The sequence below is a fragment of the Impatiens glandulifera genome, chromosome 9 (assembly GCF_907164915.1).
Source record: "Impatiens glandulifera chromosome 9, dImpGla2.1, whole genome shotgun sequence".
Taxonomy (NCBI): Eukaryota; Viridiplantae; Streptophyta; class Magnoliopsida; order Ericales; family Balsaminaceae; genus Impatiens; species Impatiens glandulifera.
The window spans coordinates 35,951,058-36,080,479 of NC_061870.1; the positions used below are offsets into that span (position 1 = coordinate 35,951,058).

General features: G+C 30.2%; 22 protein-coding genes and 1 non-coding gene across 23 annotated transcripts; 5 read left to right on the plus strand and 18 right to left on the minus strand.

Annotated features, from left to right (window-relative positions):
• The first annotated feature begins 8,342 nt into the window (after positions 1 to 8,342).
• On the plus strand, positions 8,343 to 9,932 carry LOC124914792 (dof zinc finger protein DOF1.4-like). The gene has a single exon (XM_047455401.1). The coding sequence runs from the start codon at positions 8,445 to 8,447 to the stop codon at positions 9,291 to 9,293; it is 849 nt and encodes a 282-aa protein (XP_047311357.1). The 5' UTR covers positions 8,343 to 8,444; the 3' UTR covers positions 9,294 to 9,932.
• A 1,090-nt stretch (positions 9,933 to 11,022) lies between these two features.
• On the minus strand, positions 11,023 to 11,096 carry TRNAN-GUU. The gene has a single exon. It is a non-coding gene; the product is annotated as a tRNA-Asn (tRNA).
• Positions 11,097 to 14,628: 3,532 nt separating this feature from the next.
• Positions 14,629 to 17,096, minus strand: LOC124915360 (dof zinc finger protein PBF-like). The gene is made up of 2 exons (XM_047456060.1): positions 15,938 to 17,096; positions 14,629 to 15,497 (listed from the first exon to the last, which is right to left on the minus strand). The coding sequence occupies exons 1-2, from the start codon at positions 16,102 to 16,104 to the stop codon at positions 14,756 to 14,758; spliced, it is 909 nt and encodes a 302-aa protein (XP_047312016.1). The 5' UTR covers positions 16,105 to 17,096; the 3' UTR covers positions 14,629 to 14,755.
• Positions 17,097 to 21,685: 4,589 nt separating this feature from the next.
• Positions 21,686 to 22,791, minus strand: LOC124915618 (late embryogenesis abundant protein 1-like). The gene is made up of 2 exons (XM_047456375.1): positions 22,577 to 22,791; positions 21,686 to 22,455 (listed from the first exon to the last, which is right to left on the minus strand). Exons 1-2 carry the CDS (start codon positions 22,733 to 22,735, stop codon positions 21,928 to 21,930), a joined length of 687 nt encoding a protein of 228 aa, XP_047312331.1. The 5' UTR covers positions 22,736 to 22,791; the 3' UTR covers positions 21,686 to 21,927.
• A 1,527-nt stretch (positions 22,792 to 24,318) lies between these two features.
• Positions 24,319 to 25,165, minus strand: LOC124916361 (late embryogenesis abundant protein 1-like). The gene is made up of 2 exons (XM_047457078.1): positions 25,068 to 25,165; positions 24,319 to 24,961 (listed from the first exon to the last, which is right to left on the minus strand). Exons 1-2 carry the CDS (start codon positions 25,163 to 25,165, stop codon positions 24,319 to 24,321), a joined length of 741 nt encoding a protein of 246 aa, XP_047313034.1.
• Positions 25,166 to 26,258: 1,093 nt separating this feature from the next.
• On the plus strand, positions 26,259 to 26,727 carry LOC124916362 (photosystem I subunit O-like). Its single transcript, XM_047457079.1, has 2 exons — positions 26,259 to 26,419; positions 26,478 to 26,727. The coding sequence occupies exons 1-2, from the start codon at positions 26,259 to 26,261 to the stop codon at positions 26,725 to 26,727; spliced, it is 411 nt and encodes a 136-aa protein (XP_047313035.1).
• A 1,738-nt stretch (positions 26,728 to 28,465) lies between these two features.
• Positions 28,466 to 34,923, minus strand: LOC124915202 (transcriptional corepressor LEUNIG-like). Its single transcript, XM_047455877.1, has 17 exons — positions 34,791 to 34,923; positions 34,568 to 34,665; positions 34,271 to 34,380; positions 33,947 to 34,185; positions 33,592 to 33,640; positions 33,408 to 33,507; positions 32,361 to 32,410; positions 32,033 to 32,185; positions 31,167 to 31,319; positions 30,745 to 30,831; positions 30,398 to 30,548; positions 29,784 to 29,893; positions 29,539 to 29,688; positions 29,296 to 29,451; positions 29,094 to 29,210; positions 28,809 to 29,009; positions 28,466 to 28,720 (listed from the first exon to the last, which is right to left on the minus strand). Exons 1-17 carry the CDS (start codon positions 34,823 to 34,825, stop codon positions 28,571 to 28,573), a joined length of 2,109 nt encoding a protein of 702 aa, XP_047311833.1. The 5' UTR covers positions 34,826 to 34,923; the 3' UTR covers positions 28,466 to 28,570.
• Positions 34,924 to 37,121: 2,198 nt separating this feature from the next.
• LOC124916674 lies at positions 37,122 to 37,891 on the minus strand. The gene is made up of 3 exons (XM_047457423.1): positions 37,794 to 37,891; positions 37,509 to 37,666; positions 37,122 to 37,415 (listed from the first exon to the last, which is right to left on the minus strand). Exons 1-3 carry the CDS (start codon positions 37,875 to 37,877, stop codon positions 37,307 to 37,309), a joined length of 351 nt encoding a protein of 116 aa, XP_047313379.1. The 5' UTR covers positions 37,878 to 37,891; the 3' UTR covers positions 37,122 to 37,306.
• Positions 37,892 to 41,773: 3,882 nt separating this feature from the next.
• On the plus strand, positions 41,774 to 42,553 carry LOC124916363 (metalloendoproteinase 1-MMP-like). The gene has a single exon (XM_047457080.1). The coding sequence runs from the start codon at positions 41,774 to 41,776 to the stop codon at positions 42,551 to 42,553; it is 780 nt and encodes a 259-aa protein (XP_047313036.1).
• Positions 42,554 to 47,280: 4,727 nt separating this feature from the next.
• Positions 47,281 to 48,222, minus strand: LOC124915010 (VQ motif-containing protein 4). The gene has a single exon (XM_047455649.1). The coding sequence runs from the start codon at positions 48,171 to 48,173 to the stop codon at positions 47,430 to 47,432; it is 744 nt and encodes a 247-aa protein (XP_047311605.1). The 5' UTR covers positions 48,174 to 48,222; the 3' UTR covers positions 47,281 to 47,429.
• A 4,206-nt stretch (positions 48,223 to 52,428) lies between these two features.
• LOC124915243 (non-classical arabinogalactan protein 31-like) lies at positions 52,429 to 53,309 on the minus strand. The gene is made up of 2 exons (XM_047455926.1): positions 53,008 to 53,309; positions 52,429 to 52,917 (listed from the first exon to the last, which is right to left on the minus strand). The coding sequence occupies exons 1-2, from the start codon at positions 53,252 to 53,254 to the stop codon at positions 52,607 to 52,609; spliced, it is 558 nt and encodes a 185-aa protein (XP_047311882.1). The 5' UTR covers positions 53,255 to 53,309; the 3' UTR covers positions 52,429 to 52,606.
• Positions 53,310 to 58,914: 5,605 nt separating this feature from the next.
• Positions 58,915 to 59,722, minus strand: LOC124915318 (non-classical arabinogalactan protein 31-like). The gene is made up of 2 exons (XM_047456012.1): positions 59,422 to 59,722; positions 58,915 to 59,351 (listed from the first exon to the last, which is right to left on the minus strand). Exons 1-2 carry the CDS (start codon positions 59,666 to 59,668, stop codon positions 59,041 to 59,043), a joined length of 558 nt encoding a protein of 185 aa, XP_047311968.1. The 5' UTR covers positions 59,669 to 59,722; the 3' UTR covers positions 58,915 to 59,040.
• A 3,945-nt stretch (positions 59,723 to 63,667) lies between these two features.
• On the minus strand, positions 63,668 to 65,733 carry LOC124913757 (eukaryotic translation initiation factor 3 subunit D-like). Its single transcript, XM_047454170.1, has one exon. It carries the CDS (start codon positions 65,674 to 65,676, stop codon positions 63,925 to 63,927), a length of 1,752 nt encoding a protein of 583 aa, XP_047310126.1. The 5' UTR covers positions 65,677 to 65,733; the 3' UTR covers positions 63,668 to 63,924.
• Positions 65,734 to 67,289: 1,556 nt separating this feature from the next.
• LOC124914554 (serine/threonine/tyrosine-protein kinase HT1-like) lies at positions 67,290 to 69,671 on the minus strand. The gene is made up of 3 exons (XM_047455130.1): positions 69,464 to 69,671; positions 67,792 to 69,271; positions 67,290 to 67,726 (listed from the first exon to the last, which is right to left on the minus strand). Exons 2-3 carry the CDS (start codon positions 68,962 to 68,964, stop codon positions 67,448 to 67,450), a joined length of 1,452 nt encoding a protein of 483 aa, XP_047311086.1. The 5' UTR covers positions 68,965 to 69,271; positions 69,464 to 69,671; the 3' UTR covers positions 67,290 to 67,447.
• Positions 69,672 to 76,697: 7,026 nt separating this feature from the next.
• Positions 76,698 to 77,850, minus strand: LOC124915344. The gene is made up of 2 exons (XM_047456042.1): positions 77,561 to 77,850; positions 76,698 to 77,487 (listed from the first exon to the last, which is right to left on the minus strand). Exons 1-2 carry the CDS (start codon positions 77,810 to 77,812, stop codon positions 76,822 to 76,824), a joined length of 918 nt encoding a protein of 305 aa, XP_047311998.1. The 5' UTR covers positions 77,813 to 77,850; the 3' UTR covers positions 76,698 to 76,821.
• A 4,758-nt stretch (positions 77,851 to 82,608) lies between these two features.
• LOC124915316 (L-type lectin-domain containing receptor kinase VII.1-like) lies at positions 82,609 to 84,780 on the minus strand. Its single transcript, XM_047456010.1, has one exon. It carries the CDS (start codon positions 84,758 to 84,760, stop codon positions 82,610 to 82,612), a length of 2,151 nt encoding a protein of 716 aa, XP_047311966.1. The 5' UTR covers positions 84,761 to 84,780; the 3' UTR covers position 82,609.
• Positions 84,781 to 91,754: 6,974 nt separating this feature from the next.
• Positions 91,755 to 92,800, plus strand: LOC124915365. The gene has a single exon (XM_047456069.1). The coding sequence runs from the start codon at positions 92,134 to 92,136 to the stop codon at positions 92,566 to 92,568; it is 435 nt and encodes a 144-aa protein (XP_047312025.1). The 5' UTR covers positions 91,755 to 92,133; the 3' UTR covers positions 92,569 to 92,800.
• Positions 92,801 to 98,450: 5,650 nt separating this feature from the next.
• LOC124916017 (probable ubiquitin-conjugating enzyme E2 24) lies at positions 98,451 to 102,579 on the plus strand. Its single transcript, XM_047456753.1, has 8 exons — positions 98,451 to 98,866; positions 98,958 to 100,657; positions 100,746 to 100,895; positions 100,980 to 101,306; positions 101,379 to 101,442; positions 101,527 to 101,666; positions 101,753 to 102,064; positions 102,145 to 102,579. The coding sequence occupies exons 2-8, from the start codon at positions 99,401 to 99,403 to the stop codon at positions 102,379 to 102,381; spliced, it is 2,487 nt and encodes an 828-aa protein (XP_047312709.1). The 5' UTR covers positions 98,451 to 98,866; positions 98,958 to 99,400; the 3' UTR covers positions 102,382 to 102,579.
• Positions 102,580 to 102,773: 194 nt separating this feature from the next.
• Positions 102,774 to 105,226, minus strand: LOC124916018 (pentatricopeptide repeat-containing protein At2g33760). Its single transcript, XM_047456755.1, has 2 exons — positions 103,203 to 105,226; positions 102,774 to 103,067 (listed from the first exon to the last, which is right to left on the minus strand). The coding sequence occupies exon 1, from the start codon at positions 105,095 to 105,097 to the stop codon at positions 103,355 to 103,357; it is 1,743 nt and encodes a 580-aa protein (XP_047312711.1). The 5' UTR covers positions 105,098 to 105,226; the 3' UTR covers positions 102,774 to 103,067; positions 103,203 to 103,354.
• A 1,423-nt stretch (positions 105,227 to 106,649) lies between these two features.
• Positions 106,650 to 108,318, minus strand: LOC124914145 (sphingolipid delta(4)-desaturase DES1-like). Its single transcript, XM_047454634.1, has 2 exons — positions 108,079 to 108,318; positions 106,650 to 107,638 (listed from the first exon to the last, which is right to left on the minus strand). Exons 1-2 carry the CDS (start codon positions 108,232 to 108,234, stop codon positions 106,805 to 106,807), a joined length of 990 nt encoding a protein of 329 aa, XP_047310590.1. The 5' UTR covers positions 108,235 to 108,318; the 3' UTR covers positions 106,650 to 106,804.
• Positions 108,319 to 110,484: 2,166 nt separating this feature from the next.
• On the minus strand, positions 110,485 to 112,363 carry LOC124914883 (E3 ubiquitin-protein ligase AIRP2-like). The gene is made up of 5 exons (XM_047455504.1): positions 112,138 to 112,363; positions 111,623 to 111,773; positions 111,479 to 111,545; positions 111,137 to 111,371; positions 110,485 to 110,812 (listed from the first exon to the last, which is right to left on the minus strand). The coding sequence occupies exons 1-5, from the start codon at positions 112,218 to 112,220 to the stop codon at positions 110,602 to 110,604; spliced, it is 747 nt and encodes a 248-aa protein (XP_047311460.1). The 5' UTR covers positions 112,221 to 112,363; the 3' UTR covers positions 110,485 to 110,601.
• A 5,303-nt stretch (positions 112,364 to 117,666) lies between these two features.
• On the minus strand, positions 117,667 to 119,364 carry LOC124916507 (clathrin light chain 2-like). Its single transcript, XM_047457233.1, has 3 exons — positions 118,832 to 119,364; positions 118,354 to 118,507; positions 117,667 to 118,277 (listed from the first exon to the last, which is right to left on the minus strand). Exons 1-3 carry the CDS (start codon positions 119,230 to 119,232, stop codon positions 117,858 to 117,860), a joined length of 975 nt encoding a protein of 324 aa, XP_047313189.1. The 5' UTR covers positions 119,233 to 119,364; the 3' UTR covers positions 117,667 to 117,857.
• A 1,567-nt stretch (positions 119,365 to 120,931) lies between these two features.
• Positions 120,932 to 127,694, minus strand: LOC124915134 (RNA polymerase II C-terminal domain phosphatase-like 1). The gene is made up of 15 exons (XM_047455798.1): positions 127,068 to 127,694; positions 126,281 to 126,757; positions 125,857 to 126,067; positions 125,616 to 125,773; positions 125,142 to 125,212; positions 124,908 to 125,013; positions 124,699 to 124,782; positions 123,837 to 124,418; positions 123,678 to 123,741; positions 122,654 to 122,769; positions 122,488 to 122,541; positions 122,165 to 122,261; positions 121,763 to 121,962; positions 121,514 to 121,587; positions 120,932 to 121,423 (listed from the first exon to the last, which is right to left on the minus strand). Exons 1-15 carry the CDS (start codon positions 127,323 to 127,325, stop codon positions 121,315 to 121,317), a joined length of 2,661 nt encoding a protein of 886 aa, XP_047311754.1. The 5' UTR covers positions 127,326 to 127,694; the 3' UTR covers positions 120,932 to 121,314.
• Positions 127,695 to 129,422: the final 1,728 nt, after the last annotated feature.

The window sequence follows — 129,422 nt, forward strand, 5'->3', positions numbered from 1 at the left end:
AATCTGTAGAAATATCAGAGCTATCAATTCATCCATCTATCGAGGTACATAGTAATGAGATTTCTAATATTGACCAAGTCTCGTGTCAATCTTAAAGTGCCCATCATCTATCTAGCTTGGTCTTAAATGAGTACTTAAATGTAGGGGCAGGCTGTTGGGTGGCTCTGTCTGTTTAGTTATTATCCTATACTAAAAAATATGCATATGATGGTATTGTTTTTGCATATAAAACCATTAACTGTTACATACTTATAAGGCTGATCGATCATGACACATGATTGATATGTGCTTGCATTGCATCATGTGAGGCCACCAATCACACCATTTTGTGTTTAATGTATAGGGAGAACAAAGCTTGAAAATTTATAGACTAACTATGAATAAGTGGGGTGCCAAAACCTTAATGGTCCTAAGTACTCCTAACTCCTATGTCTAAATTAAAACTCAGCCAATGACCAATTGACATGTGTATGCCCAATTGAATCTTTTGGCCGCACCACCACCACCCTCTTTTGTTTTTTTCAGTACAGCGAAAGTGATTTACAGTAGGGGGTGGTGTGGTGTGTGTGTGGGGTACCTATGCTTTATTCTTTGATAATAATGCAAGTGCGTACATGGCATATAGGGTCCCCCCCCTCCCCTCCAATCCTTCTCTCTCAATGTCCACTAGCTGATTTATTTTTGTGTTAATGGAGCTATAAAGTCTTGAAAATTATTTTCCCAGAGTAGTGTCTTGTCATTTGCCTTGTGGGTCTCACTGTCACATATGCCAGTGGAAGTAGGTAGTGGAAATAATAGAGTTCATTTTAGATACAACGGTTTTTAGTAAATTTGTATATGTTGTTATTTTGTGTCCTTTGCTTACCTTTTTGTTTTCTCCTTTATTTATTTATTTATTTATTTATTTATTTTTCTTTTGTTTGGATTGTTATCTCCTTTTGTTTGTTATGCAGTTTCTAGTTTTTTCTTGTCCCTTGTTAAGTGCATTTATAAATTGACCCTTGATTAATTTGGAAATAGGCACATAGTCTAAATAGGATATAATATTAGATTTTCTGTTAACTTTTGTAAAATAGATTAGTGACTATTTCTAAAAGGTTAACTTTCATGATAAGCACTTGGTTCTATGATCTGAATTAGCTCATCCATTTTTCTAATGATTAGTGTTCTTGAATTTCAGGGTCTATTCCATCAAATTCCAAGAGAAAATAAAATCAAGGATATAATCGATAATGAGATCATCTCCAAACCTGGTCCCCCAATAACTTCGTTAGACAAATGTGTAAGTTTTCCTTTTGGTATTTCAGGTATAGTATACTATAATATAGTAGGCTCACCCATAGTATATTGCTCGACTGGTATTATGGACCTCTCTCCATCTATATTGGTTAGTCTTCGTTAAGGGTTCTTTTTTACTTTATTATGTGACTTTCCAGTTTCCAATGTCTCCTTCATTCCATCTCAATTGTTGTGAATGAATGCTTCGGTGTTTTATTTTATTTTTTAAATTTTAGAAAGCTAGCATGATCACAGATAAAAGACCTTTAGTCTTTTGGGCTAGAAGCAAACACTATAGTTACCCTAGTTGATTTGTTCAGTTTAGTTTATATTATTCTTCAACAGAAAGTTAATTTTCATTAATACAACTCAAATCATTCTAACTGTTCTAAACATATATGCATAGTTCATATCCCACCAAGATAGTTCAGTGGTAAAAGTCGATTTAAGAGACCAAAATGTTACGGGTTCAATTTCATCTGGAAGCATTTTGAGTTGAAGCAGTTTATAATGAGAATCAAATATCTCGTATCTTACTTATATTGTGGACACTTTTTCAATTGGACAAAATAGCAGTTGCAACTTTACCAGGCCCATTAGTCTTTAAGATCTGTATTCTGTAGTATGCCGACCCATTAAAACCAATGGCCCAAATATGAGCAAAAGTGCTATGCAGTCTATTGCGGGAGATTCAAATAAAAAGGAAAAATAAAGTCATTCTATTGTGATTTGTGAGAAAAGTTTAGTTTTATATCACACAAATTTAACCAATAAAAAGAAAAACTTATTTTCACGTTATATATATATATATGAATTAATAATGAATATAATTGTTACTTACTATATAAGCAAACTGGGTGGTGGTCCAATCCACTGTGGTCTGTCCCATGAGATAGGTATGGACCTTACTATACAAAGACTTTCCCCCACCCCAAATGCAGGTAAGGTCCTCGGCCTAACAGATAAGGCTTTGGGTTATCTTACATTTACAGCCTTATTTGGTATGATGAAAATTGATTAATGATGTGCTAAAATTCAAATAAACCCTTGATGTCTTTTTCTCAAATAAATTCAATTTTTTTGAATAACTTATCCAACATCTAACACAAGGCCCTGTTTAATTAATGATATTATTATTATTTTATCCCTTACCAATATAAATATTGAAAGCAGAAATGAGTTAATTAGATAATCGTTATTAGGACAGTTATATTAGAATCCCACTCCCTCAATCCTCATAAAAAAAGAAGAAGCCAGTTATCTTACTTTAGCTTATTTTAAGGAGGCTATATATAATAATTATGGAGAATGAATGAATGATTAAAAAAACAAGGAGAAGATGGCAGGAGGTTGACAGCTTAGTAGGGAATGGGTTTCATTATGATAAATTTTCCATTTATAGCTAATTAATTACCTTTAGTTTTCATCATTATGCTACAGAATGAATGACAGAGAGATTATCTAATTAATTAAATTAATATTTATATATAATAATGCTATATATAGTGATCTTCCGGGTAAAGAGAGATATGTTCATGATTCTCGCCCTTTTTTCCAATTCTATTATTGCAGGATGAAAGTTAATCATATTTTTCATTTTAAACTCATCAAAACTAATATTTTATTTATTTATTTATTTATTTAGGAAGTTACAACATTCATATCCCAAAAAAGAATATATTTGTGTAACTGTTTTTTTTGTAGACTATAAAGACATGGCCTTTTTTTTTCTTTGAAAAAAAAAACAAAAAAAAAGTTCATGACCCACATGACATATATACTGCTACCTAGCTAGCTGTTCTAATTAAGTATAACAAATTTAATTCAAACAGACACAATTAAATACTCCTCCAGTGTACGTACTCTGCTTTGCCTTACAAAATATATTCTCTTAATACTATTCATAATATTTAATAACACACATTTTTAATGCTTATTTCAAAATATATTAACAACTAGCTTCTTTTCATGTTGTGAAAGATTATTTTCATATAATATATTATTCAATTAATTAATCAAATGATTCTCTTAATTAATCTGGCTGGCCTGTCTCAAAACCTAGTAATTCAAATAGTTTGGTTATCTTATATATATATATATATATATATATATATATATATATATATATATATATATATATATATTTTGAATCAATTTAAGGGACATAATTATTTGAATAAAATATTATAATAATCCCATGATCAGTGAGTGAGTACATAATTATTAAGCCTGATTTATCGGAGGATATTATGAAGAATGGTCAAAAAAGAGAAGGTCACTCTCAATCATTCTATTCTATTGGTAGATCAAATACAATATTATTGAGTTAAGTAGTAAAATAGAAAATTGAAAAATATTAATAATAATAATAATAAAAAAAAAATAAAAAAATTTGATGTGGACATGCAAGTAGAGATTTTTTAAATGAAATAGAATGAAACATTATAATCAATTAGAGATCTGTCCTCCATCAATCAAGTGACTCATGGTGTAAAAGACAATATCACCCTTAATTGGTTTTTACAATAATATATCACCCATTGGATGAAATGAAATGAAATGAAGGTGCAACCAGATATATAACAATATATTATTTGTTTTCGGTGGCCAAACTGTTCATTAATTAATTAATTAATTAATTAACTAATTTTTATCACTATATATATTTTGTAATTTATTTTTATAAAGAAACAAATAAATAAATAAAAAGGTACAGACAAATATGTCTAAACCGAACAGAGTGTGAGATCTTTGTCTAGACATTATTAGTGTAGTAGTAGGGTCAGATAAGCCCTTTCAATAATTCTACTGTTTGATTGCTGCCATTACTTAATGGCCTAGTTTCATTCATATTATATATTCCTTATTTATAATATTCAAATTATTCAAAATACACTTATTAATCATTTCAATATATCTTTTTTATTTGTTCTAAATCATTCACATTATTTATTAAACAATCAGGTATGTTTGATTTTATTATTTGTAGTATAACTTATTCACTAAAATGAGTGTAACAAATTATATTATACAATTAATACTTATTTAAATTGTCAATTAATCAAATCAATCTGTCGCTTAGATTTGATGCTATTTTGGTCCCTCTCCTATCTCTTCCCTTTAACAATTAAAAATGATATTTTTATAAGATTTATGATTATAACTTATATCTTATTATTTTAACTCAACAGGCTATCCTATTGGGTATTGGATTGATAGGAGTCCCTTTATTTTATTTTTTATCAATAACGAATTTTAAGTTAAAATGAGAAATCAAGATTATGGAATCGTGATAATTTTTTAAAATAAATTATATATATTACAGCAATTTGAGAATTTATATTAGATTCCTTTGTAATTCTCACTTGGACCTTATTTGATTAATAATGTTATTTAAGTAAATTAAAATATATAATGAAACAGAAATAATTTAAATAAAGGTGTTGGGTCTTTTGATAGGACTCGTCATCTCTGAAATGTCTATTAAGTTGACAGCACTCCATTCCCATTTCCTATTTCCCATTCCTCTACGTACTATTCCTATGTACGTTGTCATATAATATATATATTAATATATATGTTTTATTTTTTTAATTTCAAAATATAACACGATTCACATTTATCCAACTCCAACCCTTCAATGTGAAAGGTTGTAATCGAATTTTAGATTTTTTTTTACATAATATATATATTATATATAACAGTACTATTAATTAAGTAATTAATTTATTAATCAGGGAATGATGCCCCGGCCTGGGGACAGTGATTAGACCGGAGAATGAGAAAATCCCTTGGAAGTCTACAAAATCCGTTTGCTCCTTTACTTTTTAATTTAATTTAATTAATTAAATTAATTAATCTATTCTTATCAGCTGAGCTGCCCACCACATGCTCATCATATCATTTTAGTATTATTGTATGATATTAAGAATGATATATTTCAATTATAATAATAAAAAAAATCGATTAAGAAATTAGCTGAAGGTTTTAGATTCTATTTTAGAGTTTGTACATATTGGTTAAAAAAAATATTAAGAGTAATTTGGTTCATAATTAATTAGATAATTTTGAAATAGAATTAAATAATTTTTTTTTATTTTATAAAAAGAAAGAATGAGCCCTCGCGAATAAAGGCGTGCTTTTCTCTCTCTCTCTTTCACGTGCAGTCTCTCTCACAGTTGTCTTTTTCTCTTGGAATTTTCGCTGTATACAATTATAATTAAATAATGCTCTATCATTTTCAATAGATTTAAAGCTTGGTTTAATTCATATTCAAAATATCCACGAAAATAGAATTTACATTATATATAAATAAATAATAGGACAAGTGGAGGACCAGTTTCAAAATAAACACTACATATATATATATATATATATATATATATATATATATATATATATATATATATATATATATATATATATATATATATATATATATATATATATATATATATACTGCTTCTTCTTCTTCTTTGCTGGACCAGTGCTCAAGACTGTTTGTTTGTGGCTTTATTATAATAATAATAATAATCACAATTTTAATTTATTTATAACTTTTATCATTTTATATATTATGTTAGCTACATTATACACAATTTAATTAGTAAATCATAATTTAATTTAAAGGTATAAAAAGACATACCCCTTGAATGTATAATTAAGTTTAATGTCATCACACCATTCTCTTTCTTTTTTTGTTTTGTGTGATCCCAACATTTATTTTGTTTTGGCAATAGAAATGATATATATTTTCAGTAAGGAATGAAAGAAAATTGAGTTGGAATCAAACGGAGCCAATTTAGTTAATTAAACTTTAAGTCTTTTTTTTTCATAACAATTGTATATTTTTGACTTTTTTCCATGTAAAAGGCAATCACTTTAATTTTTTTATTATTTAAAAAAATTATATATATATATATAAATTCAACCCATATGAATTATATGTATGACATTGTATTATTTATTTTAAATTAAATAATCAGATGATACAAAATTCCATGTCAAAGCTTGAACAAGTGAAGTGATGTTCCAAACATACAATTTCATTAAGAAGACGAAGTTTATAAGTTAATTTTAACTATTTTTTATTAAACTTATGATAACTTATGTGATGATTTTACAATATTTTGTTTGAATGTTTCATCATGGTCTATGCAACATTTGTAGCACGTCTAATAATAATAATATAACATTTATCCTTTAAAACTTATCTTCCTTTACAAAAAAAAAACTTATAGAAAAATATATTCATATTTTTTAACAAAAGATATTTAAGTTATTTATTAAGAGTGGGTTGTACAAAATGAAAAATAATGAATCAAGCAATATATAAATAAAGTGAAAGATGCAAATATATCAACCCGCAAAATTTTAAATATTTAATCAAAATTACAATCAGATACATGTTGATTATAAAAAACACAAAATGTTAGTTAGTTTGAAAATAGAATTACTTATATGACGTGTGTTTAATTTTTGAATATTCTTATGTTACTTTCTAAATAAATAGTCCAAACAAAAATATTGAAATAATGAAATTGCAAATCATATCAAATGACAAAACCCAATTTTTGCTTCCTGCCCTAGGTTGATATAGACATGTTCAAATAGCTACATAAAAATGTTTTAGATCTTAAACACTAAGAAACAATAGAAGAATGTAAAATCAAAATTATATATAATATTAACTATATAAGGATGTCAATTTAATTTCTTTTAAAGAAAACATGAACTTTTTCATTATTTACCTGTGTCATTAAAACAACGATAAAAATAGAAAGAAAAACAAGTCCACATAAATTCTAAACGGTAAGGATGACAATTTTATTGTTGTTGAAATAGTGAGAATATTTTTTTTATTAATCTAAAAGTAAAGCCCTACCAAATTTAAACCATAACAAAAACAAATTATGTATATATCTTCCAAAATTGGCCTAATTTCATCTTTGTGGGTTGTCTCCCATTTATAAATTATTCCTACTCTTGCTTGCAATATTATCCACTTATATTGGTCTCTTATTTAATTAAAACTCTTTATTACATTTTAATTATGGGTGGGTGAGAGTGATTCTAAGTTAACATATTAAAAATATCATTGAAAAAATCAATATTTATTAAAAAAAAAACAAAAAAAAACTTCATGATCATTTCATCCATCAAATACAACAGAAAATAGACTGAGAATAATAAATTGATCAGTTGAAATAGTAGTGAATGTTGTTTCTGACAGTTATGTTGGGATGGATGGAAGAATATAATTGGGGCCACTGAAAACAGACCACATTCCTTTGTTTCATTTTTTTTTTTGTTTATTTTTTATATTCAATTAGCTATATATTAAATCAATTAAGATGATGAAGTGAGATTTTCTTTAATTTGTTAATTTAATTACCGTTTGCCTCCATTACTGGATTCTAGCTAGCTAGCTAGTGATCATTTAAGTACATTTTGTTTTTGTTAATTAGTTTAATGAATAAAACATTCTTATGGATTGTTTTTTTTTAATATATAAAAAAAGAAAACAATGAGAATGTATAGTAAGTCGTGAATCATGGTGATGTAGTTGATCAAGAGAGGAATATAATGATACTGTCTCTTTTTTTTTTTTTATTTCTTGAAGTTGTCGATCGAGATACTACTCTTATAATAATGAGAATGTCTTTTTCTTTTCATTTCATTTTATTGGGAGACTAAAATACTGTTTGTTTCTCAGATTCGTCTAAAGTGTTTAGATCCAAAAACCTCCATTAATCTTTTTTACTTAAACCCTAATCACGTGAAACTTACATCTCCTAATTAGTTTAGAGAGAGAGAGTATATATATATATAGTGTTGTCGTGTCGTCGTGACCTAGCTATATACAGCTCTTTGTCTGATTTATGATTTTGTTTCAAAATTAACATATTTGTGAGAAGATGGCACTCATCTCTTCAACTAATAATGAGTGGCCACAACAGGTTCTCATTTTTTTATTTTATTTTTATTTTTAATGTTTACAACGAAGCATATGACCCCATTTTTGTTTCCTAGCTTTTGGAAAAGGAATATGATCAGTACTCATGTCTTTGTTATTTTTACCCTAATTCTCACGTCTCTCTCTCTCTCTCTCTCTAACTCAATCAATATTATTATTATTTGTTTGGTTGCAGAAAAACTTCATCAACATGGCAATGGAGAAACCAAACTTGAATCAAGATCAGAAGATTTGCACAAACAACAACGTTCAATTACAAGCACTAAAATGTCCGAGATGCGATTCATCAAACACAAAGTTCTGTTATTACAACAACTACAGTCTCACTCAGCCAAGGCATTTTTGCAAAGCATGTAAAAGGTATTGGACTAGAGGAGGTACTTTAAGAAATGTACCCGTTGGTGGAAGCTGTAGAAAGAACAAGAGAATTAGAAGGCCATCATCAAATTCATCTTCAACTTCTAATTCTAATCACAATCCTAATCCATCCAGCTCATCACTTCATCTCGAACATTCTTCAAACCCTATAATTCATACTACTACTACTACTACCCAAATGGAACAACCACCCTCATCACCAAATCCGTATTTTTACAACTTGCCCTCGAATACTTCTGACCTAGTTAATCTTCTATACCCAAATCCAACTAGATTTGGTGCTGATCTTGGTTTAGGGTTTTCTCCTATGGTCAACGTGGACCATTCCATTCTCTCGAGCTATAATATTCATAACCGTCCAAGCATGTTTTCATCATCTGCCACTCTGTTTGACCAGCAAAAGCCTTTCTCAAGCTCTATTGCAGATATTAATGGGCTTATGACCGTCAATGGGATGAACATGAAGCAAGACAAAACCGACCAAGAAGAGGCGGGTCAAAACAGGTTGGAGTGGAATTATCAGTTAGCACACAATTTCCATAACCAGATGGAATCAGATTCATCTCTCTATAATAATTGGAATGCATCATCATCAATTGGCGGCGGATCTTGGCTTGATCCACAGAATCTTCTTGGATCTTCAGTCCCTTCCTTGATCTAGCCCACACACACACAAAACCCCAAGACTTGCATTAATCATGTTGTTTTTCGTTCTTTCTTTTAATTAATTAGGCGTTTTAACTTTTATTCCATTCCTTCCCTTTTGAAAGTAAACGGGCCGGCCGAGGGAGAAAGACAGGAAATTTCCGAATCGGGTTATTATCGACAGTTAAGAAGAGAGTTCTGGATCCGGGAGATCATGTCAGCTGCAGAATTATTATAAAAACTTCATGGCAGCCCGTCTGTTCATGCGGCTGAGAGGAACCTCGGATCCTTTCCATCATATTATTAATTATGGTTCGATCTAGTGAGTTGCTCTTTCCTTATAATTAAATTGTATGTATAGACTACTTTTGTATGTGCATGGGGGTGATTAATTAATGCACTACTTATTACGAGTTTTATTACTAGGTTTAATTTGAGTGGGGATTTTTTTTTAAAGTTTTTGGGGGTGTTTAATTTGGAGAATATTTGTGTATTGGTGAGGGACTTTGGTATACTTGTGGGGATACTTAGAGGGGGAGAGAGGGAGATTGATTGCCATTTGTGTTAATTATCCTAATTTTTAATCTTAATTAATATTGTTGTTAAGTCTTATGTTATTGTATTTATAATTAATTGTCATACCTTATATATACTACATATATGTTTTGTTAATTTTATTCGGCCTAGAACTATATATTGTATTTTGCATGTATTGAACAAGCTGTTTGATCATGAAATTTGAATCATTCACTTCCCATATGATAGGTAATTAATAAGAATATGTTATAGGGCAGATGTTTAAGATTTCTCCAGTCTTTTGTGGCACTTTTTTTGGTAATATTATTGTAATGCAGTTCTTCTTCCAAGTTTTTAAGGAGTATCGTGATGGTCGCGATTTAGGTCAACAAAAAAATATTTCTAACCGATACTATTGATATATACAGATATCTGAACTAGCTAGGGATGCACATTTTAAGTGTTTAAAATGTCTTATAATTGAGTATGGTTTAGAGTGGATTCATTTACATTATCTATTTTTCTTTTTGGGATATAAACAGTTATAAACACATTTTTATACATCAAATTCATTATATGAACATGCATACCCTTATATATCAAAGTAGAGGGTGCACTAAATTTAGAAAATAAAATAAGAGGAGACCAAGCTAAAAAAATGTCTCCATTCAAAAGACTCTCAAATATTGAAGACATAAAACCCTCAGCCAATGTTAGATTTTGATAATCGGAGCTCAACTTACCCCCGTTTTCGATATAAGTGCTCATATATTTTTACATTAGACTCTTTGATTTTGGTTTTCTTTCTTTCTTTTATTTCATTTTTAATATTAATTTATGACAAATTATTATGATTTTCTTGAATGGTTTAATTTTGTCTATAGTTTATTGTATCGTCATAAATATGCAAACATTACACATATATCTAAATTAATAAATTGTTGCATCTTTCAAATCAACAAGATAACAATTATAATTAACTAATAAAAAAGCAGAATTCAAAATTACTAAATAAATGAAAACTAGTTGTAAATTGTGCTCTAAAACAATTAGTTGGAAATCTAAGCTGTAAAATCAGTTGAAATATAAATATTAACAAATATGTTAAAACTTAATATATAGAAGTAGTTGAGGTAACAAATAAAACTTGTTGTAAAAATACTTTACAAAACATATTATGTAAAAAAAAAAAGTTAGAAAATTAAATTTTAAAAAATAAAAATTTAATTCGCTAGAAGGAGGGCTTGAACCTCCGACCTTGTGGTTAACAGCCACACGCTCTAACCAACTGAGCTATTCCAGCTTGTGTTTATTTATTTATTTCATATTACTACTAACTAATTTATCAGCCCACTAGAATGTATATTAGTAAGAACTTGTCGTACCCACATTTGTTGTCGCTATTTTAAGCCTCTTTTGTTTTTTAGAACGCATATATCCAGAGATAAGTTCAAAAATATAAAGTGACTATGATAAATCATATTATATGTGAATTAATTGATTACAAGTTACACTATGTCATTTTGTGGGATGATAATCCCAAATTTAGAAATATCTTTAGTTATGGTTCTTTAGAGTACTCTTGATTCTTGGATTTGATATCTATTTATTCTAGTAATTGATTAATTGTTGACAATTAGACATTTACCGATTCAAAATATTATAGTTTAATTAATTAGGTTAATTTGTGACCATTGAAAGCAAGAGAGCTGTTGATGGAAAAGGAAATCAATGGATTGTTGGCGTAATTTGTTATAAACAAAGAATTAGTTAATGTTGGAGCAGTTGAATTGGAATAATATTGGCTACCATTTATATATCATAATCCATTGAAATTCATCATGAGCAGTTGAATTATTCTATTTTTATTTTCTTACATAGTCAACGAATATATACATAATTGACTTTATTTGAAACTAGTCAGCTCAATGTAATACTATTGCAATTAATTGAATATATATTTATATTCATTAATTTTTTGTGTGGTATTTTGTATGGGTTTAAAAACATGATTTATGTCAGATTATTTTATAGTTGAGATATATGGGTTTTGACTATTTCAATAATCATTCATGCATCGGATTGGAAGAGATTGATCTTGATCAAGTGACCATGCATCTATATATGAACCCTGATAGGTCAAAACCTCGTAAGCTTGCAACTATACGTTGAGTCTTGCATCCAAAGTAATGATCGATAAAACTTGGATCACGCGCGTTTGTTTGTGTTTTGATTCTTCATCTGCCTTTTAATTTGTTGATTATCAATGTCAGTATCTTCACTTCGTTATATAGTATCTGTAGGGTTTTTTAATTCGAATGTATATATACTAAATTAATTTAAAAAAACACATGATTAACCGCAGAGTATGCTCTTTTAGACAATTTGTATAGCTAAAATGAATGTTTAGCCATACTTTTGAGTAAAAATAAGGATTTCCGCCTACAAAATTAAGTTACTCATTCATTTTTAGTTGATTACACGATTGTTTTTTGGGATACGATAGAAACAGTTTAAAAACACAATAACTTGTAAAAGATTATTCATTTTTAACCTATTCATGATCTCCACTTAAATTATGACATTCTCAATAATTAATATTTAAGGTGGAATGTATATTTATCTTTCTGAACGGATTACATGTTTTTTTTTTAAAGAATTTTAGTGTTATAAACAATAATTTAAGAAAATGAGATTTTAAAATGGGTAAAGTCGGTAGTGGGATTCATGAGATACAAGGTAGAGAGAGTACTTAGTGCATTCCTGGTCCCCCCTAAATAATAATAAAAATAATAATATCTGTATTATTGATTTTAAGACAGTAAAGCAGAACTTAAAATAATTAATTATTATTGAGGAGAAGTTGATAAAAATAGAATGATTTGACCAGGATTTATTCCCATGTTGACCATCAAATGAAGCTCCACATCATCATTAATCCTGGTGACGTGGCAGATTGTGTTTGGTTTAGGAAGCGAGTGAAAGTCACGTAAGGCTGGTTTGACTGGAATAATGGGGGCCACGTGATGAAATATGTCGGTCCTCCACATGTATATCCATTATTATTATTATTATTATTATTAACCTTTGACAGTGGTCCCCCGCTCTCTTTCTCTCTAGTCTAGAATCTTGACCGTACGATTTCCACTCCTTAATTTGTATTTCGTTTTGTACTAAATAATTTTTTAACATTTGGAAACGGTTAAACCCTTTTTCTGTTTTTTATTATATAAATCTCAATCTTAATCATAATTATACAGATGTTCGGTGAGAATGTCAAATTTTTACATATTTGAATCCATAATTAAACAAAAGTTCAGAATTTTAATTTTGAACCATTATCAAATTTTTATGTTTGGGGAAGTAATATGTTGTCTAACCTGAAGACTTGTTAGGTTTATCTGACCTCAGCCCTAATCTAAATTCGACCCTATTTATAATTATAAAATTCATAAAATAATCTATATGTAAATCCAACCAAAGAAATATATACATTAATAATGTTAAAATTGTGGTCAACATAAAAAAAAAAACTAGTGTTCTACAAATATTGTCTTTTTGTAATAAGTTTAACTAATAATACATCAATAAAACCTTATATTTAAATTTTGTCTTTTTGTTTTGTTTGTTTGAAATAATTAAACCTTGAAAACATCAATTTAAAATACAAAATTACATTTATTTATTTAATGTTAAAATCGTAGCTAACTTACAAACTATTTTCTAATTGATCAATACAATACTTGCCCTTTAAATCATTCCTTTAATGTAAAATTGCATTTGTTAATTAGACTCAATCAATCTTACCATAAATTCACAAAGAGCCATGCATCCGTCAATTAGAAAGACTTCTCAATGATCTTCTATATACATACCCTCGTTTCGTTCTTCGATTATTCTCGAGAGAATCAACAAAATTGAACCACCAAATAAATTCATCTCATCCACAATGTACACCCCGGCCGCCCATGTAAACAACTAAAAGTGATCATGATTGAAGAAAAGCCAGACAGGAAAATATAATTATTGGGCACCTGGTCTAGGTTGTAGCTAGCTAGCTAAGACGTTGATTACTAAATAAACAACATAAGTGGATATATAATAGAGAGAGGTACGTACGTAGGTAGCCGATAAAGTGAAAGACCAAAGAAAAGAAAAGAAAAGAAAAGCAAAACGAAAGTAAGTCAGATTCAAAGCAAAGCTCATCACATGATCGATGTTCAATAAAGACTCACCTTGTCAACTTTCATCAGCTTTCACATAATTAAAGACCCATATAATAATTATATTCCATGCAAATATGCAATACCAAAATTTCTACTTTTATCGCATTATTTGACAGTAGTTTTTTTATGTAATACATGTGAGTGTGACAAATATAGAATAATTAAGAACCAAATTGATTAAATTAATTAACACAAGTGTAAAACGGAACGACATAAGATTAATTTATTATAAAAATACATGTATATGTATATATGGAAATAGAATGAAAGAAGCCTATGTAGCTCTTGTTTGGTCACAAACTACAAATATCATATAACTACTAAATAAAGCATGAAAAGGAAAAGATTTCTCCTCCTTTCTTTTCCTTTCAAAGAGAACATGTCATTATACACTAGTGAAACAACCAAACCACATGCATGATCCTGATCAATACTTTATCATCTCATGTCCTAAAGCACTACCTATTCTACTATATATACTATAGAAATATATATAGAACCAACCCACAATTAATTTATAACAAATAAATATATATATTATATATATAAATCCTCTACCATCACCAACAAGTATAAAGTAATAATAATAATAATGTTCATTAGGGAAGAAGAAGAAGAAGAAGAACAGCAGTATATATGGTAATATAAAATTATTGGTATAATTGACAAGCAAATAAATAAATAAAATCTTAAAAAGTTTGAATCGATCGAGAATCTCTTGCCACTAAAATGATCATCATGGAGGAGGACCAAAACCAGGCCATTGATGATTTGGGTTCATGGCGTTAGCCGAAGAGGAGCCGCCGGTTGGTGCATTATTATTGACGTTGTTGTTGTTCTGATTCCAAGAGGGTCCGAAGATGAGAGGGCCGTTTGGAGATAAGTAAAATGGTTCCATCACGTTACTATTGATCATTTTTTCTCCATTATGATCAGAGGCGGCGCCATTAAGGGACTGATGATTAAAGATCTGTTGTTGATCATGTTGGGATATTGCAGGATTAAGACTGTTGTTGAACCCTTGCAAAAGTGCCATGTTTGAATTAGATGAAGAACTTCCTCCAATTCCAAACTGCCCTCCAAAGTTATGTTGCTGCTGCTGCTGCTGTTGAAGATGATGATGATTGATCAATAGTGGTTGTGGATGTCCCAAAGGTCTCATGGCTGCGAAAGAAGGAAAAAATCCACCATTTTGATAGTAAGGATTCATTGGTGAAACATTCACATTACCCATTTCTTTGCGTCCAAGGCTTGTCATTGTGCCCACTAGTTGCGACGAAGAAGAAACCGGCGCCGCCGGCTGTGGTTGTGGTACTGTTGGTAGTGGTGGAAGCAGCCTTCTTGGGCTGTCTAGACTGGAAGTTGCGGTGGTGCCGGATGTTTTGGCACGTTTACCCTTCCGACAGCCACCGCCAACCGGTACATTCCTTAGGGTTCCGCCTTGTGTCCAGTACCTTCGACAAGTCTTGCAAAAATACCTTTTTTATAAAACTTTCATTGATCAGCCAAAAATATCAAATGTCACATAACCCATAGATTAATTACTTAATTAATCACAAATTTCAAGATCTACCATGGTTTTTAGGTCAGTCAATATTAATTAACAAAATATTGAAACTTAGGAGGAACTAATTCAAAATAAACCATCAATCTGCATTGGAAAGTATTTTATGTTTCTATTGAGAACATTGATCGATCGATGATCTCCTTTTACAATAATAATATTATCATAATACTATTTCTGACCGGTCTTCCTCATATAATATTAATATTATCCATCTCCTTTTCTTCAAAAGCTACAACGACCAACTTAACAGAAATAAAAAAATGGAGAACGACCCTATTATCAAAAGATGGATATTTGATCAAAGATCGATCAAACTAAATGATTCTTGTAAATAAAATTAAATTAATTTACCTGGGCTGAGAGAGACTGTAATTGTTGTAATAGCAAAACTTGGTATTAGTAGAATCGCAACGCGGACAATTCTGGAGCGGTTGAGGCGGCTGATGATTCTGTCGCGGCTGATTATCCAGAAGCTTCAACCTGCGTTCAGGCTGGTCGGATTTTCTATTTTCCTCCATCGATATTCAATCTTTCTAATTCTCTCTCTCTCTCTTTCGCTTTTTCTCAACCTATGAATCTCTCTCACTATATATATAAGAACTAACGACGCGTATGAATATGTCTGTAATCTTAATCTAGATCTCCTTTACTCTTGATCTTACAACAGAAGATAAGTATGGATTACTTGCAACTTAAATGGGTTCAAACCCGGTTCGATCTAGAGTATGAACTGAAAGCATGGTTTGGATATATGCCTGTAATCTGAAGATAAATTAAGCAAATTTTGTTCACTGCATGAGATATGAGAATTGAACTGGTTTCACACTACCCGAATCGAGAACAATTATAATATTAATTAATATATATAGACCTATACTTACCAAAATCCAAAACTAGATCTCTCAATATTACTCCTAAAGAATCTAACAAGATTTTCTAGTACTGTCTTATTTGAAAACCAAAACAAAAACGACTTTAATCTAACTAGATGTTAATTAAATTAATGTTGCATGTTCATAATCGGAGATGATCTCGATGATGATGATCAATTGAAACTTGAAAGAAATAAAAGGGAAAGAAGAAATTAACCGCCTTTATGTAAAAAAGAAAAAGAAAAAAAAAGGATGAATGATTATTGGGTTTATAGGAGGAGGTGGTGGACCACAGACAAAGTAACGAGGAAGGAAGGCGGCGGTAGGCGGCGGCCGGCGATGGTGGCTTTTGCGGTCGTTTAAGAAGTCATCAGATTCTTCTTCTTTCTTCTTCTCTGCACAAAATTTACATTTCTCTCTCTCTAGATTTCTCTCACATCCCACTTTCATGTCTACAATTCTCAGATGAGTACGATTCTTTGGGTTTTTTTTTTTTTTTTCTTGTCCTATTCTGTTTTTTCGTTTCGTCCTAGTTCTGACATCATTTAGGGTCCCATTTTGAACCTTCATCATATTACATGCCACTATCGTTTAATTAATTCAAATCTACCATCTTTTTTCTCTTTTAATTTTGATTTTTTATACATTTTATATTAATTACTCTTAATGAAAATCTTTTTTTTTTATCTGGATCTAAATCGGACCCAATATGTATTTATATATTTTGAAAATAGGGTTTGAATGAAATGGGATTTTGAATTAATTTATTAGGGTTTAGAAATGAAAGTACAACCTGCAGATCATTTTCATTCACACACCAAAATAGAACCCACTACCTTCACGAGAAAGGAATGGTGGATTTCTTCAATAACTAACACGTTATTTTCTATATGTTTTCAAATTTTAACTAGTACTAGTAAAAAGTGAAAAGCCAACCATTTTTTATTTGACTAACAAATGAGGGACCTTCAAGCTTTTATTATTATTATTTTTTGTAATAAATATAAAAAATAATAAGGATATTGGGGTTGTGTTTGTATGTGTTATTGGTTATAGAATAAACCGTGATTAAATAATAATAATAACTTGTATTCATTTAATGCATACTATGTTTTCTTTGTGTTAAATTAATTTTTATTTTCAGAAAATAAAAAAAAGTTATTTATTTTGGTTTGATTGAATAGATTTTTGGGAATCTTTCTCTTTTTATCTTCATGTGAATAAATGGAAAATTGGAAGTTGTGTTTTAACTTGAAGTACCGATTTTTCCATTTCTATGTCATAGATATATAGTACGGTGACTATTATTAAAGAAGTCTCAATAAGCTAGGGACCCAAACAGGTCTAATTCTTTTAATATTTTTTATTGGGTATTTATTGATTTCTATTTATTTGAGAGTGTTATTTAAACAATAAATTATGTCCTAGTAAAAACAATTGTACAATGGTAGTAGTAGAAACAAATAATTGAGACAAACTTACCTATCACAAAAGTCATTTATCAAATCAATTAGGCCACAGTATCAACTCACAAGCTCAATACGACTCTAGGCCAAAGTCATTTAGAATCAGTACTAAACAATCGCATAAGATAACTTATTATTAAATGGTTTACGTTTTCATAATAACGTAATGAATATCTATGAAATTCAATATATAGACTTCAAATATCATCAACTTGTCTAACAATGCAGAGTATATGGGAGGCTGATTTCACATTTTTGCATAACATAAGACGAAAAAGGACAATAAGATATCATTTTTCATTTCAGCGTCGGCTATAAGAATTGGGCAGCTCGGTCCACGTAGAAAAATATGAAAAAAAATTACTACCTTAATTTATTTTAAAATTTGTTTTAACTGTGATTTGAACTTATAATTAAATAATTTTTTGTTTTACATTATGAACCAGTATGTTAAATAAATTTTAATAAATTAATTGCCTTTTTGGGCTGCTATAGCTTGTGAGCTTTGCTGGGCTTACCTGTATAAGTGAACATATAGTCTCAAGTTTGTGGTATATATGGTCATATGAGAATTCATATTTATTTAAATATATATCACATTTTAATTTTAAGTCCCAATTTTATTTGATATTGTGGACTCAGATAAGGATGAATGACAAAGTGGTAGATTTTGAAAGTTACAAATAATCTTGTTTTGGGAGAGAGATATATAATTAGTTTATGTTTTACTGTTTTTATCTTATTATTAAGATTGAAATTTTAAATGCTTTTAAATGTGTTATTTGTGATCGTTTTCACTTCCTCAGTTCCTTGACTTGTTGAGTAGCATTCTGGAAAATGAATAAAAAGGGCAATCATTTATTTATATATTATTATTATTGAATTGCTATATATATATATATATATATATATATATATATATATATATATAATATATATAAGGAGTTAGTTAGTTTGAAGGATGATAAATATGGAAATGATCACTGATAATGCACTATCATGAGGTGTTTTATCAAGTTTATTGACATTCATTGAGTTATAACGTAACTACTAACTAGGACATGCAAAAAAATGGAAAATCGATAAATCATTCGAATCGATAACTTACCAGTTTTATTTTATCGGTTTATTAATTAACCGGTTTTAACGGTTCCGATTAACTAATTTTTTACAGATTAAACGATTCGATTTTCGGTTGAAACTATTTTTCTAGCGATTTAACCGGTAATAATTTAATCATATATATTTATATTAGTTATTTTATAAATATTAAATATATTATTTAATAATATATATATATATATATATATATTAGTTTTTTTTAATTTTAAATTATAATTTATATTGAATTGTTTAAAAAAAATATAATTTATATGAGTATTAGTTTAAAGATGAATACTTTTAAAATATATTTAAATATATCTATAAATATTATTATATTATAGATAAAAAAAATGGTGAATAACATAAAAGTACGACGTAAACAGAGATTTTGAAAAAATTAAATCAATTAATAAATTTAATGTTTAATTTAAAAAATTGAATTATCAGTTCACGGTTAAATCGGTTAACCGACCGGTATTAAAATTGGTTCCAAAACCGGTAAAATCGATACCAATATTGATCGGTTAATTGATTTGTAAAATAATTGATAAAATCGTATTTAACCGGAATCGTTTAACCGATTAACCTACCGGTTGAAACCCTACTATTAAATTCAATTATTTTGTTAGGATTAATTTTAATTAAAGTTTATTAGTTTAAATAATTCTTTAATTTGCTTTTATAAAAATTATTTATTAATTTAAATAATAACGATTACTTTATTATTTTAATTTTAATCTGTGTCTATACAAATAAAAACAGATGTTGCAAGGAAGTTTTAATCTGCACTTCTTTTTTGGTGACTTATTTGATTTGAACAAAATTGTGACACTTTTAATGATTTAAGGTTTATTAGAATACTATAGACTGAAACCTCTATTTGTGTTATTGTGTTTGGGCCCGGTTGTTTTTTCTCACTTTATAAATGTAATGGATGGTTCAAGATATACATTGTTCTTAATACTTAATACCATAGTTTTAAAATATGACCGGTCTGACCTCCGACCGACGGTTCAACCGGTTCGACCGCGAAACAGTTAATTGAGCGATTCGAATTTTGACTTCAATACGGTTACCTTTTAAACGGAACAAAATTCAGTCCGACCAGACGATTCATGAACCAGAAAACAATCCAGATATTTCTGGTTCGAAAGGTTGTATATAGCATAGCTACCGGTTAAGGATGTTGAATTTCAGGTCAGGCATATCGTCCTTGAATATGTGCGCCTCCGTTGTCTCCTTCCAGTCGATCCTTGCATTGCAGGCAAACGCAGAGGTCATCCGGACGCAACATTATCGTTTTGTGAACCGGAGAAAGGGAAACACTGGAAGATGTAGAGAGTGGAAAAGGGGGCGAAGATGTTGCTTCTTGGGCGGCTGAAAATGCTTGAAATCTATATATATAATAATGCTTAATTTTGAAAGTGTCCGGATTGCCGGATCGAAAGCTTTGGTTAATTTGGATATATATATATATAAGAGTAAATGGATATTTGGGTCGGATTCTGGGTTAACCCTCCCATAAACTTAAAACGGTTAAAAATAAAATGAAAAATATTATAGGTATGTTTCAAACTCGCAACTTAACAAAAACAAGTACAACTTTTTAACCAACTAGATTAATAACACTTTATATTTTAAATTCAACACCAAATTTAATGAACGCGGTAGTTCATAAATATATTTTAAAAATCGTTCTGCAATGTGAGAGTAATTAATATTTGAGTCGAATTGTACTTGACCCACCGTAAACTTAAAATGGTTAAATATAAAATTAAAAATGTTATCACATTTTTATCGTAATATTTATTTTACTGTTTTTATATTATTATTCGTGCAAATGGACGGAATAAATGCAAGATAACTTAATTAATATATTGGATTTGTTTGAATTGCAATTAATTTTTTTTTTTTAAAATGCTTAGGAAACATTAGAGAGATAATAGTTGTAGCCTTCTAGGTCCTTTTCATTATTTTCATTTATTCTTGTAAGCCTATACTACTACTACACGTGTCGTTTTTTTTTATTATTTATTATTCAAGTTTAGATGTTTCTATACATTTCTATCACCTTCTTACTTCATTGTCATTTAGTTTTAAATTTTGTCTGATTTTGATTTATAAAATCTCCTCATATCAATACATAACTATCTTCCTTTTCTTAGTTAAGGAACAATATGGCTTCATATTTGTTGATGTAATTTTTTTTTAGTATTTATTTATTTAATTATTTTTCTTATGCCAAAACGATTATATATAAAATTTATGTACTAATATATTTAAATTTATTTAAAATTAAGATAAAATTAAAATTCTGTCTAACCACGTACCCAAGTACGCCTAAAACGGTTTCGTTTTCAGAAGAATGGTTAATATGTCATCAATTAATAGCCTTAAATAAAAACACGAATCAAAACACTAATAAAACAAGAAGAAATCAAGGGTTTGAATTTAGAAATTTAAATAGACATTTTAGTCAATTACAAATAAATAAGCCAGTTTGAAAGTTAGATAAAAATAAACAGTCCAGTTTGCCAGTTTCAAGTTAGAAGTTTTGACAAAGAGTTACCCAACCCGAATTGGCCGGCCATATACAACTAACTGTATCTAGCTAGCTAGCTAGCTAATTGCTTATAAAATAATAAATAACCATAGGATACCATAAGCCAAATCTTGTATAAAAAAGAGCACATTAATTGTCTCATTATCTGAAACAGGCAATGAGATGGAAGTTAAGAGGTACATATTAACATAAAAGTAACTTATTAATAAAGAAACAATAGGAGATAGGATAGGATAGGATAATGCATGTTATTGGGGGTATTGCTAGCACCGATCAAACACCGGCTACTCTTCCGGCGGCGCCGCCGCCAACATGGTCCTCAATTAGCTAATCCTTCTATTCCTCTGCTTTCCCTATAACCGTCTCCTTAATCTTGTTAGTAGTCTCTTTAGTCTCCTCCCACGCCCCTTGCGCCGTCTGCTTCGCCTTCTCCACCATCTCCCCTGCCTTCTCCGAAGCCTCACTCGCAGTTTCTTTTGTCTGTTGGACCGCATTTTCCATTGCACTCTTAGTCTTCTCCTTCATATCCTCTACATTTTCTCCAACCTTGTTCTTCACTTCCCCCGCCTTCTCCTTCACATCCTCTACAACTTCCCCTGCCTTCTCCGAAGCCTTACTCGCAGTTTCTTTTGTCTGCTGGGCCGCATTTTCCATTGCACTCTTAGCCTTCTCGACGCCCTCTTTGGTACGTTCAGAGGCCGCCTCTGCTGTACTATTGGCCTTATCTTTCCCTTCCTCTGTTTTCTCTTTAACCCAATCTATCATATCGCTGCCACTCTCTTTCGCTTTCTGCACAATGGCTTCCACATCATCCTCGCTACTGCTACCGCTACTGCTGCTTTTAGCCGATTCTAGTCTAGCCCTCTTCATTAACAAAAGCAAATTAGTTACAAAGTTAAAAAAAAAAACATTTCATTATATTGTTCAGGCAGCAGGCAGTATATATATACACACACCATAACAGAGCAAACATATAAATACTTACGTGGGAGAAGGAATTGGAGTTGAGGTTGCTGTTGTTGGTGAGGAAGATTCTAGAGACTTTGCGGTTGAGTAGTAGTACCCCGTTAGAAGAAGAAGAAGAAGAAACCTTGGAGAAGTTGAACATGGCGGGTTTCATCAGTATGGTGGGTAAAGAAGCCATTGTTTGTTTGTTTGTTTGATTGATCTGATCGAATCGCTCGCTGATATGTTCTTGTAAATAATAATAATAATATATAAACGGACTGGTCATGGTATGTATGGCTAAAAATTGTTTTTATTCTAAAGTTAAACATTATCTTTTATTAAAAAATTAGTAAAGGCCGACATGCTTCTAGTACATGTAGTCTCATGTCGGTAATATATATGGTTGTATGAGAAAATTCATATTTATTTAAATATATATATATATATCACATTTTAATTAAGTCCCTAATTTATTTGATATTGTGGACTCAATTAAGGATGAATGACAGAGTGGTAGATTACAAATAATTTTTGGTGGTTTTGGGAGTGATATATATAATTAGTTTATGTTTTTCTGCTTTTATCTTATTCTTAAGAATGAAATTTTTAAACATGCTATTTGTGATCGTTTTCACTTCCTTGTCAAGTATCAATCTCCAAAATGCAATAATAAAAAGTTATACAAAAAAAAAGGGCAAGCATTATTTATATATTCTTATTATTGAATTGCTATATGTATAAGGAGACTGAGTTAGGCCGGTTTCGGTTTTAAAAAAATTTAAATAAAATTAAATTATTCATCTTCTTTTCTATCACATTACTCAAATTATTAATCAAAATATTAAAATATCTTCTATTTTAAATTATTAATTTTTATTTATTTATATATATTAATACCTTTTAAGTCTTTTTATCAAAAATAATCATTAACCCTTCAAAATTATCAACTATCATTATTTTTTTTTTCTTCTAAATTTTAAAGAGAAAAAAACCAATCCAAACAATGCCTTAATTTAAAGAGGATAATATAGAAATGACCCCTGATCTTCGGTTGCACTGTCATGAGGTGGCTTATCAAGTTTATTGGCATTCATTGAGTTATAATGTAACTATTAACTTCAATTATTTTGTTAGGATTAATTTTAATTAAAGTTTATTAGAATAGTATATATTCAACTCAAAGCTCAAAACCGTGACAACACACGAATCAAAACCATTAATGAAAGCAGCTTGATCCATTTAACCTGATTAAGAGGTTGACCATGACCAAATTAGACTTCTTTTTGTAAAGGCATCTCCTATTCATTTGAAATCGAAATAGGGTGTTCAAACCCCAAGACACTGAATAGGTTAAATTTTTTGACAAAGAGTTACCCAGCCCGAATTTCCCATATATATATATATATATATATATATAGTACATATATAATATATATTTATCTAGCTAATTTTTTATAAAATAATAAATAACCATAAGACAAATCTTGTATAAAAAAGAGCACATTGTCTCATTAATTATCTGAAACAGGCAATGAGATGGAGAAGTGTTGTTCTAGATCAGGAAAATTGATTTATTTGAAATAGAAGATAAACATGGTAGTTAAGAGGTACATATAAACATAGAAGTAACTTGAATAGGATAAGGCATTAGTGATTAAATTAAGTAGTAGTACATATATATATTAAGAAGTAGCGTTATTTTCATTCTGGCTTTGCTTCAACAAAAAGAGAGAACCATCCCTCTAATGGATGCATGTTATTGGGTATTGCTAGCACCGATCAAACATTGTCTCCTCTTCCTTCTTTCCTCCTCTTCTCCACCACCACGTCTTCATCCTTATAAACCTTACCAGCCCCGCCCATATGATCCTCAATTAGCTCATCCACATTTTTATCCTCCTCTGCTTTCCCAATAACCGTCTCCTTAATCTTGTTACCTGTCTCTTTCGTCGCCTCCCACGCCCCTTGCACAGTCTGCTTAGCCTTCTCCACAATCTCCCCCGCCTTCTCCTTCATATCCTCTACCTTCTCCCCTGCCTTGTCCTTCACATCCCCTGCCTTCTCCTTCACATCCTCTACCTTCTCCCCAGCCTTGTTCTTCACTTCCCCTGCCTTCTCCGAAGCCTTATTCGCAGTTTCTTTCGTCTGCTGGGCCGCATTTTCCATTGCACTCTTAGCCTTCTCCTTCGCATCCTCGGCCTTGTCACTTGCCTTCCCGACGCCCTCTTTGGTACGTTCAGAGGCCGCCTCTGCTGCACTCTTGGCCTTATATTTCCCTTCCTCTGTTTTCTCTTTAGCCCAATCTTTCATATCGCTGCCACTCTCTTTCGCTTTCTGCACAATATCTTCCACATCATCGTCGCTACTGCTGCTGCTGCTGCTTGTATCCGATTCACGTCTAGCCCCCTGATTAACAAGCAAACTTACGAGTTTAAAAAAAAAACATTTTAATTATATTGTTCAGTTAAATACGAATACTTACGTGGGAGAAGGAATTGGAGTTGACGTTGCTGAGGAAGATTCTAGACACTTTGCGGTTGAGGAGTACCATATTAGGACCGGAAGAAGAAGAAACCTTGGAGAAGTTGAACAAGGCGGATTTCATCAGTATGGGTAAAGAAGCCATTGTTTTTGATGATTGTAAATAATAATAATAATAATAATAATTGGGATGAGAAATGCAATATATACTTGAATCACCGCTTTTGTTATGGTATTTGAGACCGAGGTACAAGAAGGTGGCGACCTATTTCATGGACGCGTGGATATCTTCATGACACGTTTCAAATCGTCACACTTTTATGTAATAAGTCAACAACTCCTTCTTTTACTCTTATCCTCAATTACTCTTTTATCCCTATATGTATTGGGTGGGTTTTTAAGGGGAAATTTGATCAAAGATGAGGTTATTTGATGTGATGGTAATTTATTAATTTTATTGCGCTTGTGGTAATTTTATTTTTTTTGGACGATTTTGTCCTTGTCGCGAAACGCTAAGTGAATTAGGTTTAGTATAAATACTCTAATTTTTCATTTCTTTCATTTTCTTTCTCTCTTCTTTTGTTCTCTCTTTCACGGCGACGACAGCGGCGACGGCGGCAACGGCGGCGACGAAGGCGACGGTGCTTATGCAGATACATATTTGATTCATATTCAAACCTGGGTATTTAGGCGACGGTGCGGTGTTTAGGCGACGGTGCTTCTTTTCTTCATTTTTTCAAACCCTAACTTTAAACCTATTGTTATATAAAATAACCTGTTCTTATTTGGTTCATATTGGTTTATATTTGGTATTTGATTCATATTGGTTCATATTTGTGGTTCATATTGGTTCATATACGTCGATGATAATATTTGCAGATAATCTCGGATCATATGGGTTCCGTTTCAGGGAAGTTTCTCCAAGAACTTACCGTTTCGCTAAGTGCTTACCGTTTCGCTAAGTGTTTGCCGTTTCGCTAAGTGCTTATCGTTTCGCTAAGTGCTTACCGTTTCGCTAAGTGCTTACCGTTTCGCTAAGGACTTTTCGTTTGGTGAATTGTGATACACTATTTGATATTCAATTATGTTAAAACTACATACATAAACATGAGTTGTCTTAGCTTAATTGGTAGAGTGCATTTCTTTTAAGTATGTGGTCGTGGGTTCGATTCCCACAGACGGTGTTTTTATGTTTTTTTTTTTACTTTTGCATAAATCAAATTCTCATTTGTAGAGAAATGGTTATGTTTATCCAAGGACTTATCGTTTCTCTAAGTGCTCAGCATTTCGCTAAGGTGAGACTGAGCTCAGGATTCCTAAAGGCTCCAGTTAAAGCCATAAACCCTTTGATGGTTGCAAAAGCCTCAGGTGGAAAGTTTACATGTTATGTATCATGTATGTATGTAATGTAAGAAAATAAGAATAGAATTGAAATTTGTTTGTTTGATTGATTGTAGTTTCGAGAGGGATTGGAAAGATCTGAACGTGATTGGGTTTGGGTTGATCGGATGGTTAGCACCTTCCAGTATTCCGGCGATCAACGACAACAGTTTGACCGGACTCTTCTTTTCCAGCATTAGGACTGAGCTTGCTCACTTCCCAACTGGCCCTGCTCTCACTTGGCACATGAGATTGTTCTTGGCATTGACTTTTGGACAAATTGGATTCAAGAGTAGGACCGAAGATTACTTCAATAAAATAAATTAATTCTAATTAAGAAAATAATAATATGTAAAAAGTGAACTACTTTCTTTGGATATTTGTTAATGAATGTTTAATTTGCTTTTGTTTCATTTCTTTCAATACTATTTCTTTCAATACTATTTCATTTCGCTAAGGTGAGACTGAGCTCAGGATTCCTAAAGGCTCCAGTTAAAGCCATAAACCCTTTGATGGTTGCAAAAGCCTCAGGTGGAAAGTTTACATGTTATGTATCATGTATGTATGTAATGTAAGAAAATAAGAATAGAATTGAAATTTGTTTGTTTGATTGATTGTAGTTTCGAGAGGGATTGGAAAGATCTGAACGTGATTGGGTTTGGGTTGATCGGATGGTTAGCACCTTCCAGTATTCCGGCGATCAACGACAACAGTTTGACCGGACTCTTCTTTTCCAGCATTAGGACTGAGCTTGCTCACTTCCCAACTGGCCCTGCTCTCACTTGGCACATGAGATTGTTCTTGGCATTGACTTTTGGACAAATTGGATTCAAGAGTAGGACCGAAGATTACTTCAATAAAATAAATTAATTCTAATTAAGAAAATAATAATGTGTAAAAAGTGAACTACTTTCTTTGGATATTTGTTAATGAATGTTTAATTTGCTTTTGTTTCATTTCTTTCAATACTATTTCATTTATGCAAAAGTAAAAAAAACAAACATAAAAACACCGTCGGTGGGAATCGAACCCACAACCACATACTTAAAAGAAACACACTCTACCAACTGAGCTAAGACAACTCATGTTTATGTATGTAGTTTTAACATAATTGAATATCAAATAGTGTATCACAATTCACCAAACGAAAAGTCCTTAGCGAAACGGTAAGCACTTAGCGAAACGGTAAGCACTTAGCGAAACGATAAGCACTTAGCGAAACGGCAAGCACTTAGCGAAACGGTAAGCACTTAGCGAAACGGTAAGTTCTTGGAGAAACTTCCCTGAAACGGAACCCATATGATCCGAGATTATCTGCAAATATTATCATCGACGTATATGAACCAATATGAACCACAAATATGAACCAATATGAATCAAATACAAAATATAAACCAATATGAACCAAATAAGAACATGTTATTTTATATAACAATAGGTTTAAGGTTAGGGTTTGAAAAAATGAAGAAAAGAAGCATCGTCGCCTAAACACCGCACCGTCGCCTAAATACCCAGGTTTGAATATGAATCAAATCTGTATCTGCATAAGCACCGTCGCCTTCGTCGCCTTCGTCGCCGCCGTGAAAGAGAGAACAAAAGAAGAGAGAGAAAGAAAATGAAAGAAATGAAAAATTAGAGTATTTATACTAAACCTAATCCACTTAGCGAAACGCTAAGTCACTTAGCGTTTCGCGACAAGGGCAAAATCGTCCAAAAAAAACAAAATCACCACGAGCGCAATAAAATTAATAAATTACCATCATATCAAATAACCTCATCTTTGAGGTTATTTGATCAAATTCCCCGTTTTTAAGTCATTTCAAAACATCTCTAAAATTATATTTATTTATTTATTTTTAAAATAATATATTAATGAACAAACCTTATTTATATAAATTTTAAATTAAGTAAAAAATAGCTTTAACCAGAACATAATGAGTAACTAACAAATTAAAGCATTAGTAACTTTTAGTAAACAATAAACTAATAATTACTTAAAATCACAATAATGTTCACCAAAAACCAATCTGATTAAACACTTGGAAGAAGAATGTATGTAGTTTCATTTCATCCTGATCATATATATATATATATATGTAAGTCTTTAATTGAATTGAGATCTGAGATTCTTTGTTGTTTGGTATAAAGTAAAGTATAGTAAAGAGTCTTCTTATTTCCACAATTTAACACACTTGTCATGCCCGGTTGAAGATATTGTTCCAGTTACAGCACAGTTGGCTAGTGAAGCAATCAGACCTCCATGTGCAGACGGGATTGGCATAAACGGGGTTGCCTCCTTTGGATTCCACAATATTAATGTCTACATCCAAATTTACTATAATTAGAACTATATACATATAATGTGAAGTAGTAATTCATAATAAACAATAGCAGAATTTTCATTTTACCTGGTAAGAACCAATCACTACAAGTGAAGAATATAGTGGATGCAATGTACATGATTCGAATTTGCTTCCGTCGGATTGCAGCAATTGTATGCACACTTTATCCTTTGCAATCGACCAAACCCTTGCGCTGTCTTCACTCACAGAGACAAGATATTGACCAGAAACATCCCAGCACATAGACCGCACGTCTTTACCATGTCCCTGTTGTTTGTAATGTAATACAAAACACATTATTATTATTATTGTCTCAAACGTAATCTATATATATCTATGAACTTTATGTACCTCTAAGTAGGATATGAACTTGTTACTCTTAATGTCAAACAACCCAATTCTATTTCCAAAAGCAGCAGCCAACAGGTCCCCACTTTCAGGCTGAAATCTCACCTGTCTACTTGCACCCTGCAATTACAATCTCAACTTCTTCTTTTTTCTCAATAATAATAAAAGTAGTTACAGGATCTTCTAGAAAACTCAACACACACACCTGGAACACACTCGCACAAGTACTTTGTTTGACATCCCACAATCTGATCTCACCACCAATATCACACGAACAAAGGAGATTGCTGTTTCGCGGATGAAAGTCCAATGATGTCACTTGTTCACCATGCTTATCAAGCTTAAGTATTGATTTGTTTAACTGACGGTGTGAATATAAGGATAAAATAGTTAGATATACAACTACATTGCCAACAAAAAGAAAACAATGACGAGAGGAAATATGTACATCGTTTGAATCCCAAATTCGCACGGTGCGGTCAAATGAAGATGTGGCAAACACATTTGAATCAGGTCTAAACCGGACATCTGTGATGAGATGAGTGTTTTCCTCTGCTGCGTTAATGTAGTCAAGAGACTCCATGTCCCAAATTGTGACCTTGTTAACAAAACAATGTATAATTAGCTCCTTGGATGAAATGAAAAATATCCATTTGGAGGATTAACCAATTATTGAATTTTGGTAAAATGAACCTTCTTATCATGACCTCCAATAGCTAATAGCTTTCCATTTGATGAAAAGTCGCAACAGAGTACCTTCCCTTGGAACGAGTTAAGTGAAACTGCCTCCTGAAATCTGACTCCTGATAATGACAGACAACCAGAGTTAGAACCAACACTATTAGGAGGTGCACAGTACTTACTCTTCCTTCTTAAGACGCAAATCATAATAAATATTTCTCCATGAAAGTAAGTAGTGTCCTCTACCATTTCCTAGACATTGTTTTCTTTTTATGCCAGCAATGGAAACTCTAGATGGAATCTTAGCACATCAATCAGGGAGGGGTTCAGGTGCAAATTAGGATGAAAATGAAAATAAAGTCAACTCAAGGTTTGTCTCTTAATGACCAGAGTTTTGTGATTTCCCTATTAATCTGAGCTCTATGTCTATGTAGAAATTTTAAATAAGCGCCAAAAGACAGTTTTGTTGCTCATGTTGGAGTGGGCTAGTGTCTGATTGGGGTGGGGAGGATTTTCAGACAAAAAAGTAGCTGATATATAACAGACTATAAACAATTGAATTCTAAGTTTTTCAAAAACTCATGAATGATATTGTCAACCATTTGGAATGAGCAGAATCCACATACCATTTCTCCCTTTTATATCAATAGCTGCAGAATTTCGACCTGAATTGCTTAAAGAAGGGGTTGCATCATGGTTTTCGGCTTCATCATTGGAAAAGAAAGATCCTATATCATCATAATCAACTGGTTTTTCTACCTTGACATCCTTTTGAAGCTGCAGTTAAACAACAAAATATAATGACAGGTAGATGCAGTAAAAGATGTTATGCAGGCTGACCAAACATGCTCTTATCAGTGACAAGCAACAATGGTGTTCTTGATTTCATGAGAATTCATATCCGAGGAAAAGAATCACACGGTTAATAGATAAATAAAACCATATGGCCAATAGATAGAGCAAATTCACTTACACTATCTCCCTTGTCTTCAGGTGTATTATCTACCAGGGAACTCTTCCCATCTTCTGACATTGACGACCCCCTTCTCTTTCTGCCATTCTGATCAGAAAAAAAGAATCTATTAGATGATTCTAGGAAAATTTCTCATCTGTTGACACCATCTGATTTTATGTAATCCTTTTACTGGAAAAGCTCTTGACATAAGTGTGCCAGAGGTTCTTAAATTGTAAGTAGTTGCTACAGTTTAAATTCATAAAGTAGTCTTAGCACTTGAAGAATTGGAAACGATTAAATATAAACATACAACAGCACAGGTTTAATTAGTTTCAATATTTTGTTGGTTTGTAATATTGTCTTTGGATTCATCATTCTCTTATTATTATTTTTTTCTGTCTACTCCTGTGTTAAAATAGTAAGTGATCACAAAATCTTACGAAAGCTTGTGGTGTGGGTTGATCCTTTGATTGTTGCATAGCAGGTTGCCCAATTTTAATCTGCTCAGATCTTCGCCTTCTTGGGGATTTCTGTGTAGTTTGTTTCCTTTGGGAAGGTGTGGGTTGTACTGAAAATCCTCTTTCTGGCATAATCTGATTCATAGTAAATCAACCTTCAGAAAGAAGATCATAAATACTTTTGAATTCAGGAAGTAGAGGAATATAATTTAGTTTCTCCTCATTGTTCTTTACCCACAATAACAAGATTCATATATTTACAGGCCTGACATGATAAATCATTCAATAAGGAGCCATCAGAACCACAAGAATAAAGGATATAGGAATATAACATTTCCAACATAGGGAAACAATTATAATTTATGTTTCTGTATCCAGATCCACATGAAAAACCACCAATAATTTTGAATGTGTATGACTAGGGTTAATTTTCGTCCATAATCTCATCCATAAGTTTTTTGGATGCAGGTGTTTCCAAATGGGGTCCACAAAAAAAGAAATTTGCAAGCAACCAAAGATCACATTGTCCAGAACAGTTGTTTCTTATAGATGTAATTTCTTGTAAAGAACAGTCAAAATATTATAGAAAAAGTAGAGCAAAAATAGCATAATTCGCCGATAATAAATAAATAGCCTTTCAATACTCAACCCCGTCATCCCTTTCCCTTGCAAATTATCACAGCCTGTAGGAGTTGTTGAAAGTCTGTTTTTAACATGACCAATCCATCTAGGTTTGTTTCCTTCCTATTTCTAATTTTTCGACTTTTTCAACACCATCTTGAAATTCTTGTTTATTTTTTCTATCAAGGATTCAAATGTTAAAATTTAGAGCATTTTCTCCATCTAACCTGTCCATTGTTGTCATTTCCTTCAAGCAACTGATTTTTGAAATTGCCGGTGTCTCCTTCAGAACAAGGAACCAATCCACTTGGTGTCTGTGCAATAGTTTGAGACATCAACTGCCCATTTTGAGGGTGAGTCATTGATGTGTAAGACTTATTCTGTGGATGTGCAACAGGTAACATGTGTTTAACAGAACATATACTATTTAAGGTTCAGCATGTTCAACTATTAGAATTAGATACTTAGAGATGAGCCTTGAGTGACATAAGCTCAAAAGCTATATACGAAATAGAAAAATAGTTGGAAACACAGTCATCATGGTATGCTACTTACAGCCAAAGGCCGTCTGTTTACTGGCACTGAACAAGTCCTTCCCTCCAACCCTGCAGAAGTTAGAAACCAATGATTATGACCTACCTACAATAGAAGTTTCATGGCATCTAAGTTGAAAATGACAATTTTTATGCAAATATAGCATAAGGTGAAACAAGTTCACAAACATTAACATCAATAACTTTTAATGTAGCAATCTCTGAAAAGATTATTAATTATCCATGTGCCAATAAATAATTTTTTTCTTTGTCTGACAATTAATTAAGCATCTGATGTTCCATTAACTAGTTCAATTCACGCATTACAAGAAAATGGTTCACAACTATCAAAACCAAGTATTATAATTTCAGGAATAACTTGGGCATTATAACATTCCAGGAGATACTTGCCAACTGTAAACTAATTGACATGACAAACATTGAAAATCACGTTGAACTATGAAATAAGGAGAACTATTTTTGTGAATGTTGTTACTTTTAAGGTCTTGAAGTTAATAATTGGAGATTACTCTAGTGTGAAGGAAAGGATTGATATTTTCCTTCTTCCAAGGTAATAACCAAGATAAAATGTTCAGTACCCACTTTCAACGCTTTATACTTCAAACCGACAATTTATTAACATTACTGTAGCGCAAGAGAGTTATATTTGTAAGATTATTAAGCAAGATAAAAAATCCCATAGAACAAATAAACAAAGGACATATCTTTTGAGAAAGAGCTAAATAAATTATCAAGTCAAGTAATATATGAGAGTTAAAATGTGATCAATCTTAGCCTCTTAGGGGTACAAAAGCAAGCCTTGGTCATCTATTCATCATGCATTTCTTCACTATACCAATTGCTGATATACTAAGTCTAAAAGCAGCATCTATGATAAACTGATTGATTCAAGATCATGATGAAAAACTCTACCTCATGTTAGAAAAAATGAGAAGTTTCCGGTAATACAGAAAAACTAATTCTAGTTTTGTTGAAAGGGCCTAAGTGGAAGGTTATCCCAATAAAGTGTAAGCACAAAGAACTAAAAAAATCGATATCACAAACAGACCCATATCATGATGTCCTCCTCTTGGTAAGTCAGCATTAGAAGCTATATCCAGTGTCGAATTCATGCGAACAGTATTTCCTATATTAGACTCAAGCTCATCCTGCAACAAACACAACTATGTTCAACTGGAAATCCATCAAATATGAATCGGTAAATAGGAAACAATAAGGATCATTTCCCATACCTTAGATGTCTGTTGCTGAGTATTTCCATTATGAAACTGTTGAGAGTAGCTGCAACAAATGGATTGCAGATCAAAAGAGCCTACATATAACATACTGAAGTACACAAGGACTAGAATTGTAGCAAATTATCAATTTCAAAAACACCAATGAATCAGAAAGTTCCTCCTATAAAAACAATCAAAATGAGAACTCGTAGTCTCCACTCCTGAACTGGCTAAAATACCAAAACAATACATTTATAATTGTTTGGAAATTCTGCCTGAAAACTCTGCCGCGTCTCTCCCAGGAGGGTATGGAGGTGAATGAGTCTTAAACAAACTAATATAAATCAAGGGTTATGATTAATGCACTCACCTAGGACCTGCTGACTTGTCAACATTAGGAAGGCATGCATTGACATTGAAATTAGCCGAAGGAAGCCTTGAATATGCTTCCTCATGTACCCTTCTATCCAATTGACTAGCTACTGGATTTTGAATCTGCATACTGCTCAATTGCATATGTGAAGAAACCTGTCCGTTTCTCTGCTGATTCATATGTGGCGATTGCATAGTATGTGCATTACGGAACTGATTTGCAACAGTTGGTTTATCCTGAGAATCAATTAGCACTGAATCATATAATTCCAATAACCACCAGAGCATGAAGCAGACAAATCTAACTTTACAAGAATAACACCTGAACAGAGTTTTCATTCATAGCCTGAGGACGCCTCAAGAACTTAGTGCTGTACATATCCCAGAATACAATCCACCAATCTGTCAAGAAACCTCCAAAGGAATCACTCGCTGAAACAAATTCAAACATTTGAAATTAGTAAGTAATCATTCTATTCAAACACAATACCTGTAGTGTAAATAAACATCATAAACATGAAGCAATCCAACATCTAGGTAAACAACAATTCCGATGATCTATTTTGCCTATTTTGTCCACAACTTAACAACTTCATGCTAAACAAATCGAAAAACGTACCAATAGAATGTGCATTTACTTCAGCCTCAGTAGCAAACATCTCTGCGATAGTATTCATGTTTCTTTTCAACAAGTAATCGTATATGAACCAGTCAAGCCTAGCCGATCAAAATCAAATTATACTGATTAGAAAAAAACAGCATAATCATACACCGATCCTGAAATTTATGAACTCAAACACATTGATTTTGCACAAAAAAACATTAGATTTCAATTTACTCACATCTTCTCTGACTCTTGCTGATCAACGGCGGCCATGATCGCAAAACGCTTTGACTTCGCCGAAACCTAGATGACTGAAACGGAGATTCAAGAAGCAGCTTACAGAAGATTGTAAACAAAAAGCGAGGTTTAGAATTATTTCAGAAATTCGCAAGTAAGAGAGAAGAAAGTAATAGGCATGAAGGCAGCCAAAACACAGTACCATGCAAAAATATAAGCCAAATTGGGTTTTAAAATCCCCAATCCAAATATATTCCAAAGATTTTGTTTATATAAATAAATAAATATATATATATATACCTAGTTTTTCATATACTTTCCAATATAACCTTAATTTCAATAGATACTATATAATATAAACAAAATAATTCCTAAATATTTATCCTTCTAAATTCTCAAAACAAAACATTAAAAGATAAATTGTATGGTCTACTTGAAGAAATTGTTATCAATTAAGAAAAATGGTGCAATAATGTCTTAAGTAAATTGTATGGTCTACTTGGAAAAGTTTAATAGGAGATTTACTATTGAGATTTACTGATATTCCCATAAATATAATTAATTATTACAAATATATTAATTAAAATTACAATGAATAAAAAAATGGGTTATAGCATTTTGAATCCTAATAAGAAAAATGTTGTAATTATCATGAGATTTTGAAAATGATGTAACATAGTCAAAAGGATATAAGGGAGTAAATTAAATGTAAATATTATTACTCATTACAAAATAGACAATATTGCTTCCCAATATTATTTAATGATCTGGGTTATCAATAATATATAAAGACAGCGAGTGAGATTAAATTGTAAAAAATAATACTTACTTCTTTTTTATTTGATTTTACTCAATATTATAAATTAATAAATTTATGTAAAAAAAAAAATCTTCTGATAACGGTTTATTAGGAGTATGTAATTTCAATTTTTAATTTTAATAAATAATTTTTTTTATATTTTAGTCTTTCTTTTTAACATTAACTTTTATTTTTACTCTAATTTAACAGTTAAACATGTATTTTAATTTATTTTTTTAATCTTAAAGATTGCATATATATATATATATATATATATATATATATATATATATATATATATATATATATATATATATATATATATATATATATATATATATATTCAGTATATTTTATATACAAATACATTCTCCTAATATCTAAATTAAATCAAATAAATTAAATATATCAATATAATCAATTAGAGTATTTTTTTTTAATTAATTGTTTTAATTTATTTTTTATTTGAAACATTAATTTTTATTCTCCATTCTTATTTTTTTTTAATTTAATTTCAAGACAGTTTCTTATAAAAAAAAATAGAACTAATTTTTTAAATAATTATATATTTTTTAAACTATTTGTATTTTTAATGATTCAATTAGGAATTTAAGAGTGGGTATTCAAGTTTCCTAAATTTATCATGAAACTTTTGGGCCGAACTCGTGAAAACGCTAGACCATAATATACCAACTAAATATAATATATGCTAAGAATATTAATTTTGATATAATAAAAATAATTTATTAAAATTAAATATAAATTATTATTTAAATAATTATAATGGTCATACTTCAACTTAAATTGGTATTGAGTGTGGTATTGTTGAGTAAGTTTATTTAATATTTATTTATCCTACATTATTTAATTATATATTTTTAAATAATAATTAATTATTAATATTATATATATTTAATTTGCATTCTTTATTTAATAAAATAAATGTTTAAATTAATATTATGTTCATAATTTTATAGATTAATTATTTTAAACCTAATTTACAGATATATTAATTATATTATTTATAAGGTCGGATCTCAAATTTAATTTATTCAAGGAAACATACCAACCCAACCAACCAGAGAATTATATATATATATATATGAATGAGAGATGATTAGATAATGGAATTTGGTGAGAATTATATATATATATATGAATGAGAGATGATTAGATAATGGAATTTGGTGAGGAAATGACTTCCTATAATTTTATTAGTTGAAAAATCAAATAATTTCTCTTTTTCTCTCTTTTCTCCCACTTTTATATTTTTTTCAACCAATGAAAGTGATGTCAAGTCATTCCCTCACCAAATTCCCTCTTTTTATCATCCCTCTCAAACATACCAAATCAATTAGTATACCTTGTTGATGAAAAAAAAGCAACAAACATAACAGTGAAAAAAAACATGAACATGGATGGAGGATTGAATCAATTGTGAGTCAGCTTGATTATAGATGATAATGGTTGGTTGGTATATACCAAATGATCCTTTGCAAGTAATGTCCTCCATTAATTGATTCAACTTCAAAAATAATCAAGGACAAAATCCAAAGAAATAAAACCAGAGTTGACTCAAACAATCTGTAATATGATGTAATATAATCAAACAAACAATCGTGGAAGACAAATATCCTAACAGTCTGATAGTGAATTGGTTGGTTGTATCATTGATCACTTGTTTATGCAACAATAACAACAAAGAAATGTATTGAAATTCAATTGTTCTTTGTTTTGATGATGGTGTGATGATCTTCTGATCTTTGTGTTAAACCAATTTCTTGCATCTGATTCTCAACTGAAACAAAACCTGTCTCTGCAAGAAATCTGCAGAAGAGAAGAGGATAAGCAAAATTCAGATAAATTGAATGCACAAGAACAAAAGGGTATATAATTGAAAGAAAGATGAAAATCCCAAACCTGCTAAGGAGGAAGAAGAGGGTCCCAGTTATAAGAACAAGAAATGTAACATGAAGTATCAAGCCCAAATCACTGGACAAAAAGGCCAGGCTGAGCATAACAGTAAGAGAGACACCCAGCATCAAAAAGGCAAACTTCAGCGTATTCCATGTGGCGCCCTGAAATTACAAAAACAAACAAACAAACAAACAAACAGATCCATCAATCACATCCTTCATCCGTCGATCCATCCATGAAATTAGAGAAATTAACAAACATAAAAAAGGCAGCAATTGACTAACTGACATTAACGCCGGGAGCGAGGGCTCCAAGCAACACTGCTTCTGCCGAGGAAACAACTCCGCCATTAGATTGCTTGCTTTCTTCCATTTACCTATTTCCTCGATCTCACAGAACAAGAAGACGACCACGACCGCGACGGGGAGGCGCGAGACCCTGGAGCAAGAAAATAGGCCCAATTACAAGCCCAATATCAAGTAGGCCCAATTACAAGCCCAACACAGTTATCTTCTTAAGTATTAAGCTGGTCTTATTAAAAAATATTGGACATCGTGATTCGTGGATGCCAATACGGGTGGGTAATCGATTCTCCATTTTTTGTTTATCGGACTCGGACCAATTAATAGACCGACGGCCTAATGCTACGTACACCACAATATACAACAATTAATTAATTAATTAATTAATTATTATTTTTTTTAATGTGAATTTAATATAATTGATGAGAAGAAAAATTAATTTCTAACATTTTTTTTTTTGAAATCTTAAACGTTCTTAGTTCGTTCAATACACACCTAAGCGATCCTAATAATCTTTTATTTTGTTCACTTTTTAGTGTATCTCACGTCCAAATTTGTGTTTTAATTTTGTTTTATAATTATGAATTTCACTGTTCATTCTTTATTACATATAAAAAGAACAAAATAATATGTAAAATCAAACTAAGGGCTTGTTTGGTTTGTAATTATTTAAATAAATTTTAATTTATTTTAAAAATGTTTAGCAACAGTGATCTTAAGAAGATGATTTTTTATTTTGTTTTGTCGTTAAAATTGCTTAAAATAAATTAATATATAATAATAAAATAATTTAATTATAAACAATAAAATATTTTAGTAAATAAATTGAGTCATATTATTTATCCTAACCTGATTTAACAATATTGAGTTGGAATCATATTTAAAATAATAGTAATAATTAACTTGCCTTGATTACATCAGTGAGTGAATAGTGAATTGTAATTGTATATCCGTAATATATATATATATCCGTAATATATATATATATATATATATATATATATATATAATTATACTTAATTTTTAAAGGGTTCGAATTGTTTAGTCGAGAGATATGGTTAATTTGAATAAATATATATAAAAATAAATAGATATTTAGTTGAAATGTGAGTTTATCTGTTCATAAATTTAAAACGTTAAAATAAAATTAAAATATTTCGAATTTGTCCCTAACAGAAACAAAAACAAGTATATAGTATTTTTAATTATATTTAATCACTTAGAAGTCATTAGATGATGATGAATATTGACTTTATTCAAATATGTTGGTTTCATCTAATTTTTTTAAATTAAATTGGACAACATCACGTTAATTTATCAAATAATATTTTTGGACGGGTGAAATTTTAATTAGAATATTCTCCCTATCCTCATTTTTTTTAAGTGTATACCTTTATTTTATTTATTATGTTGCTTATATAGGAAGAAACCCTCTATTAAATTGTTGTAATTTATGAAAATTTTATTACCAATTTATTTTAAAACAGTAAAAAAAAAAGTGAGCTGTAATATATATTACATACATAAATCTTGATTTTTTATAAAAAAAAAAAACAAGCTCTGTTTGATTTGTTTTACCTTTATTATTTTATTAGTTTTATTTATTTGTATTGTCTTATCATTTTCTTTAAGCTATATATTCCTTTTAATGAAATAAATTTAAAATAAAACAAATGTAGATTACAATATATTAGGCATATGCTTAGTATATATTATAAAATAATGAAATGTTATAATAATATTTTTTCTATCAACTTGGACAATGTTTATTTTTCTCATATAACATTTAGATATTTAGTATATTTAGACTTATGCAATATGCACTTGCTCGACATAGGCATGTGTATCGGTTATGATTTTTATTTTATTTTTGTTAGTATTAATGCGAATAATATAATATCATGGCATAATCCTACTAATTGTGTTGTTTGTGTGTATGTCTTACTAACTATAAAATACAAGTATGCAATAATAAGTTATATTTTAATTTATTTAATCACTAAGACACACCACTTTTGATAAATATTTAATTTGTTTTTGTGTTTTATGATATAGTTATATATAGTACCTTAAACTCAGTCCTTATATTGTGATCAACAATATTGAAGGAATTGTTTTTGTAATTTTGTTTGGACTTGGCTTCTTAAGAGGGATATTTTAAGTTAATTTATATTTGTTTTATCTTTTTTTTATTATTGGACTCTTCCTCCTTTTTTAGTTTTTTTATGAGTAATTTTGTGATTTGTTAATGTTATAATATAATAATATATTTATAACATATTATCATAATATTATATTATTTTTAAGTTTGAAGAATATAAATCATCATTTTAAAAGTTTTGTCTTCCATCTAAGACATTCAAATTATTTTCCTATTTTGTAGACAATAAAAAATATCTGAATTTTGAAGAAAATTGTTATAATATATAATAATATATTTGTAAAATATTATCATAATATTACAATATTGTAGTAATATGAATATTATATTATTAATTTTCTTATAAATATATTGTAATGTCTATATATTATATATAATTATGTAACTCTAAATATACTATTCATTATAATTTTCTCTTTATTCTAATAGTTGCAATTATTTATTTAAACGATTATGTTTAATTAAAATAAAAAATTTTAAGTGTAGTTATCTCGTTGGCCAAAATTCTGAGTTTAGCACGACTAATATCATGTGTCGAGCCGAATTCATGTTTTTCTTATATTTTAGGGTGAGAAAATTATAGTAATTATCGTTATATCAAAAATACCGTACCGCAAAATATCGAAAATGTTGATTTTTTGATATACTAAAAAATGTAAGGTATGATATTGATACTAAAATTATTAGTAATATAAAGTATGAGATTTTCAAAATTTCGATATATCGAGATATATCAAAATACTGAAATAATATTTATAAATTAAAAATATATATAAAGAAATAAATAATGACAAAGGAAATTATAAATAATTATTCTTTAATTTCCATTGAATGATAAAAATAGAATTAAAAGATAATTATACTATAATATTATTTAATATATGGATTTAAAGCGTTTATTCTTGATAAGACAATATTGGTTTATATAGAATAGAAAGACATATATTAAACTAATTTTATTTCATTTTAAAGTATTTTTTTCTTTAGAATAGACTCAATAGAGTCTAATAAATTGTCAAATTTATCTCAAAATACAATGAAATATGAAACACAGTAGTGTACTACTGGGAATAAGAAAAAGTTGATTTTTTTTAAAATTAAAACTTATTTTAACTCATAAATAGGGCAAGAGTATAGTTTAGGAACATTGTAAAAAGAAAACAATAAAGTTGGTTGATGAAATAATACAACCAATCCGGGTATGCAAGTACGGTAAAGTTAAGATTCTAGTCGCTTTTGGAAATACTACTAGGTTGCAAATAAATTTAATAAAAATGTGCAAGTTGAGTTCACTCTAAATGGGAGTGATAAAAGTCAAACCATATTGACGAACAAGACGATGGAGCAAGAAAGTTCTTTAATTCCTCACACTTTTAACCAAAAATAAAATAAAATTGACAAAGTATATTTTTTAGGTATTAAGAATATATATTGATACCGTAAGTACAGACGTAAATGTATGAAATTTTTTATTACCGAAACAATTTTTTGTAAGGTATAAAACATAGATAAAAAATTAAGATTACGATACTCTTGAGGAGTTTTTATCCATTGTTAAAATAATAAAAGTTCTAATATTAGTTCTAACAAATATAAGAAGTTTATACTTGAGATTAAGGCAATCTTTTGATGTAAAGATCATGTATAAAATGCAAAACAAAATTGAAACAAAAATCAAGAACTCAACATATCAAATGACAAACATGAAGGTCAAAACATGTATTCTCTTGTTAGTCTTGTTCTTAGCCTTGTTTATAGTTGTTCAAGCATCATATTTGAATGGTAAAACATTATCTTTAAAGTTTATGAAACATGTTTTGGGGTCAAGAAAAGGCGACAAAGTTAAGGAACTTGATCAAATTAGAAATTATCTTTCTGTATATGGTTTTTACCGTCTCTCCAAGGCCGGTCGATACCAAATGAGTCGTTTGACAGGGCATGACTTCAATGTTTTTGATCGAGACATGGAAAAAACAATTAAGAGAGATATTTCGGGAATTTTAAACGAGAAAACTCTGTCACTATCACTAACAGCGAATCCTCGTTATGACTCCACTTCCATCAAACACAAGGTAAAGTTAGTTCGGAATCCCTTTAAAGGTGGTTCGTTCTACGTGCTTGGAGCGACAAGGTTTTCGAAACTCAACCTAACATGGGCCGTACCACCCACAACGCTGCCACACGTTCTTAATGCCACTGAATCTGCATTCCGCAGTTGGAAAGCTGCCGTGCCAACGTTCAATTTTGATAGAAGTAATGACTTTCACGGAGCCGATATTCAAATAAACTTTGTTAGGGGCGACCATGGAGATGGTTTCCCATTCGAAGGAAGACAAGGAACTTTCGCTCACGCATTTCCTCCACCTGTGGGAGTGCTCCATTTAAACACAGACATTGCTTGGGTGGTGGGAGCAGTGCCTGGGAAAGTGGACATTGAAACAGTTGTGTTACATGAATTAGGACATGTCTTTGGTCTTCAACATAGTAATGTTTCTTCTGCCGTAATGTGGGCAACTGGGCAAAGGGGGATGACCAAGGGCTTGTTTGATCTTTGGTTATTAGGTTTTTTCTGGGTTTTGTCCTAAAAAACCTTGTTTGATGAAATTTTAAAAAAACTAGTTTTTAAAGTTAAAAAGTCAAAAATATCCTTTAGTTTTAAATATAAATTAATTTTATATAATTAAATAAAGGGTAATTTTGGTATTTATATATATAAAGTGATTGATTAAATAATTGAAATGATGGATGAAAGGATGTTTGGGTTTTAGGATAAAATCCTGGAAAAACCCAAAAAACCAGTTCATCAAACGAGCTCCAAAAGAATCTTAGATGCCGATGACATTGCCGGGATTAGGGCATTGTACAATTTCACTTCTTCGTAGTTAGGATTTTATTCTAACAAAATACTTTGTTTGCCGTCAATAGATAAATTATATGTTTGTTATATATCTTTAAATAATATATATTAGCACATTTTATAATAAATAAATTAGAGCGGAGAATTAACAAATTAGAATAGTGAACCTTTGAATAATTTTAATTAAATATATAAAAAGAAAGAGACGGATTTACCTATTTATTAGAAGTATTAAACTATGACTAGGGGTTAAACGATTTCGGTTAAGTCCAGTTTTACCTCTTAAAAACCGATTAACCGATCAATATAGGTTTAATCAGTTCTGGTCCTACTAGTTTCGGTTGATTATCAAAATTCATGTTAGAGTCGTAATATTATGTTATTCTTTATTTTCTTTTTCTATGTTATAATATTTCATATATATATATATATATATATTAATAAATATATTATAATATTAATTATTATTGTAATAATATAATATATTTTATTTAAATTATATTTTAAAATTTTAAAATAATTAATATATAGAGGAGTGATAAATGAGAGAATTTGAGATAGGAAATGGAAAAGAGAATAATATGTTACTATATATCAAAGATTAATTTGAAAAAAGAGAAAAGATTATGAAAAAGATAAAAGATAAAAAATTTATTATTTTTTCTATATTGTGTCACATCATTCTCTTTTCCAAATTTTTTCTCTCAATCATTTCTCTTAATATATATAAATTATTAAATATTATTTAAAACATATTTAATATTTACAAAAAAAATTAATATAAATTATAAATATATAATTAAATTATTATCGGTTAAACTGTTAGAAAAATAATTTAACTGAAAATTGAATCATTTAACTAGTAAAAAACCGATTACACGAAATCGTTAAAATCGGTTAACCAATAAACGAGTAAAATGAAACCAGTATACTATCGATTTAGTTCGGTTATCGGTATTTTAGTTTTTTACACAACCCTTACTAGTACTAGAATTATGAAAAAAAATGAAAAATCGATAACCGAACTAAACCGATAATCTATCGGTTTTATTTTATCAGTTTATTAATTTGGTTTTCGGTTGAATTATTTTTCTAAGGATTTAACCGGTAAATCGGTAAATTAATTATATTTATATTAATTATTTTGTAAAATATTAGATATATTATAAATTATATTTAAATTATAATTTATACAGAATTTTTTTAAAGTATAATTTATAAAGTTATTAATTATAAAATGAAGGTTATTCAAATATAATAGAGTTGGAATAATATATTATAACATATTTTAAAATATATTATTATATATTATATTATTGTTATAATATAATATATTATAATATAAAAAAAATAAAAAATATTATAAGACGGTTAAAATAAGGATTTTGAAAATAAATTATTTAATTAATTTAATACTTAATTTAAAAAATATGAATTTTGTGTCCGGATTGCCGGGTCGAGAGTTGTGGTTAATTTGAATATATATGTGAATAAATAGATATTTGAGTCGAATGGTGGGTTGAATTGTGGGTTAGTTAACCTGTTCATAAACTTAAAATGGTTAAAAATGTTATACGTATGTTTCCAACTAAGCTAATAAAATTTTATATTTGAAATTCAACAATTAATTTATAAACACAGACATTTTAACAATATAAGTTTAACATTTTAACTAATTAATTTATATATATAATTATGCTTTATTTTCAAAGTGTCTGGATGACTCGTTCGAGAGCTATGGCTAATAAAATTTTATATTTAAAATTTAAAACCAAATTTGATAAAAAGCCGGACATTTTAAGAATATCAAAGTGTCCGGATGGGACGAGAACGGTGGCTAATAAGATTTTATATTTAAAATTCAACACTAAATTTTATAAATGCGGGACATTTTAAAAATATAAGTTCAATTTTTTAACTAATTAATCTATATATAATTATGCTTAATTTTCAAAGTATTTGAATTGTCGGGTCGTGAGTTGTGGTTAATTTGAATATAAATAGAGAAATGATTAGGTGAGGAAATTTGGTAAGGAAATGACTTGGCATAATCTTATTCGCTCAAAAAATCAAATAATTTCTCTTTTTTCTCTATTTCCTCCCACTTTTACATTTTACAACCAATAACCAATGAAGGTGATGTCAAGTCATTCTCTCACCAAATACTTTCACTAAATTCTCTCACCAAATTCGTTCTCTCTATCACTCCTTTTATATATATATATATATGAGAATAAATGAATAATTTGTTCGAATTTTAGGTTGACCCGTCCATATAAAATTAAAATATTATTACATTTTTACCGTATTTTTTTTTCACGATCTTTTATATCTTTTCTCGTGTAGACCAAAGAGGTAAGTACATGTTAGTTATGAAGTAATGACACACATTTAAAAGTATTTGGTATGAGATAATAGGAGATATAATATATCAATATAATAATGTTTTAATATGATATTTGTTAAAAAAAATTTATTGGTATAAATTTATGTCTAGTAATGGTTATAAAATTGTAACTAATGTTAAATATAACATTTTTCTAATATCATTTCATTTTTAATTTATTATTATATTCCTTATTAATATTATATATAACTTATTATATATAATATGTTAAATATATTTTATTTAATTTTAATATTATTATTATATATAATTATTTTTAATATATAAATTTTAAATAGTTCAATATTTTAATTAAAAAAATATTAATTTATTTTTATAACTATAATTTTATTAATTATTATTTTATATATTAATTTTATTTTATTACAATTATTAATAATATTCAAATTAAATAAATATAATTTACAATTTAAATTATAATTATTTCCTTATAATATAATTAAAATTACATTACTTTAATAACATAATAATAATTTATAATAATAAACAATATTATTTTTAATATAAATAATAATAATTTAAATTTATGCAACTTTTACTACAATTGTACAGTATACTAAACACAGACCTATAAATCATATATAATTTATATAATTATTTATAATTCATACTAAATACTAAACATTAATAATATATAAGGGTGTTCATCGGTTCGGTTTTCGGGTTATTCGAGTTTTCGGTTCGGGTTCTTCGAATTTTTATTTTTTTTAAGCAAATTCGAAAACCGAACCGATTTGAATAAATTCGAATTCGGTTTATTCGAATTCGGTGAATTCGAATTCGGTTCGAATTCGGTCGGATATTCGGTTTAGACCAAATATAGAACATCACCTACCCATAAGATAATTTTTTTAAAAAGAGTTAACAAAATAAATAAGTTATTAAAGAGATCTTATCTACTTAAATTATAAAAAAATATAAATCACGCAAACTTAGTTTAACGCTAATATATATTCGATAAGTAAACGAAGAAAGTAAAATAGTGTCGCCGACGACAATATACGGCGGTTGAGACGTGTTGACAACTAGAGAAATGAGAAAATAAATTAGGGATTATGGATTTAATGTAGGGATCTAGTAGGAGGTCCATGATAATTTAATATAAATATGTAATAAGTTATATAATATATAATAAAAATGAATTCGGTTTTCGGTTTGGTTTTCGAGTTAAAACCTAAACTCGAAAACCAAACCGAAAACCGTATTTGAATTCGAATCGGTTTAAAATTCGATTCGAAAACCGAAAATGTATTTCGAATTCGGTTTATTCGAATTCGGTGAATTCGAATTCGGTCGGATATTCGGTTCAGACCAAATATTGAACACCCCTAATAATATATACCATTTATAATACCCTATCAATAATATATATAATTTATAATAAGTAATAACCTATTAAAAATTGGTAAAATAATACATATAAATGAACAATGTGTAAACGGTTTTTTATAAAATGTTTTCTGGTGTTAATGAAAAAAACAAATGAAGTCAAAAGAAATAAATAAAGAAGTCATCCCAACCCCACCATCATCAGCATTCAGCACCACCCATGTTTTCTGGATCTCTCTCTCTCTCTCGTGATCACATTACATAGAGAAGACAGACAGACAGACTCACAGTTCACACAGGTATATCACTTTCCCATGCCCTTCTCCCTCATTCTATCATCTTTTTTTTCTTTTCTTTTCATATACTCGATGGGTCAAAATGGGAACTTGGATCTACTTACTTACTTATGAGGAGGCATTAATCATACATAATATTTAATGTAAATTTTAGACTTTAGAGGCAAGAAGAAGGAAAGAAAGAAAGAAAAGTCTTCCATAGATTCCCTACCTAGCACTCTTTCTAGCCTCCTTCCCTTTCACTCCACTCCATTATAATAATAATAATATGCTTTCCTTCAATTTTACTTATACTTGTTGCCCTTATTTATACGGAATAATCTATTTACATCATTAATATGCTTTTAGATATATTAGCCCAATCAATCAATCAATCAATTTTGATGGATGGAAGATCATCTTATAAGCAAACTCAATACCCAATTAAACAGTAGAAGAAATTTCACTTTTTTTTTTTCTTTTTTTTATCAACCAAACAACCAATAGGTAAATGGAAAAACAAGAAAATCAAGATTGTACATTGGAGGAAATGGCTAAATAATAATCAAGTACATACATACGATACTCTTGATTCAATATGAAGAAGATGAACCTGAAACTCTTGGTGATGTTACAGGAAACAGGGGAAGCAGTCGGAGCTCCGAATCTCTCGGAGTATTCGCACGAGGAGAAGGGTGCAGGAAGTAACCCTTCCTAGCAATTGCTTCTTCTTCAGCCTCCCTATTCAAGTTACCACCAATATGATGCTGCGGAGATCTGTTAAACGGGTCTGGAATGAGGGGGGTAACAGGGCTAAGAACCAGAGACGGAAAATCAAGAATACTGGGAGAGAGAATCTCTGAAGAGACGACGGATCCGTGTATAAAACTGGGTATTAACGGGCTAATCTTGAAATTCTTCATGCTGTTCCTCCTCTCGTATAGTTTGGATGAGGATGAGGTTTGTTTCTTGGGTCCGCTTCGGATAGGAGGGATGGAGTTCTTGGGCGGCGGTTCAGATTTGGCCGCGGAAGCAATCTTGGCGGTTTCGGTTGATCCTGTTAGCATTTGAACGACTTGTTTGAAGGATGTAATGTCGGCTTGGACGAAGGTTGTTGGGTATGGATTGTTTGGTTCGGATCTGGTTATGGGTTTGGGAGTTGTCGGCGATGGGTGGTGGTGGTGTTGGTGGTGGTTGACTCCATTAATGTTGTTGTTGTTGGGACTACAACTGCTGGTGGTGGAGGAGCTATTGCTGCTGTTATGGCTGTTTGGAGATGGAAGTAGAAGAGATTGGTGATGATATGATTCTTGTTGACAGTTTATGGGAGTTTCCATTGATGGGTTTAGTGAGAGAATGAAGATTATGTTCTTGATTGTGAAGGGAGGGAGGGAGGGAGGGAGACTCAAACAAGAAAGAAAGAAAGACTCTGTTTTTAATTATTATTATTGCTATTGCTTCACGCTTTGGTTTTCTTTTTTCTTTTAAAATAAATAAATAATCAAACAAGACCTTGAGATAGAGTAATATAAGTGGGTCCATGTGTGAAGAGGTGATTGGATGGATTATGGTGGGGGATTGGGAATTTCAAAGCAGTAATAAAAGTAGGGGGCAATGAAAATGATAGGGAGAGCAAATTGTCAAATAAAATGTCTTTCTCATTTGACTTCTTTTTTATTTATTTATTCATTTAGGGTCCCATTCAAAAAAGCAAAGCTGACCAACAATTACGGCTTCTTTTTATGTGGCTTACTTTTACTAAATTCAAATTTATTAAGTTATTTATTGAAATATTTTGTATTACAAAGTGTGGTTAGATCATATGTCTTATTCCTATGTTTAAGTAATTTGTTTTCTTTTATGGTAGAAAACTATATGTATAAATAAAGATGGATAAAATCCAAAATGGTACTTATTGGGTTGAAGAGGATCCTATGCTTCAAAAAAGTTAAGTGAAAGTGGAGAGGAGAGGAGAATGGAGAGTGAGTGGTGAATCCCATTCCAGCTTCCCACTCAAATTGATCAAATAAACTATATAACCAAACCAAATTAATGCATTATTCAAGGGACCACATTTCATTTTTGTGAAACACACCTAACAAGATTGCTCGATTTGTGACACGACTATTTTCCCTTTCATAGGAATGAATCGCCTCGGTGTTTTGTCTATCAATCGGATAATAACATTCTTCGTAGTAGTTATACAGACTTGTCATTTTCTTGTTTTAGGAATGAATTATTTTTAGTTTGTATCTATGTATTAATGTTTTTCTTACATGTATTTTCAGCAGAAAAATAACAATTCAGAAGAGGAAATTGAAAGACATGTTTTTTAATTTTATTTTAGACATAAAACTCATCAAAATTCTCATTAGGAAACCTAGAATATGATGGGAAAAAATACATAACCTAAAATTGTTTATTTACTAAATTGTACATGATAAAATAGAAGAGGACGATAATGTCCATTTAAAACTCTTGCATGAGATGAGATGACTCGATTTCATTCTAAATTAACCATAGAAAATGTATAACATCAACGTCATATATATATAAGTACAGCCTAATTGTAACACTGTATAATATAATATAATATATATATAAATTAAAAGACCAGTCCATTTCACAATCTAGCTATATATATATATATATAGATAGATCATTGGGCTCTCAACAGTGACTAGTGTGCAAATCGTCACTTGATCATTTGTACTTGTGCAGTCTTTTTAAATATTCAATCTACCAAATATATTTCTTATTTTTGCAAAAATAAATAATTTATATTAAAAAAATTCACAATATATATATATATATATATATATATATATATATATTTAAATATTGTTTGGATAACGACAACAAAAATCTAAATGATTATCTAAAAAAACAAATTAAAAAATATTCATTGCAATTTTAATTTTTTTCAATAATTGGAGATAAAATAAATATTTCCAACTAAAATGATTGAAAATCATATTTGGAAATGATAAATATAAATAATGAGAAATGAAGAGTTACAGCTAGGGCAGAATAATCAGAAAGAGAATATTTTAGACTATCAAAATATGCTATAATATTTCATTTATATATTAAGACATTGCATGCACAATAAGAATCCAAATGAACTGAAATAATAACATATGAATACAATATTAAAAGAGTCAAAATGTTTCCAAATAAAAATATATATACATTTAGTGAATATTTATTATTAATTTGGAAAACATCCATACCACCTGCCAGTTTAGGGATCTCATAGCTAGCCTGCATCAAGGATTCATCATTTTGTGCTTTCAATTTCACAGAGCTACTTAGGTCTCAAAGTCATGGTTTAAATTTTTACATTTAAAGGGGAAAAAAAGTTACATGTAATTGAAGGAAATATATATTATACTAGATTTGTCTAAATATAAATCTAAAAGAAACCATATAGTAGTGTAGTCTCATTCATAAGATAATTTAGGGGATTTGATTTTATAGTTGTGATTCTTGTTTGTTATTTTTATTACCTGCTCTATTTTGAGAGTGGTGTTGGTTGATTGTGATGTTGAAGACCTATATTATAGTACAATTAGCTATTGAAACAATTATATATTAATATTGACATTTAAAAAGAAATATGTGGAACATAAACTAAATTGTAACTAGCTTGTCATAGAAACAAAACAATTGAGTGAATGAAGTTGTATTAATTAGTTTGTCAACCAAAAAATTATCATATGTAAAAATTTGAGGAATTGAAAGTGTACCAAGATTTTATATTATGATAATATTATTATATTGTTTTTATTATATTATTTTTTGTTATTTGTTATAATGTCTGTTATATTTTTTAATTTGGTATCATATCAGGTTCAAAAAAGACATAAGAAAATATAATCAAGACGGACTATTTCAAGAGTAGGAACACCCGATGCAAATTCAAATTTTGAGGCCTCACAAAATTAAAATAAATATAATAATTATACATTTTTATCAAAAACATATTAAATATATAATAATATTAACTAATATAAAAATATTTCAAAATATATATTAAAAATATTAATATAATAAATCATAAACGAAAAATATACCACAATAATTTATCAATTAACTAGTATTACTGGATTTAACAAAATATTCTTCTTGCATTTTTTAGACAAAATTTTAATTAATCCATTTAATTTTGTTTGTGACATTGTACTTCATTATTCATAAGTAACTTTTTATCAAATTCATAGCATTATCTTCAAATAATTAAGTTTTTTAAATAATTCATTACCTGACACTATCAATGTCTATTTATTGGTTATGTTTTAAAAAATAATTTAGTACCGTCTTTCAACAATTTTCTTCATTAGTATTTTTTAACTATGAATAAAAATCTAAAGAAGTTAATCGTATTGTTCAAATTGCTCAAATCAATCCCAAAACGATATAAATAAATTTAACGGAAGGGCATTAAAATGTAATTTCAAAAATGATTTTCACAATTAAAAATATTATTTTTAATTTCTATAATAGGGTTGAATTTATGATAATATTAGAAATAGAAAGGGCAACTACAATATAATTAGGGTTAGTGATATAACTATTAGGGTTGGCAAAATGGGCCATCGTCCATAGACCCAAAATTAAGAAGGCTAAAAAAAAAAATTATGCAGTACTATAAAAAAGAAAATTATGTTCAATGTATCTTTCTACTCGTCTCTTTTTGATATTATAAGAATCATATTTTTTTCCTATTAAATATTGTTTTTGAATTCAAAATTTAGACCTCAAATTTTAGATCGTCCAGTCCCCAAAAATGAACAAGACGACCCTGTAAAAGAGTTACAATACATATGGATAAAAAATGAGCATAATATTAAAGATACAAAAATGTTATAAAAAATACTAAAACACATACCAATTGCAATATATAAAGAGAAAAAAATTAATATATTATTATACTATATATAATATAATACGGAGAGAAATAAAGAATATATTATTATATGACATAGAAAAAGAAAAAAAATATTATTTATATAATATTTAAAGAGAGAAAGTTAATCTATATTATACAAAATAAATAAAAAAATAATATATTATTATTCTGTAAAATAAATATATTATTATTCTGTAAAATAAATATTTTATAATATATAATAAACAATTAAAAATATTATATATTAAAAATTTTGGCCCTTACAATTATGCAATTGCATTACCCTGCCGGGCCTGAATATAACCTATCCAAAAAGAGAGAAGATTTAGATATGATATTTTGAATTTAAGAAAATTGTATGTACTTTAATTGGACCATAAAATAAGCCCATGAAAATAATGCATTTCTCACATAACAAAAATTACCCACTAAAAAAACGCAATTACTATAATTAAGCACAAAAGGAATTAAATTATTAATGATAAACAATTTTTATACATGTAAGATTAATTAATAAATTGTAAGAATTTATGTAAGGAATAATAATAATAAATTTATAATATTGATCTAATTAATTTATATTTTAAAAAATGATCTCATTCATTATATAAGATAAAAAAAAAAATAAGTATTTTGAGATTAATTATAAAATATAAAAAGGTAAAATTAAACACATAAACTGGATAATGTAAATAAAATAAGACAAATACATACATTACTTAAAATAAGCCGAATCAAAGTATTCCAAATTTATTTTGGTGTTATAGTTGCAAGTGGCAACAATATAACAGCAGCAACAACTAGAAATTAGTACTAGAGTTTATTATTATTATTATTATTATTATTATTACATATAGATTATCGCGATTTAGAAAAGGCGAAGGGACCAGTTTGAAAAAGGACATTAGGGAGAAGGAAGGTCTTTGGAGCGGGTGGACTTGGTAAGGGGTTCCCTTGAACCAGAGGTGCACCGGAGATGCCGCCGTTAAAATTACTCCGTTTACTACATTCACGCGACGGCGACTTTATCAGATACACATTGCAGTCCGTCTTCACAAAGTACGGGTCGGGTCTTGAAGTGTGGAATTGGAAGTACCCGCCTTCTCCCGATACTACCTTTTGGTCTACCGGTTGATATGGGTCTGTACAAATTATTCGAAGATCCGCACCTGCAAATAATAATATTATACTATGATTCATATATGATATATGATCAATTAAGAGAAATGATGATGAATTATATATATATATATATATACCTTTAAGGGGTTTGGCACCAGAAAGGGTGTTATTTCCTCTGTTGTTGGGATTGGTCTGGCAATAAACAAGGCCCTGCACGTAATATTCAAATGATTCTGTAAAAGGAAAAGGCGGCGGCCGGGGCCTCGGCGGCGGGGGAGGAGTAAATGGCTTCTTTTTATCTGTAGAAGTTGTTCCGTAGCAGCAACCGCTGCTGCTAACTGTGACCAAAATCATCACGACAAGCAAGAATGAAGAATTGGCCATGGATAAACCCTAAACTTGATTGATTCAAGAGAGATGAGAATTGAGATATAGGATTTGCAAGGGTTGGTGAATTTCATTTATAAGCTTTTAATTGTAGTAATAATTATGTATCATGTCGTCAGCAAAGACTCAAATTCGTCACCATGACCGACACGTACACAAAGAAAAATCCAAAATAATGTACTCCCATCCCATTCATTCAATGTTTTAACCTCATCCATCAATCCTAAACCAACCGACACCCTAATTATTATTATTTTTTATTTTTTTATTTTGTAACAAAATCAATTCATATAATAAATAAAAAATAAAATTATAATAACTCTCATAAGTCATACCCAACTAAGTTTATGTCAAAAAAAAAAATATATAACTCAAAACAAAAAATATATAACTCAAAACAAACTGACAAGAGGCGAAAATCGAAGAAATGAGAACTAAGTACTAAATCGAATATCAAAGAATGGTTTGTCGTGATGCCCTATGCAGTCAAGAAAATTCGAGTTGAGACAATTCTAAAGAGCACCAACAAAATCATAATTCTTAAAGGAGACCCGACAACAAGTCATAACCGACTACAAACCAAAGCAACAATAACCATAATTTGTAGACAAACCGGTTAAACACATTTAAGAGGAGGCAACTATCATTATTCATGTGAAATATTAATTTGTGGCACTAATAACGGAATTCTTAATACATAACATTTAATAATTAAAAAAAAATGTAGTTAGATTATAATAGAAATAGACCATTAATTAAAAGAACTATTTTGAAACTATACATAATTTGGAATATAATTAATGATATTAAGGCATGCATATTATGGTGGGCAAACCGCGGCAAACTTTAAGTGGAGACAATGACGTTAGTCTGTCATCTTATTCATTGATTGTCGTGTGGGGGCCGTCGGGTTTGACCTTTGACTTCAAATAACTAATTAATTAATTATTAATGGCTACACTCAACGTTTCTTTTTCTCTAATGCAAATTTATGTTTAAATTTAAAATTTATATAGGAGAGAGTTTTTCTTTTACTTTGTCAAAGGCTCCCAGCTAAGATCTTAACAGTAGATTACCAATGTTCGTTCAAATAGGATCTAATCCAACACCAAATTCATACTCAAAACTTTTTTTTCACTTCAACCAATACCAATATCCAAATTCAAAATGAGTTTTCCTCATTATCTGCACTATCCATTAAACTCAAAACTTTTTTTTTTTGTTTTTTAAATTTAAATCCTACACTTAATTTAGGTCCATTTTATATATTAAACTTATTTATATAATTTATTATTTTAATGTATTTATATAATTTAATTTATTTATATAATATTTTTTTGTATAACATAAATTTATAATAATATTTAAAAAAAAAATTATAATAATTAATGTTCAAATATTATAATAATATTCAAAAACATTATAATAATGAACATTAATTTTTTATTTAGTTTGTGTATTTTAATTTTTGAATTTTTAATAAATTATTTAAAATTAAATTTAAAATAATAGGACAATATTAAAATATTGTGGTGTAATCTATAATATTGTAAAATATGTAAGGTGATATTAAAAAGTTATAGAAGTTGATGTAAGGAAGAATATTATAAGAATATATTTTTGGGTTAAAGAATGTGTTTTTCGGTTGCAGAATATTTACTGTTTGATGTGACATTTACACCAAAATGAATTTAAAAATGGATTTTTCGTTTCAAAATGATCTAACACAATGTTTTCTTAATAATAATATTATTTTTTTATTGGGGAATTACACAGACGTGTCATACAATTTCTACTTAATTAAAAAATATATAAAAAAAATTAAACTTTTACCATGTTCATCCCAACGAAGACACAAAGTTTGTGAATCATATAGGAAAAAATAAAATTCTTATTTTAAAAATATATAACAGTTTTATAAAATAAAAAAAAAATTAAAAATTATTCTAGTTAAATGTTTTAACAATATTCAAATTCTGTATAAAATAATTATTTAATTTCTTTTTTTAAGTGTTAACTTATTATAAATTAGTTTATTTTATACACAAATTTAAATATAAGTGACACAACTCACAAAATCTTTTATTTGATTCTTGTAAGTGAGAATCAAAATATTAATATATTAAGTGAAAATAATTATAAAGGAGTATGCTAGTTTGGAAACCCCATTTTGTATCTGGAGTTGGATATGACCAATTTTTTAAAATTATTTTATTTAATAAAAAAATTTAAATATCTTATTAATGTATGAATTTAGATGAAATACTATTTTAGAAATCATTTTAATTATGTATATATTAATAAATTTAATAACATTTGTTTGTCTAATACATTATATTTTTAAGCGTTTTTAAATCAGATTTATTTTATATATATATTTATTTATTAGGGAGGGTTTATTTAAGGATAAAGGACATTCTAAATCCTGAGTCATCTTTTAAAATGAGTGTATTTTAAAACTTTTGTTCATTCATATATATATATATATATTTGTTTTTACTTAAATTATGTATTAATGTTCCACATTTTTTTATTTTAAAAGATATATATATATTTTTTAAATCATACTTTTTAATTAATTACGTTGAGAGCTAGTTTGATCTTGGGGTTTCATACTTCTTTGCACTTTTATTTAAAAATAATAATAATAAGTAAATTATTTAAGATGGGTCTAAAATAAATTAATAAAATGTTTTTCTTTTATTTAAATTAAATTATTTAATAATTAGAATGATATTATGTGATAATTATTATTTATTTTTTAAATTTTAAAATAAAATAAAAAAACTCTAATTTGACGACAACCTAACTTTAAATGAGAGGTGAAAGATGTATTTAATAAAATGCAAGAAAACTAAAACTTAGGTTTGATAAAAAAAAGAAAAAAAAGAGAATTATTGCAGGCTACCTAGGAGTTTTCCATTGTGCTACATCAATTCAAATTTTATTAAGCCAGTTATAAGATCAAATGTAATGGTGTTGTTAGTTCCTAAATTAAACAAATTTATTTTTAAAAGTGTTTTTAAAATTGATAACTTAATATTTGCAATGATCTACCTCGGACAACATTAATAATTAAAAAGTACAAAAATAAGCATTAATACAGAGGATTCATCAAATTCATCAAATATAATATAAATTAGACTTATTTGACCAAAATAAAATATATAAATAAATAAGTGTTCAATATGTTATTCAAACACTTTCCTAAATAACGAAATTAACATTCAAATAATAAAAATTAAAACAAAAACAAAGAATAATTATAAAATAATAAATAAAAAACTAAAGTTAAGTTCAAAAATGTTAAAATGAGCCCAATCCGATTTATCCAAAAACACACTCACTGTCGTCGTAATAATAACTTTTTAGAATATCTACATGAATGAGATGGTACACAATAATCTGGACATGTTACGTTTTCTTTCAAAGTTTACTAATAATAGAGTATCTCTTTACTCAATCCATCCGAATTAATTCGTAGTTCTAATTAGTTGTTAATTAATATTTGCTTTTTTAGATTTTAAAGATTTAGCATTATATTATTGTTTTTTAGAAAAAATGTATGATTGAAAAGGAATAATTGTATATATATGAATGATAAATGTTCGGGTTATTTATATTACAATTTGTTATATGTAAAGTCTAAATATGGGTAAGAATTAGCTGTGCAATCATTAAGATTATGGAGAAATATATTGTGACTTAATTGCATCTTTGACTTGCAGATTTTGTGGAGTCTAAATATGAGTAAATATTTGATATAACATAAATATATATTTGAGTTATCTTCCCGATTATTTTTTAGTATACATATCATTCGATTATTATCATTCATTAGACTATTATGATTACTATTATCATTATCATTTTTTTTTATGATCTACGAGCTCGATAATCCTCTTGTGTGAGTGCTTATATTTTTTCTTATTTTCATGTTTGGTTTCTTTTTTTAGTTATTTTTTTCTCACATCATACTTAAATGATTTTTATTATTTATATATATATAGCATATAATTTTATGAGTAATGATAGGGGGAGCGAAACATTTACAGCGAAAGGACGTGGAGTGCTGACTAGACAAGCTGACTCAATATATATTTATTTTTCTCTTTATTTTCATTAATAATTTTCTCTCTCTTTTCACTACTTACCTTTTCTCCTTAATTAATAATTAAGACTCATTCAATACAAAATTTATTATTATTATTAAAAAATATTTAATAATTATTCTCTTTAATTTTTATTATCATAAATATGTTTTTTTTAAAATTATTGTACATATGCAATTATTATACACATTTTAATTATTTCTCTCTCAATAATTTATTTTCTTTTATTGAAAAAAATAAAATTTATTTTCTTTTTATTGAAAAAAATAAAATTTATTTTCAACAATAAAAATTACTCAAATTAAAATAAATAATAATTAATTGTGTTATATTTAATTAAAAATATTTAATTGGATTAATTTACTATTTTATATTAATAAATTACCCAATCTAATTAAAGTAATAAAAAAATATGATCCAAAATATAAAATAAACTTTAAAAAAAAACATTGTACAAAATGTATTATAACATCTACTTTTACAAAATCAAACAACATAATATAAAATTGTCCTTAATCATTTCATAGTCAACATATTAACATCAAAATTTTCAAATTTACAAGACAAATTAGAAACAAAATATAATTTAGAATAAAAATAATATAATTTAATACTAAAAATAATTGTCTAAAATATAATAAATCAAACCTTTTTTCTAACCTTTGTAATTGATTTCTTCATAATTTGCTCAATAACATATTGTTTTATTTTTTGTGGGTGGACGACTTGGCCCTAGTAATTTTATTGGAGAGTGTATTGTTTTTATACTAGATATTATCACTCCTTTAAATTTTTCAACAATTAAGAGTTAAAAAAAGAGAATTAATTCAGTTGAGTAAAATGATTAATAATTTATTATTATTATTAATATATATTATTAAATTAATAGATGATATAATTAATTAATTGAATTTTAAAAAAATATATTTATGATAATAAAAATTAAAGAGATTAATTATTAAGTGTTTTTTAATAATAAAAATTGATTTTTGTTTTATTAAATGCGTCTTAATTAATATATAGACAGAAAAGGTAAATAGTGAGAAGTGAGAGAAAAAATATTAATGAAAATAAAGAGAAAAATAAATATATACTGAGTCAGCTGGTCTATTCAGCACTCCACGTCCTTCGCCCCATTCGCTGCAAATGTTTCGCTCCCTATCGTATCTCTAATTATATATATATATATATATATATATTTTGTATTTTACCTATCAAGAATGTATTTATAATATTAAATAACTTCAGTTTAAATATGAAATTAGTAGGGTAAAATGCAGATGAAACAATCATTTCTCTACCACGTGGTTTAAGATAATATAAATATGTTGGGAATAAAATGCAATAAAACCTACTAAAGTGGTTTAATTAAGATATTATTTTATAGGAGACCCTCCAAAGGTGCAGCCGATAAAGGAATTAATCACATCACGTGGCGTCTCGATCGTCAATTATTAAAAGAATTTAATTTCATAACCCAACCATTTTCAAATAACCCACATGAAACAATCATTAATTTCTCTGCCACGTACTACTATATATCTTAAGTGAATGCTAGATTAATTATTAATCAAAGGGACCACATTTTATTTATTTATTTTGGTGTTACAAGGCAACAATACAACAACATGGAGAAATTAACAAGTACAAGTAGTAGGATCGATGGATCGATCATCGTGATTTAGAAAAGGCGAAAGGACCAGTTTGAAAAAGGACATAAGGGAGAAGGAAGAACTTTGGGGCGGGTGGGCTTGGTAAGGGGTTCCCTTGAACCAGAGGTGCACCGGAGATGCCGCCGTTAAAATTACTCCGCTTCCTACATTCACGGGACGGCGACTTTATCAGATACACATTGCAGTCCGTCTTCACAAAGTACGGGTCGGGTCTTGACGTGTGGAATTCGAAGTACCCGCCTTCTCCCGATACTACCTTTTGATCTACCGGTTGATATGGGTCTGTACAAATCATTCGAAGAACCGCACCTACAAGGAAAGAAATTATCATATGTATTAATAATTATGATTCATATATGATATATGAATTTATATATACCTTTAAGGGGTTTGGCAGCAGAAAGGGTGTTATTTCCTCTGTTGTAGGGATTGGTCTGGCAATAAACAAGGCCCTGCACGTAATATTCAAATGATTCCGTAACTGGAAAAGGCGGCGGCCGGGGCCTCGGCGGCGGCGGAGGAGTAAATGGCTTCTTTTTATCTGTAGAAGTTGTTCCAAAGCAGCAAGCGCTGCTGCTAATTGTGACCAAAATCATCACCAGCAAGAATGAAGAAGCCGCGGCCATGGGATTGGTTTATTTGAAACTTAAATATTGATTCAAGAAGAGAGAGGAGAGGAGATGAGGGATTTACAAGGGTTAATGAATTTCATTTATAAGCTTTAATTTTAATACATGTGATGATGTGGGTCATCAAGTCATCATCATGACAGACATTATTAATAAAGCTACTGACTAGTCTTCTACTACACTTAAAGTTAACCTCATCCATCCATCTTATTATTTTTAGTTATATTATCCTTTTCATCATATCAAACTTTTATCAAAATGTAAAAAATAAATAAAAAATTTGTAAAATGAAGTTATTTAAATTGTTAAAATTCTCCCTCTTAACTCATTAAATAATCCTTTTTCTCTCTAAACTTATTAATTAACTATTAATTAAAATTCTCATTTTCTAAATTATTAAATAATTATTTTATCTTAATCAACTATTTAAAATATATTATATATATAAATATTAAAATAAAATAACACATATATTTTATTTTTATTTAAATTTATAAATATAATATAAAATTAAAACTAAACATACTAAACCAAATAATTTAAATATAATAAATTATCTTATTTTTAAGATTTATGTAATGTATTTTATTTTAGTGTATAATATATATTTAAATTATTTAGTTTAATATGTTTAGTTTTAATTTTATATTATATTTATAAATTTAAATAAAAATAAAATATATGTATTATTTTATTTTAATATTTATATAATATATTTTAAATAGTTGATTAAGATAAAAGTAATTAATTAATAGTTTAGAAAATGAGGATTTTAATTAATATTTAAGAGATAGAATTAATTAATAAATTTAGAAAGAAAGAGAATTAATTAATGAGTTAAAGAGGAAGAGAGGATTATTTAGTAGGTTAATTAATAATATAGAAAGGGAACGTGAGTAATTTGAAAAAAGGAATGAAAATATGTATAGTTTTGAAAAACTTTTTTGAAATATGGGTAGGACCGAAAGAGATCATTATTATAATTAATTGTCGCCGGGCCGACGGGATTGACCTTTGACTTATAGTTTCTTATATCTTGAATTTTATTTAGTTTTTAGTTTTTTAATGTATTCTTTTAATCTACCTTATCTCACTATTATTATAATTATCAATTACTTATATCATCATTTAAAATATCAAAATATTCTCACTTTATTATATTAAATTATATTTGAAATATAATTTTTTTAATCATTTATAAATCTTAAATAACACATTTTTATCGAACAATTTAAAAAAAATAAAATTCATAAAACCCAAGATATTGACTACACTCACCTTTTTCTAATTATTATATATATATAAATAAAATAAAATTTAATTTTTAAAGTATCTAAATTTAGGAAGTTAAAATATTGAATCAATATTTTTATTTTTAATATATTAAGTTAATATGTTGAATTGATATATTTGAATGAAAATCAAAACTTAAAAAAATCTTTAACCTTGAGCTATCTTAATTAATTTTGTATTTTAATAAAATAATAATATATATTAAAATTATTTTTATAATATTTTATTTTACAAAAATAAAAAATTGAAATTGAATTATAATTTTATAATTTTTCCAAACATAGGAATTATGATAGAATTACAATTCTATATATTTTTATTATTATTTTTTATTATATATAAAAATAAAATTATACATATATATATTAATAATAAATTATTAATATTATGTAACTTAATCTAAAAAATTAAAATTATAATAAAAACTCATATAATATTTTGTATTTAATTATATATATATTAAATTTAAATATTTTAAAAACATTGATATATAATAATAATAAAACGTTATGTTTTAATATTACATAAAGATTCTCAATCAACAAATCAATATATAATTAAAAAAAAATCTTAACAGAAAATTTCTAAAATTAAATCTTAACATAAACCCAAAATCTAAGACAATTAAAACTTAAATCTTTAGAAAATCTATTAAACCTATCTATAAAATGAACTCTCTCTCTAATCACCGTATATAGCCATCTTCGTTAGGCTCTCTTGGCAACCAAATGCCGACCGACGATTCAAGTTGTGCGCCCACTTCTTCAACCGACTGTCCAAGTTGTGCCGTCACCGTGAAAATAGCCGAGGATCTAGTCTAGTCGTCTTTCATGTCTATTCCTCTTCTCCATCATAATTGCGTTGGGGTTGAAACAGGTCATTCGTATGGTCAAACCTGTTAGTGACAATCACCGGAGGATCTTCACGATCAAGGTTGCACATATTAACAGAATTGTTCTTCGAATTGGGTATCTGGTCTCGGCGGTCGTTTCGATTGATTAATATGGTTCAGATTAAACTCTGGACTCTTGGATGTGGGAGTATTCACATCTATGGATCGCTTCTATCCCTCTACTATTTTGATTCGTATTCTCTTCTCTTCTCTTTTAAGTTTGTATTGTTTTCTATACTTTTATTTGTTAGTCTGTATTTGATTGTCTTCAGTTTCTTTGTTTAGAAAGCATATAAAACAATACAAACCTAAAAAAGAAGAGAATAGAAGAACGAACTAAAATAATTGAGGGATGAAGACGATCCATAGATGTGAATACTCTCACATCCAACAGTCCCGAGTTTAATCTGAACAATATTAATCAATCGAAACGACCGCCAAAACCAGATACCCAATTCGAAAAATTCTGTTAATATGTGTAGCATCCTCCGGTGATTGTCATTAACAAGTTTGACCATACGAATGATCTCCTTCAACCCCAACGCAATGATGATGGAGAAGAGGAATAGACATGGAAGACGACTAGACTAGATCCTCAGCGATTTTCACGGTGACGACGCAACTTGGATCGTCGGTCGAAAAAGTGGGCATTTGGTTGTCAGGCGCAACTTAGATCGTCGCATTTGGTTGCCGAGAGATCCTAAAGAAGAAGACGGCTATATACGGGGATGAGAGAGAGAGTTTCATCTTATAGATAGGTTGGATAAATTTCCTTAAGATTTATGTTTTAATTGTCTTGGTTTTAGGTTTATGTTAAGATTTACTTTTTAATTTTTAAAAATTTTATATTAAGATTTTCTTTTAATTATCTTGATTAAAAATCTTTCTATAATATCTTTAATTAAATTTCAAAATTTTAAATTTAACATTTTATTATATTAAATTTTGAAATCTGAAAAATATTAAAGAAAGATTCTCAATCAAAAAATTAAGATAATTAAAAGAAAATCTTAAGAAAAATCTTAAAATTAAAAAGTAAATCTTAAAAAAAAAAAAAAAAAAAAAAAACCAAAACAATTAAAACCTAAATCTTAAGGAGGAAATCTAAAGAACTATAGGATGAACTCTCTCTCATCGCCATCTTATTCGTTAGGCTCTTTTGACAACCAAATGCTCGACCGACGATCCAAGTTGTGCCTGACAACCAAACGCCAACTTCTTCGACCGACGATTCAAGTTGCGCCGTTACCGTGAAAATCGCCAAGGATTTAATCGGTCGAAGAAGTGGCATTTGGTTGCCAAGCGCAGCTTGGATCGTCGGTCGGGCATTTGTTTGCCAAGAAATCCTAACGAAGAAGACGACTATATACGGTGATGAGAGGGAGAGTTCATCTTATATATAGGTTTGATAAAAAAAAATCAAGAACAAGCTCAGATACACTATATCATGTTTGTCATTACAAAACTATGTTTTTATATGAATAATACCTATATAAATTATTAAAAGTTCCATTCTTATCAAGAATAGTTTAAGTGATACAACATATATCCTAAAAAGGTTAAAATATTCTTAAATAAACAAGATTTATTTAGATAATCCTCAACGGAACAAGCTCTATGATTCAGTAGATTCAACAAGATACAGATTCAGTTGTATCAGAAAAAGCCAAGATAGCCTTTACAACTTCTCTAGAAGTAATCACAAATTGTAGTCACCTATAGAAATAAATGATTTCATAAAGATAACTACAAATTCTTACTGGCATACAAAACACAGCTACAAAAAGAAAAGAGTGTTTATACTTCATTCATTTAGGAAGAGAAATCCGCAAAATGTTATTAATCTCTAGAAATATCCCATAATCATTCCTTGAGTCTAAATGAGAACTAACAGCATTAATCAAAAACATATAACCTTAAACAAGCCCCAGATCATCAAAAACCCACAAAAGAAAATTTAGTATTATTTGGTTTGAAAACTAGAAAGGCAAAAGCAGGGGCATGTCTATTTCCAACACAAAATAAAAGGCAAAAAAAAGGAAAAGACGAGGCTTTAAAACATTGACCTTTAGATTTCAGCAGTAACAACCACCACCTCCTCTTTAGCTTCAACATCAATGGAAGCTGCCACAATAGCTTCTTTTTCTTCTCCTCCTCCTCCTTCAACATCATCAGCAACGCCATAATCCTCACCAGTAGGTTGGACCTGCTCATCCTCCGGTAAAGGTTCCTCAACATAATCATTTTCAAAAGCATCAGGAGGAACCTCATATATTCTAACTTGTGGCTTCGATGGATCCTTCACCAGAACATATTTCCCTTCTTTCAATTTCATGCACACATCAACAAGAGACTTCACAATTCCCCACATATTCGAAGTATTCAAATTTATCTGAGCTGCAAAGTCCTTGGGCTTGTACCCAACAATGGCCAAGATTGAATGGTTGAAATGATCGCGAGGATGGACACGTGTAACATACCCTAACTTCATCATGTCAGCACTCGCCAATAGAGCTTGGGCGGTCCATTTAGCCAATTTGTTGGCATTGTTCTTCAACTCAGTAGCCAAAACAGCACCCCTTTGGGTTTCCAGCTTCTGCCTCCAATCAACACCAGAAAACTTTGGATCAAACTCGTTAAGAGCATTCAATGTGTAGAATGATCTTTGATTATTGATCTCTGCAACACTCTGAACCTCACATCTAGCAACAAGATGCATATCGTTGTCGAGTTTCCAACGCCTGTATCTATAACCAACAGAGGCGACTTCTTCACCTTCTGTAGCAAATGGGTTTGGCTCTTCAAAGGAGACCTTGTTATTACCATCTCTTAATAAAACCTGCTGTGAGAAATTCTGGTTGATATAGGCAGCTTCAACACTCAATGAATATGCAGAGTTAATGTCATCTTTGGATTCAGGCAACGGTTCTTGTGATGTTTCGTGAACAGATAGTAAATCAAGTTGAGACCCGTCTCTCTTATCAAAGAATAATTTGTTTCCAACTCTCTGAACAACAATGTCCCATGAATAAACTGACCTTGGAGCACACATGAGGGTGGACAGGATCGAATCGGTGGCGAAAACAGTTGCTTTGTCCTCGTTCGCGAGTCGACGAATCACCGGATCATCCGTGGTAGTAACTTTGAAGAAATTGCGATTCTTGAATCTCTCCAGAGGCCGGGCATTCTTTGGTGTGACGCGATCGTAAGACCGATCGTAAAACTCGAGCGATCCACAAATGAGGAGATCTTCCGGTTCGGGAACCGAAAAGGAAAGCTTGGAGAAAGTTGAGAAAGGGATCTGATCAAGCATGTTCCATTCCGGTTGAATTTCAACCGACGATTTGAACACAGCGGCCTCTCGTCGCTGCGCATTTCCACCGGGACGACGGAGATGGTAAAGCCGATCGCGACGAGCTCGTTCCTTCTCCGCCTCTCTCTTCTTCGCCTCGACCTCCTCATCGCGGCGTTGTGGAAGCTGATTTCTTTGCTGATGAAATCTCCATTTGGGTCCGAATCTAGGACGAGGCGGAGGCTTTCCATCTACAAGGCGGAAGGATGAATCATCGTCGCCAGCAAGGCCACCGAAGGATTCATCGCCAGTGAAATCGAAGACAGAATCAACTGGGTTGCGGGAGTTGTTGAAATTACGTGATGGGTAGTTCCTGGTCCAATCAGCAATCCGGCCGAGTTTCTCAGAGCGAGAGAATGGGGCGAAAGGGACATTGCTTGGTTGATTGGGTAGATTGGGTAAAGAAGAATCCGGCGGTCCCCAGCCGTCTGAGTTGAACGGAACGGCGCCGATATCAAAGCCAGTCATTTTTTACTTCCGGTGACGGCAGCTGAGAGAGGTATAGATATAGAACAAAGCCCTAATCTTGCTGATGAATATTTACGTAAATGCCCCCGCCCCAACTATTTAATTTGTTTAAGGGCTTCGATATTGGGTTGGACCTAAAAAATATTGTAACGTGTAAGTTGAGGCCCGTTTATGAACTTCTTTTATTATTTTATTTAAAGCTGCGAACAGTGATGGATGTGTAATAGTGATGAAAACAAACGTATTTTAATTTTAATTATATTACAAGTCTCTGGTCACAATTTCATTTGTAATAGATTGTATAGTTCCGGAATATTTTTAAATTTTATTTTAAATAAAATATAATATGTCAGAATTGTCAAATTTGGAAGACTATCTATTGAGTGTCATTTGAGAATAAAACTTTTTTTTTTATATCTCAAAGTTTAACGCTCTTTATTTTTAAAATTATACAAAAACGAGATTTTATCTTTACGATATGAAACGCAGTGAATTATTATCTATGTAGCATTTATACTGAACTAATCTGGCTTTCATACGTGAAATTTGCATCTCCCCACCTCAACCTCCCACTCTATGGTGTGACAATATTAACATTGTGTTTCTCTCGATCAATCTAATTTTTCATTCTCGTAAGAAACATATAAAATTAATTTTTACTTTTTTCGTGAAAGTGTTGTTTATAAATAATTATGTCGACATCCTCACTAAAGAACTTGCATCAAATCAATTTAATTTATTAACAAACTTAGGTATGTACCCTATACGGGTCAACGAGAATTAATTATTGGGGACAACCAGACCGGTAAAACCGCAGTCTCCACAAATACGATTCTCAATCAATAAAGGCAAAATGTAATATGTGTTTACGTGGCTATTGAAAAAAAAAAACATTTTTTAATAATAATATCTGCATTTTTGGATTTTTTAAAAATATCCAAATCCATGTTTTATTCTTTTCCTTCCGAAATGTATGGCAAGATCTTTAGCGCAAGAAGAATGGTGGATCCGTATCATCGTGACTTGGACGTAGACACAAAATCAGTTGAGGCCGTAGAAGTAGAAGCAGGTTGTTAATTCAAATGAGGAATATGCAATTAACCAAACACCTTATTCTAAAATGAATGGTCAATTTGGTGCAATGGCCTCATGTTCTTGACTGTTTATGTCTCTAGCATGACCATTTGGTTGGAGGGAAGTGGCTAAATGGTTGATACTACTGAAAGGGTTCCCCTTTCGATAATAGGTATTGTAACTAGTATTTGGTCATGTATTTACGATAATCTACAATAAAAGAGTCTCCCTGTTTCGTATAAAGGCTAGAAGAAGAGGGGATAATATATTACAAGTTATACCATTAAAAACAAAGATCAATACACTCAATCACATAGTTTTCATATTAAGTAAAAGTTAAAATATTTATTTTTTAGTTGTCCTTATTTTATAATCACGAAACTAGAGCAACTTATTTACTTTTTATCTAAGTTTAACTATCTCCATGGATAAGCTAAAAAATCATCAAATCCAAACCACAAGATGAAGATTTCATGGTAAAGGATAAAGATTGACTTCAAGTTTAACCGATATAATTATTTTGCTTACTTGAAAAAAGAAACAATAAACATTCATTTATGTAAATTTGATCAAATAAAACATTCCAATCCCTTTTCCTCTTTTTTTCTCAATCTTCCCAAACCATGTCATCATCTTCAAACAGCTAAAATTCAACAATATAAAAAGAAACCTTTGTTACATACAAATAAATGATCGATCAACTCTGCGAGAGTCTCGATTTTTGAACAGGCAAACCACCAGATCGTGTTGCACCAAGCTTCTGAATCCATCGGAGAAGACCCTTTTTATGATCTTGACATGTTTGATTTATCAAGGGAGCTAAAATTCCGTCATGCGCAAGTGAAGTCTCAAACTGCTCCAATACCTTCACTATCTGCCAAAACTCCGGCCTCTTCTCCGGTTGCATCGACCAACTCTGCTCTATCAATGCTCTCATAGGAGCAGGACAGTCTCCTGGCATGTCCGGCCTCACATTCTGTCCAAAAACAATATTTATTATCACCTTAAACAATCAAACAAACAATGTAATCACGTTGTTACCTTATTCACGGCAGCAAATGCAGCTTGGATTGGAGTCATATGTTGGTAAGGAATAGTTCCGGCTACCATTTCCCACAAAATGAGTCCAAAGCTGTAAACATCGACTTTTCTACCATACGGTTTACGTTTGATCATTTCAGGTGCCATCCAACGATAAGTCCCAGGATCATCAGACAAAACATACTGCGACGATCCCTCGCATGCTATTCCAAAATCAGCCACTTCCATGTGGAAATCTTTTGTTATGAGTACATTCTCAGGTTTCAGATCCCGATGAATGATTCCTTGAGAATGTATGTATTCCATTCCTCTAGCGATATCTAAACCAATCCCAATAAGTTTCTGTAATGGAAGTGATTCTTTATTCTGCTCAAGCTTGTGGAGGTATGACCTGAGCGAACCTTCTGGTAGATATTCAGTGATAATGTAGAAAACCGGCGTCCTTCTGCCTGCTGCTATGAACTTTATAACGTTTTGATGGTGGAGATGAGATAGAATCTTAACTTCTCTGTTGTATTGATTCTCAAGTCTGGCAGATAGAGATGGTTCTGTTTCATCTTCATATTCATCTTCACCATCCTCGTGGTGATTTAATGGAACCTGAGTCATTTTCACTGCAATTGATTGTCCCATGTAACTTCCTTGGTGAAGCTGGCTATGTGCACCATGAGCAAACTTCTTGCCAATGTACAGTTTTGAGAAATCGAGTTTGAATTCGTCTGATGTTCCTACAGAGGCAACCCTTCCAATTCCATGATCGAAGTACTTATTCCAGGAAGAATCCTTTTTGGGTGAGAGTTTGAATTTGTGATCAGATTGTTTTCTTTGAGGATGGGGTGTTGAGAATCTCTGTCGATCTGATCTAGCTTCCTTAAAGGCATCAGAAAGTTTAGTCTGTGGCACAGGGGAAACAGTTCTGTGTTTGTTCCTGAGAATCTGTGCAGGTGGAGAAATTGATTTTGAATGAAGAGAAGGAAGTTGTTCACGAACAAGTTGGACAGTGAAAGCAAGTGAGGCATCTGATTTTGATTTTGAAACAATGGGCAATCTATCATTCTTGAAGCTGAGAGGATCGATTAACAATGGAAACTTAGAAGAACCTACTCTGTGGTAAATAGTGTGTGAGAATTTGGCTCTCCTTATCCAAGAATTATTAGCATCTCCTCCTTCCATTGATTATATGAAAAACTAAAACTAGCTAGATCTCTCCTTCTCCTTCAATAAAGCTTTTATACTCTACAAGATACTCCATATGTACACATCCTTTGAAACCATCAAATCCCATTAAAAAACAAATTCCAATCCCATAAAAAAGGAGATGGATAGGGGATAGCGAGAGAAGGATTCAAATCTTAATGAGCTTGCCAATAGAAAATCGTGACATTATTAGTTTCCTCCAAGAGAAACAAGAAATCCATCAAAACCCAGTAATAAGAATGTTTATCAAACCCCAATCCGATGCCATCAAATTAAGAATAACCTGGAGATTGTGCATATCATTCATATCATTCAATCTTATCTAAAACTATACATAAATTAATTTAAACGATTGAAACCCATCACATCAAATCACATCACAATTGACATGCATCGAAAGAAAGAAAGGGTGAATAAGAAGATTTCGTTAGAATAGATATAAACACACGCTAAGTATTGAAAGATCTGAACATACCAGAAGGGAAGCGCAACGCTTTTTAATCTTTATTTTCTTCAAATAGGCGTCCCTGTAAAACCTCTTGGTAACATAGAAATGGTGATTATGATGAAGAAGGGCGGAGATTTGCAGGCAACAGAGCTGGATTTTGGTTCAATTTAGGGGAGAAGGCGCGATGGGGGAAGAAGGGACCCACATCTAAAAAGTCAGATTATGAAAGCCGACGAACAAAGAAAAAGAAAGAAAGAAAGAAAGAAAGTAAAAGCACCAAATTATAGAAAAATACAAATATTATATAATATATATATATATATATATTAAATAATTAAATAGATAGAGATATATAATTTAATTCAATTCAACCATCAGCATCACGGCAGAATAATATCATGTACGACTAAGATGCACCCCGTCTACATTTCTCCTTTACTCCAAAGTTTTTTATTGTACTTTTTTAAATATTATCATGTTTTTTACCATAAATAAAATTTGTTAATTATAAATAACGTAAAATATATTCTAATATAAAATTAAATCATTTAAACAACACGCTGTATGACAGCAAAATATTTTGACTGGTATTTGTTTTTCTTTTATTTTATCAAAAATAAAATATATATATATATATATATATATATTTGATAAAAAAAAAAGTAACATAATTTGAAATTTTATAATAACATAATTTTTTTATTCACTATATCTAAGTTAATTTTGATTAATCTTGGGGTAGTTTGTGACAACAAGTATTTGGAGAAAATTAGGGGTTAAATCCAATTTGTTTTAGCAAATTTATATTATATCTAAATTATATTAATCCAATCTATAAATCAATCCATATTGATTAATAAGGAATGGATTGAATTTGATTGAGTATAGATTGGATAATCCATTTTTTTTATCTAATTATTTAATAAATTTAGTCATTTTACTTTTTATTTTATTTTATTAATTAATGTTTAATATATATTTTTTATAAATCACTGATTGTAAAAGGAATTGATTATATAGTTACCACAAAAATAAAAAATTAAAACTTGATCACCTAAATGATGGAAAAAAGTAAAAAAAGTAATATATTAAAAAAAAGATTGCCTAAATGTTGTAAAATAAAGTAAAATAATAATAATAATATATTGTAATGAAAAAATAAAAATATAAAGAATATATCTTATTTGAATATTTAAATAATCTTAACTGTATTTAATCAATTCTAATTAAATCTCATCCGAACTTAATTCAATCCGAAATAACCAATTTAAATTAGTATTTTGGATTAGATTTCAGATTAATGTTTAATGATCACCCTAAATAAAACCATTAAAATTAAAATTAATACAAATTATAACCATATTTATCATAATTAAGTTAAGATAAGTTAGGATAAAAAAAATGGAAAAAAGAAGAAACAGTTCAAGCTACACTAAATAAGAGCATACAAAAACATTTGGAGTTATCTATTCCCACATATCCCCTTATCCCTATCAAATGGAGAAGTAAAAGTATAATTTTTTTTAAAATAACTGTTTTGCTTCTCCTATGAGAGGGATATGAATAGAAGATCCAATCTAATACAAAATGAATCAAAAGCTCAAAGAAGTGACAAGAGCAAACAAGCCAAATAAGGTCACTCTTCAATTGTACATATCAAAATCTATAAAGTCCTCTAAGTCTAGATCAAAAGTACATAGTTGTTGACAATTTTTTGATCATCTCGCATAAACTTGATTTGAAGTGGGAGTTTGTTATGATATGATCCATATCACCACGGTGATCTTACATCAGAGATATTAAAAAGACAAGGTGAGGGGTAAGAGACAACACCACAAATAGGGCCGATAGAAGAGGCATATATATAAAATTTTCTTTATAATATTTATATATATCTAATTTGAACTGTTGATACAACAAATATAGTATATAGTGTGTAGCTAATTTAAAAAAAAAAAAAAAAAAAAAAAAAGTTATTTGAAAATTTGTTACCTTAGAAAAAGGAAAACAGTTGCAATCCTTGGGTAGTGGAGTTGGTAAGAATTATATATATAATTCATATAATGCTTATTGAGTTGTAATAGGTTAAATTAGAAATTTAATATAATTTTATATATTCTTATATAGTTAAATTATATAGTTAAAGGGGTCATTGTATAATTTAGACTTATATAAATAGGAACACTATTGTAATTATCTATCATCATCGTTAATGCATTCTTAATTTTTTTTTTGGTTAATATCAGGAACCTAATTGTTTTCCAGTTATCAGATTTCATGGTATCAGAACGGGATCTTCTTGAAGATCAAGAAAATATTCAAGCGGCAAGTGATACATCTAGTGTTTCATCCTCATCAACGGATTCGTCATCAACAAAATCCAATAGGTACTTTTCGCCCGATTCACCAGATAGAAAGATGGCCGGAAAGAAGAGAAACGATAATGATCTATTTGCGATTCGTAACTCAGAAAATACAGGAGCGATTATCTGCACAACAGTGTTTAATGGATCGAACTACATCGGATGGAGCAGTGGTCTTCGGTTAGCCCTTGAAGCCAAGTCGAAGCTAGGGTTTATTGACGGTTTACTTGTCGTGCCAAAAGAAGCAGACGGCTTCGATAGATGGAGAAAGGTTGATTGCTTGGTAAGATCGTGGATCTTGAATACGGTTTTAGAAGAAATCAAAACAAATTATTCTTCAACAACCACAACAAGAGATTTATGGATTGATATCAAAGTAAGGTATCAAGAAAGTAATGACCCACAAGTTTTCCATCTTCAGAAAGTTATAAGCAATCTTCGACAAGGTACACTTTCTATTGAGAAGTACTATTCGACAATCAAAAAATTATGGGATGAACTTTTAGTACTAGAACCTTTACCATGCTGTGATTGCGATCCAAAAACACAATGTTGTTGTAGGATGAAGAAATTGGTAATCCAATTAGATTCTGCTAAGAAGTTAACACAGTTTTTAATGGGATTGAATGAATATTATGATAATGCAAGACAACAAATCCTTTTAATGGATCCTAAACCTAGTCTAAACAGGGCTTATGCAATGATACAAAGTATTGAAAGACAAAAAGAGGTCCAGTCATTGATGAATGACCAAACAGATAGTTTTGCAATGCCAGTAAGAGATTATTCTGAACGACAGAAACGACAAAACAGTGATAGAAATACAAAAGGAAAGGGAGGATACAACAAAGAGAAAAATGTCAAAGAAAATGGGTCATCAATACTGTATTGCACACACTGCAAAACTGAAGGCCACATTCAAGAAGGGTGTTTTAAACTCATAGGATACCCTGATTGGTGGAGAGGAAATCGTGACTCAAAAGCTAAAGTTTTTGTTAACGCAGCCAATATTCCATTCTGTTTTGGTGAAGAACAACTAGAGAGCTCCTCTTCTGATAAATTCAGCAGCTCTGAAATTGCTGTAGTCGTTAAAAAAGTAATGAAAGGACTTCTTGGAGATGGAAAAGGAAAAGACAAAGGAAAGGAGAACTACTATGAAGGTTTGTATCTTACTAGTAGTTTCACTAATGCATGTAGTTTAAATGTACATAATATCTATAAAGATAAACCTGTTTGGATTATAAATAGTGGCGCTAGTTGCCACATTTGCACAAACTTAAACTGCATGACTGAAATTAGAAAAGTTACTAGCATTCTTTATTTTTACCTGATGGAACAACTAAAAATGTCAGATTTATAGGAAATGTTAGTCTGTCAGATAAACTGAAATTGTATGATGTTATGTTTGTAAAAGATTTTACATATAATCTAATTTCAGTGTCTAAACTTGCAAAAATAAATAATATTAGTTGCCAATTTTCTTCTACTGGTTGTTTATTGCAGAAAGTTAAAAATTCTACCATCATAGTCAAATGAGATTTTAGACATAACCTCTACATACTAAATACAAATTTAGTCAATAACGTGTGTAATACATCTACTGATTTCATTTTATTACATAGAAGACTTGGACATATTTCTGATGTTGCACTTAAACATGTTTTTAATTTGAATAAAAATAAAAATTTTCATTATGATATATGTCCAATTTCAAAACAGAAACGACTACCTTTTAATTTTAGTTCATCTAAAACTGATAAATGTTTTGATTTAATTCATATGGATATTTGGGGACCTTATAAAGAAGTGTCACTTATTGATTGTCCATATATGCTTACTATTGTTGATGATTTTAGTAGATTTACTTGGACATACATGATTAAATCAAAAAGTTCTATTTATCAAATATTCATTAATTTTCATGCTATGATTAAAACACAATTTCAGTCATTAATTAAAATGGTTAGAACTGATAATGGTAGTGAATTTTTAAGTCATCAATGTCAAATAATTCTTAAAAACAATGGTATTTTACATCAAAGGTCTTGCCCTTATAACCCACAACAAAATGGAGTTGTTGAGCGTAAACACCAACATTTACTACAGGTTGCACGATCTTTGATGTTTCAAGCCGAACACCATCACATGTTTTAAACTGGAAAAGTCCATTTTATAAGTTGTACAAAAGAAAACCAGATTTAAATAATATGAGAGTTTTTGGTTCTTTATGTTTTGTCAAAAATAATATTCCTCAAAAATCAAAATTTAAACCGAGAGCAAGAAAATGCATTTTTATCGGGTATTCTCCAGGACAAAAAGGGTTTAGAGTTTTTGATATCGCAAATGAAGTCATTTTTGTTTCAAGGGATATAGTTTTTTCATGAAAATATTTTTCCATATCAAAAGAAAAAAGGGCTGAAAATGAAACAAAAATTTTTGTAAAAGAAGATTTTATTTTTTCCGATTCAGATGAAGAATCAGAATTATTAGAGTCTAATGATACATCAATGAATGACAATCATGATGATCATATGACTAGCCCTAATGATGATTCAAATATTTTTCATTATGAACTAGATGAAAATAATTTACAAAATCATTTGCAAACACAACAAAGAAAAAGTAACAAGAAAAAAGAAAACCTGCCTGGTTTGACAATTATATTGTTAACTCTAACATTGATTCAAATAATGGTAAGGGATACACACCCAATACATTCCCTTACTTCACAAATTGTAAGGACAATGAACATCTTGAATTTTTGGGTAATATTTCTACCATTAAAGATCCTCAAACATACAAAGAAGCTTCTCAAATCAAACATTGGCAAAATGCAATGGGTGAAGAATTGAAAACACTTAAAAATAATCTAACTTGGGATTTAGTTGCACTTCCGAAAGGAAAGAAATCAATTGGTTGCAGGTGGATCTTTAAAACTAAACTCAATCCGAATGGCACAGTGGCTAAATATAAGGCGAGATTGGTTGCTAAAGGTTACAATCAAAGGGAGGGAATAGATTTTCATGATAGTTTCTCACCGGTTGCAAAACCTGTAACGATAAGACTTATGCTTGCGTTAACTGCTGCTAATAATTGGTTTCTAGAACAGGTGGATATAAATAACGCATTTCTTCATGGGGAGCTGGGGGAAGACGTTTATATGACCATACCTGAAGGTTATGTTGAAAAAACAGAAACTTCTAATAAGGTTTGTCGTTTAAATAAAACCTTATATGGTTTAAAACATTCATCCCGACAATGGAATCTTGAATTTACAAAAAAAACTTGTTCAATTTGGTTTTGTACAATCTATGCATGATAATTGCCTCTTTGTATACAAAACTGATTCCACTTTTACAGTTTTGATTGTTTATGTTGTTGATGTGTTATTAGCTGGAAATAACATGAAAACAATTGAATCAGTTAAAAAACATATCAATATTAGCTTTTCAATTAAAGATTTAGGCAAAGTAAATTATTTTTTGGGACTAGAAATTTACAGAACTAAAGCAGGTTTATTTGTTAACCAACGCAAATATGTTCTGGATATTTTAAACGACACAGGATTGACTGGCTGTAAACAAGTTGATGTTCCTATGATTAAAGGAACAAAATTGAGTAACTCTGATAGTTCAATATTCGCTGAACCAGAAAAATTCAGAAGATTAATCGGACGATTAATATACTTGAATTTTTCTCGTCCTGATATAAGTTTCAGCGTTCAACAATTGAGTCAGTTTATGCATAACCCATTAAATGTACATTGGGAGGCAGCTTTGCAGATTGTTCGATATCTTAAAGGCTCACCATCATTGGGGTTATTTTATCCTTGTAATTCTAATTTTTTACTTGAAAGTTTTTCAGATGCAAACTGGGCTACGTGTAGTGATACACGCAGGTCTGTTACAGGATACTGTATCAAACTCGGTGAAGCCTTGATATCCTGGAAAACAAAAAAACAAGTGATTGTTTCTCGATCATCTGCAGAAGCTGAGTATCGTAGTATGGCGACAACAGTATGCGAATTAAAATGGATATCATTTCTGCTCAAAGATTTCCACACACACTGCAAACTGCCTATATCCATAAGATGTGATAACAAGGCTGCTATTCACATTACAGAGAATCCAGTTTTCCACGAAAAAACAAAACATCTCGATATTGATTGTCATCTTATTCGGGACAATTTCAAGCAAGGATTCATCCGACCAAAACATGTGTATTCAAAACTGCAAGAGGCCGATATTTTCACTAAACCATTGGAGTTTAAAGCTTTTTACAATCTTAGAAGCAAGATGAATCTCAAAGATATTCATCTTGAGGAGGGAATGTAAGAATTATATATATAATTCATATAATGCTAAGAATGCCTAGTTATTGAGTTGTAATAGGTCAAATTAGAAATTTAATATAATTTTATATATTCTTATATAGTTAAAGGGTCATTCTATAATTTAGAATTATATAAATAGGGACACTATTGTAATTATCTATCATCGTGAATGCATTCTGAATTTTTTTTTGGTTAATATCATAAACTTAATATAGTTATTCTTTTTTTTTTCTTCTCCTATGAGAGGGATATGAATAGAAGATCCAAATCTCATACAAAATGAATCAAAAGCTCAAAGAAGTGACAAGAGCAAACAAGCCAAATAAGGTCAATTGAATTCAATTGTACATATCAAAATCTATAAAGTCCTCTAAGTCTCGATCAAAAGTACATAGTTGTTGACAATTTTTTGATCATCTCGCATAAACTTGATCTGAAGTGAGAGTTTGTTATGATATGAACCATATCACCAGGGTGATCTTACATCAGAGATATTAAAAAGACAAGGTGAGGGGTAAGAGACAACACCACAAATAGGAAATAGGGCCGATAGAAGAGGCATATATGTAAAATTTTCTTTATAATATTTATATATATCTAATTTGAACTGTTGATACAACAAATATAGTATATAGTGTGTAGCTAATTTATACCCAAAAAAAAAAAAGTAATTTGAAAATTTGTTACCCTTAGAAAAAGGAAAACAGTTGCAATCCTTGGGTAGTGGAGTTTTCCAGCAAATCAGCCGTAAGCATGGACGCCCTGGTCTTCCTGCCGGTGTTAGTCCGATCAGACAAGGGTGTCACACTCGCCGGAGCCGGAGTAATCCTCTGACACGTGACTAGCCACTTTGCTTTCATGTATTCCTTCTTCCTCCAAGGACCCAAATACATCTTTTTATCTTTCATACATTTCTTAGCAGCTGAGCACAAAATCTTGATCGAACTCTCAAGTCTATGCATCTTACCCACAAACACTTCCGGCAATTTCTTAATCAATTCATTGTATTCTTCGTTTGCTTTAGCCATTTCAAACTCTCCTCGAAAATTCAATTCAATTACAATCACACCTCTCAATCCTGTTTTTGGATTAATAGTATCCTCTATTACATCCAAAAATGTGTGTTCACCTGCTTGTAAATCAGATGATCTTTTCCATTTTGATTTTGAGACAGCACAGTTGAATCCGGCATCTCTCATGCGACTGCAAACCTCTATCATCAAACAACTCCGGCAGGATTCGGTTCCTGGCCGCCCACAGCAACAGTAATTCAATGTCATCTGTAATTCTTTCAACGCTTCATGTGTCGCGTCACGGATCCTTGATTCTATCGAAGATGTTCTGAACAACGTTGACTATAACAAATTTAAGGAAAAAATTAGGAATCAATCCAATAACAATATTCAATCTCTTAATTCCATAACTTACTTGAAGAAGATTGTTTTTCTTCTCCCAGAACGCCTTATCGTCTTCACCATCACCATCGTCGTCGTCGTCGTCGTTATTTTGTTCTCTCTCCGCCGTCGACACACTGTCGTCGAGGAATTCGAAGACTGTGTCCGATAGATTCATAACGGAGGTGTCAGAATTGGGTCCTTTCTCGGCAGAACTACAGGCTTTGTCGCCGCCGCACAAAAAAGGCCGCCACTTTGAAGGATTTCTCGTCAGCTTTCCGGCCATGTTCTCTGTTGGTCTCTTTCTATATCTGTTTATTGTTTCCTTTCCGGCGGGTTTATTTAATGTGGACAAAACACACGATGACTACTTCTTCGGGGATGGTAGAAGTGACGTGCCATTAATTAATTGGGTGAATGGAGATAATTCAAATAGGTCTGGCAAGGTATAACCGTGATAAATGTCATATTGAAGGCTAGAATATCGGAATTATGCTTGATATTTATTTTAATCAATTACAATAAATATATATATATATATATATATCCCAATATATCTGAATATCTGATCAAATCAAAACAAATCATATGTTACTCCACAGTTTATAATATATATATATATATATATATTGAAAATGTAATATACGAGATATTTTGTAAAGATTCCACGCTTTCTAAATAATAAGTCTTATGTTGACAGCCAAATTTAGAAAAAAATAAATATCAACGTTTTAAGAAATAATTAATTATCTGGGTATCATTTGAATTAAATATGACAAAAATATATATTTTGTATTTAATATTTTTAAAATTAATATTATTTTATCATTTTAATTAATAATTTGATTGAAAATTTTGATTGATAATATAATTATATATTGTTCTTTTTTTTATTAAATCCAACTAATTTAAATCAATTCACTATTAAAAATAAAAATAAATACTGAGGTTATTATTATTTTTAAAAAATTAACAATAATAAGTTTGTTGATTAATAATAATAATAATAATAACTGAATAGTTCATTATTAATAATAATAACTTAATAGTGAATTTCAAGATAGAAATCGCTATAATGGATTTGATCATGTCCTTTGGAGCATAATAATAATATTATCAATGACTATTGACCACATACATATTCATGGCTGTTTATGGAATGGACAAATGAAATCACATTTATATGAATAAACTTATCACTACAATTAATATTATTAATGCATATTGATCACGTGGGTTTCAATAAACAAATTCCTGCTGAATTTGAGTCTGTGGGTATTATATATAGTTCAGAGTTCATATAACATTCTATGTCTTTAATATATTTATTTTGTAACATAGTTTATAACTTATAAGACATGTATATACATTTTTGTCACATATTTCTTTAATCTTAACCTCCATTTAATGGGTTCCACCTTCTCCCCAACATCAGATAAATACATAGTCATTTTAGCCGATTTTGAAAGTGTTGATCGGTTGTGAATTACATTACTATGATAAAAAAAAAAGTTTGTTTTAATTTGATGCTCCGACTATTATGAAATTACAATTTTCTTAAGCAAAATATCCACCACAAACAAATGAGATTTTATTTTATTTTATTTAGTTTAATCTTTGAGGTTTTATTTTATTTTATTTAGGTTTTTTATAAAATATGTTTGACTTGATCTTTAAAATAATTAGTTTTTTTAAGTTTAATAATTATTTTACCTTTTAAATAGATAAAATTGAAATATGAGAAATAAATATTAAATAAAAAGGGATAAAAGTCAGAAACACTCAAAATCATACATAGTCCGTGGTGGAACTTCATTATTATTTAATTATGCAATTTGATTGTTGAGGTTATTTTTTATACAAAAGGTTTATTCTTTTCATATATTTTTATTATTTTTATATTATGTATGGTTATATTATTAGAAATGTTTTTATCAAATTATATTTAATTTTAAATTCAAATTTGAAAAAATTATATTTATATATTTAAAAATAAAATTATTTTAATTCGTATTAGTTTAGTTGAGATTTTAAAGATACATGTATTTTAAAATTTTTAATTAGCTAAATGATAAAAAAATCGTGTTCTTTTGAGTTTTAAAAAAACTCATTCAAAATTAATTTTTTAATTTATCACTTATCAACAATCACATCACTCATTTCATTAATCAAAATATTAATTTATCTTATATTTTAAATTATTATTTTTTATTTTATTCATATATCAATAACTTTTAAACTTTTTTATCAAAAAATAATCATCACTTCCTTAAAATCATCAACAATTATTATTTTTTTCCATACTCCTCAAAATCATCCTCAATTATTATTATTTTTCTCTCTCTCAATATTTTCAAAAACTCCAATCTTAACGCGGCCTAACTTTACCTATAAAATTCCTTATACTTTTAGAAAGAAGAAAACTTTTGGAGAGAAGAAAGATTAACTCCAGGTTGGGTGATTTATTTTTTCTTTTCTTTTTTTAAATTAAAAATACTAATCTTTTTTGTTTTTTTAACAAAATTTCTTTCAGATTTTACAATGACATTCTTAGAATATACAGATCAAGTGAGGAATGCTCTTATTTTAAATCAGATACATTATTATTTTTCTTACGATAACATGGTGAAAGATACATATCTAAGGAAAAAAATGGATAGAGAAGGATGGGTTTATATCAATGTAATAGCAAATTTTAACAAGATCAAGGCTTTGACAGACGATGTGTATGTTGTATTGGATGCTCTCAAATTTTCACCGTTGGTAGAAGTAAAAGAATTTATTTACGAAGATCAAAGTTTTTATAAAATACGAAGAAGCCGTGATTGGGCTAGGTGGCCTATACTTCCATTGAAATAACTTTTTCAAATCATAGTAATCGTAGATCAAATTCCGAACAATCAATGATATTTAATTGGAAGTGTATATCTATTAACTTAAGTATGAGTTTAACCTTTGGTGAAATCTAAGTGATGAAGTTGATTTGAACAAAAGGATTAGTTTCTATTTTTATCTATTATCTTTTTTATAATGGGTAAAATCCCTATAAGTAGAATTGTGTTTGATGAGAACTTTGAGTTTTCTTTTAGTTGTATTATTATGAATAATATTTTTTTCAATTAGATTGAGTTCTGATTTGTTTTTATTTCTTCTTTTTATTCTAATGATTTATTTCAAATGATATCACTTTAATAATAACAAATAATTCTACTTATTTTAAATTACTAAAGACATGTATTCCATGGAACTTGATTTTACATTAAAAATAATTTACTTTACAAGTAAATAATATTCATCCCAATATACAAACTAAGTTATTATTTAATCTTAAACATAAAATATAAAATTTAGAATTGCGAACTTAAAATAATTGTTTTTCATAACATTTTATAATTTTACTTATAAAAAAATCATAAATTAAAATGAGATTATAATAATTTAATAAAATAAAATATAAAACTGTAAAATTATAGTTTTATCATTTAAATATAGATCATCCTATATATATTCAGGAAATTCGACAATTGATTATCACTTCTTGCCCTACCTATACCCTTCTGAATAATTAAGACGCATAGAAAGCTTAATTTTTATATTTTTATATTTAATAGTATTAACAATTATATATTATATTATTAATTTTATTTTTTTCATTTTTTTCTCCTTAAATATTCAATATATATATATAATATATATATATATATATATATTTTTCTCTTTTCAAATTTTTATTTCCATATTATAATATATTAACCAATTATATCTCATTTTATATTATTAAATTTTAAAAAAATATTATTAATATTTTAAGACTCAAAATTTAAATTTTTATTGGGCTTAAAATTTTTGAAAGACTAACTCTGGCTCCCTAGACTTTAATAAAAAGTGGGAAAATATTTTTTCTATTGTAGTATAATGTTTATAATTTATTTATTTTTAGTCCACCAAGCAAAACAGATAATAAAGAAATACAAATTATAGTGAAAAAGTTGATATCTAAATTTTTTGAACAAAATAAGGTTTTCAACTGTGGTTAAATAATTCGATGAAGTCTGATTTTTTTCTTTATTTTATAAATTAATATTGTAATTTATAACTTAATTTTTTAAATTAAATATTAAATTTATTAAATAAATTTTATTAATTAGACATGTCTATATTTATAATAAATAGTGAAAAATAAATATAATTAAAGACTTAAGTTAAAAAAAAGACAAACTCAATAATTATTTTCAAAACTCTTATTTGGCTCATATTCATGTTATGTTACTATGTATAGATTATTTAATATTATAATATATCTAATATTTTTTAAAAATATATAAACTATAATATATATTATTAAATATTATAATATATTTAATATTTACAAAAAAAATAAATATAAATATATAATTAAATTATTTCTAGTTTTCGACTAAATCATATTAAAATAGTTTAACAAAAAAAACGTAACAGTTTAATCAATAAAAAATCAGTTAATTAGAAAAACTATAATTGATTAATTACCTGTGTTGGTTTGGTGATTAGTTTGTTTTTCTTACAGCCTAGTTACTAGTCGTTAATATACTGTTGAATTATGTACAATTGTAAAATTTAATATTATACTACTCAAAAATTCATTGTATATGCTCACAAATTATGTTTTATATTTAATAAATAAATCATAGTTAGTTTGGTTGTTTATATAAATGTGTTAGGTGATCCCTATCCCTTCAAATTTCTTAGCATGGTGAACCATGAATTAAATTATATCTACCTATTTAACAAATTAGTGTATAACAAGTTTTTAAATGGATTACTAAATTTCCCAATTTAATTAGTAAATAATAATAAACCAATTGATCAATTAACTGTATTTTATATTGTAAATAGTAGTATTAAATCGGTAGAGACAAACTGTTTTTGATTTTTTGGAGCTTGATGATTCATTGTTGCTTATTAATATCATTTATATCATAGTTAATATAAAATATTATTTTAAAAACTGAAAATTTCTTTTGATCCGTAGTACAATACAATGAACTAAACTTTCAATAAAAAAAAAAAGTAAAGTATGGGTTGGTTCTTCTTCTTCTTCACTTCACCTAGGTTCGACTGCAACATCAGACCATGTGAGTGACACCATGGAAGTTGAAATTGACTGTTTCATGTCTTCAAACGTCGGATGCCATGATCCACTCCCCGATCCTTCTCCTTCTCCTTCTTTCCCACCACGACCACCTGATGATCTAAACATGAATCCTGTTTCTGCTTTTGATTTCGATTTCGATTTCCCTCCAAGCAAATACATGTCCATCTCCTCACTCTCATCTCCATCTTCTTTCCCCCCTCCTCCTCCTCCTCCTTCCAAAACCTTAACCACTTGCCTCATTGTCGGCCTTTCCCCTTCATCTGGATGCGCACACATCAACCCTAAACCCATAACCTTAACCGCTTCCTCCATTTTCACCGCATCATCCTCTCTAACCCTAATCCGCTCATCAATTGCCTTCCAAACCTCTCCCCTTTCCATTAACTCCCAAACCCAATTCACCAAACTCACATTCCCATCCTCTATCGGCCTTCTACCGCTTAATACTTCCAAAATCAACACCCCAAACCCAAACACGTCTGTCTGTGTCGACGCCCGACCTGATCTAATCACTTCCGGAGCTAAATAACCAATCGTCCCCACCACACGAGTCGTGTTCGCCACCTGTCCGTGAGCGTGCATCCTGGCTAACCCAAAATCACCTAATCTTCCATTCATTTCCTTATCAAGCAAAACATTGCTTGATTTAATGTCTCTGTGAAGAACTTTAGATTCCCATCCTTCGTGCAAATACAATACACCAGAAGCTACATCTTTTAATATCCTTACTCTGTCTTCATAACCCAGAAATCTTTCTCCATTTTCAAATATTTTCTTGTCCAAGCTTCCGTTTTCCATGTAATCATACACCAGGATTAGGCTTCCTTTCTCTTTTTTACACCATCCTCTTAATCCAACTAGATTCCTGTGTTTTAACCTACCAAGACTCGTTATCTCCGCCAAGAATTCTCTCATCCCTTCGTTGTATTCGTCTGATGAGATTCGTTTCACGGCAACCTCCACGCCTCCCCTGAGAACTCCCTTGTAAACCTTTCCGTTTCCACCCGTTCCGATTACGAGATTCTCTGAAAACCCTTTTGTGGCTGAATATATTTCTTGATATGGAATCCTATGAGGCCAATACTCCAGTTCCCATTCTTCCATCTCGGCTTTCTCTCTAGCTTTCCTTCTATTGCGGTTTATAAGAAACAGAGTAAGCGAGGAAGCCAGTACGAGGAAGAAGAACAGGCCGACAGTCATACCTGCGATGAATCCTTTCGATTTGTATATGGGATCTTTGGGAAGCACGAAAGACGGCAGCCCAGTTGTGATTAACTCTTCGTGAATAGAGAAATTCGAATTGCTGAAGCTCCAAGCTAAAATATGGTGGCTTTCGACAAGCCGACCAGTGGCTGCGGTAAAACCCACATACATTTCATCCTCGAGAACGTTTGATAAATTTAAATCTGTACTTATCAATGGTTTACTTGGCCTTCTTTGTCCTGCAACAGCCATAGTTACATTTATCTCTGAATCCCTAAAATCGATCCAAACTTGATAGTTTTTCCCATTATTAAGCTGTAAATTGTTAAATGACTTTTCTGGATCTCCATTTCCACCGTCTTTAAAGTAGCCAGCAGCATGGGATGTGATTGAAGTCAACGAATTGACATCAATCCCTACATGATTGTCATCAATATCATCAAACTCCGGGTTCTTAAAAACGTCAAATTCAACCCCAAAAATGTGATTATTAGGATTCCCGTTGACTGTTCGATTTAAAAAACCCAAATTCTGGGCAGGATTCGCCATGATGATCCCCGTAAAAGGGACGAACAGGAAAACCAGGCCATGCCCTGGAAGAACACCTTTGAGTGGACCCATAGCGAAGATGAATGAAGTTGAAAATGGAAGAACAACAGACGAGTTGATCCCTTGTTTGCTTCGAATCTTCAATGGGTAAAGGGCCCGACCCATCGAGATAGCGGTATGATTTGTTAAAGTGAGGATGTTTGATTTAGTGATGGCGTCGCCGTAAACAGAGATGCCGGAGGAATTAAAGCCGTTGAAAACAAAATCTACGGCGAGGATAGGTCGGAGATAGACTAGAGATAGAGAGAGAAGAAGAAGTAGAAAAGGTGGTTTCCGGCGATCCTCCATTGATTATCGTGTTTGGTTTGTTATCGTTGTAGGATGATGATTTATGTCATCTTTTAGTTTAAGGAAGAAAGATAAAGTAGCTTCTAGAATTTGTATACTATAGTAAAATAGTCTCTAAACTTTTTATAAATTAATAAATAACTCTTAAAAATGGTTTAAAATTATATCATTGTGATTCAGTTTGGATAGTTTTAAGATTTACTTAGCGCTGTATAAAGTATTAGGTCTGTTTTAATTATCTATTTTAAATTCGAGGACCAGTTGATATATGACCAAATCTATCTTGTCGGCTTTTGGATATGAATGGTCAACTTTTTCACTGATTCCATATTTGCCCTTCTCCGAAGAAAATATATATTTTCAAAATTGAAATATAAAAGTATTTTGTATTTGAAAATGTATATTATATATACATTTTAAAACACCGTCAAATATATTTATTTAGATCGGTGGGCCTATATTAACATGGGAATGCTGGCCAGCTGTGATAATTGCGAAATGTGGGGCAAGGGTATTACCGTAAAATTGGTTTCAATAAGTCAAAAGCTTGGGAAAGATTGTGTACGGAAATTTCCCAGCCGACCCTCTGTTTTCTCGAATGTCTCAATTTTTTATTTTTACTTTTTGAATACTATTGTATATATGTTTCTTGGAGAATAATCCATGTAATTATTTGAAAATTATGAAACATTATTGTTTTTTACACGTTTTTTTAATAACTTAATATAAAAAAAATAATAAAGACTTTAGTTGAGTTATAGATAGAAAAAACTAATGTCTAAAAGGTTGGAGTTTGAATTAGGAAAATTTAAAAAGAAGTTACTTAATAAATAAAAGGTTAATAATAAGATGTTACAAAAATTCGTTAAAACCTTGATTAACTTAAGATTTCATTAGAGCGTGGTTGTTTTTGTTGTTCTATATGAGCCTATTTTAAAAAATTTATATTATCAATTTATTAGAAAGTTGTATAAGTAAAATTTTAAACTTTTTTTTCTTTAAATGTTATCATTTTTTATATCAATATATAAATTATTGTGTGATATTTTAGTTTATATAAAAATGATTTTTTAATCATGTTTCAAATTATAGTAAATATATATTTTTAATTAGTTTAGGTATAAAAGTTTTAATTCTTGATATTGAGGAAATGAGTTGTATCACACAGTTACGAGTAAAACAGTATTATTTATTTTAAATTTTTGATCAAATGTAATATTTTTTAAAATCATATCCCGATTATAAAATCCAAAAACAAATATGCTGTATTCAAATGTGTTCAATCAACTATATTATGTCCAAATTGAAACTAGTTATGCAATCACAAAACATAGTTATTTAAGTTGAACCAAAAGTTTACAAATTTTGTAGATATGTAATATACTCTTAATATTTTGTTTTGGGTCATATAATCATTCAAGCACTACAATAGAATGTGGTTTGATCTTTTAAATTCATTTTTTTTACTTTGGATTTGGGTTTAACACTTAATCCCAGGGACGGATAAAAAATTAGTGTTGGGATATGATTTAAATAAAATAAATAAAAAATTATGAATGAAATGAATGAACATGAATTTTGACATTTTGTTTTAAATTAAAGAAACAAATGATGACTTAAATTAAAAATAATTAAAAAAATTATGGAATTATGTCATATCCCAATTATAAAAAATAAAACAAAACTCATCCAAAATTTATAAGGTTAAATTACAATAAGATAGTCATAAGCTTAACAAAAAAAAATTAAAATAACATAAAAGATTACAAACATATGTGATAAGAAAAAAAAAACAATAAACAAACTTACATACATGTAAACTACTTTTTCTTTGTGCAATGACTCAAGAAACTGATAAACCAGAAATAAATTTTCAAATTAAAACTAATCAACCATTTTTTTATGATGATTAAATTATCTAACAATTACATGATTTACCTAGTGACTGGTCAATATTTATTTTCTCATTAAATTTTCAAGCTAGTTTGTTATAGTAATTATTAAATTCACAATAAGACAATTATTTATAAATAAATAAATAAAGGAGGTTATTTTTCTTCCAGAAAGGCAAGGATAACTTTCAAAATAATTTTTTTGAGAGAAATAAATATTGGCTTTAAAATTTAGATATTCAACTTTTCACGCAACGAGAATGGTATACTTTTAAGCTTTGACCTTTTTAGTTTTTTATAAGAAAATGTGGAAAGTGTAAGGTTTGTTTAGATTGGGGTTATTTAATTTGGTTTGATTTGGTTATGAATTATTTTTTATATTACTGGTTGAATTTTAAAAAATATTAATATTTAATAAAAGAAAAACTTTATTGATGAAGAGACATATGAAATGATATTATTGACATTTAATAATAGAAAATAAATAAACTAACTAAGATATTTTTTAAAACATAATGAGTAATATCGAACTACCATATTTTGCTTAGAAAGCGGTCTCTCAAACATAGCTATGCTACATTACTATACATTATTTTATTTAATGAATTTTAAATTATTATAAGTTGCATTTTTTTAAAATCTAACTAAACAATTTAAATTTATTTATTTTTTCTTAAAAAAATTATTTCATTAAAGAAAGTTCGTTTATGGAAACGATAAAATTGAAAAAGACAAAAAGCGAAGATAAAATACAAAATAAAAAAGAGAAAAATAGTATAACACAAACAAGACCCTAAGTAAGAAACCAAATCCAATTGTGGTTATTCAAATATGCTACTTTGATTTTTTATTATAAAATGTTATTTTATTTAAGAAAATGTTTAAATTTGTTTTTCTAATATATTTTTTTTAATGTATACACTAAGATATAAATAATATTATTCAAATTTATCGATAAATCATGAGTGCCCAAAGTCAAACTTTAAGAGATAAGTGAAAATATAATAAGTTATTTAAATAATTATATACTTCTCTTCAACTCTTTAATTTTTTTTTTTTTTTTTGACTTTTTTTTTAAATTAAAATGAAAAGAAAAAGGTTAGCCAATTATTTAAACATTTTTTTAAAGTAAATAACACCAACTACCAACTACCAACTACCACAGTACTATTTTAGTTTTCATCTTGTTTGACATTCTTTTAAATAAATCATCATTCAACACAATCCCAAAATTATCATTCAAACTTTTATAAAAACCAGATACAAAATTATTGTTATTTTATCTTAATATTTGTAATCTTAATATATTTATTAAGATGAGTTGTGATAACGATGGAAACATTTTTTTTTACAAAAAAAAATATTAAATAAGTTGTGTATCTCATTCTGATGAAATGTTAAAGGGAAAGTCGAATAGTAAGAGCGCCAAGGGCCACTTTTCACATAAATACCAAATAAAAAAAATAAATGACATTAATAATTAAAATATATATTAACATAATATTTAACCAATTAAATTAAAATATTTTTATTAATTATAATATAAAATTATTATATTTATTTAATATAATATAAAATATATCTAGTGAAACAAAAATAAATATATTTATTTCATTCAAAATTCTAAACCTTAAGGGCTACCGTTAAAAATAATGTATTGAGAGAGAACACCGAATGCTAAATTTCATTCATTTGCATAATTTAAAACAAATCAGGAAATTTGGGAGCAACCTATGTACTTATTTGGGAAAGAGATTAAGGTAGGTTAGTATAAGTGAAATTATATTAAAATTCTAATTTTAGTTTCATAAAAATTGACTTCAATTTATATTAGAAAACTATAGACAATTTCTATATTTGAAAAAAAAACAAATAAAAATATTTTAATATTTATTAATATTTTATTAGAAAACTATAGACAATTTTTATATTTAATTTTTTTATTACAATATTGATTTAACACAATTAGTTGAAGTGTTAATAGATATTTTTAAGTTTTAATTTTTTTCATTAAAATAAAATTTTAACATGTTAACTTTATACATTAAAAAAAGATTGCTTCTATATTTTAATTTTCTAAATTTAAAAACAAAATATAATTCAAATTTTAAAAATTTAAATTAAAAAATATATATTAGTTTAAAAGGTTAATTTACTAAATTAAACAAAATAAATTATTGATTGTAAATTTTAATAGTGTTTTGAATATAAAATAATAAATTTGTTTAAAAAATTATAAAAAAACGATCTTCGCTTTCTTTCACATAACTTCTAATAAATTTCGGATTCTTTTATATATATATATATATATATATATATATATATATATATATATATATATATATATATATTAGTTTCATTAATAAATTCTGAAGTTTAGAATTAGTTCAATCACATTAAAGTATCTCGGCTACATTGTCTGCGTCAAATTCAGTTGCAAAAATATCTGGAATCATATCGAGAAAATGGGAAATATGTTGGCACTTTGGAAGAGAAAACTTCTCTTTAAAGATGTAGGTTGATCCTCATTAAGAATTCCTTCGCCACAATTCCAACATTCACTATGTCACTCTTCCATATCCTTGCGTCGTTGGTCAATAGAATGAACACAATCATTAGAAATTTCCTATTGGGTAACTCTAATTCATCTAAAATCACTAATTCGGTGAGATGGGACACACTGAAGCTTGACGTTGTTGACGATAGAGGTGCAAACGAACCGAGCTGTCTCATGAGCTTTTCGAGCCGGCTCTTTATATATTTGATTCGAGTTCGAATCTATCGAATTCGAGCCGAATTCGAATATGTTCGATAATATTTCGACCCGAACTCGAACCTAAATTATTTTGTTCGATTATTCACGAGCCGCTCGCGAACTTTCATTTAATATTTATATATTTTTTATTTTTATTTTTTTCGAATCGAACTCGAATTTGAATATGTTCACATATTTCGAATCGAACTTGAATTAATATGTTCACATATTTCGAATCGAACTCGAATTTAAATTATTTCGAGCTATGATTCGAAGTTGTTCGAATCAAGGTTCAAACAATTCGAATCGAACTCGAGTTCGAACTTTATTTCGAATCGAGCTCGAGCCAAATTTTATTGAATTTTCGAACTTCGAATCGAATTCGAATACCATTCATAATTTTCGAGCTCGAACTCGAATATCATTTTTTTTTGTATTATTCGGTTCGATTCGGTTCGTTTGCACCTCTAGTTGACGACAGTCTCGGAATTGTCAGACTCTTATTGGGATCTTTATGAGATCTCAAGTAAAAAAGAAACTAAAGTGGTAAACTGTTTTCGTCTCACATCGAATTAATTTTTTTGGAGAATTTATTTAAATAGACAACTTTCCACCGAAAAGGAGGGGAGACAATATTTCATCATAGATGTTCTTACCAACGTTTTGATTGAATTAGAGACTAACGACAAACTTTCCTTGCCCAACTCTTCCGGTTTTAAAACTTAGCTACATTTATCACGCGTCTCTCTAAAAAAATTCACCACAGTTTCCTTGAAAAGAGATGTGGAAATCAAATTTTTCATCAAAAATCTCGTTTTTTGGTTGGGAAGTTATCAATGGAAGAGTCTCGACATCTAACAAATTGAAAAAGAAATGATTTCATCTCACTAGTAGATGCAACATTTGTTTGAAAAGTTAAGAATTCATTAATCATATTATTCTTCATTGTGACTTTGCCAAGAGCATGTGGGCTCTTATGCAGAACCTCCTTTAATTTCAATGGGATACACCAGTCGCTGACTTTTGAGTTAAATGGATTGAATTGTGTTCTAGAAACAAAATTGCGGACGACCGGAAACCAATTTCCCTCATCATGTGGTGAACAATATGAAAAAAAATTGAATAGTTTTCGAAGGTAAAAGTTATGGATACGAGCGTTTCAAATAATTTATGTTACATGCGTTCGCCTCAATCCGAAATTGAGAGGCTTATACGGGATGCAAAATTTTCGATCTTATTGGCATTTTAAAATTCTTATGTTGTTTTTTTATTTATTAATTTTTTTTTATAACGTTTGAACACATTTTACGTTCCTTGTTCCTTCTAATAAAGATTGATATTTTTCTAAAATTAACCTTTTTGACATATAACTAATTCACTAATAATAAAAATTCAATTTGGTAACTATTATATTATATTCATTAATGTTTTCAATAAATCTATAATTTTCCAACACTATATTCTATCAACATGTAAAAGTTATTGTTTTTATTAAATTTTACAAGTTCCAAAATTTCTTATTTATTTTTGTAATAAAATAGTTAAGTTTAAAATATTATATATATATATATATATATATAACAAAAAAATATTTTACAATAAAAAATTGTTGCTCTGTGGTTAATTTTTGTAAAAACTTATTGTAGATTGATCATTTTTTTTCAAAAATATTTAAATTTTATTTGATAATTGAATCATAAATTTCTCGTTGAAATTAGAAAAAAGTAATGCTAATTCTTCATAATTTTAAAAAAATATAAAATAATTCATAATTCGGGTTACATGACAAATTGTTGTAAAGCATCATTTTTTTAAAACAAAATTTGTAATGATATTCCCTAACCTATTATTATCTCTCTTAACAAATGAGAAAATAAAATTCTGTCTTCCACATGATAAAGTAGGACATTTGTGATAATCTTTCAAATTTGTCAAGGTTAAAGTTTTACAATTAGCTATCGAACAAGAACCTTTTTTCAAATATTTCTGGAACTATCTCATTAAGCTACAACAGCTGTGAATTATGATTACAACAAAAGAAAGAACAATCACAAGGGAATATTAAACTTGCCGACATATGACTTCTATCTAATAAAATGGGTTAGTCTTTTTTTTTATATAATAAATGTTTAATTATTTAAAAAGTTTAATCTATATTGATTTTGACAAAATAAAATTTGTAGTATTTTTTTTAAAGATAATAATAAAAATATTTTTTAACTAATTGCTGATTTACTGGTTAATATATTTTGACTATAAGCTAAAAACATAAATTAAAAACAAACAAACAGATAATTTAGGATAATTGAATATATTTAGAGGCGGCAGTACTCACTCTTTGCAGAAGAAGATTATTGTTGAATCTTTGTAGCCAGTCCTGTGAAGCCTCGTGTTGAATTCGTGGAAGATTCCACATCAATTCGTGGAACCCAGAAAAGCATAATATCCTAACCCTACGGATCATCATCATCTTCATCTTCTCCAATCGCCATCTCCATCGCCATCGGTATCATTCATACCTAGATTCAATCGCATACATACATACATACATACATACAAGCTCTCTCTTTCTTTAATACGTATTGTGGGTTTCATCGCGAATTGGATACTGCAGTTAGGGTTAAAGATTTGATTTTGACTTTCATCAGAGGAAAAAGAAAACCCCCATGTGTGTGTGTTGATTAATAAGAATTAATAATAGCCTCTGGTGGAAGCAGTTCTGAGCTATGGGTTTTTCACTTTTCTCTCTAATCTGCTTCCTCCATTCTGCGATCGCTACCACCACCGGCATCCTGATGATGTTCTACATGTCTGATATCTACTCCCTCACCCACGGCGCTGAAGTGGCCACGAAGCTAATCGGATCAACGGGTCGGGATCAGCTTCTGATTCGGACCTCGGATTCATTCTCCGGTCTTCTACTTTTCGCAATCGGCTTACTTGTTTTCATGGTGGGGTTCGTGAAGGACAAAGAATTCCATAGCTTCTTCGCAAAAGGGTGCATACTTCTCCATGCTTCAATGGCTGTTTGGAGATTCAATTTCGAGAGGAGGGTTGAGGATCTTGCTTGGGATTGGCTAAGGCTGTTAGTTGGTGATGTCTTACTTGCTCTGTCTTGGCTTTTCTTTCTTCTGCATTCATGGAAGGATAAATATGACTAGAGGATTGATTATCAGTTTCAAGCACCAAACAAAGCAAAGTGTAGAATTCAGATTCAGATTCAGATTATTTCAAACTGTAATAGTAATAGTAGTAGTATTGCCCAGAATCTCCTTCCACAAATACTTCACTTTAATTTTCTGCATTTTTCAATACTTTCTTCAATGAGATTGTGTAAGTATGAGTTATATGTTATGGGAGGGACAGCTGATAAATCAAAAAAACTCTTTAGAATTTTCTGCTAGCTGATATTAGGAAGGGAAGGAAGTTTGTTGATTAAACCAATTGGGAAACAGCATATTTTAAGGTCATTGATTATAGGTAATATTTAGGTTTTTATTGATTATTATTGCTCACTTAAGGAGAAGTTGAAGTACTCCTGTTCTTGTTTCATGTTTTTTTATACACTTTTTCCTTTTTCCTTCAATGGGTTTTCATATGAGCAGTATGATCTGCTTTTTTCCTTCAATAAAAATGAAATCTTGCTTGAGAATGAATCTTCAATTGTTATTGCAATTAAATGGTCTTTTGGTTTAGAATTTGTGTAGGAAGTTAAGAACAATTTTATGTACACTTATTTTTTAATTGAGGAAGTTAGGATGATCTCTATTTTAACTTATTTAGAGTGAACATAATACTTTTAGTCTCTTAAATTTTTTAGTTGAGTTTCTCTATTAGGTTATAATAATTTTCTCTATTAGGTTATAATAATGAATCTAATATATGTTAGAGGTAATTGTGGAGATAGATTACATGTATTTTTTTTTAAAAATATTTATATGTTTGTACCCAAATAATTTAAAATTGAACACTTTTTATTTATTTATTTTATCATTTTTAATATAGACGATTTTTTTTAATTATTATTATTTTTAACTACATAAAATTTTATTTTTTATTAAAAATATTTCAAGAACAAGTCAAAGAAAGGACCAGCCCATCAGGGTTGGTTATATGGGCCTCAGATGCAGCGGCCAATTAAGGGTTATATGGGCCTTAGAAGCACCCACCAGTTAACCTTCTTCCACTGCAGAGAGCGGGCCTAACGGTGTCCAATAATAATTAACGTAAAGTTAAAAAGTTTTAACAAAATTCAAAATCGTATGTCTAATTTATATATATATATATTGAATTGTAATTATAAATTCATTTTATTTTAAGTAAAATAATTTAGAATCATAAAATTAAATAGTTTATAAGGCCGTAAAATTTGAAAATTATAAATTTAAAATTTTAAGAATTTTTCAACTTAAGAGTTTATTAATATATTTTATAATTTTAAAAAAATAACTCATAGTATGGGGTGTGGCTAGTTTTTTATAATAAAAAAACTAATATAACTTTTTAAAAATATTTATATTATATACAAAAACAATAGTTAAGATAATTTGTAGCATTGAAATTTTTAAATCCCTAAATAGATGGTTGATGAGATGGAAGTACTAGGACCATTTAAAAGTAAAAAGTAATAGTGGTGGCGATTAATGATCATCATGGACCATTTAAAATTTAAATTAAAAAGGTTGGGTGGTGATAGGATAAATATCACCCCAATTGCTTTTATTAATATTATTAGCAAACATTATTATAAACATAATGGTACTTTTCCTCCTGAACTTGTAGAACAAACTAATCACTTGGACAGTCAACACAATAAAGATTAAACAATAAGATTAAGGTAAATCTACTATTGAATTTATTTTATTTTGAGTTTTAGAAAGGCTACCAATAATATCAAAGAACAAGATGGATGTCTTGTAGGGACTTTGTATTCAGCAAGTAATCCCCATCATTACCATTCCTACCATTGTGTTGCAATTTTGATGATACAATATTACTTTGACCCATGACAATATAACCCCTATGAGTAATATCATAACGGAAATGAAGTTGTTTGTGCATACGAAGTTGTGTCAAAATATATGAAAAAAGAATTTATTATTATTAGATATCTTTTAACGTTTTACCGAGAAGTAAATTGAAGATTGAATTGAGTAGTGGAGAAAGTTAGGAAATCTAGGCTAAAATAGTAGCTAAAAAAATCGTAGGAATGTTAACTACACTCAAAATGAATTAGAAGATTGTCAGACAAATTTTATGACATATAAACTCCCGAATTTTTTGATTTTTTGTTCTCATATATTGCACAACCATGTTAGTTTATTGTGATTGTATATGTGATGTTTTATTTTTATTTTGGTTAGTAGCTAAGTTTCATTTTTTGTTTGTTAATTTATTTTAATAACTTATCAAAATTATTTTTTATTTTTAAAATTAGATTTTACAATTTTTTTTTGTTATTTTATTTATTTAGTTAAAAAAAATCAATTAAATTGGTTTCATCTTCTAAAAATATTAATAATGTCCCAACATGAACTAGATTTGGGTTTAAAAAAAATTTAAATATTTTATTTGAATATTGATTTAGATAAAATAATGTTTTAAAATATACTTTAATTATATATATATATATATATATATATATATATATATATTAACCAATTTAATAATATTTATCCGTTGAAACTCATTTACACTCTGATCTAAATATTTCTAGTTCTTATCACACAAATAAAAAGATAGGTTGGTGAGATTTTGGGAGTTCATTCATTTTGAATTGTGGAGTATAATTGGTCCAATTTTCACTTCATATTATAAAATTATAAAATCTCAATATCCTCTTTTGGTCGATTCTCCACTAAGACCATTTTCTCAATTCTTCTTTGTCACTTTAAATGAGTGATTTTTTCAGATATTCTTTTTCTTCTCTATTGATACAAATCCCTTCAATTCAATTTACACTTGTATATATCTAACTTGTGATACAAATCATTCCCTATTTAAAGACAAACCAAATGCAACAATTAATCATTCACTTAAAGTTATGTCCAATTAACCCACTAACTATATCAATTAAAAGAATAACATAGGTAAGTTTGAAAAAACAAATGAGAAAAGAATAACATATAGTTAATTATTAAAAGTTTAATATTTTTCAAATAGGCCAAATGGTTTCAATGAGTTGTTCGCATATCCTTTAGTGGGACAAAATGGTGGGGTATAATATATAGTATTTTCCTAAAATAAAATAAAAAAATCTTGGGATATATATAGTAATTGGATAAAGCTCTAAGATTGTAAATCATAAAAAGCAAGGTTCCCATAATGGACAGCCTTTTTCACTGCCACGTGTTCCCATCTTATGCGTCTGAAGTTCTAAAGCTTCAAAATTGACCCCACCACTTGAGGAGTTTAATTTAAATATGATTTTTATTTAGATAATGGAGTTCATCATAATCATCACAATAATAATAGTTCCCTCCATTTTATGCTTCTTCTAATTGCATTCCCTTTTCAATCATTTTCCAAAACCACAATTATTAACCTTTTTCTTATCTTTTTTATTTTTAGAATACAAATTCACAATCTAAGTGTAAAACACAAAAATTCATATCAAAATATATAAGATTAAAATAAAAGAGATTCAGAAATAAATAATGTGCTAATCAATTTGATCATATAAATAAATAATAGTTATTCACCGCTAAAGAACAAAACTACACATTCTTTAAAACAAAAAATAGATTTGTTTGATTCCACCTACAAAAATAGCTTGAAAAAAGAAATAAAAGTAATTCTATTCTAGTCTAGAACGTTAAAGTACTGATTAATACAATAAGTATCGTGTTAGTTTCTAACATTAAAAAAAACTAAAAAAAATGAAATTAAGAAAGGGCAAGATCGGTGGAAAGTATAGTCGTTAGATGTTGAGAGCATATGGAGCATCAAAGTATGTAAATATAGTATTTCAATTTGAAGATGGCTAATATATATATATATATATATATATATATATATATATATATATATATATATATATATAATACACTAAAATTAATATTAATATATTATAGGATTTGATTTGAATGTATCCATTATAAGCTTCCCCATGTTCAAAAGCAACTACTTTTTACGAGATTATTTTAGTTTTAATTTGTTATTCCAACCTGTCATATTTAAACTATTATTTGCCAATTATTCAAATATAAATTAGTAGTTTATTTCATTCCTTTGTTAGTTATAAAAACTAAAATATATTAATTAAAAAATCGAAAAGTGTATTTAGAAGATATTTACAATCTAGAATGGTTATCTTCTAAATGTTAAAGTTTTAATAAATAAAATGAACAACTTTTTTTTTTCATCTTTAGTCTATATTTGTTTTCTCAATATTTATTTTATTAAAATTTGAAAGGATTTGCATCATTTATTGAACTCCCTAAAGATATGATCCTAGACATATCTCCCTAGATAAAGGGAATTCATTCACTTAATTGTATTGGAGAAAGTCACTTTCATTCTATTCATCACTAACTAATCTCTATTGGATGTTGGATAACTATCTTCTTTCTATTCTATCTATAACAAGTAACACCATAACTTTTACTCCCAAAATTGCTGTCTTCCATATTCAATTTCAAAAATTGCACATCTCAACTCTACCCTACATAATTAAATTGGTGTAAAGAAATTTGTAACATGGACCACATGGTAGTACAATTACTAATATTGTAATAGTAATAAATCAACATTAAACTCATCTTGAGATTTGTTCTACGAAGTTAGTTGAGTTTTTGGACAGTAAATCGTCATACTTTAAGACTTTTCGTGTTCAAAATGCTTAGTTTCGTTCATGGGCGCATTTAAGAAGAAAGAATGTAACAAATTAAAAATATCACAAGAAGTATAATTAGGGTAGGGTGTCAAACACTCAGTTTGTTTGGGAGTATTAGTCTTTAAACTTAATTGATAAAATAACAAGTAGTGGAATTTAATTAGAGTGGACAATATTAAAGGTATTACATTAGAACATACTTTATATAAATAATAATTTTATTTTAATGCAGTGCAATTTTTATTAGTTATAAACGTCCTTGAAATAATGTTTACAGCACAACAAATAAAGAAAGGCTCCTCAAACAGATGAAATTTACATAGGAACCTATCTAACCAGATTCCTAAACAAATATTTGGTTATTTTCAAACTATGATATAGATCAAGTAATTTTGATGAATAATTACATAATATTTCTTTTTTTATAAATTAAATTATATATTAAAATACAAAATACAAATAATTTATTTATTTGATAACATTTTTTTAAACTAATAGATACTAAAATACACCACTTACTTTTATCTAAACTAAATTATTTTGTAAAAATAGAAGTGAGATCAAACAAGCTTTCATTGGTGTAGGCACTTAGTGTTTGCAAAAAGAATTGTGCTGATGGAAATCATCAAGTGCAATTATATACAAGATTTGATGTTCTTTAAAAACAAAAACACAGTCCTTTAATTTTCCAAAAACAAAACTATGTCGCCTCTTTGATGCTATAATTGGTTGAGCAATAAGAATAAGAACATTTATTAGTTTCCTATTAGTATTATTGATGAAATAAATCTGAATTTTAATTATCCAAATTCAGTAGGCTTTATAAATTGCATTTTCATCCAAACAAAACAATTTGTCTATTATTAATTTGTAACAATTTGTTTATTTTTTTAAAAAAAATCATTTTTGTTAAAACAAACGTGTATATTATTGGAATGTCCACTTGAAAGTTGACTCACTATTCTCTACAGAGTCAATGGTATAATTTATTTATTTATTTAATGTCCAAAGTGGACAGATGATACGTTTCAGCTTACAACCACTACAAATATAATTATAATATATATTTTGTGCTGTATTATAAATATACACATTAATTAATAAAGTTATGCCACACGCACTAATTTTAATTGATTAAACTATTTTTTTTTCTATTTAAAAAAAAGAAAAGCTTATGTAATCATATGTATTACATCGTGCTTTTAAATGAGCAAACACACTATTGACTGGTTTGTGTAAGAGAGAGAGTGAGAGAAATTCTCTGGAGTTGGACGACAGTGAGATTGCAAAACTGCTCTTGTACTACAAGATTGACAGTCAGACAGAAGTACAAGGAGAAACGGTTGGGGGGAATGATCAGTATAGTTGGTTAAATGTAATTCTGTGCTAAATCAAGAACAGACCGTCCCTCAACAAAAGTAGTCAAAGAATAAGAAAGATAGAAACTCTCTTCTGTCATCCATGTTCATGAGAGCCGGCGGCTATGGTGGCGTGATGGAGGGGATTCAGGGAGGGAATTAACTTAAGTTCTCTCTCTGAATCCCATCGCACCTATCTTGTTGCTGCGGCAAGAAAGTGAAACACAAACAACAACAACAAGGGAATTCTACATAAAGCTTCAAACGGTACGTGATTTATTCATTTCAAAAGGCCTTGGTTGGTCATCAGCTTCAGCTTATTGTATGTTTTTCCTGATTCATCGTTGTTTTGTAACAGATAGCTCTATTTGTCTTGGGACCGACAGGAGCTGTTTCTGTTTCTGATGAACGTTCTCATTGACGACGACAGATTTTCTAATTGGTTCTCTGCTGCGCGAGGCAAATCTCTTCACTTTGGCACTAAAAAAAGAAGAATATCTTCTGAATTTGACCTGGTTTTTACTAGGGGCAATTCTCCTTTGGCAAAACTTCCTGGATCCCTTTTGTGTTCAACAAAAAGGAGGAGGAAGAACATCTATCTTCTTCTCTACCTAGATTTTACTCTCAAGATTCAAATCTTCTGGGCAAATCTCCTTTGGCAACAAATAACTCTCTTCAATAGGTTCAGATCTATTGGGCAAATCTCCTTTGGCAATATTCTATCTTCCTTTCTTCTTCACCTCTCTTGATTATCCAAAAGAAAATTATATAAAAAAAAAATCTGCTAGCTAGTTAATTTACATGGACTTGTTCAGCGACTATGATAGCTTGAGTGAGAGCAGCAGCAGCAGCGATGATCAACAAGATGACATCGAACTCTTGTACTGCGGCGAGGCTTCAAACATTCTCTCGTGTCTGGAGGAAAGTATTGGAAAGATCGACGATCTCCTCTCTGTTGAAATGGGATTCATGTATGGTGACATTGTTTCTTCCAACTCCGACCCGACTGGCCAGACTGGTAAAGTCATAAGCATCAACATGCACGTGGACTTGGAGAATCTCCACGGGAAAACCATGAAAGATGTCGATTCCAATCATATCGCTAAAATCCGATCTCTTTCCGTAGGGGATTTCGTCTTGCTTGGGTCGTGGGTTGGGAAAGTAGACAAGATTGAAGATCGAGTTGCTGTCTTGTTTGACGATGGCTCCAAATCTTCCTTTACGGCAACAGAAAAGCTGATCATACCAATATCTACCAATTTACTTGAAGATTGTGATCAATTCCCTTATTATCCAGGACAGCGAGTACAGGTAGAGCTTTCTTCAACTACTAATTCTAGATCGGATAGATGGCTATGCTGTGCATGGAAGGGAAGACGTAATGAAGGGACCGTATTCGCTGTTGAAGCCGGGCTCGTTTATGTCGAGTGGCTTTCCTGTGCACTTGTTGATTCTTCTGACAAGATACCACTTGCCCCTCCATCCTGCTTACAGGATGCGGACAACCTTAGTTTATTGTCTTGTTTCTCTCATGCGAATTGGCAACTCGGTGATTGGTGTGTTTTGCCGGGGCTCGAATCTGAAATATATGTTATCGTCAAGACGAAAACAAAAGTCGATGTTATGTGGCAGGACGGTAGCCACTCGTTTGCAGTGGACGCGAATTCTCTGTTCCAAGTTAATATTGTTGATGCTCATGATTTCTGGCCCGGTCAATTCGTACTAGAAAAGGGAAGCTGTGATGATCTTGTTCACGTTTCTAGCGGAAGAAGATGGGGTTTCGTGAGGACATATGATTCGAAGGAACGCATGGTGAAAGTGGAATGGTCCGTTCCAGATTCAAATCCGAATCAAGAAGAAATGGATGTCAGTGCCTACGAATTGGTTGAACATCCTGATTATTCTTTTTGTTATGGAGATGTGGTGTTTCAAATTAAAAAAGTGGAAGTGATCGGAGAAGAAAAGAAAGAGCAAAATCAACTGTCATGTGTTGGAACTGTTTTCGGGTTTAAAGATGGGAAAGTTCTAGTTGAGTGGGCAAATGGTTGTGCAACAAAGGTACTCTCTTCTTCTTCCTTCTTTCTTCAACTTCACCATAACTGATCATCCGAACAAGTTTCATCATCTTCCATGCAACAAAGTGTAGGTGGCGCCATATGAAATCTTTCGAATGGATAAATCCGAGCAAGTTTCATCATCTTCCATGCATTTGAGCAGCCAACGTGAAACTATTGAACAAGCGATGATTCAAGAAATCTCTGATAGCAGAAACCCGCCATTCCAGCCAAAAGAAAAGGTGTTTGACAAAAAAATCTCAGTTCTTGAAAATCTAAAGAAATATTGAGTACTGATGCTTGATCTTTTTGTTTGTTTTGTGCAGAGTTTACTAGTTTGTCTTCTTCCTCAAGCTGCTGTTGGGATATTTTCAAGCATTATAGGTAGCTTATTTGGATCCCAATCCACATCACATGAATCTGGTGGAATAATTGACCACACTTTCTCAGAAGAACATGGTTATGAACTTGTGGAATCAGAACCAATAGCAGACAACTTCCAAATATTTGGGGAGAGAAACTCGCAACAGCCACTTTTCTCCACAGATTCAAAGATGACCAAATCATTTAAGCGCTTTGATATGGCGGGTGATTGTTCTGACCACCACTTCTTTGATGTTGCTGCTAAAAAGGGGTTAACATCATCTGTCCAGGTTAAGATTAGCAAACACTTGATAGAGAAATCATGTTTTGATCATCTAATTCAATCTTTCGTCCTTGAACAGATGAAAAGAGGTTGGCTGAAAAGAGTTCAGACGGAATGGAGCATGATGGAGAAAGATCTTCCAGGTAGGTAGTCCTGAATTTGAAATTATGTAACACATTGGTTACCATTTACAGTTCTGACTTGTTTTTTGGAAAACTCGTCCACAGAAACTATATTCGTTCGTGTCTATGAAGAAAGGATGGACTTGTTGCGAGTAGCCATAATTGGTACGCCTGGAACTCCATATCATGACAGCCTCTTCTTCTTCGACATTTTTCTTCCACCAGAATATCCTCACGAGCCACCAGTAAGTTTTTCTTTCTATTTGAGATTTTACTTACGAGCAGTAGCTAGCTGCTATTATGCTAATAAGTTTGCAATTGAACTTTTCAGTTAGTTCACTATATATCAAGTGGACTCCGTTTGAACCCGAATTTGTACGAGACAGGAAAGGTTTGTTTGAGTTTGCTTAATACATGGATGGGTAGTGGAAATGAAGTATGGAATCCAGAAAGATCGAGTCTTCTCCAAATTCTTATATCGCTTCAGGCACTTGTCCTGAACCGGAAGCCTTATTTTAATGAAGCGGGTTATGATAAGCAGATGGGCACACCCGAGGGAGAGAAGAATTCGGCCAGCTACAATGAAAATGCTTTTCTTGTTAGCTGCAAATCCATGTTTTACCTTCTACGCAAACCCCCTAAGGTACACTATATCATGCTTGTCGTTCCAGAAATTACAGAAATGGATTATGCAATAAACATTATTGTCTTGTCGTGGTGCAGAATTTTGAGGCCCTTGTGGATGAACACTTCATAAAGTGCTCACATAACATTCTGTTGGCTTGTAAGGCTTACATGAATGGAACTCGAGTAGGCTGTGCTTTTGGAGATGAAAACCGGGAAGAAGAAAAGAGAGGAAGTTCAACCGGTTTCAAGATCATGCTGTCCAAGATGTTTCCTAAACTTCTGGAAGCTTTTTCCGCTAAAGGGGTGGATTGCAGCCAGTTTGTCAATATGTGATGACAAAGGAAGTTTGGTTAGTATATTGTAAATAAGATTGCGGTTTGTTGGTTGATTTGCTATTTCATTGTGAGAATAAAGTGGGAAGGACTTTCCTGCATTTGTAACATATACATGGGTGTGCTTGGTGTACTTGCTTCATAGACAAAATATTGTTTGGTTTGGTTTGTTTGATAACGTTTAGATTGATTCAGCTTACACAGTCCAGCTTATACCAGTGTGTTTGATAGTAAAGCTTATACGCATTACCATAGCTCTTTGAGTATGCTTGATAAATTTAATCAAGACAGAATAAATGTGTGGGACATGAGAGATTTTTAAGACATTGAGTTGGCTGATTTTGGCCAATCAACTAAGGTGGACAGTTTATTCGCAGTCGCTACATTTAAGCCGAAACAGTCAAGGTCAACATCTTATCAGAAAAGAGGACTAGAATATTTCATCTTTCTTTCTTTTACTGAACAAATACATTAAAAAATGTCGCTTAAGCAACTACGACAAAAGCAAAAATCCAAGGATTGAGAACATTTCTAAGCAACTTATCATATATACAAGCCTAACCTAGTCAAGATTGCATAAACAATGCATATAGCTAGCTCATGGAGAAAGATATATTGGTAACGGAACAAAAAATGAAGATATCAAAGGAGAGAAGAGTACCGTATAGGCCAGTAGTCATGATCATCCTGTCCAAAACAAGAAAAAAAAAAACGTGAATTAGAGAAATCAAACTAACAGCCCACCATAAATCCTTGCTAAGACTTTTGAAGCAAGCGAAAACAAACAAGTTTCAAAAATAAAGGAAAAGATCCTAAACTTACAAAGTGGCCTGTGTGGTATGACTATGACTATGACGAGCAAAAACCCACAATATTATACACCAGTGCCTGTAGATGGCCATGGTTCATCATGTCAAATGCATTTCAAAGTGCAGCTAACTGAGTGATCCGTTGCACATAATGCTTTTACACTTTTACCAGTAATCTCCACAAGAACAAGAACCAGATTTAAAATGGTGGAACCTAAACTTATCCCTAACCACAATCTCCCTTTGAGAAAAACCAGAGATGAACTTCATCGCTAAATGACAATCCTCACACATCCTAAGGTTCTTCACAATCCTAATAACACCAGTCCCGCCCACTGTTTTCAACATCCCATACGCAACCGCTAGCTTCTCGCTATGATACCGAACTGCATACTCCCTTTCCTCCTCCTCCAATTCATGCATAACAGTCTCTGGCACAGCAACATATCCGCATCCTCCGATCTTCGTCATCAACTCGTCAAGAAAACCGTATATCAAACCAGTCTCACTGTGAGATTTATCGCCCATACTAAACAAATACATCTTCCCATCCACTTCAATCGTGCTGTATCCGACCTGTTTCTTTAAACCTTTCCTAATCATCTTGTTTCTAACCTTTTCCACTTTATCCATCTGACCAGCAAGTGCAAATACGTTCGAGAGAAGAACATAATGACCTGGATTTTCCGGCTCAACGTCCATTAGATGATCCGCAACCTGTATTCCAATGTCCAAATTCTTGTGCATCTTGCAAGCTCCAAGTAATGCGGTCCATACAGCCGCCGATGGCTCGATCGGATACATGTCTTTGATGTATTGAAAGCCTTCGTTTACATATCCGGCTCGACCTAGCATGTCAACCATCGAGACGTGATGCTCCGTTTCCGGTGCGAATCCGTAGTCTCTTGTCATGATCGTAAGTGCTTGTCTGCCTTGTTGAACTAGACCGGCGTGAGCACAGGCGGATAACACGGCGACGAAAGTTATCCGATTGGGAGGCGGACCTTCGATTCTCATTAGGTTAAAGAGATCGACTGCTTCTCTTCCATAACCATTCCTCGCGTAACATGAAATCATTGCGGTCCAAGTAACCACGTTTCTTTCCTTCATTTCGTCGAAAACTTCCTTCGATTTGGCTAAATTTCCGCTAACAGCATACATATTAATCAACGCGGTTCCGATGACGACGTTCAGTTTAAGTCCCCTTTCGTTGATTAGTTCATGCACGGAAATCCCTAACTCGACTGCACCGATCTGAGAACAAGCGGAGAGTACGGCAACCAATGTGGCGGTGTCGAACTCAACTCCTAGTTCTCGCATATGGTAAAACAACTCAATAGCCTCATTGGCTAACCCGTTTTGTTCGTATCCCGAGATCATAGAATTCCAAGCAACAATAGTTCTTTCTGGCATTTCGTCGAACACCTTCCGTGCGATATGCAGATCGCGGCATTTCGAATAAAGACTTATCAGAGCAGCTTGTACGTAACGATCGAAGCAGTACCCACAGATGACGGTTTGTCCGTGTATGATTCTTCCTGTTTTCGAATTGGATAATTCAGCGCAAGATTTGAGGACTGCAGTGAATGCGTAATTAGATGGGGGAACAAGAGAAGTGATCATGTGGCGGTAGAAGAGAAGGGCATCGAGAGATAAGTGTTGTTTGGAGCATGATTTGATGAGGGAGCTGAAGAGATATGAATCTGGGTTGGTTATGGAGTATAGAATTCTACGTGTGTAGCCAATTGAGCCGGCATTGCAGGCAAAGATGAGGAACTTTGTGAGGATAGAGAGTTTGAGGTTCGAACCTGAGACAAGGAGTTGGGCATGGACTTGATTCAGCTGCCTAATACGCGGTCCTGCTCTTTCCAGAGCTTCGTAAATTCGGGAAGGTAGCTTGGCTTCCATGAGAAGTTTCCATTCACGAACAAAATATCAGAATTCGAGAAATCAAAATCATCCACAGAAAACGATTCTAAGTTCAACCGGAGATGAAGAAATGGCTTTGATGCTACAGAAGGCGTTACAGAGCTCCAATGAAGGAGACACTTTGCGGGTGGGTGGGTTTTTTTGGGAGGCCCGGTTATCTTGAAAAATGGAGGGAAGGAAATCGATTGGATTCCAGTTTATTTTTTCATTTTACCTTATTAACCTTTTTATTAGGGGTAAATTTGATGAAATTATCGCTATATTTCTGACGAAATTATCCCCGAAGGACGGTCTATATTTGCACTAATTAATTCAATGGTGTCGTCGCGAGACGATCTTGCCCATCGCGAGATGATCTTGTCTGGATATTCTGAACTTTTTATCGGTTTTCCGTCGCGAGACGATCTTACCCCGGTATTCTAAACTTTTTAGAGGTTTTCCGTTGCAAGACGATCCAACCCTTCACATTACGCAACGGGGTGATTTCGTCAGAATATTTTGAAGTGGTCACCAGCGCAATTAATTTTATGCGCCGGTCACCAGCGCATTTAAAAGACTTTTTAGGGTCATTTCGTAAAATTTCCCTTTTATTGTATGGTTTTGTATTTTCATAATTAAACATTCTAAAATTCATTAACAAATAAACAAGCTTACATTGTTTAATTCATAAGTAATTATATATTTTTTATTATACAGCAATAAAAAATTGTAAATCAACATTTTTTTAACTTATCACATTAAAGTCTAATGTCTTAATTTCTTTATGAAAACTAAATCCCTTAAAAAGAATACCATTGAAATCTGGACCCTTTAAAATAAAAGAACAGAGGACAAAACTATGATGGGTTATATGAATAAAATAAGAACAATCCATCCAAATGAAGGAAAAAGGCAAGGAAACACCTGGTTTCATGGAAATTTCCTTTTGGCTTTCTCCATTTACTACACCATCCTTGAAAAACCATCTCTTATTAGTGACTTTTACTAGTTGTCTAATTCTATATTTTGTTTGCATCTTGCTCATGACATATATATAACTTCTCATCAGTATTGCATTTCTTGTTGCCAAATGGCTAGACTTTTCAAACCATGCTATCACATTTGTTTGAAACTTGTCAACTTTTCTATTGGCATTATGGGATTCGCCATGATCTTATACAGCCTTTGGACTATCAGAGCTTGGCAAGAAGGAGAAACATACATAGTTTTATCCTCTACTCATGCACCTAGCCCAGTCGCCTAAACAGTAGTCTTCTTCTCCGCAAGTAGCAGCCATGCTTTTTGAAATTCCGACTCGAAGAAGAAGGTAAATCCGATAAATAAATCTTTTTTCAGTAACTTTTTCAATACAGAAACACTTACTGGGCATTATTTTGCTGTTACAGGTCGGGGTCACCTTTTCCTGTCATAACTTCCATCTGAGAACCAAACATGAGGCATGATTTCATTGTATTTTTACCCATTTCAATTCTAGCTAGCCATTTGATGTACCTACTAATTAAGACTCGAGTTGGGTCTTGAACGAAATATATACAGAAATGACCATGGATAAAATAATTTGCATTAGAGTTTTAACAAAATACAATAACAAAGGCCAGAGAAATTTTCAATAAAGGATACAAATGCATACATAAACTGAACCTGACCAACAATAGAATGAAGAGACTTCCGATAAAGGAAGAACTTTTACTCAGATTTGTTTGTTGTCTTTGTTGAGAGCTTTCTCTTCACACGGCTAAAAGGTCCAACCGTTAGGTCAGTAATATACATATAAATAACTTGACTCCAAGATTTATATGAATGTAGACCCTCGTAATATTCTGGTGCAATCTCCTTCACTTTATGAAGTTTCGATCCAGCAATTCTTGGGAAATCATGGTGTTCATTATGGTACCCAACATGCCATGTCATAATGTTCAAAGGACCGTAATATGAATAAGTCTCTTGATCTTTGTTGAACACGTAGTGTTCAGAAATGAAATGTCCTGCCATAGGATGCATTCCACCTCCAACAAATGTTGAAAGAATCAAATAGCCGAAAGATTTCCAACCCCAAAAGTAAACCATGAAAGCATCAAGACTCAGCTGGATAATTAGATTGGTAAACTCCCATAAACCAGGAGGTTTTGGTTTGAGAAATAGAGGCCTGAACGCGTAGAAGAAGAGCTGGAGGAGAACCCATATGGATTTAGAAACTATATTCTTCACTAGATTGGCTTCTGTTACACTTGGGATGTCCATGTCGATTCCATCAACTCCTTGGAAACGGTGGTGTTCAAGGTGATATTTCTGGAAAGTGACTGACATGGGTACTCCAATAGGTAGGTTGGCAAAGATTCCAAGCCATCGATTGTAGACTGGCGTGGAAAAGGCGAGATTGTGGCTTAGTTCGTGAATGGCTAGGAACAGGTTGTGATTCAGAAAAGAACCGAAGAAATATGCTATCATCAATATCTTTCCCCATCCTGCATTGTGCAACAAGGTTGCTGTCCATAGTTGAATTGAAACCACAAGAATAATCTGTGAGAGAAATTCTTCAAGATGTTAAAATGCAAAAAAACATATCAAAATGCGAAGGAATAATTGATGAATTGTCAGTAAAGGAATACTACTTTAGATGCAGATCTCAGTAGTAACAACATATTCATTCATGTTAAAGATAATTATCATTCTAAGATCGATAACTACAATGAGTCAATGCTCATCAAAAATCATAGCTTTCTTCATTTTTCTGTCTTTATTTTTCAGAATCGTCTAAGAGAACTAACAATCGGATGAAAAATGACGAAATAGATGTTCATTGCCTAGGAATGAACGCAATTAGAGAGTATTTCCGATAGAAAAATGAGCCGCATTGCGGCAGATCTAGATGAATCGCAATTGGAAACGTTGAATTGAACTAACTGATAATGCAAATCTAGCTACAATATATATGTATATAGAGAGAGGAATGTAGGTACCTTAGGTAAAGCCCAGGTATCGGGGCCAAAGAGGTGTTTGATCTGAGGATACTGAGAAAGGATCTGACGCCTGCGAGAAGCGTGAGGTTCATCCGTATATGACCAGAAGAAATCTTCCGCCATTACTCCCTCCTCTCTTTCTTCTCCACCTCCCATTTCTCACTCTCTCTCTCTCTCTCTCTCCTCGCGCCTTCTCAGATGCTCTCTCTGATGCTCCTCCTATATTCTCTCGTTTTCATTTCTGATTTCAAGATTTCAATTTAAATCATTTTCCTGCTTACATAATGTAATCTTCAATTCTCATTAATTTGTGTTCTAATAGCGACTTTAAATTTATTTATTTTATTTTATTATTCAAATTTCTTACTTAATTTACTACCAATTAAAAATATATTATTTGAATAAATTTTCATTAGAAAAATATAAATATAAGTAAAATCAATACAGCCTGTAATCTCAAAATTTATATAAAAAAATGAAGGGTATTAAGAGTTTCGGTTGATTGATGTTTTGGGTTATTTAGAGGTTTCTTATTAAAAATTAATTATTTAATATAAAATTAATTATTTGAGTTTATAATTGGTTAAAATATTATAATGTTTTTATATTTAAATTTTATAAAAACTAAATAAAATCTTTTATAAGTGTTTTAATTTATAAATTAAATAGTTAACAAATATATAATACTAACTTTTAATAAATAAATAAAACTCAAAAACAAACATACCCCACAGGCCCACACCTCAAAATGGCCCATATTGTCCAATCATTGATTCATTTCAATTATTTTTATTTTTAAAAGTATCAAAATTAAAATCTGGCGAAGGCAATTAAAATAAAATGAGAAATGTTTACTGTTTAAATTTGACAACAGGTAACTAAGTAAAATTCAAATTTTATTTTAAATAGTAAAAAAATATTAAAAAAATATATAATCAAATACAAAATTAATTTAAGAAATTTAATTTTAAAAATTGTAAATATATATTCAATTTTAAAATAAATTTGTATAAAATATAAAATCAAAATAATTTATCACTAATAAAATGATAAAATTAAATTAAAAATTGTAAAAATTAAAAATTTACATAAATTATATTATTAATCTCCTTTAAAATAGTAAAATTATAATATTAAATTATGTGATACTTTGAGTAATAAAGGTATGTCCTAATCAGTTAATCAAATTCAAACCAATATCTATATATATATATAATGCTTAATTTTTAAAGTGTCCGGATTGCCGGGTCGAGAGCTGTGGTTAATTTGGATACTTGGGTCGGATTGTGGGTTGACCCGCTTTTAAAATTAAAACGGTTAAAAATAAAATAAAAAATGCTAGAGGTATGTTTCGAACTTGCAACCTAGCAAAACAAGTACAACTCTTTAACCAACTAAGCTACAAAGACTTTATATTTTAAATTCAACACCAAATTTGATAAACGCGAGACGTTTTAATATTAATATAAGTTCAACTTTTGAACTAACTAATCTATATATATATATATAATGATGCTTAATTTTTAAAATGTCCGTATTGCCGGTCGAGAGCTGTGGTTAATTTGGATACTTGGGTCGGATTGTGGGTTGACCCGCCTTTAAATTTAAAACGGTTAAAAATAAAATTAAAAATGCTAGAGGTATGTTTCGAACTTGCAATCTAACAAAACAAGTACAACTCTTTAACCAACTAGGCTACAAAGACTTTATATTTTAAATTCAACACCAAATTTGATAAACGCGGGACGTTTTAATATTAATTTAAGTTCAACTTTTTAACTAACTAATCTATATATATATAATGATGCTTAATTTTTAAAGTGTCCGGATTGCCGGATCGAGAGCTGTGGTTAATTTGGATACTTGGGTCGGATTGTGGGTTGACCCGTTTTTAAATTTAAAACGGTTAAAAATAAAATTAAAAATGCTAGAAGTATGTTTCGAACTTGCAACCTAACAAAACAAGTACAACTCTTTAACCATCTAGGCTACAAAGACTTTATATTTTAAATTCAACACCAAATTTGATAAACTCGGGACGTTTTAATATTAATATAAATTCAAATTTTTAACTAACTAATCTATATATATATAATGATGCTTAATTTTTAAAGTGTCTGGATTGTCGGGTCGAGAGCTGTGGTTAATTTGGATATTTGGGTCGGATTGTGGGTTGACCCGCCTTTAAATTTAAAACGGTTAAAAATAAAATTAAAAATGCTAGATTTATATTATTAATCGTGCAAATGCACGGGTAAATGCTAGTTATAAATAAAACCTCAAATGGAATCACAAGTTACAATAATACTCAATAATACAAGTCATATCATAAAAAAATGCATGTATTTTCTTACTTACTAGTTACTACTAGGTAAAAATTGTATTACTACTATTATTATTACCCCAGAAACCATATATTATTGTTATTAATAAAACATGGAATTTGCATGTCCTGGTTTCAGAATTAGAAAGTTAAAAAACTTTACACAGTGAATGTGATGTACAATTTTGGACATAAAATAACTACCTAAGATGAGTATCATAAGGCCCCAAGAATGCAGCAGGAAGAACAAGAGGCAACTTATCTATATACATGAAAAGTCGTCTCACATTTTCTCTCGTCAATGTCGTCATGTCAACTATGTCCCGGCTGTCCATTAGCATCCAAAGATCGCCAGAACCGACCCTCTTCAGGCTATCACGGCAAAATGGGCAAGACTGTGATCTTGTGCGCCTGCAATACAGACCTCTTTTTAGTTCTTACCTAAGGGATCAAAGTTCTTTGGTTCGATATGAACACTCTGAATTAAAAAGAATCATTGCTGTGGGGGTCATTCTAGCCACTAAAGAATAGACCCGGGTCAAAGAAAAGTTAAAGGGTATTCGAGTCATTCTACTTTAACCTATAACAAAAAAGTCACTTGGGAATTTCTTCACTTGCACCATATGAGTTAATAATATCATGGACCCATTTGAAAAGACTTTATGGATTTGGATAAACTATATACAGATGGAGAAAGAAAAAAGAAAAGAAAAGAGAAGAGAAGAGAATACCTACCATTCATGGTAACATTTCAAGCACATGGCGTGATTGCAATTAGGAAGAACAATCTTACTATTCATCTCCATACATATACCACATTCTTCTTCTCTTTCAGTTTCAATGTCTGAACATTGTCTGTTTTCATTCTCGTCTCTTCTTCTGCAGTACCTTTCGATTGTTCTATGTTGTTGTGTATCTTCTGAATCATTAACCCCTCTTTCAAGTTGCAACAATGAAGGATATATAACACCTAACCCAAAACAAACAAACAAAATGAATATCATAAGATTTGAAAGAAGAAAAAAAGGCACAAAAGGATCATATCAAACTAACTTCATCTTGTTAATCAAACCCTACCATAGAATTCTCTGATACTCGCTTTCCTCTCATGGATAGACATTGTCGTGGATCCATCAACATAAACCTGGAAGAACATGAAGAAGAATCAGCGAAACACACACAAAGATCGTAAGAAATCAGAATCTAGACAAGTCTGAACACCTTGTAGATTAGAATCCTCAACAGACCAAGTGCACCAGCAAGGTGACAATCCGTCCATTTAACTAGGAAAAGAAACAGGTGTGCTGCTGGACTATAAGACATTCGCATCTGAAGACAAGCACCATCATACTCCCTGGAAATATCAGAAGCTCTGTGCTTCGTTGTAAAAGAAAATACTCTATTCAGTGAATCCATTAAATTATAATAACCTAGATAGATGCCTTCATATAATCTCATGATCGTGGTTCAATTTTTAAGTTATCTACTATCAACAGAGCCAACCACTCACGTTGACCTAGCTAGCATACACAGTCTTAACTTGAGAAAATCGAATTGCAGAGTTAAGAATCATCCGCTTCTCGAAAGAAAAAGCAAATGAAATATCTAAACGAAGGAATTGCGAGTTAAAGTAACTAAGAAGTTAAAGTCGAGAAACACCATTTGAAGTTCAAAAATCCAATACAAACAACACTAAACTGGTTTTGAGTGGTTGAAAAGAGAAATTGTAGACTTACAGTGTGTTGACGTGCTCAATATCGGCTTGAAGGACCTTGAGAGAATCCTTGAATGACTTTCGCGCGGATCCTGCTGCGTACATCCCCTCCCTTTTCAGACTTCTTCTTCTTCTTCAAATAGACAGAAATTCTTTGGCCGGACGAAGAACACAGAATTTACTTTCTTCTTCTCTCAGTAAACTGATAGAGAATTTGATTTCTTTGTACAGAAAGCGAGAAGGGCTCGAACCTTCTTTTCACAACGAAGAAGATGGTGACCAAAAGGACTATTTTGAAACGCTTTATAATCATTTTAGATATTTATTTATGGAAAATGTTAAATTTAACGAAAATTTAACAAATAAGTCCACGAATAATGACAGGTGAGTAGAGGTGACTAGGAGAGAAAAAAATTTCAAAATGTCCCGAAACGCTTATTTTAGGTTTCGAAACGGCCGTTTTAGGTACCGAAATGAGCGCTTTCCTTGAATCTTTCTTTGAGTTTATCGTTACTCTTTAGTTATGTTTCGATGTAAAAAAATTATTCTAAATTAAAAAACGATAAGATTGCAACTTAAAAATAGAAAAAAGTTATAATACTAATTAATTTAAATCCAATTATATACTATATTAATCATGAAACAAGCCCAATTTAGAAATAACAATGATGTTTAATGTTACTCTCAATATGTGTAACCATTAGGGTGCATTTTTTAAAGAAAAAAATAATATATAACTTTCTTAATAAAATTTCAAATAACTTGGGACATTTCCTTAAAGTTTGGTTGTCACGTAAAATTTGATATAAATAAAATAAAAATTAACATAATGACAATGAACAATTAGATAATATTTTTTTATTAATTAAGTTACTTATTTTTAATTATAATATATTGAAATTTTAATGAATTTTAGAAAAGAAATTCATATATTTTTTCAAATTGTATCAAATATTCATTTTTTATTTTTAATTTTTTTTTTACTTTGTAAATTATCTCAAATTATTTCACTTTGCAAGTAAAAAATAAAGTATGTCAATTTTTTTTTATGTTTCAATGTTTATAAAAATCATTGAATATATTTTAAAGAGAAAAAAAGCAAATAAAAAAATGCATAAAAATTTGTATTTTAGTCATTAAATATAAGAGTTATGCAAACATACAAGTCATTATGTTTGTCATGTGTATTGAAATCATTTAATTTGTAAAATCTACATTTCTTTCCCATAGAAAAAAGGGAAAATTATGTGATTAGTCAAGTTAGGCAGAATCATGAATTGGGAATTGAAATTATTAATTAATTTTTGCATTTAGAGATAAGTTTTGGTGGAGTCCAACTCATCATCCCCACTCAAAAAAAATAAAACCTTATCTTAATATTATTAATATTATTCATATGGCACTCCCCGGCTATTTTGTCTCATTTATCTTCTAAATATTATATTGAAACAACTTGCAAGTTACCATTATTTTTATACTTTATTTATGTTTGTTGTTGTTGGTAATGAATTAAATGGGTTGGTGAGTTCTATTTTTGTTGAATGATTAATCTTTTGGAAAAAAATTAACACAACTAATCATTGTTATGATATCAATCAAAATATTTAACTATTCAAAGTCAAAAAAACAACATATAAAAGATTCCTCATTTAATTTATCCATCATTGTGTTATCTTATTATATTTGGATATTATAATATTTTAAAATGTTAATTTTGTATTGTAATCTTTGAAATAACGTACATAGTTGAATTAATTTATTATGTATTGAAAATTACTTTGGATTAATCCATCATTTTTTTGGGGTATTTTTTTTTCAAACTTACCAGTGAATTAACTTTCATTATAATTTATTCGAGATAAATAATTTAGTTATTTTATAACCGTATTTAAATATTTGATGTGACAGTTTAAATGAATAAGTTCAATTTTAATTAAAAATATCTTAAATTAAAATGAACAAATATTATAATATTACACCAATATATATTTAATGTTACTTATGTAATTTTGTTAATATTTCTAATATAGGATTATTATTAGAATAACAATTTAACTATTTGACTTTATTTTTATTATTTTATTTATAATAATATAATTATATAACTAGTTAGACTATTTATATTTAATATTAAAGATTACACTTTTTTTATAGATAAAAAATTATTATATTGTACCACAACAATATAAAACCCAAAAGAAACGAGAAAGAGACATCACACCATTCTTGATATCTAACCATAGATGGTTGGTCACATAATTATATTAACTCCTCATTTTTTTATATTTTAAATACACTATTATTTTTATTAATTTAATTTGATAATATATTTATTAGAGGAGATTAGACATAGATAAATAAGAATTTCTATAAATTGTATTTTATTTTAAACAATGGTATTAGATAGTTTGTAAATATATAGATTAAAAAAATATATTATTACATGTCAATTAGGTGAAGTACATGTCAATTTGAATCCACGGAAATTGACCGAGTTGAACCAAAACTGTGGGCTGCATCTTAATTTAGAGATAGAAATGTGTCATTATTTTTTTTTATTTATTTTATTTTTTTTTGTATAAGAAATATTTTAATTAATAAATTGAGTGATTAATAAATAAAAAGTAAGGTGATAATTTTTTTTAATTGAATTATTTAAATAATAGTTCATATTTTTTTATAAATATATTAATATTAAAAATTAAGTATTAATAATGCCTTAAATTAAATTTGAACGGAGTTTGATGAAAATAATAAAAAAAAAAATCTGAAAAATTATTAAGCTTAATTTGAAGGGAAATTTGATGAAATGAGATGTCCCTAATTGCTAAAAGTGTTAGCGCATTAAAAAAAAGTGATGATTTTGTCCATGTCGCGAGACGTAACCGGCATTCGCGAGACGATTTTTTTTTTTTTTAAATTTCATCTCGCGAATGCCGGGTGCGTCTCGCAACGGGAGCATTTTCGTCAAAAAAATAAATAAAAATATCACCAACGATTTTATTTTTATATACAACACATTTAGCAATTAGAGATATCTTTAATGTAATTTCATCCAATTTCTTAATTTAAGGTAGGTCCACATAAATTTACATTTCAATATTCAAACATCATCCACATATTACACCATATAGAGTTATAACTACATATCTATTTTTTCTCACTTCATATTAAAATACAATAAGAAAATTCTGAACAATAATTATCGAGCTTAATTTGAATAGTTTAAAATATTATTATAGGTGTTGAATTTTAATATAAAAAGTTAATTAATAATTATTAAACAAAATAAAACAATTAAATTATTGTTATTGTTAAGAAACTGAAATAAAAAAATCAATTATTTTAAAATTAATAAGAATTATTTAATATTTTTATTTATATTTAAAGTAGAAATACAATTAATAACCCCCAAATAATATAAAATAAATCGCTAATCCCTGTATGTAGGTTTCTCCGACGGAGATTGCTGCATCGATCGTAGCGGTAAACACTGATCGATCTTCAATCTCAGGTCCAAGCAATTTCAAGATGAGAGCTTTGGTTCCAACTTCTTTAGCTATTACTCAATGGAACTCCCAAATAGCTTCTTCTCCGTGTCTCCTCTCAACCTTTCCTTCATTTTCTCGAAAAATTGCGAATCCGCTCATCTTCCTCCGCACGAATTTGCTGTGGCATCCAAAACTACTCACTTCCTGTTCTTCCGATGCCTCCAGCTCCTTAAATTACGGCGGCTGGGATGACCCACGACTCGGTTTCGACTCCTCCAGATCGGGTGAGTCGAATCAGCTTCTCAATCTGCTGCATTCTCTAGGAATTGACGATAAAAAGTATATGATTGTGTTTGTACTGGGTTTCGTTTGTGCAATTTCTATTTCTAGGGTCAGGTTTTCTTCAATTATTTTCTTCCCTGCTTGTGCCATCGCCGTTGCAGTTGGTTTTGCAATTGGCTTTGTTAATAATGATCGTCGGGTGGATAGTTTTAATCCCAAAGATGAAAGGATAGCGGTTCTGATAGAGAATTTGAAGAACTTGATTGAATTGTTTAACGGGTTTGATGAGAAAATTGTTGGTCTGAAAAATGGGATTAGAAGAAGCGTTGACAGTAATCACATCACTGTTTCTGATTTGGAGAATTACTCTAAGGTGTTAGAATCAATCGGTGAATCTACTTTGATTGGTAGAACTAAAGTTCAAGATATGATTAACAACAACAACAACTGCGTAGTGGTTCCTGAGAATCAAGAGATCAAAACCCCTTCATATCCAAAAACCGGTAAGAGAAGAAAAGAAGTTGGATTCAATCCCTGGCAGCTTCTCGGTGGTGCTCTCTTCGGAGCGAACCTAGCTGCTTCTCAAAAGCCTGTCAAAGCGAAAGACACAGTTAGAAAAGATCGCACATTTATAGACTTCAACGATGGAATTGAGGATGATAATGTAAGAAGACATAATAATAATAATAGTAACCATGGTAGAAGATTTCTCGAGAATGAAGAATACAGATACGAGAAGAGTTTCAATCAGGGAAATCGTTCGAAGCATATGGAAACTAGGTCTCTGTTTCAGCAAGAGCGTATGATTATCGAGGATGGTCAATTTCAGACGGATGACTGGCTCAGATCATCGTCACCATCTTCAGCGGTTTCAGAAGATTTGATTTTTAATAAATATCTGGTCGAAGCTAACACACTTGTAAAACAAGCCCGAGAAGTTTTAAGAAGCAATGGCGACGAACAGTATCTGCAGACAGTCCTCAACAGTTCAGCCAAGTTACTGTCTAAAGCCTTGGACATGAAACCCATGAGTTTGTTGGCGGTTGGGCAGTTAGGAAACACTTATCTTCTTCACGGGGAACTAAAACTGAAGATCAGCCGGGAGTTGAGAAGCGAGCTGTGGAGTAGAGTTAGGGAAGGAAGAGGACGAGAAGAAGAAGATGAAATGGCTTCGATTCTAGTGAATGTGTGTGAAGAGTGCGAAAAATTACTTGTTGAGGCAGGAAGAAAGTATAGGTTAGCATTGTCAATTGATGGAGAGGATATGAGGGCTCTCTATAATTGGGGTCTTGCACTTTCTTTTAGGGGTCAGTTGATTGCGGATATTGGACCAGAAGCAGCGGTTGATGCTGATAAGATCTTCATGGCTGCGATTGATAAATTTGATGCTATGATTTCGAGAAGTAATGTTTATGCACCTGATGCTTTGTTCAGATGGGGTGTGGCTTTGCAGCAAAGGTCTCGGCTTCGGTTAAGAAATAGTAAGGAGAAGACGAAGCTATTGCAGCAGGCGAAGAGGCTTTATGAAGACGCGATTGATATGGACTCCGAAAATGTTCAAGCCAAAGAAGCTTTGTATTCTTGCATCTCTGAACTCAACCTCAGACTGCCTTAGTTTATTTTTTTTACAGGAAATTGTAACATAAACATCCTTCATATTTAACTGATATTCAAAGGTTGAGTGAATCAGAAATAATAATAACTTTTTTGAATTCAATTTGATTGGCAATGCTTCTAATGAATCATCAAAATTAAGAAGGTAAGAATATGTAGCAGATATGATGACACGAAACCTTAGTTCAGATAAGCATACATAAACATAATGAATTCAATGGCTAACAGATGATCGTTCATAATGAAAAAGACCAAGATGGATTGACAACAAACATGGTTCTCAAGATCAAACAGAAAGAAAAATAAAAAGCCTCGTATGATGTGAAATAGAGCTGTTCAAGGAGGAGGACATAGACTAAGTGGCTGGAGCAGTAACATCCTGTTCAGGCGTTGAACCATTTGAAACAACAACATCGATAGGTGTGGTCAGTGCTTCAGCCGTTGGTGGTGGTGGTGGCGGCTGCGTCTCAGTAGGATTTTTTGCAGTAACCTTTTCATTTTTGGCATCTTTGGCCGGAACAGGTGGTGGTGGTGGTGGAATCATGTGAGCTGGGGGAGTGTGTTTCAGCTTCACCAGAATTTGACGCATTCTCGAGAGTTCAGTTGGTTTCCCCGGTTTTGGGCCTTGGACAACCACAATTCCAGGAGTCTTGTCTTGCTCCTTCTTCCCTCGCTTTTCAATTTTGGCAACCTCGCGAGGAATTAGATCAGCTATAGCTTTCCAGTACTGTTTATCAGCTTCTTTGTGGAACTTCTCTTGATTAGCCAAGTTTAGCTGATCATCCATACAACACAATCAATAAAAATTGATGAGATTGAAGAGGATATATGACAAACTTAGGTAATTTTACCTTCTCCCTTTCTCTGTTTGTACTCTTGTTTGTGTCTATGTTTAACTTTCTTTTCTCATAAAAACCAAGTATGTATTCTTCTGCTTCTTTGATAATCTGAATGCGCATCTCTTTCTCCCTCTTTTCCTTCTCCTCAAGCTGGATAGTATTCTGCCTGTGAAAAGATCTCAATACCAGTTAGCTTTCTTCAAAGGCTAGCATAGCTAATAACTGTATCTTATTTGTGTAACAAGCTTCTGAACAACTCTGTTAGTGGATCAATTTTGTGTTCGATCTTATATCCTAAACAAGAAGAAAATTGCACCTAAAGTTATCTTCAATCATGAAAAAAACTCAAAAATCTAATCAGCAAGCATAGCAACCTAGAACGACTTGCAATTGCATAGGATCGTAAACTCAAAATTCAGTATTCATCACAGAAACAATAGATCTGCTATATAATGAGAAAAAATGAACAGAGACGAATCAAAATTCAAACCTGCGCCATTCGCGAAAAGCAAATCCCTCATCCGGCTGCATACCGCTAGGAGGTGGCAAAGCAGGACCATCGGAAGAGAAAAATCCATCAGGATCTTCACCAATATCATACGATTTACCATTTCCGTTGGAAATCGGAAGAGATGAATCGAACGGAGATCGCTGAGAGTAGTCAACGTTGGGTTCGGGACGGAATCCAAAAACGTCAGTACCGTTAACTGGTATCTGATCCACAATCAACTCTTCATAGTCACCGTTGGCAGCTACATAATCAGTTCCATCATCGGCAGTTGAGTAAGATTGGTCGAAGCTCTGAGAAGCATGTTGAGGATCATAGACATCGTCGTTGAAAGCACGAGTAGGTGTTTCGCCATCATTGCTGAATGAATCAAACATAGACATTTCTTCTTCTTCTTCCTTGAAGCTGAATTTTCTCTCTAGATCCTCGCTCTTTCTTTCTCCTCTTCTTCTCTCTGGTTTGGCCTTTTTCAACGCGCCTATCGTGTAAGAAAACAGTTGACAGTGAGACAATTACGAATCAACAACTGGGAGAGAGATTCGTTATTTGGCCCCGTTTGGTAAAATCTGGTTGGTGACCTCCGTTTCAAGATCTACTATCCCTCAATCCAAACAGACCTCTTTTTTAAATCTATAATAATTTATTTTTAATGATTACTATAAGCATAATATCACATCTTTAAGAAAGTAAAACAATTATTTTAATTTTCACCTTTTCACTTATTAAATTATCATTTAATTTTTCAAATATATAAGACAGTGCATTTGCATATATATTCGAAAGATTATGAACACGGATATATATATATATAATTCGTAAAAGAAAATGATAGAGAGCGCGACTCTAAGACAGCGACTGAGAGCGCGAATGGTCTACGTGGCCTACAGGTGGAATTAATAAATAAATAAAAATATAATAATAATTAAAACACGATCGTAGAATATTTTCTCCCCTCTTATTAATTAATTTCTCTCTCTTTTTATTAAATAAATTTTCTCTCTATTTCTACAAATTAAATTATCTCATTTATCCATATTCTCACGATTATTATTTTACTCATTTATTTGATATTTATTATCTCTCATTTAACCGGTTAAAATGACTTACAACAAACTCTCACATTAAATATTTTAAGAGAAATGATTAGGTGAGGGAATTTGGTGAGGAAATGACGTGGCATAATCTTATTCGCTAAAAAAATCAAATAATTTCTCTCTTTTCTCTCTTTCCTCCTACTTTTACATTTTCAAACCAATGAATGTGATGACACGACATTCCCTCACCAAATTCCCTTACTAAATTCCCTCATTCTATCACTCCTCATATTTTAATAATATGTTTAAATAAATTCTAAACCCTAAATCTTAAACCCTGAACTTTAAATCTTAAACCCTAAACTCTAAACCCTAAATCCTAAATACTAAACCCTAAATCTTAAACCCTAATTCCTAAACCTTAATTAATATTAGGGATTAGTTGAATTATGAATTTATCTCTTTTATTTTTATGACTTTTCAATTCATTTATTTATCAAATATTTTTTATGGCCTCTTTTTTATTTTTATTTTTATTTTATATGATAGAAATTATTTAATAAGAAGAGAGAAAATAATTAATAATTGAAGAGAGAAAATAATTAATAATAGGAGAGAGAATATTTTACCTGTCAACCCACGTAGTCATCGCTCTCCTAGTCGCTATCTCAAGTCGCGCTCTCTATCATTTTTCTTCGTAAAAATTAATTAATTTTGCCATTTTTTTAATAATTTAAGATAAATTTAAATAAATAATTTTTTTTTTATAAAACAGAGTGAATAAAATTAATTAGTTTTGTCATTTCTTTAATAATTAAATAAATAAAATAATAAATTTTATTAAAAAAATTTAAAAAAATTAGAGAGTAATGTTATATTTTAATCGTAAAAATGAAAAAAAGGATGAACTTAGTCCTTCCGAGCCCATGCGAAAGAGCTTTTTTATCTCATGACATTTACTCATAGTTTGGTCTTTTACTTTGTTTTATCTTTTTTCCTCCTATTTGTATAATCATTGAATAAATAAATAAATAAAAATAATGCAATGTTGAGAACAAGGAACCCCTTTTACATAAGACCAGTTTGAGCAAATCCATTGCATATGATGAGGCAAATATGTAAAAAACAACCGGACCAGACTCTAGAAACAAAAAAAAAAGATAACAAAACTAAAAAAAGGCAAAAATATACATCAGATCCTTATGATACACCAATCATTGATGACATCAAGCAATGGTGCTGAAACTTGAAATGCCCACCATTTGAGAAAAAATGGTCATCTGGACAAGCTTCAATTTCCCCAAAATAAATCCAGCAGGTTCGTGTGGTTATAACCATGTTAAAGGAAAACCGTTAGCTGGAGAACTGGACCACTCTCTTTCTGGAGTTGACATACTTCTTGGGGAAAAGGGGCAGGACAAAACTGAATCCTTAAGGGACATATGTGTTCTTTGGGAATCTCGAAGAAGGCCCTATTCTCTGCATAAATTGTGGAGTATAATCTTGCTTGAATCTTTTTCTTTGCTTTCCTTGAAATGACCTGTTACATATAATATAAACTCAGAATCTTCAGAACATACAGAAGCTAATGAAGAAACAAGTTTAAAAAAAAGAAAGAAAAAAAACTCACCCTGGAGAACCTTGGCGTTTATGAGGAAATTTTCCAAATGTAGATTTTAAATTTCCAAAAGCTTTCTCTGATACCTATATAGAAGCATGAAATACTATAAGAACAAATGTAGCTAATTTAAAGAAGGTGCTAGAAAAACTATAATTTTAAGAATATAGGTTTTATTGAGATGATTTTAGAATAAATAGAAAAAATATTAATATGGGGGAACTATAGCGAAACTTTGATCAGTCTTGTATTGAGTCATACAAATTCTTTGAGAACAGTCACAGAGCCCATTGATCTTTTGGAACTATCCAGCCTAGGGTCTGTTGAGCTCGAAAATGCTGGTAGATTTTCTGCAGGCAAAGTCTGATGCCTATAAGTGTTCATGTCACTCGAACCAGAAAATCTACTTCCATCCGCATGTAAAGAGCTGCAATCCGATTTAGAACGTGACAGATATCTATCTGCAAATTTAATAGACAGAATGAGATGATTATTTATAGCATTAAATAAAATACTTTAATTGTTGACTACAGAAATCAAAAGTAAAATCACTAGATAGAGTATATCATATATATATATATATATGTTTTTCCAGAAACAATAAATTTCTTTGAGCAGGTTCCAGTGTGATCCACCTTCACTATTATGAAGAAGACAATATACCTGACAAATTCATGAGTGACTCTTCCGATGCGTTACGTAGGGCTTCTCTTCTAGTCCTACCAATTCCTTCGCCAATTTTCTCGCCAGCAAACAAGACCTACCACAAAATATAAACAACTCAGCTTATTGAAGCATATACCTCCTTCTACAGTATTGCACAAAGGAATCGCAATGCCTAAAACTTTCATATTTAATATAGTAGACTGAAGCAACTTCTAGACAAAAAAAAAAAAGAAAAAAGAAAAAGAAGGCCACGGTGAACTGATTTTTTTTTTTACTTAAATGAAGAATAAGAAACAAGATTCGGTGAAAGATTCAACAACCTCAAAGGCAAACTGCAAGTCCACAGTTGAAGCCAAAGCTGACCTAAACTCAACCTACAAAAAAAGTTACAATAGAACAGATCTAGTAAATGAAAAGATGGGAGGCTTAACCTGTGAGAGTCAACTGAAATATATATTTTTTGAATATGTTAAAAGTATGTAATACCTTAGTACCGCACTTGTCTGCAATATCCTGCAATGTTTGGGCAGAAGTTTTCTCAGTCATACCAACTTGTGCAGGTTCAGTGTCAAATGATGACCGGCCCAGTGAAACCTCCTCACCTTTACAAAGGATTCCAAATTAGATAACTTCCCCCAAAAGGATACAGTTATAAGATGGTAAATCGAAGAAGGTAGATCCTCTATTTCCAATAACTTTTTGAAATGACAGAACCCAATATATTTACGAAGTCAAGTCCGCAAATATAATGGTGAAAAAACAAACAAAACGTTCTGAATGAGACCCAAATGATCATAAGTTTCACAACACAAACTAAAAAATAAGAGCTCAAAACTTTGAGAAAGGCGCAAGGAAAATGATAAAGTTCAAACTCTAGGGTTTAAACAATCCAAGAAGGGAGGTGAGAAGCCAAGAGAATATCAAGACGAGAATTATAGAATCTTTCATAATTTCATTAAATCATAAGTTGCAACTTAAATATGTTTTTATACTATTCTAATCATAAACTAAAAAGATAAATATTACCCTATTGAATAGGAAAGATAAATACTAATATACTATCCTCATAAACTAAAAAGATAAATACTATCCTAATAAACTAAAAGATAAATATCGTAAAACTATTAATTCGCGGGACACGTATCGTCATGTGATTGGACATTTGGAACCTAGTCTCCCGTATCAGAAAAATCATCATAAAAACTCAAACAAAACATCAGAAGAACCTAATACAGCAAGAAACTAAATATTATGTATTAAATCCTCTATTTCCAATAATGTCATAAGCTTATAATGCAGGTCAGATCTATATGTCCAGGACCTAAATATTCTTGAAGGCGTTATATCAGTTAGAAAAGCTAAGGAAAACTGATTATTTACATAAAAAAAACAGGTGGTTTCACACACAATTTAACTACAGAATGAAAATCTCCAATGTAACTTGTAAAACTATATACTTGTGTTTACGAAGTAACCATTAAGGAAAAGCAAAGTCAAATTCATATTTTACCTGGAAAGGAATTATAGCCAGAATATACATGGTTTGCTCTAAAACGATCTTCTCTTTTCACAATCTGCAGTCATAATTAAGAAAAAATATCAAGTTACTGGCTTAACAAATCAACCTCCGTGTTCAACAATTAAAGTAGCCTATCAGAAATGTGATTACCTCGTTTGGGTATGTTCTATTATCAAGGACTCTATCGGAAGGAACTGACCTATCCTTCTGAAGAAAAGGAGGTGGAGGTGGTGGAGGTGGAGGAGGCCAATGGACTGCTTCAGGATTTAGAGGGAACTCCTTTTGAGGTCCCATTCTGTTCATTGGTCTTGGGCTCATTTCTTCCTCCACACCAAACCAACCTCCACGTGGTTGCACCTGTGGAGGAGAAATGGGTACAGGTGGCTTTCCTAGAAACTGAGGATCAGAAGATGACTGGTCTCTAATGTCTTGCCCATGTTGCAGAATAAGAAGCCGCCTCCTTGTATCAGGATCTAACTCGGATTCTGGAACCTCCCCTTCTTCTCTAGCAGGAGAACATTGTCGGAGGGATGCTTTTGGAGGAGCAGTTTGACTCAATGGTTGTATCACTGTAGTTACCTGTTGTAACGGCTTGTTTTGGAAGGGCATAAATGTCCCTGGCAATGCTGGTGGAACTGAAACAGAAGAGGACGTGAAAGCATACTGGAGAGGAGTAAGTCTAGGATCTAGATTACTAGTCATGATAGGCAATGCTGAGGATGTTGTTGCCTCCTGGATGGTTGATCAAAGCAGAACAGAATTGTAATTATCTTCATTTTGTCAATGAAAGTATAACTAATAATGGTTAAGCACAGATAACTATTAGGTATAATACCAAAAGATAAGAAACAAATCAAAGGAATTTCTGATCCATTTGTACATACAATTATCTGCTAACCAAACACCTTCCAACCTGTTAATGATGGATATGGAAAGCTTGTAGAGAATGGCAAGTTATGGAAGTAGCAAACAGTTTGGGAACACCAATAATGAAGATGGATTATTGGATTACCTTCAGTCTTCTCTCAACCTCAGAATCAACCATGCCGTCAGCACTATTATGGTCCTTAGTTGTGTTTAAGGCTAAAGAATCATCCTGAGCAGCAAGAAATTCTATCAATTTACTGAAAGGAATCAAACTTCTATTTGTAAATTTGCCATCTCTACTTGGAGCTACAACCAAAACAAAGTCTCTAAGGGATAAATGCTACAACTACTAACCTCAGAAAATAGATAGTTGCTCACGTCCGGTGGGGATGGCATATCTTTGTAATCATCCTCGTACATTACATCAGATATTTGTGGTAAGAGGCTTTCATCAAATTCCCTAATCAAATATGGCCTAATTATGCTAATGCCAAATGTGTAACCAATTGAGGCAAGTAATAGCAAGACAATGGATAAATACCAAATACGCATAGGATGCACATTGTCTCAACAAAATTAGTAGCTTACCTGAAAAAACCACCTCGGATATTGCAGGCAACATTCCGCGCAACACAAAGGATGGGAACTGCATTGTTTCCCTAAAAGGTAACGAACTAGTGCTTATAAGTAAAGTTTCATCTTTCATCTAATGGATGTAAGGCCTTGTTTGATCTTGCGTTATTTGAATAACCAAGTGGTAAATTTTCAAATAATCTTGCTTGATGTAGGTTATTAAAATAAGGTTATTTGGGTTAAAAGGCATTATGGGTATAAATCTATAATGAAAAAATAATTGATTAAATTTTAAATAGAAACTATTTTAGTATTTTGGTTGATGATTTGAATTATGTGATTTATAAATAGATGTTAATTGGAGAGTGGGTTATTAGAACTTAATCTCAAATAACCCACATCAAACAAGGCCTAAGTACAAGAGAATTACAAGGGGCGTGTCTATAACAAGTATAAAGTGAATGTATGATGAGGCTTTAGGAGTACCACCTCAGCTTGTGGTGCATAATATGGAGCAAATGCTGGCACGACATGCACACGAGGTTGATCTTTCTCATCCCATACTTTGAGACGATCATCAATCACCAAGGCCATCTTAGGATGACAACTTCCATCTTGGAACACATTGAACAGGGACTTCCTTAAGCCTAAAGAAGAAAATTTGCAAGAAAAATGAGGTAATTGAACAATTCATTTAACCAAAATACACACGACTTGTTCAATATTTTACCTGATTTGACGCATACAATTCGATCCAGTAGCTCTTTTGAGTTTATTAATTTCAACTCAGGATCAAGAAGCCTCCACATTTCTAGAGCATAATCTCGTTCAGCCATTGTGCAAACATAAACCTCAAAACGTTTCCGGCCTCCTGCAGTCAAGTAGCTTCGTAGATCCTCCCATGCAGGTCTAAGTCTCACAAGAACACTTGTATCACGAATCTACATGGAAAATGTGTATAACATCATCACTGATATCTTTATTTTAAAAGTTTTCACCAGAATAGATACTTGGAGCTATGCAACACCAAATACAGAGAGGAGCTCTTTCATTAAATGTTTAGATTTCTAGAGGGATAATAAAATAACCCTAATAGTAGCATGGCCCCTGAGAAAAGAAAAAAAAAAGTAAACAAATTGTGGCCATACACTCACCTGAGGGTTGATGCGAGTCAGAATAATGTTTTTGTCGTGCAATCTTATGAGTGGACGAGTAATAGGCTGATGGCTGTCGGATAAAGCAGGAACAGCCTCAGCCGTTGATTTTATCACCTTCCCATCTTCAACCACATGATCATTGTCAGCATATTGCTTCAATATAATCCTGTCCTCCTGATAACGTTTAACCTCAGCCACCATGCCAATAATTCTCTGTGGATCTGTTTCAGTATTAATCTTGCGCTGCAGGGCTTCAATTCTATCTTCAAATGAACGCGATGTATTTGCAACAACGAGAGTTTCATCAAGATCAAATACAATGCCAAGACACCTAATATTGAGCAAGTCAAGGCAAGAATTATAATGCCCTGTTGAAGTGATGAAACCCCAGAAACACGGGCATTTCCCACCACTTCTCCTAGAAGGCATAGCAACCAAGTGAAGCTCCTCCCGTCCAAGTGATACTACTGCAGTCTGGAGAGACATAAAATTAATCTTAAATTCAATTTAGAATCAATATGTAACACACTGCAATCACTAGATAGTATGTATAAGGCAGACTAAATGAGAATTCATATGTTTATTATAGTTTTTACTAGTTGTTCCTTCCAAATGAAATAGGTTTAGTGCTCTTATATTATCATCGAAATTTTCAACTTTGTAAATGTTTAAATGTTCTTGTTCAAATTGTCCAAAGTGCATAAAATTAAAGGGAGATATATTAGGTTTATGTTCTCGTAAGAGGGTTGAGTTGAAGTTTTGATCTTCCATTTTCGGTCAGTACCTTGTTCTCTTTGAAGCATGAGGAGTGCAAAAGATACAGTAGCGAGTCTGGCGACTGAGCGTTGCATTCCATTTTGAGGGAAACTCCAGAAAATGCAATAGTGTGGAGCACTGCAAGCGGTGGGCATCTTTCGCTTGGTTGAGAGAAGTGAGAAATTCGAAATTGCTGTCCAACAATTGCATTCTGAAGATGAGTCTGAGGATACACTTCAACTTCTCCCAGAAGTCTACCCCCTTCATATACAACTGATTTATACATTGCCTAAATGATAATCAATGTCAAAACAATCACTCTTTGTCTCAATAGATTGTATAGTTTCCAAACATAAACAAATATCAATGATTTATGACCCTTTACGGTCACCTGAACACAAGGTTCAAAAGTATTTGTCCATTTTATGAATTTGTAGTTGTAGAGAGAGGGAAAAATTTAGGGTTTTTTCCGGGAGATTTAATGGTTAAGAGATTTCTCGCTGTGGATCTGCAACGATGAAGAAGAATAAGAAGAAGTATTAATAAAAGCTGCCATGGTCGATTGGTGTTCCGAACCAGTTTTTAGCTAGGGTTTTGATAACCTAATGATGAAAATAGTTGTCATGAAAGAAAGAGGAATCCTTTTAGATCCCAAATACGGCTGTGTTTCTTCCCCCACCCCTTCCTTCAATGGTTTTTATAATATTTTTTTTTTCCAATTTTCAAATAATGGCCCAATATCTAATTTATAAATAAAATAGAATATTAATCACAATTATAACCCAAATATTTTCAAATGAAATTGAATAATATGAATATATATATATAATATATATTATAATATATAATTCAAAACAAATAATATAAACATGAATATATATATAATATATATATATATAATTCAAAAAAATATATATATAATATAATATATATTTATATATACATAATTTTAAAAAAATTAATTACATAAAATGTGAAGAAGCAATATTACTTGTTATTACAACTGGTTATTACACAATCTAACAGTACGGAGTTAAAAATTTCCTTCATCAAATTATGATTTACTTAATTATCATCATAATAACATTTAAAACAAAGATTATAAAAAACATTTTTCTTAGCATCAAGTATGTCATGTGCACATTCTAGCAAATAATTAATAGTATAAGATAATTTTACAAAATAATAAGTTAAACTTAAGATTGTTACAATACTTAACAATAACCTTTCTGTCTATGTCTATATTTATATATTTTTTTGATAACAAATTTATATTAATTTTTTTTTAATAAAGTTAATTGCATTCAAATAAAATAGTTTAATTAAATTGACAAAAATAAGTTATAAAAGGAATTAGTAAAAATAACAAACTAACAAACTAACAAAATAAAGCAAAAAATAAGCATAACCAATATCTAAAATAGAATAGCACATTGAGAAATGAAGTGGACCTGTATAAAATTGTACTAATTAGTGCATAAAATTATATACTTTGTTTGTTTTATTATAGTTCCATGGTTTTGATCTGAACTTAATTTTTTTTATTTAAACTATTTTAATACAATTATGTAAATAAGTATCATTATATTGATAAATATGAGACTAGAACCAAGAAATAAAGTATGAGTGAGTTTGAAAAAAATTATGATTAATTTAAAAATAGAAAAATTGTGAATATCAATAGTGAATAAATGTATATTTTGAGTTTTTTTAATTAAAAAAATAAATATAAATTAAATTGAAAAAAAATATTTTTTCAATTTTGTAGAGGGAAAGATCTGCCTATATGAATAAATACATCATATATTTTTTTTAAAGCAAAAACAAATATTATCTATCAAATATTTATATATTTAAATTATTAGTTATCTAGTGAACAATAGTGGTTAGGAAAGTTAAATTAACTGTATGTAATCCTCTTATTGGTTGATTACATATGATACATTGCTAATTTATTTTACACTTTTTTTTTAAATGATGTGAGTTTTTAATTATATTTTATTGTGTCTATAATTTCTTTTACAAAATAGACTACGAGCTCGTTTGATAAAAGAATTTTTGGGATAAAATTCAGTTTTTATTCCAAAATCTAAATATTTTATCAACCAGCAAATCAAATAATTTTATCATTTAAATACTTAAATTATTCTCTAATTTTATTCTTTCTCTAAATTATAATTTTCTCACCTACACCATATCCTCTAAAATAAAAAAGTAAATTAGTCTTCAAAATTTAAAAACTAATTTTTTCATAATTTTTACCAAAGAGTTTTAAAAAAAAAAACTCATGTAAAACCAAAAAAAACTTTCCTCAAATAAGTCATACATGTATATCTTAATTTTGGCCTAAGATTTGTTTTTTCAATAAATTCATTAAATATCA

Excerpts from the sequence above, each read along its gene's own strand:
- LOC124914792 (XM_047455401.1), top strand. The coding sequence starts at position 8,445 with ATGGCAATGGAGAAACCAAACTTGAATCAAGATCAGAAGATTTGCACA.
- LOC124915360 (XM_047456060.1), bottom strand. The coding sequence starts at position 16,104 with ATGGAGGAAAATAGAAAATCCGACCAGCCTGAACGCAGGTTGAAGCTT. Across the intron at positions 15,498-15,937 it reads TACAGTCTCTCTCAGCCCAG|GTATTTTTGCAAGACTTGTC; the intron begins GTAAATTAATTT and ends TTTATAAAAAAG.
- LOC124915618 (XM_047456375.1), bottom strand. The coding sequence starts at position 22,735 with ATGGCTTCTTTACCCACCATACTGATGAAACCCGCCATGTTCAACTTC. Across the intron at positions 22,456-22,576 it reads ACTCCAATTCCTTCTCCCAC|AGGGCTAGACTAGAATCGGC; the intron begins GTAAGTATTTAT and ends TTGTTAATGAAG.
- LOC124916361 (XM_047457078.1), bottom strand. The coding sequence starts at position 25,165 with ATGGCTTCTTTACCCATACTGATGAAATCCGCCTTGTTCAACTTCTCC. Across the intron at positions 24,962-25,067 it reads GTACTCCTCAACCGCAAAGT|TTTGCTTGTTAATCAGGGGG; the intron begins GTCTAGAATCTT and ends TAAACTCGTAAG.
- LOC124916362 (XM_047457079.1), top strand. The coding sequence starts at position 26,259 with ATGGTTATGTTTATCCAAGGACTTATCGTTTCTCTAAGTGCTCAGCAT. Across the intron at positions 26,420-26,477 it reads ACATGTTATGTATCATGTAT|TTTCGAGAGGGATTGGAAAG; the intron begins GTATGTAATGTA and ends GATTGATTGTAG.
- LOC124915202 (XM_047455877.1), bottom strand. The coding sequence starts at position 34,825 with ATGGCCGCCGTTGATCAGCAAGAGTCAGAGAAGAT. Across the intron at positions 34,381-34,567 it reads AGTAAATGCACATTCTATTG|CGAGTGATTCCTTTGGAGGT; the intron begins GTACGTTTTTCG and ends AATTTGTTTCAG. Across the intron at positions 34,186-34,270 it reads TGAATGAAAACTCTGTTCAG|GATAAACCAACTGTTGCAAA; the intron begins GTGTTATTCTTG and ends ATTGATTCTCAG.
- LOC124916674 (XM_047457423.1), bottom strand. The coding sequence starts at position 37,877 with ATGGAAGAAAGCAAGCAATCTAATGGCGGAGTTGTTTCCTCGGCAGAA. Across the intron at positions 37,667-37,793 it reads CCCTCGCTCCCGGCGTTAAT|GGCGCCACATGGAATACGCT; the intron begins GTCAGTTAGTCA and ends TTGTAATTTCAG. Across the intron at positions 37,416-37,508 it reads CTCTTCTTCCTCCTTAGCAG|ATTTCTTGCAGAGACAGGTT; the intron begins GTTTGGGATTTT and ends TCTCTTCTGCAG.
- LOC124916363 (XM_047457080.1), top strand. The coding sequence starts at position 41,774 with ATGAAACATGTTTTGGGGTCAAGAAAAGGCGACAAAGTTAAGGAACTT.
- LOC124915010 (XM_047455649.1), bottom strand. The coding sequence starts at position 48,173 with ATGGAAACTCCCATAAACTGTCAACAAGAATCATATCATCACCAATCT.
- LOC124915243 (XM_047455926.1), bottom strand. The coding sequence starts at position 53,254 with ATGGCCAATTCTTCATTCTTGCTTGTCGTGATGATTTTGGTCACAGTT. Across the intron at positions 52,918-53,007 it reads TGGTGCCAAACCCCTTAAAG|GTGCGGATCTTCGAATAATT; the intron begins GTATATATATAT and ends TATTATTTGCAG.
- LOC124915318 (XM_047456012.1), bottom strand. The coding sequence starts at position 59,668 with ATGGCCGCGGCTTCTTCATTCTTGCTGGTGATGATTTTGGTCACAATT. Across the intron at positions 59,352-59,421 it reads TGCTGCCAAACCCCTTAAAG|GTGCGGTTCTTCGAATGATT; the intron begins GTATATATAAAT and ends CTTTCCTTGTAG.
- LOC124913757 (XM_047454170.1), bottom strand. The coding sequence starts at position 65,676 with ATGACTGGCTTTGATATCGGCGCCGTTCCGTTCAACTCAGACGGCTGG.
- LOC124914554 (XM_047455130.1), bottom strand. The coding sequence starts at position 68,964 with ATGGAAGGAGGAGATGCTAATAATTCTTGGATAAGGAGAGCCAAATTC. Across the intron at positions 67,727-67,791 it reads CATTTGCTGCCGTGAATAAG|AATGTGAGGCCGGACATGCC; the intron begins GTAACAACGTGA and ends GTTTTTGGACAG.
- LOC124915344 (XM_047456042.1), bottom strand. The coding sequence starts at position 77,812 with ATGGCCGGAAAGCTGACGAGAAATCCTTCAAAGTGGCGGCCTTTTTTG. Across the intron at positions 77,488-77,560 it reads AGAAAAACAATCTTCTTCAA|TCAACGTTGTTCAGAACATC; the intron begins GTAAGTTATGGA and ends AATTTGTTATAG.
- LOC124915316 (XM_047456010.1), bottom strand. The coding sequence starts at position 84,760 with ATGGAGGATCGCCGGAAACCACCTTTTCTACTTCTTCTTCTCTCTCTA.
- LOC124915365 (XM_047456069.1), top strand. The coding sequence starts at position 92,134 with ATGGGTTTTTCACTTTTCTCTCTAATCTGCTTCCTCCATTCTGCGATC.
- LOC124916017 (XM_047456753.1), top strand. The coding sequence starts at position 99,401 with ATGGACTTGTTCAGCGACTATGATAGCTTGAGTGAGAGCAGCAGCAGC. Across the intron at positions 101,307-101,378 it reads GGTTAACATCATCTGTCCAG|ATGAAAAGAGGTTGGCTGAA; the intron begins GTTAAGATTAGC and ends GTCCTTGAACAG. Across the intron at positions 102,065-102,144 it reads TTCTACGCAAACCCCCTAAG|AATTTTGAGGCCCTTGTGGA; the intron begins GTACACTATATC and ends GTCGTGGTGCAG.
- LOC124916018 (XM_047456755.1), bottom strand. The coding sequence starts at position 105,097 with ATGGAAGCCAAGCTACCTTCCCGAATTTACGAAGCTCTGGAAAGAGCA.
- LOC124914145 (XM_047454634.1), bottom strand. The coding sequence starts at position 108,234 with ATGGGAGGTGGAGAAGAAAGAGAGGAGGGAGTAATGGCGGAAGATTTC. Across the intron at positions 107,639-108,078 it reads ATACCTGGGCTTTACCTAAG|ATTATTCTTGTGGTTTCAAT; the intron begins GTACCTACATTC and ends TTTCTCTCACAG.
- LOC124914883 (XM_047455504.1), bottom strand. The coding sequence starts at position 112,220 with ATGTACGCAGCAGGATCCGCGCGAAAGTCATTCAAGGATTCTCTCAAG. Across the intron at positions 111,546-111,622 it reads TGAGGATTCTAATCTACAAG|GTTTATGTTGATGGATCCAC; the intron begins GTGTTCAGACTT and ends ATGTTCTTCCAG. Across the intron at positions 110,813-111,136 it reads TTGAAATGTTACCATGAATG|GCGCACAAGATCACAGTCTT; the intron begins GTAGGTATTCTC and ends TCTGTATTGCAG.
- LOC124916507 (XM_047457233.1), bottom strand. The coding sequence starts at position 119,232 with ATGTCTATGTTTGATTCATTCAGCAATGATGGCGAAACACCTACTCGT. Across the intron at positions 118,508-118,831 it reads GCTTTTCGCGAATGGCGCAG|GCAGAATACTATCCAGCTTG; the intron begins GTTTGAATTTTG and ends ATCTTTTCACAG. Across the intron at positions 118,278-118,353 it reads CAAACAGAGAAAGGGAGAAG|CTAAACTTGGCTAATCAAGA; the intron begins GTAAAATTACCT and ends ATGGATGATCAG.
- LOC124915134 (XM_047455798.1), bottom strand. The coding sequence starts at position 127,325 with ATGTATAAATCAGTTGTATATGAAGGGGGTAGACTTCTGGGAGAAGTT. Across the intron at positions 125,213-125,615 it reads ATTATGCACCACAAGCTGAG|GGAAACAATGCAGTTCCCAT; the intron begins GTGGTACTCCTA and ends GTTACCTTTTAG. Across the intron at positions 122,542-122,653 it reads CAGACAAGTGCGGTACTAAG|GTTGAGTTTAGGTCAGCTTT; the intron begins GTATTACATACT and ends CTTTTTTTGTAG.